The sequence below is a fragment of the Epargyreus clarus genome, unplaced genomic scaffold (assembly GCF_041222505.1).
Source record: "Epargyreus clarus isolate Ecla_fem2 unplaced genomic scaffold, WU_Ecla_fem_2.2 ptg000016l, whole genome shotgun sequence".
Taxonomy (NCBI): Eukaryota; Metazoa; Arthropoda; class Insecta; order Lepidoptera; family Hesperiidae; genus Epargyreus; species Epargyreus clarus.
In genome coordinates, this window is record NW_027332224.1 from 556,944 (window position 1) to 671,380 (window position 114,437).

Genomic DNA, 114,437 nt, shown 5'->3' on the forward strand with positions numbered 1-114,437 from the left:
TTAAAATATATTTGTATGGTTAGATTTTCGTCAGGACACGTGACCTGATCGAAAATTCGTAAGACGGCAAAGCAAACTGCAAAAGTCAAGACGTAATCCGGTGTCAACATAGAAAAAATATGTCAATGACACCCAATGAGGTTAGGTTTCAAAAGTTTTCACTTCTGCTGTACTCCCGGAGAGCAACTCGTTGATATTTTTAAATTTAAAGAAGTATTTTCGTACGTAAATACATAAGTACTAATACGATTTTCCTATTATAATACTATATTCTAAGACATTTCCGAAAATTCCATACATTATTATATAAATTTCAATGAAAGAAGTGCACAAAATCCTCAATTTATGAACAAAAACACTTTAAAAGTGCCAAACTATGCAGTAACATTGTCTCTAGTGTTTACGGTACCCTCCGCCAGACGGCAGCAGTGTCGCTGTCGGGAGAGGCGGCTGAGGTCAACGCGCCTCATTCTAATGCATTTCTCTTTTTTATAATATAGGAGTAGCAGACGAGCATGCAGTTCACCTGATGGTAAGCTACTGCCGTATGGACATCTGTAATAACCTCAGATAGGATTAGATTCCTACCTGAGGACTAAGCTGGAACGCCTCGAAAAAGTACGTCTCCCTTACCACACCCTTCAAACCAGAACACAGCAGCACTTAACACTGCTGTTATAATAGAAATAAGTGTGGAAGTGGTGTCAGATTTATCTTAAATGTAATAAATATATTACATCATACACTTTGCATCTGTCAACCATTATTAAATATTACGTTTTGTTATAAATTTAAACAGATTAAGATTGTAATCTAAGTGTTTTATTAAAAAAATGACTTATAATTTAGCTTTTTAGATACAATTATTTATCTTTATGAAAAAAATTGTCGTTCTAAATTTATATAGGATTGGATTGAGTAGAGAATTTCCAATATTATGACTTGTTTCAATACAAAAGTAATCCAATATGTGGGTTTTTGAATATATTTTTATAATATAGGAGTAGCAGACGAGCATGCAGTCCACCTGATGGTAAGCTACTGCCGTATGGATATCTATAATCAATCCCAGATAGGAATACAGTCACACTTAAATTATGCCCGTTATTTATAACCAATCTATCCAACGTTATGCCTATCGAAGATCGACATTTGACATTTTTTTCAAAAACGTTATCTAATCTTTGATAAGGTAATAATGAATAGATTAGTTATCAATAACGGATATTAGTCCTCAGGGATACCAACGCTTTGACACACCTCAGACAGGATTCCTATCTATAATCCTATCTGGGATTGATTACTGACATCCAAACGACAGTAACTACCATCAGGTGCACTACATGCTTACCTACCTACCTCAAAACCACAAAAACTACAACAAACTATTCAAGACCACATACACAATCCACGGTTTCAACATCAACACACAATCCACTCAATCCGATCCCCGATCCACACGTAACACTAAACATACGCCGCTTCGCAAGCGTGCCGCGCGATTATACATCTAATGACGCATTAAATAGGAAACGTAATAGCATTTACACTATAGACCAACATAATTATCAACACAAACATTTGAACCAACATTTGGTCGCGCATCACAAACATCACCGCCAACATTGAGGGTGGGATGTCGGGTTTTGACGGTAGAGGGCGCCACTGGTATATGTAGTATAATAGTTTGACAATATGATAATGTTTGTCGTAGAATGTTTACATACAAAGTATTCACAATATTAATGACAATTTTGACGATATTAACGACTATGTTGACGATTTTAACGACAATTTTGACAATATTAACGTCAATTTTGACGATATTAACGACAATTTTAACAATATTGATGATAATTTTCACAAAATTACTTTATTAAATATTGCTAATTGCTAATAATTCTTAATGAAATAATGTCAATAATATTGTACATATTTGTATGTATTGAATACAAAAATACATACACAGACAGAAAAAATACAACTTTAATAAAATAATAATACATTCAGTATTTTACCCAGAATATTTCAAAAAAATATTTTCATGATTTTTTATTGCGTTTTATGAAATTCTAATGAAACAAGTGGCGCCCTCTACACAAAGTAAACCTACCCTCCCGTCCCTCAAAACAATCAAACGATCATTAATTTACAATTAATAATGACAATGTTACATTACATACAATAATATCCATGCAACTAAAACGCGAGACAATTATTATTTTAAATATTATTATTATTATTATTTTTATATATAACAAATTTGTTAAAACTATTTCGTTATTATAAAATATGTTTGTTGTTAGTCCTGTTATGTAAGAGCCGTCGAGACGTCACTGTGTTATTATTTTCAAAAATTAAAAAAAAAAAAAACATTTTTTGAAAAATGTGACTTTTTCTTTAGTTTAGTTTGTCATTTATAATTACTTTTCAGAATTTGATCCTTATGAGCGACACTATCTGATGATGTAATAATACAGGGTGTGCCTTTTTTCAAAATGAACTCTTTCGATTCTCGGCTAAGGAAAAAGATTTTTAAAATAATGATTATCTTTTTTATTTATTTTTTTATCGGACTCTGTAACTCCTTTCAGCATGTTTTTTATTCCTTATACTTTACGGATATATGTTTTTTATTCCTTGTACTATACGGATTTGACCCTGAAAGCCCATTTGAATAGATCACCCTGTATACATACATACAGGTCAAGCTAATAAAAGCGTGGTACAAAATTTTTCAATGAAAAATTACAGTGAAATATACACAGGAAGTTCAAACAATACAGAAAATTTTCAAAAAAAAAAAAAACATTTTTTTCAATCATAATGTAACACATGTAAAATGTAACACACATTATTTATCTTAACTATGATGTTAAAGTTAAAATTCGAATGTTATTAACACAGTGACGATATGAACATAATTTTAGCAAGGTTCACATTTTCTACATATAAAATTGTATTATGTATGTTTGTATGCACAAAAATCGAAAACTAGTCGATGAATTAACTTGATTTTTTTACATAACATTCCATTTCTATATACGAGTGATTTTTTTTTATAATACAGGAGTAGCAGACGAGCATGCAGTCCACCTGATGGTAAGTGGCTACTGCAGCATTGACATCTTTAATCAACCTCAGATAGGATTACATTCCTAATTAGTTCTTATTACTTGACATATTATAACTCAGATTAACTTACTACCCATTGGTAATAAGTCATGACCCTTCCTCTCCATGTCCGATCTATTGCTACTATATACGTGCGTTATTAATAAACAATCTATCCAAATTCCAACTACCAAAGATCAAAATTTCAATATTTCTAGTATGAAGTAAAAGTCAAATAGATTGTCAAAAGTCAAAGACATTGGATAGATCGATTATTGATGACGGGCGATCTCAACAGGTGTTTTTAATATAACAAGAAAAATTGCAAAATAGTTTTATACATATTTATATATCTTAATAATTTATTAAGAGTACCGCTAGGTGGCGCCACCACTGAATATGTCAATAATATTACAATAAATGTACTAAAAATTAAATAAAAAAGTTTATTATTAAAAAAAATTAACCAATTTTTGCTTCGAAATCGAAATTTGAAAATTATTTCTTTCAAAAAATTTCGAATTGTTAAATTTATTTATAACTAACCGGCGTAGTTACTCTTCTTTCATACAATCGCCATTTTGAATTTTGAAAATAGTTTAGTTTGTGGGTAGTTGACATAAGACAGTAGCGACACCAATCGTATAACACAAAACACGACTTTACCATAATAATTTAACGTCTACCGACAAATCGTCACTATTTCAGCTATTATATAACACGTTTCAATAAATATTGTATTAAAAAATCGCATTTCTATTCACCTCTCGCCCTTTCTCTACAAAAAAAATCCGTCATATTAAATTAAAATATTTTTTGAAACACGTCATACTCACCTACATATTAAATTCGCTAAACTGTTTAAGATGTAATTTATATACTTATACAAGGTCCTGTACATCGAGCTATAGTATAAAACATTCTGTACACGAAGACAACGACATATTCGACATATTATTTATATATTTATATACATATTTGAAAAAATCTAGGCAAATCCGGAGCTAATAACTAGTGTGTAACCTTGCTAAAATGTATGTCGCCTCGGGCTCATAGTCCGTGTATGTAAAGCGGCTTATGCACTATCCATCCAGCTAAACTTTATGTTCAGCGCCTGTGATGTGATCTTTATAAGTATTGACTTATTGAGTATCAATAAAGTAATTTAAAAATGTTGATGTTGTTACATCAATATTCATTGTGATTGATCAATATTTATCATGATGATTAATCATCACCATCCATCACCATTATGATTAGTCATCATCATCATCAAGGTTGATAATCTTTTCTTACCATGTTTATTAGTAACATATTTTCATCATAATTCTTCATAAACGAGGTTGATTAACACCAAACAATAATCATGATTAATCATCATCATGATTGATCATCATCATGATTGATCATTGTCATCATGCGTGATCATCTACCATCATCATGATTAATCATAATTCATCACCACCGTAGATTTTAATTTAAATTTATCGACAAATTGATGTCAAAGTACCGCATATTTTCCATTTAATTTTACCTTCAATTTTACATACTATTGACAAAAATGTAAAATACATTTAGAACGTATAAATATCATAAAACATACGACTGTAATACGTATTTAGATTTGGAAGGTAGTCTTAATTTTACAGGTACCCTCGTTTCTTATGAGCGATGTGGCTGGATGTTATTGTACGTATTAATCATTACTTTATTACATATTATTATACAACCAACACTATTAATATATGTGGGTAGTCGCAATTTTACGTTAAGTAATTGCATTTTTTACTCGTACCCTCAATTTGACATATAAATTTTTTTAGCAAATGATTTTAGTAAATTTCGTTACCTTCTTTCGAAGTAATTATCTGGGTAGATAGCTACTTATTTTCTACATCAACCATTTTACATCATCATCAACAACCCATCACTGTCCCACTGCTGGGCACGGGTCTCCTCTCAGAATGAGAAGGATTAGGCCATAGTCCACCGCGCTGGCCAAGTGCGTATTGGTAGACTTCACATACCTTTGAGAATCATTCTTTATGATCTCTCAGGTATGCATTTCCTCACAATGTTTTCCTTCACCGTTTAGCAAGTGATAATTAACTCTAATACGCACATAATTTCGGAAAATCAGAGGTGCGTGCCTGGGATTTGAACCTCGGACCCCTCGATCGAGAGGCCGAGTTTCTTAACCACTAGGCTATCACTGCTTTTTTCATTTTACATACGACTTGTATTTTATTGTAATTTTACATGTAAGTTATATGTAAAATTTGACACGTGGGTAGTTACAATTTTACAATTGCTCTTGTCTGACATAAGTAATTAGCTGGATGGATACTACATAATTAGTATGTCACTTAATAATTTCTCATAACTCGTCATTTAGAGGGTAGTCGCAATTTCACAAGTACCTCCATTTGATTAGACAAGCGAAGCTGGATGAATAGTACATAATTAGTACATTACTTAATCATTTCATATACGAGTTGTATGCGGGTAGTCATAATTTCATACATACCCTCATTTGACATTAGGGTATTTGTAATTTTATACATAACTAGGGGTGTGTGTGTGTAATTGCAATTACCAACTACTACTTATTGGGGTAGCCGAGATTTTACAACCTTCATTTTATATATGGGTAGTTGTAATTTTACACATATCCTCATTAATTTGTAAAGTCGAAATTTTACAAGTACCTTCATTTTAAATATGGATATTTGCAATTTTACACCTACCCTCATACATTAGCGTAGTTGCAATTTTAAAACTACCCTCATACATTTGTAAAGTCGAAATTTGACGAGTACCTTTTTACATATAGGTAGTTGTAAATGCACAAGTACCCTCATTACATATGAGTCGAAATTTAACAATGACCTACCCTCATTTCACACGTGGGTAGTTGCAATTCCACAAGTACCCTCACTTTACATACATATCCGTGGAGTCGCGGTCGCGGCCCCCTGTACAGCTGTGTCGCACGTGTAGAGCAGAGTGCGGGGCGGAGCGCTAGGGCTCCGTCTGCGTGGCGCGGGAGCTGCGCGCGCGGCGCCGGCGCTACGAGCCGCCGCCGGGCGCTCCGCCCCCGGCCGCCTCCTCGCGCTGCTTGCTCACGTACACCTGGGGAAACAAATACATTCCAGATTATGGTGTCCAAAAACATAGTTGTTACAATCTCACAATGCCTAACTATGGGAAGGAAATGAAATATGTGGTAAGTGTCCAGATTATAATGACCACAAAACCTAGTATTTACCAATCTCATGATGCCTTATTGGAAATAAATGAAATATCAGATAAGTGAATAGCTAAACAAGTTATTATTAATGTCATTGAAAATGAAATAAATATAAATTTATATTCTTTTTCTTTAGGTACATTAAGTAATTTTCTTCTACACTCTATTCGTACGTTCTAAACGTTCTCTTCTACGTTACATTCGTATTCTTTTCAAAAAAGCCTTTTTTAATACCTCTACGAGCATGAAAATAATTAATCCGCCATCTTGAGGTGTCTGCCATTGAAATGCCGCCATGATATGAAATTGTCACTGTCATCTATTTTCGCGATTGAATAATATTAAAAAAATGTAGTTTTTAGAGCATTTACGAATGAAAAGATATTCCTCCGCACTTGTTCTTCGATTTCGTGTTTTTGCACCACTCAACTGCACATATCGGCATTGTTCCGCGTAAGTTACACCATGACAGTCGGGGAGGTAATGGGAAACCAGCCATTTAATGACTTCCTTTAATTACAAGGCGGTGAGTTATTTATACTTATATATGATAATATAAAACAAATTACCTTAACAAGTCGGAACCTGCTGACGGAGAGATGCTTTTTGAGATGCGGCAGCATCCTCTCCTCGCCGAGAGCGAATGTGAAGGCCACCATGCAGAATACGGCCGCCTTGCGCATCGCGGAGTTCTGGTGGTCGGCCAGCTGTGGAATGAATGGTTGGTATACATTAAAAAAAAACAGTGATAGCCTAGTGGTTAAGAAACTCTACTTCTTGATCGAGGGGTCCGAGGTTCAAATCCCAGGCCTGATTTTTGATCACCTCTGATTTTTCAAAGTTATGTGCGTATTAGAAATTAATTATCACTTGCTAAACGGTGAAGGAAAACATCGTGAGGAATCCTGCACACCTGAGAGATTTATAAAAAAATCTCAAAGGTATGTGAAGTCTACCAATACACACTTGTCCAGCGCGGTGGACTATGGCCTAATCCTTCTCATTCTGAGAGGAGATCCGTGCCCAGCAGTGGGACAGTAATGGGTTGGTGATGATGATGATTGGTACAACATATTTGTTATTGTTTTATTTTTTTGCATCATTTTAAGATTACCTCAGGTACAGTTATTATACTGTTACCATTTCTTTATTTTCTTGATGACAGTTCTTTGTAGTGTTGTGACCAAATAAGCAATGGCATCGATCGCATATATTTATTATATGTATTTTGAACAAATACAAATACAACAATATATAGTCTGCGGCGTGGTGAGTCCCTAAGAGAACTGTTTCCCACTATTAATATATTGACGGTGCATAGTCAATACATTTATGAAAATATTATGTATGTAAGAAAACACACTGATATGTTTGAAAAAAATAGTAACCACCATAACTTTAATACCAGAAATAGAAATAAATTAGCAATTCCTAAACATAGATTATGTAAGGTGGCTAGATCTTTCGTGGGCAACTGTATTCGCTACTACAATAAAATACCCGACCACATTTTGAATCTCACAGAAAAAAAGTTTAAACATGTCGTTAAACTAACGCTATGTAAAAAAGCGTACTATAAAGTAAGTGATTATTTGACTGACAAAACGGTGTGGTCTGAATTAGCTCCAGCTCCACATGTACCATTACGTTAAGTTAACATTGTCAAAAACATTTTTTTTTAAAAGATGTGTGTTATGGAGTTTCTTTCGCCGCTTCTTCTCCATAACGAAACACCTTGTGAAGTGGTGGTAGTTGCTTTGACATTCAAAAAGTGATCTGTAAAGAACCTATTTTGAATAAAAAATTTTGATTTGATTTGATTTGAACAAAGCTTACGCCGTAAGAAAAATAAGACAATTTACTGACGTTGATACTGCTAAGCTTATATATTTTGCGTATTTTCATAGTGTTATGTCCTATGGCATATTGCTCTGGGGAAAAACAGCCGGCATATCAAATCTTTGTATTACAGAAGAGAGTCATTGCGTAAAAAATTCAAAGAATAGGTATACTTACAGTTATTTACTTATAGTTTTTATAAGAAATCATTTACGGCAAATAAGATGTTAGATTTATTAAAAAATGCATGTACGGAAGTAACTGCCGAAAACTGAGAAAAAGTTATGAAAAGAACCCAAAACATTATAACGTCGGATTGGGAAATTCATGTGGCATTCGGTAATGTACAAGAACAGTGACGATTCTTTAAATTTTGATTAAAATAAATAAAAAAAGATTACCTGTCCTACCTATAACTACTTATTTAACAACAGCTTCGAAAATTTTAAAGAATAAGCATTATCAATCAAAAATTAATACGTGTAACATCTTGTAATGAAATATAATATTATAAGTATATGTAATATAATATTATAGTTAATAGATTTGTAAAAAAGTATCCGGCAGTAAAACTACTGCCGGATACTTTACAAAATGTTAGAAACTGAACAGTTACTAACATTTTGTAAAAAAAAAACGAGTCTGTCATCGTGTTACGTTTATCGTTATAGCTCTATCTATCGCTGGGACGTCTTACCCTCCGGGCGCACATATATTGCGGCAATGGCAACATAAGGGCGTTGGGCAGGAATTTCGGGTCTCGAGGATACCCTCTTTGCCCGGGCAGATTCTCAGGTGGTAAATACCCCCCGGATTCTTGATATTTATTCATAATAGTATAATGTTATTTAAAACATAATAAAATAATGAACAAATATTAAAAATGTCTATCATCCCCCTGTTGAGGGGGTGATTCGGTAATTATCGCGTCGTTGTACCGAGCGGACGGTCGGCCCCCTGGTGGTCGGGGGTCGCCAGCCCTGGGAGCTCCCGCGGGAGCGGGCGCCCCGTAGGTGGTCGATCGTGTAGGGGCGCGAACCCCTTTAAATGGGAGTATGGTCCTGCCTCCGCCCGCTCATACATTGAGCGTGCGAGGCGGACCACAAACTCCTCGACCGTTCCATTATAGCTCCTATAGTAATCATTGTGGACATCACTACCTGTCCATGAAGAACAGTATTATCTGTGTGACATTCTAACGTAAACAACACAAAATTACATTCGCGTGTGAGTCTGTCTGTACGCGTGCCTATTTACGCAAGTGTCTGTGTGTGTTGCGTGCTTGTCTGTTTGTTTTTTGTGCATGTGTGTGTTTCTCACATTCTCTCTCCCTCTCACACTCTCTCTCTCTCTCTCTCTCTCACACATGCTCTTTCTCTCCCTCTCACGCTCTTTCTCTCTCTCTCACACCCTCACTGCTATCTCTCTCTCTCTCTATCTTACGCGCTTTCTCTCTCTCTCTCTCTTTCTCTCTCTCTCTCTCTCTCTCACGCTCTCTCTCTCTCTCCCTCACACCCTCTCTCTCCCTCCCTCCCCCCCCCGTACCTGTCCGATGCCCTCCATGAGCTGCGAGACGATGTCGTCGGTGAGCTCGGAGCTGCGCGCCTTGGCGACCTCCTCGGCGAGCTTCAGCGCGCACAGCGAGGTCGGGTAGCCGCGCGTGCGGATCACCGGCTTCAGGAGCGTCAGCACCTGGGTGCACCGGGGATGGATATTAACACTGTTGAAGCGAAAGCTTTTGTAGGCACTACGTAACAATCGTATTGAGGAAAATCTTATGGGTTCGCATCGCGTCTTGAAGGTGGTATATCATCAACCCATTACTGTCCCACTGCTGGGCACGGGTCTCCTCTCAGAATGAGAAGGATTAGGCCATAGTCCACCGCGCTGGCCAAGTGCGTATTGGTGGACTTCACAAACCTTTAAGATTTTTTTTTTATAAATCTCTCAGGTATGCAGGTTTCCTCACGATGTTTTCCTTCACCGTTTATGCAAGTGATAATTAATTTCTAATACGCACATAAATTTGAAAATCAGAGGTGCGTGCCTGGGATTTGAACCTTGGACCCCTCGATCGAGAGTCCGAGTTTCTTAACCACTAGGCTATCACTGCCGTGATTGCCGTGCCGTGTTCAAGGTGGTATAAGGGAGACATATTTTATCCGAGAAGTAGGAAAGGTGTGCACGTAGGCCACTTAATAAGTGGCCACAGCCATCTATGGACATCTGTTATAAATCCCAGATAAGATCAGATTACTACCTGAAATAGGTCCCATGTACATTGCTACTTCTAATGAAGAATTTGTTAGATGAGTGTGTCTCCACATCCTTCTAACGAGAACACAGCAGCGTTTACCACTTCTGTTATTAGGTAGAAATAAGTAAGGGGATGGGCCGCTGAAGTGGACTTGCAAAGTATTCTACCACCTCCACCTTGATAGCAGTATAGCAATTTAAGTTTTTTTTTATATAATATGGAGTAGCAGACGAGCATGCAGTCCACCTGATGGTATGTGACTACTGCCGCCCATGGACATCTGTAATCAACCGCAGATAGGATTAGATATTCCTACCTGAGGTAGGCCACAGATGCGCCGCTACCCCTGAAGACTAAGCTGGAACGCCTCGAAAAAGTCTATCTCCCTTACCACACCCTTCAAAGCGGAACACAGCAGCGCCTAACACTGCTGTTTTAGGTAGAAATAGGTGTGGCGGTGATGCCGCCGGAGTCGAACCACAAAGGGTTCTACCACCTTCAACCTTGATAGCAGTATAGCAATTTAAGTATGTCTTAATTGAAGAATGTCCATTCTGCTTTGGGTCTGGGCCTTTGTCCAGTCCTGGGTATGTGTCCGATGGGTCCACACATGCGGATAACCTGCTCGTCTCGGCCCCGGGTCTGGGTGTGGGTCTAGTCTGGCGCTAGGCCTGAGCCTGGGCCTGGCTCTGGGTCTAGTTCCGGGTCTAGGTTTGGGTCTGGGTCTAGGCCTGGCTCTGGGTCTGGGCCTAGCTCCGGGTCTAGGTCTGGACCTGGGGCTGAGTCTGAGTCTGGGTCTGGGCGTAGGTCTGGGTCTAGGTTTGAGTGTGGTATGGTCTGGGCCTAGCTCCGGGTCTAGGTCTGGACCTGGGGCTGAGTCTGAGTCTGGGTCTGGGCGTAGGTCTGGGTCTAGGTTTGAGTGTGGTATGGTCTGGGCCTAGCTCCGGGTCTAGGTCTGGACCTGGGGCTGAGTCTGAGTCTGGGTCTGGGTGTAGGTCTGGGTCTAGGTTTGAGTGTGGTATGGGTCTGAGTCTGGGCCTAGCTCCGGGTCTAGGTCTGGGCCTGGGGCTGAGTCTGAGTCTGGGTCTGGGTGTAGGTCTGGGTCTAGGTTTGAGTGTGGTATGGGTCTGAGTCTGGGCCTAGCTCCGGGTCTAGGTCTGGGCCTGGGGCTGAGTCTGAGTCTGGGTCTGGGTGTAGGTCTGGGTCTAGGTTTGAGTGTGGTATGGGTCTGAGTCTGGGCCTAGCTCCGGGTCTAGGTCTGGGCCTGGGTCTGGGCCTGTGTCTGGGTACCTGTATAGCGGGCAGAGCGTGTGCGATGTGCGGCATGCCGGCGTCCACGCTGCGGATGACCTCCTTGTTGAGGGTGCCGTACGCGCAGATCAGCTTCAGGAGGATCAGGTCGAAGTACTCCAGCCACTGCGGCCTGGTCTCCGGCCGACGGCACAGCCAGATGAGGACCTTGACTGCTTCGGCGGCCGCTCGCTCCTTAGCTGTGCCCCAACCTGATGGGACGAGGTAAATTAGTCGTAAAACAACACATAGTGACATAAAAAAGTAATATTCGGAGGGGTAAAGAATTTGAAGGTGGTAGAACCCTTTGTGGTTCGACTCCGGCGGCACCACCGCCACACCTATTTCTACCTAATAACAGCAGTGTTAAGCGCTGCTGTGTTCCGGTTTGAAGGGTGTGGTAAGGGAGACAGACTTTTCGGAGGCGTTCCAGCTTAGTCCTCAGGGGTAGCGGCGCATCTGTGGCCGACCTCAGGTAGGATATGTAATCCTATCTGGGGTTGATTACAGATGTCCATGGGCGGCAGTAGCTTACCATCAGGTGGACTGCATGCTCGTCTGCTACTCTTATATTATAAAAAAAAAGACAAATGCGAAATATATGAAAATTTAAAGATGGTAGAACCCTCTGTAGTACGACGCCGGCGACACACCACATCACCTATTTCTCCCTGATAACAGCAGTGTTAAGCGCTGCTGTGTTCTGTTTTATAATATGTGGTAAGGGAGGCATATTTATCCAGAGTATTCAAGCTTAGCTTAAATTATTATGATTAATCAACTAATGCTATTCAGGTGCCATGCCATCATAATTTAATTAGTAACAAATTTTAATTTATAACAATTTTATTGAATTTTGCGAACCTCATGCAGGTAGAACACACTGGACTGTAGTATGAACATAATATCAGTGTAATAACTGTGTTCTAGCAAATAATTTGAATTTGAATTGAATTTAGTCATCAGAGGTAATGGCGCCCTGTGACCAACCTTAGGTGGGAATTAAATTTGTTTTGATGTGAAACATCTATAGCCGCACGTAAAACCGATTTCTGGCGTGGCGACGCATGCCGTGGCGACGCGTCGCCACGCTATACGATGGTATATACACAGTCTATATGCAGTAGTGTGTACGGTGTGGCGACGCGTCGCCATGCGCAATCGACTGTGCGATTCTCTCCCACTCGATCATCGTAATATTTTATTTTATCATTATGACATATTTAGTTCCTATGACAATATGTTCTTTTCTGCATATTACTTTTACAAAATAATGTCGATGTTTCACATCTGCCAGGCGTCCCGGGACGGCTCACATTTTTTTATATCTCAGAAGGAGATCAATTCTGATCAATATTGTATGGAAAAAATAACTTCATCTGCACATTTGAATTTATTGAAATTGAAAGCACACAAATGAGATGATGATTTTCATTTAAAAAACATAAATTGAATATATAACAACCAATAAGAAAAATAAAAAATATTAAATAAAATACAACCAATTATTAAATTAAAATATTGTATATTATTTCTATTATTTTATAATTTAAACTATTTAAATAGTTAATAACTTTTAATACAATAAAGTGTGAGTTTATTTTAACAATAGAATATAATATAAGTACTAGCTGACCCAGCAAACGTTGTATTGCCATATAAATAAAAAAAAAATTGGGTTGCACAACCCCTAACATTTAGGGGGATGAAAAATAGAGGTTGGCCGATTCTCATAGATACCGGATAAGCACAAAAAATTTCATCAAAATCGGTCAAGCCGTTTCGGAGGAGTATGGCAACGAAAACTGTGACACGAGAATTTTATATATTAGATAAAACAAGGCCAATAACGTACCGGACGACTGTTGAGCGTTGCTCGCCGTGTCCGTATTCTCCTTATCGCCAGTATTTTCGTCCACCGTCAACGCAGCTAGCGCCACCCTTACTATGAACCTGTGATAACATCATTATAAACTTATAAAGTATTTTTTTATATATAATATAAGAGTAGCAGACGAGCACGCAGTCCACCTGATGGTAAGTGGCTACTGCCGCCCATGGACATCTGTAATCAACCCCAGATAGGATTAGATATTCCCACCTAAGGTCAGCCACAGATGCGCCGCTACCCCTGAGGACTAAGCTGGAACGCCTCGGACAAGTCTGTCTCCCTTACCACACCCTTCAAACCGGAACACAGCAGCGCCCAACACTGCTGTTATTAGGCAGAAATAGGTGTGACGGTGGTGCCGCCGGAGTCGAACCACAAAGGGTTCTACCACCTTCATAATACATAATACATAAGTATATACGTAAACTAGTTTTTGCCCGCGGCTTCGCCCGCGTGTAAAAGAAAATAACATGACGTAGTAACATACATAAAACTGAAAATTCGTACCTTCATTGAAATGACAGTGGCGCCATCTGGCGAAAATTGGTCGTGCCAAGTTTGAAACCTTCGTGAGCTCATGGACAACAACTTTGCTAAAGATCATCACTTGATCAAATGCATAGTTTACGATTTAATCCTTCCTAATATCGATTAAAATAATCGACTTATTGGTCCAAAAGATCGATGCTCCTATTAATCAATCTTAGATCGCCATCCCTAGTTCCCGTAGGTTTTCCGGGATAAAAACTATCCTGTGTTCTTTCTCGGGTCTCAGACTATCTTTGTAAAAAAATTCATTAAAATCGGTTCAGTGGTTTAGGCGTGAAGAAAAGACAACCAGACGGACAGACAGAGTTACTTTCGGATTTATAATATTAGTAAGGATTAACATGAACTTAGTCATTTTATTATAAGTAATATAAATAGCATTTTTTTATCAAATTATAATATTTAACAAACAGAAATGTAGTCCATTTGATGGTAAGTGGCCAATATCGTGAATGGACTCCGTGCAGAAACGCGCCATCCGAATTGTCAACGATCCGAGGATTTCCGATCGGCTAGAATCTTTGTTTTATCTAAGTTCGCTCAGGGACATAGGTTCCCTTTGCGCGTTCTACCGGCTTTAAAATAGTGAGTGTTCCGAGGAACTGTTTGACCTGGTGCCTACGTCATCATTCCTCCATCGCACCACTCGCCGAAGAATGAAGCTCCATCCACACCAACTGGACTCGTGGCGGTCCTCCACGGATCGGTATGCACGGACGTTCTTGCCGCGAACGTGCAAGATGTGGAATGAGCTTCCTCCTGAGGTATTCCCGGAGCGCTATGATATGGGGCTCTTCAAATAGGTGTAAAAAAGAGCTCTCCTTCAAAGCCGGCGATGCATGGTATATCACGTGGTACGACCCCAGTCAAACCATACTTCAAGTATGTAGGTTGTAACTGCTAATGCAGCTATTGGTGTAGTTGTTGTTGCAGCTACATCAGCTGCTGGTGGTAGCTTCTGGTGTAACTGGTGGTAGTAGCTACTGATGTAGTTGCTGGTGTATCTGCCGGAGCCGCTGGTGTGCTGGTGTGGCGCTACTCAGTGTGGCAGTCCCCGTGCTTGAGGATCTCGTGTGTGGCAGCAGCAGAGCAGCTGCCGGGGCGGCGCTACTCACTTGAAGTACTCGGCGGGCTTGCGGCAGTCCCCGTGCTTGAGGATCTCGTGTGTGGCAGCAGCAGAGCAGCTGCCGGGGCGGCGCTACTCACTTGAAGTACTCGGCGGGCTTGCGGCAGTCCCCGTGCTTGAGGATCTCGTGTGTGGCAGCAGCAGAGCAGCTGCCGGGGCGGCGCTACTCACTTGAAGTACTCGGCGGGCTTGCGGCAGTCCCCGTGCTTGAGGATCTCGTGTGTGGCAGCAGCAGAGCAGCTGCCGGGGCGGCGCTACTCACTTGAAGTACTCGGCGGGCTTGCGGCAGTCCCCGTGCTTGAGGATCTCGTGTGTGGCAGCAGCAGAGCAGCTGCCGGGGCGGCGCTACTCACTTGAAGTACTCGGCGGGCTTGCGGCAGTCCCCGTGCTTGAGGATCTCGTGTGTGGCAGCAGCAGAGCAGCTGCCGGGGCGGCGCTACTCACTTGAAGTACTCGGCGGGCTTGCGGCAGTCCCCGTGCTTGAGGATCTCGTGTGTGGCAGCAGCAGAGCAGCTGCCGGGGCGGCGCTACTCACTTGAAGTACTCGGCGGGCTTGCGGCAGTCCCCGTGCTTGAGGATCTCGTGTGTGGCAGCAGCAGAGCAGCTGCCGGGGCGGCGCTACTCACTTGAAGTACTCGGCGGGCTTGCGGCAGTCCCCGTGCTTGAGGATCTCGTGTGTGGCAGCAGCAGAGCAGCTGCCGGGGCGGCGCTACTCACTTGAAGTACTCGGCGGGCTTGCGGCAGTCCCCGTGCTTGAGGATCTCGTGTGTGGCAGCAGCAGAGCAGCTGCCGGGGCGGCGCTACTCACTTGAAGTACTCGGCGGGCTTGCGGCAGTCCCCGTGCTTGAGGATCTCGTGTGTGGCAGCAGCAGAGCAGCTGCCGGGGCGGCGCTACTCACTTGAAGTACTCGGCGGGCTTGCGGCAGTCCCCGTGCTTGAGGATCTCGTGTGTGGCAGCAGCAGAGCAGCTGCCGGGGCGGCGCTACTCACTTGAAGTACTCGGCGGGCTTGCGGCAGTCCCCGTGCTTGAGGATCTCGTGTGTGGCAGCAGCAGAGCAGCTGCCGGGGCGGCGCTACTCACTTGAAGTACTCGGCGGGCTTGCGGCAGTCCCCGTGCTTGAGGATCTCGTGTGTGGCAGCAGCAGAGCAGCTGCCGGGGCGGCGCTACTCACTTGAAGTACTCGGCGGGCTTGCGGCAGTCCCCGTGCTTGAGGATCTCGTGTGTGGCAGCAGCAGAGCAGCTGCCGGGGCGGCGCTACTCACTTGAAGTACTCGGCGGGCTTGCGGCAGTCCCCGTGCTTGAGGATCTCGTGTGTGGCAGCAGCAGAGCAGCTGCCGGGGCGGCGCTACTCACTTGAAGTACTCGGCGGGCTTGCGGCAGTCCCCGTGCTTGAGGATCTCGTGTGTGGCAGCAGCAGAGCAGCTGCCGGGGCGGCGCTACTCACTTGAAGTACTCGGCGGGCTTGCGGCAGTCCCCGTGCTTGAGGATCTCGTGTGTGGCAGCAGCAGAGCAGCTGCCGGGGCGGCGCTACTCACTTGAAGTACTCGGCGGGCTTGCGGCAGTCCCCGTGCTTGAGGATCTCGTGTGTGGCAGCAGCAGAGCAGCTGCCGGGGCGGCGCTACTCACTTGAAGTACTCGGCGGGCTTGCGGCAGTCCCCGTGCTTGAGGATCTCGTGTGTGGCAGCAGCAGAGCAGCTGCCGGGGCGGCGCTACTCACTTGAAGTACTCGGCGGGCTTGCGGCAGTCCCCGTGCTTGAGGATCTCGTGTGTGGCAGCAGCAGAGCAGCTGCCGGGGCGGCGCTACTCACTTGAAGTACTCGGCGGGCTTGCGGCAGTCCCCGTGCTTGAGGATCTCGTGTGTGGCAGCAGCAGAGCAGCTGCCGGGGCGGCGCTACTCACTTGAAGTACTCGGCGGGCTTGCGGCAGTCCCCGTGCTTGAGGATCTCGTGTGTGGCAGCAGCAGAGCAGCTGCCGGGGCGGCGCTACTCACTTGAAGTACTCGGCGGGCTTGCGGCAGTCCCCGTGCTTGAGGATCTCGTGTGTGGCAGCAGCAGAGCAGCTGCCGGGGCGGCGCTACTCACTTGAAGTACTCGGCGGGCTTGCGGCAGTCCCCGTGCTTGAGGATCTCGTGTGTGGCAGCAGCAGAGCAGCTGCCGGGGCGGCGCTACTCACTTGAAGTACTCGGCGGGCTTGCGGCAGTCCCCGTGCTTGAGGATCTCGTGTGTGGCAGCAGCAGAGCAGCTGCCGGGGCGGCGCTACTCACTTGAAGTACTCGGCGGGCTTGCGGCAGTCCCCGTGCTTGAGGATCTCGTGTGTGGCAGCAGCAGAGCAGCTGCCGGGGCGGCGCTACTCACTTGAAGTACTCGGCGGGCTTGCGGCAGTCCCCGTGCTTGAGGATCTCGTGTGTGGCAGCAGCAGAGCAGCTGCCGGGGCGGCGCTACTCACTTGAAGTACTCGGCGGGCTTGCGGCAGTCCCCGTGCTTGAGGATCTCGTGTGTGGCAGCAGCAGAGCAGCTGCCGGGGCGGCGCTACTCACTTGAAGTACTCGGCGGGCTTGCGGCAGTCCCCGTGCTTGAGGATCTCGTGTGTGGCAGCAGCAGAGCAGCTGCCGGGGCGGCGCTACTCACTTGAAGTACTCGGCGGGCTTGCGGCAGTCCCCGTGCTTGAGGATCTCGTGTGTGGCAGCAGCAGAGCAGCTGCCGGGGCGGCGCTACTCACTTGAAGTACTCGGCGGGCTTGCGGCAGTCCCCGTGCTTGAGGATCTCGTGTGTGGCAGCAGCAGAGCAGCTGCCGGGGCGGCGCTACTCACTTGAAGTACTCGGCGGGCTTGCGGCAGTCCCCGTGCTTGAGGATCTCGTGTGTGGCAGCAGCAGAGCAGCTGCCGGGGCGGCGCTACTCACTTGAAGTACTCGGCGGGCTTGCGGCAGTCCCCGTGCTTGAGGATCTCGTGTGTGGCAGCAGCAGAGCAGCTGCCGGGGCGGCGCTACTCACTTGAAGTACTCGGCGGGCTTGCGGCAGTCCCCGTGCTTGAGGATCTCGTGTGTGGCAGCAGCAGAGCAGCTGCCGGGGCGGCGCTACTCACTTGAAGTACTCGGCGGGCTTGCGGCAGTCCCCGTGCTTGAGGATCTCGTGTGTGGCAGCAGCAGAGCAGCTGCCGGGGCGGCGCTACTCACTTGAAGTACTCGGCGGGCTTGCGGCAGTCCCCGTGCTTGAGGATCTCGTGTGTGGCAGCAGCAGAGCAGCTGCCGGGGCGGCGCTACTCACTTGAAGTACTCGGCGGGCTTGCGGCAGTCCCCGTGCTTGAGGATCTCGTGTGTGGCAGCAGCAGAGCAGCTGCCGGGGCGGCGCTACTCACTTGAAGTACTCGGCGGGCTTGCGGCAGTCCCCGTGCTTGAGGATCTCGTGTGTGGCAGCAGCAGAGCAGCTGCCGGGGCGGCGCTACTCACTTGAAGTACTCGGCGGGCTTGCGGCAGTCCCCGTGCTTGAGGATCTCGTGTGTGGCAGCAGCAGAGCAGCTGCCGGGGCGGCGCTACTCACTTGAAGTACTCGGCGGGCTTGCGGCAGTCCCCGTGCTTGAGGATCTCGTGTGTGGCAGCAGCAGAGCAGCTGCCGGGGCGGCGCTACTCACTTGAAGTACTCGGCGGGCTTGCGGCAGTCCCCGTGCTTGAGGATCTCGTGTGTGGCAGCAGCAGAGCAGCTGCCGGGGCGGCGCTACTCACTTGAAGTACTCGGCGGGCTTGCGGCAGTCCCCGTGCTTGAGGATCTCGTGTGTGGCAGCAGCAGAGCAGCTGCCGGGGCGGCGCTACTCACTTGAAGTACTCGGCGGGCTTGCGGCAGTCCCCGTGCTTGAGGATCTCGTGTGTGGCAGCAGCAGAGCAGCTGCCGGGGCGGCGCTACTCACTTGAAGTACTCGGCGGGCTTGCGGCAGTCCCCGTGCTTGAGGATCTCGTGTGTGGCAGCAGCAGAGCAGCTGCCGGGGCGGCGCTACTCACTTGAAGTACTCGGCGGGCTTGCGGCAGTCCCCGTGCTTGAGGATCTCGTGTGTGGCAGCAGCAGAGCAGCTGCCGGGGCGGCGCTACTCACTTGAAGTACTCGGCGGGCTTGCGGCAGTCCCCGTGCTTGAGGATCTCGTGTGTGGCAGCAGCAGAGCAGCTGCCGGGGCGGCGCTACTCACTTGAAGTACTCGGCGGGCTTGCGGCAGTCCCCGTGCTTGAGGATCTCGTGTGTGGCAGCAGCAGAGCAGCTGCCGGGGCGGCGCTACTCACTTGAAGTACTCGGCGGGCTTGCGGCAGTCCCCGTGCTTGAGGATCTCGTGTGTGGCAGCAGCAGAGCAGCTGCCGGGGCGGCGCTACTCACTTGAAGTACTCGGCGGGCTTGCGGCAGTCCCCGTGCTTGAGGATCTCGTGTGTGGCAGCAGCAGAGCAGCTGCCGGGGCGGCGCTACTCACTTGAAGTACTCGGCGGGCTTGCGGCAGTCCCCGTGCTTGAGGATCTCGTGTGTGGCAGCAGCAGAGCAGCTGCCGGGGCGGCGCTACTCACTTGAAGTACTCGGCGGGCTTGCGGCAGTCCCCGTGCTTGAGGATCTCGTGTGTGGCAGCAGCAGAGCAGCTGCCGGGGCGGCGCTACTCACTTGAAGTACTCGGCGGGCTTGCGGCAGTCCCCGTGCTTGAGGATCTCGTGTGTGGCAGCAGCAGAGCAGCTGCCGGGGCGGCGCTACTCACTTGAAGTACTCGGCGGGCTTGCGGCAGTCCCCGTGCTTGAGGATCTCGTGTGTGGCAGCAGCAGAGCAGCTGCCGGGGCGGCGCTACTCACTTGAAGTACTCGGCGGGCTTGCGGCAGTCCCCGTGCTTGAGGATCTCGTGTGTGGCAGCAGCAGAGCAGCTGCCGGGGCGGCGCTACTCACTTGAAGTACTCGGCGGGCTTGCGGCAGTCCCCGTGCTTGAGGATCTCGTGTGTGGCAGCAGCAGAGCAGCTGCCGGGGCGGCGCTACTCACTTGAAGTACTCGGCGGGCTTGCGGCAGTCCCCGTGCTTGAGGATCTCGTGTGTGGCAGCAGCAGAGCAGCTGCCGGGGCGGCGCTACTCACTTGAAGTACTCGGCGGGCTTGCGGCAGTCCCCGTGCTTGAGGATCTCGTGTGTGGCAGCAGCAGAGCAGCTGCCGGGGCGGCGCTACTCACTTGAAGTACTCGGCGGGCTTGCGGCAGTCCCCGTGCTTGAGGATCTCGTGTGTGGCAGCAGCAGAGCAGCTGCCGGGGCGGCGCTACTCACTTGAAGTACTCGGCGGGCTTGCGGCAGTCCCCGTGCTTGAGGATCTCGTGTGTGGCAGCAGCAGAGCAGCTGCCGGGGCGGCGCTACTCACTTGAAGTACTCGGCGGGCTTGCGGCAGTCCCCGTGCTTGAGGATCTCGTGTGTGGCAGCAGCAGAGCAGCTGCCGGGGCGGCGCTACTCACTTGAAGTACTCGGCGGGCTTGCGGCAGTCCCCGTGCTTGAGGATCTCGTGTGTGGCAGCAGCAGAGCAGCTGCCGGGGCGGCGCTACTCACTTGAAGTACTCGGCGGGCTTGCGGCAGTCCCCGTGCTTGAGGATCTCGTGTGTGGCAGCAGCAGAGCAGCTGCCGGGGCGGCGCTACTCACTTGAAGTACTCGGCGGGCTTGCGGCAGTCCCCGTGCTTGAGGATCTCGTGTGTGGCAGCAGCAGAGCAGCTGCCGGGGCGGCGCTACTCACTTGAAGTACTCGGCGGGCTTGCGGCAGTCCCCGTGCTTGAGGATCTCGTGTGTGGCAGCAGCAGAGCAGCTGCCGGGGCGGCGCTACTCACTTGAAGTACTCGGCGGGCTTGCGGCAGTCCCCGTGCTTGAGGATCTCGTGTGTGGCAGCAGCAGAGCAGCTGCCGGGGCGGCGCTACTCACTTGAAGTACTCGGCGGGCTTGCGGCAGTCCCCGTGCTTGAGGATCTCGTGTGTGGCAGCAGCAGAGCAGCTGCCGGGGCGGCGCTACTCACTTGAAGTACTCGGCGGGCTTGCGGCAGTCCCCGTGCTTGAGGATCTCGTGTGTGGCAGCAGCAGAGCAGCTGCCGGGGCGGCGCTACTCACTTGAAGTACTCGGCGGGCTTGCGGCAGTCCCCGTGCTTGAGGATCTCGTGTGTGGCAGCAGCAGAGCAGCTGCCGGGGCGGCGCTACTCACTTGAAGTACTCGGCGGGCTTGCGGCAGTCCCCGTGCTTGAGGATCTCGTGTGTGGCAGCAGCAGAGCAGCTGCCGGGGCGGCGCTACTCACTTGAAGTACTCGGCGGGCTTGCGGCAGTCCCCGTGCTTGAGGATCTCGTGTGTGGCAGCAGCAGAGCAGCTGCCGGGGCGGCGCTACTCACTTGAAGTACTCGGCGGGCTTGCGGCAGTCCCCGTGCTTGAGGATCTCGTGTGTGGCAGCAGCAGAGCAGCTGCCGGGGCGGCGCTACTCACTTGAAGTACTCGGCGGGCTTGCGGCAGTCCCCGTGCTTGAGGATCTCGTGTGTGGCAGCAGCAGAGCAGCTGCCGGGGCGGCGCTACTCACTTGAAGTACTCGGCGGGCTTGCGGCAGTCCCCGTGCTTGAGGATCTCGTGTGTGGCAGCAGCAGAGCAGCTGCCGGGGCGGCGCTACTCACTTGAAGTACTCGGCGGGCTTGCGGCAGTCCCCGTGCTTGAGGATCTCGTGTGTGGCAGCAGCAGAGCAGCTGCCGGGGCGGCGCTACTCACTTGAAGTACTCGGCGGGCTTGCGGCAGTCCCCGTGCTTGAGGATCTCGTGTGTGGCAGCAGCAGAGCAGCTGCCGGGGCGGCGCTACTCACTTGAAGTACTCGGCGGGCTTGCGGCAGTCCCCGTGCTTGAGGATCTCGTGTGTGGCGAGCAGCAGCTGCTCGCAGCGCTCGGGCGGCGCGGAGCCGCCGTCCAGCTGGCAGAGCGCCTCCAGCACCTCCGTCTCCCGGAGACCACCTGGATAACACAATATACAGGTTAAGACATTTAGGAGATCATGCCCGAACAGCGGCCGTGTTTCAACAGTCTCGATTTGGAGGTATATATGCAAGATATTGAGAAAACTTCGATAGCGTGATTCAGAAGCGCCATCATGAAGTCACAACTAGTTTCAGAAGCACCACCTCTAGACTTTCTCTCCCTTCATCTCTCTCTCTCACAAACACACACTCTCTCCCTCTAATTACAACTATAATAATTGGTCATTTAAATTTAATGGCAAATAAAAAACACTTTTAATCAACAAAGCTTTAAACCAGCGACGGGTACAAAATGTCCGTACGTCATGCAACATTTCTTAAACCTATGACGTCATACTTCCTAAAACAAATATTTGAGTCAAATAATCGCAAAAAATACTTACATTTGGTAATAATGAAGCCATTCTCGTCCATCTCGTATGGTTTCATTTTGTCGCTGGAAAAAACCAAACAAAATCGTGTATTAAGATAAATCCGGCTCGAAGGACCATATCCAAACCAAATTCGTTTTGTCATATTTTTTGTTACATAATGTTGATCTTTAAAAATCAGGGAATCATAGGACAATATATAAGGACAAATACATTTTCAGCACATCACAGCATTATTTTATTCTTAAACTCTATTCTTTACCTATCTCAAAGACAGTCCATATTTAAAAAAAAAACATTCTTCACACACTTTGAAGAAAAAAAGAAACAAATCTGGTTCAAAGGATCATATAAAAAAAAACATTTTCATAGATTTTTTTTTAAATATTCTCCAATGACAATGTATTACCCATGTGTATGCGCATAATCGTGTCTAGTCGGTCCCGGGGAGGACTCCTTCGTGCTGATCGCCTCTTCCGAGCTCTCCGCTGACGCCGCGCGGACTAGGGCCTCTCTGGATATACAAACAGACACTTTATTAACTATAAATTATGATTCCTTATTGGGCCTTGGGCAGGGGTCGGCAACCTTTTCAATCGGAAGAGTCAAAAATTACAATTTACAAAATTTCTAAGTTTTTAAAGAGCCCTAAAAATATTTCTCAGCAATAATAAAAAGTACTTGCATAGATAAAGTTTTTTAACACAAAAATATATTTTTATTTTTGTGTTAAAAACGAAGAAACGAAGTAAGAACAAATTTATTTTTTATTAATAAATGAAATCATATTCGCGAATGGAACTAATGAGCCGCAGCTTCACATCGAAAAAGCTACCTGTCTTAGAGTATCAAACCTTTGAAACCCCACGGGTTTTCAAACCCTAAGGGACAATCTTTTTTTATTTGCTTTGATTATTCAGCCCTATTTAGGACATACAGTTCATTTTATACCCAATAAAAAAAATATACTTTTCCTCAATGTTGACAATTTTAAATTTTGAATAGACATATTGAAAAATTTAAAGCAAACTTTATTTTAAGTATTAGGTCAGTAAATGTATATTATTTGAAATAATAGACAGACATGCAATATTTATTAATTTATACTGCGTTTTTGTATTTTGCTAAATAAAATAGTTTTCTTTCTTTCCTTCAATTCAATTCAATTCCGTTTATTAGCAAGAACATTGTGTAAAATTACATATTTTTTGTCCTACTCATTCGGGCAAAATCAGGTATAGGAAATTTCTTTCATCTGTGCTAATTTACTAGTATAATTAATGATATTATTGTAATTTTTTTTTTATAATATAAGGGTATCAGACGAGCATGCAGTCCACCTAATGGTAAGTGGCTACTGCTGCCCATGGACATCTGTAATCAACCCCAGATACGATTACATATTCCTACCTGAGGTCAGCCACAGATGCGCCGCTACCCCTGAGGACTAAGCTGGAACGCCTCGGAAAAGTCTGTCTCCCTTACCACACCCTTCAAACCGGAACACAGCAGCGCCTAACACTGCTGTTATTAGGTAGAAATAGGTGTGGCGGTGGTGCCGCCGGAGCCGAATACTCACGCGTTGCAATGTCCGTTCGGTACCCCGTTGAGGCCCTTGTTGGAGAGCGTGACGTCAGACATCTGGCTGATGCCGGAGTCCTTGCTCGACATGTGGTTCGCGCACTCCGCTGAAACAAACACACAATATACATAGATTATTAAAGATTACTCACTCCTAACAAGAAAATGTACCCAGTTTTGAGAATTGAAATAGTTGTGTAAAAAAGTTTTGCCACGTCTCCGTGCTAAAATATCCCTAAAATATTTGAAATAATTATTTATTTATTATGTAAATTACGCAGTATTAGTTATTTATTCGTAAATTTTCTCTAAAAATATTTTTATTTGTCAAGAATTTAAAAAAAAGAACTTACTAATAAGCCATTTGTGGCTTCATTCAATTTCAAGGCGGCGAAGTATCTTTACTAATCTATGACAATATATTATTACCATATGCTATCGCCATCGCCCAGGGTCGACTGGCAGAAACTAACCCCTAGCTTAAGGTGTACAAAAATAAATAACACTAAATAAATAAATAATCGAATATAGTAGCAGTTTATAATTATGGTCTCTACTAGTGTTTTACCGTTACGTTTATAATACTAACCGTTGGAGTGTTGAGCTGTGTACGTGTGTATCTCAGAAGTGGTCTTACGTATATGTGAATATACGTCTTCGGCGTTCGCAGAGTTCGACGTGGCACTCGAAGTACGGGGTTGAGGGCTCTCGCTGTCCGCTAGAGGATGGAAACATTGACGAATTAATGCAATAGACTCAACATTAAATATATTTTGATGAATGAGTAAAATTTTTTTGGTAAATTATTTTTCATTCTCTAAAAATATATTTATTTTACTTATTATTCCAACACTTTGATATCGTGTCGTGACCGCTATAGGAAGACAAATAAAAAACACAACAAAAACAGAACAAAAATCTCAATTTGAATCAGAAAATGAAACCCGTAATGCAATTTTTTATATGCATGTTATCAAATAATTAAATGTTATTTTAATTCCTATGACTCTTTTGATTTAAGTTCTCTGTGAATTTAAGTTTCTTTATTTCTCACTAGCTGACCCGGCAAACTTTGTACCGCCTCAAAATTTATTTATCAAATATATTTCATATAAAATATAGCCTATGTTACTCGTAGATAATGTAGCTTTCGAATGGTGAAAGAATTTTTAAAATTGGTCCAGTAGTTTTGGAGCCTATTCATTACAACCAAACAAACAAACAAAGTATTCTTCTTTATAATATTAGCGTAGAAAAAGGATTTTTTTGAGTGTAGCTAATAACACTATTTTATGGAGATAACATGCGTGGACTGAAATAAAAATATATTATTATTATATAACATTTAATATAACAGAAGGTGATAGAACCCTTTGTGGTTCGACTCCGGCGGCACCACCGCCACACCTATTTCTACCTAATAACAGCAGTGTTAGGCGCAGCTGTGTTCTGGTTTGAAGGGTGTGGTAAGGGAGACAGACTTTTCCGAGGCATTCCAGCTTAGTCCTCAGGGGTAGCGGCGCATCTGTGGCCGACCTCAGGTAGGAATATCTAATCCTATCTGGGGTTGATTACAGATGTCCATGGGCGGCAGTAGCCACTTACCATCAGGTGAACTGCATGCTCGTCTGCTACTCTTATATTATAAAAAAAAAACCAAATAAATAAAGGGCTACTAACTGCTTGAGATCCTACGGACATGGTACTTGACTATCGTGTTGACGAAGGCTTGCGTCTCCGCCGGCAGCTCGCTCATCAGCGCCGTGAACTGAAACACAAATCATTCATTATTAATTAGCAAATTAATTAAGACTATCTATCACAACCCAGGAATGGGTCATAATCGTCGTAGAAGCTGCTTATTTATTTATTTTTATATATTTATGTATTTATCGAGGGGTCCGAGGTTCAAATCCCAGGCCCGCACCTCTGATTTTCAAATTTATGTGCGTATTAGAAATTAATTATCACTTGCTTAAACGGTGAAGGAAAACATCGTGAGGAAACCTGCATACCTGAGAGATTTATAAAAAATCTTAAAGGTATGTGAAGTCTACCAATACGCACTTGGCCAGCGCGGTGGACTATGGCCTGATCCTTCTCATTCTGGGAGGAGACCCGTGCCCAGCAGTGGGACAGTAATGGGTTGATGATGATGATTTACGTATTTATAAGACACACCAACAACAGCATTACATAAAATATATCCTTAAGAGTTCTACCGCGTTACATACACATATAAATGAAATGAAATGAAATGAAATATATTTATTTGTATAGTATAACTACGGCACTTACAAATTGTCAGTTACAATATTTTCTTAAACTACTACCGGATCGGAACGCGACCTCTACTGAGAAGATCCGGTAAGAAACTCAGCGGGTTTGTGTTTTTTTTTTAATAATAATTATTCTCTTTTTTTAATGCCATCATTTTTACAAAACACACACACGCACAAATGTCGCAATACATCGTACTCACTGGCACAGGCTAACGCTCGTACACACCTCACCCACACGCACACAATGACATACACAATTATACATGCAGAGAAAGATAAATACAAGCATATCCAACATAATGATGTCAAGGTAAATTCATAAATAGGTAACACAGAGAGTTCCACCACAACATGTATATATATCCTTATCCTTAGTAATATTATAAATCTGAAAGTAACTCTGTCTGTCTGTCGGTCTGGTTGTCTCTTCTTCACGCCCAAACCACTGAACCGATTTTAATGAAATTTTGTACAAAGATAGTCTGAGACCCGAGAAAGGACATAGGATAGTTTTTATCCCGGAAATCCCACCTAAGATCTAAGATCGATTAATCGGAGAATCGATCTTTTGGACCCAAAACATCGATTATTTTAATCGATATTAGTAAGGATTGAATCGTAAACTATGCATTTAATCAAGTGATGATCTTTAACAAAGGTAAAGGTACAAATTTTCAGTTTTATAGATGTTAGTATGTTATATTCTTTTCTTTTAAACGCGGGCGAAGCCGCGCGATAAAACTAGTAAGCCTATAAAAATAAAACACCCCTTCGCCCCTCTAACGAACACACACGCGTCACACTTACCGACACACACACTGCATTAGTTAGTTATCACGTGTCACACATACACATAGTCTCTCTCATACATATATAAACACACACACCGCTCCTCCTCTACATATACACACTAACCTCCTCCCTCCCTCACCTTACACACACACACGCACACACACACACACGCACACACACACACACACACACACACACACACACACACACACGCACACACACACACACGTCGCAACACATAATACTCACCGGCACAGGATTACAATCGTATAGGAAAGCTAATGCCTTCCTGGCGAACACTCTCACTTCGACGGCGCGAGGATCCGCCGCCAGCGCCGCCACCTTGACCAGCGCTCGACCCGCTACACCGGTGGCACCACCTATATAAATACATCGATATTAATAAACACATTGCACAGGGTCTATTGTTCAAATATATATACAGGGTGAATTTTTAAAACGGGCCTTCAGGGCCAAATCCGAAACTATAAGGATTAGCGAAAAATGCTGAAAGTTACGAGGCCGATTTTGATAAAAAATAAAACTGCATCATTAGTTTTTTAAAATATTTTTTCCCTTAGCCGGGAATCGAACGAGTTCATTTTGAAAAAAATGACACCTCTATATTATTTCACTATCTGATAGTGTCACTTATAAGGATCAAATTCTGGGAAGTAATGTTATGTGACAAATTAAAGGAAAAGGATTTTTTTTAAGAAAATACATATTTTTCCATACATTGCCAGCTTTGTATGAGAGCTCTTTTTACACTCCACTTGAAGAGCCCCATGTCATAATGTCTACTTTTTTTACTATATGCCTAAATAGTAAGTATCTGAATTTATCGGTGAAAAACAAAACTTTTATTGTTCTTAAATTCTTAAATATTTCCTTTCTTGCTTATTCCAAGGATATCTCCACGTCCTCTATTTTTACTTCCCCCCTATCCCTCCCCTTATATATCGATGCAGTAAGTATGACGCCCAGTAGCACACATCACTTCCGTCTAAGCTAAAAGTACTTAAATTTATTATTTTCCTCAAAACCACCCCAACTACCCCTCTTATGAACCCTCACTCACCGTGCAACGCCACCGACAGCGTATTGGGTGTGCAGTAGTCCTGCGCGAGATCCGCTAAGAACCTCAGCGCCGCAGCCTTCGTCTTCGCCGTCGGGGCCGTCGCGCCGTCCGCCAGGAACCTGTAAGAGAGGGGTTTTATAATATAGGAGTAGCAGACGAGCATGCAGTCCACCTGATGGTAAGTGGCTACTGTTACACATGGACAACTGTAATCAAGCCCAGATAGGATAGGGTGTGGTGTTTTGATGATGAGGAGGAGGGGAGACTGGGGAGTGAAGAGAGAGCTGGATTAAGGGAAGAAGAAAAACAAAAGAAAAAGGTAAGTCTGGGAAATGTGGGAAAAGAGGAAAATTTAATATGATGAATAATATAACGGTATTCCCGTACAAAGGAGGGAGGGAAACGAAAGTGTGGGGAAAGTGGATAAATGGAGATGATGGGAGAAAGTAATAGAGAGGAAAAGTGGGTACAGGGAAAGTGAGTGTATTAGGGAGAAGGCGAAAGAAGGGAAAAGATAAAAGAGAGGAAAAGATGGCGGGACAATTTGTAAGTGGAAATTAGGGCAATAGAAAACGTAAAGGTGGAAACGGAATGCGTAGGGAAAAGAGGGGTTACGAGGGAAATGGGAAAAGAGGAAATAGGGGCAACGACGCACAGGGGAAAAGGGAAGAAAGAAAACAATAAACGCTTTCTACACTCAAAGCCCCACACTAGGATTCCCTGTGTCGTGGGTGCCATGGACACACACAGAGACAAATACACAAACACCCAGACCCAGAAACATAATAAATCTAAATTCGTCATTTAGATATCTGTCTGGCCGGGGATCGAACCCGGGACCCTTTGCGCGTCAGACCGGTATGGTGACCGCTCCGCCACGAGTGGCTAAAAGATTTTTCGGGAATAAGAAAAAACAAGAGGCTAGGAAGCGAAAATAATTCGAAGAGATGATTGGATAAGAAACAGAGAAACTTCCCCCTCACTGGTATAAGATAGAGATTGCAAACGGGGACGTGGTGGGGATGAGTGGCAACCGACCTGAATATGTTGTGGAGCTGCAGCTCCGCCGGGAAGCACTCGTGGATCACGTCGAGGGTCTTCATTATCTTGCTCTTCACTGAACCCAGGATGTCCGTGCCGAGTTTCATTAGTAATCTGGAATAGAGGACTTTTTTTAGTTGTTGCTATTATCTTAAATGGTTAAATTGGGAAGGCACCAATGTCACGCATATTTCTGCTTAACAACAGTAGCGTTAAGCGCTGTGTACATTTTTTTTATAATACAGGAGTAGCAGACGAGCATGCAGTCCACCTGATGGTAAGTGGCTGCTGCCGCCCATGGACATCTGTAATCAACCCCAGATAGGGTTAGATACTCCTACCTGAGGTCGGCCACAGATGCACCGCTACCCCTTAAGACTAAGCTGGAACGCCTCGGAAAAGTCTGTCTCCCTTACCACACCCTTCAAACCGGAACACAGCAGCGCTTAACACTGCTGTTATTAGGTAGAAATAGGTGTGGCGGTGGTGCCGCCGCAGTCAAACCACAAAGGGTTCTACCACCTCCAACAAGTCACAGTACATACGTCAGCTGCGATGTCCCCGCCTCCTACGCTCGCTCATGTGATCACGTGACGTCATCATCCAACATGTCCTAACGGCGTTGTCCTCTCAGCACCCCAGCGCACTTCCTCCGTGACGTCACCGCCTGCCGCCAGCAAGCCGTGACGTGACCGGCGGTCACCCGGCAGCGCCGTGACGTCACCGGCACCGCGTGTCGTGACGTCACCGGCGGCACCCACCTGAACATCAGCTGGTAGAGCCAGTCGCGCAGCTGGTGGCAGTGCACCAGCAGCAGCTCGCAGACGGCGTCCAGCAGCAGCGAGAACACCTTCGTGTGAGCGTCCACGAACATCTTGTTGAGGAGTTCCGTTAGGCGGCGGAGCTGGTCGTCGCTCAGCAGCCGACCGCTGTTCAGGTAGTTCGCCTGGAAGTAGAATACTCAGATTAATACACAAATAGAACTGAAATTTAAATCTAGAACTTAAATCGAGAACGGTATAATCTGCTTGTCAGATTTGTAAGACTACTGCAGATTATAATATTTGTAGAGTAAATGAGTTATGACCATTTCCCGCAACTAGTCAAGAAATGGTTACACACCTCTGAATCACGCTATCGAAGTTTCCTCAACATTTATTGATGAGTTGCGGAAAGTTGGTGCAATCACATACGAACATTTATAGTTTAACACACTATCCAGCAAGCGGTATATTGTATGGCTAACTTTTACCCGCGGCTATTTTGTGAGGGTTTTTCATCTACCGCTGAGGAACGGTAGTTTTTTTTGGTTAATAAGTACCTTATATTCTTAGTAGAACACTTGACAACATGTGTACAAAATATCATGACAATGACTAATGTAGATAAGGCACGAAAGTGTAAAATTGAAGAATAGTTGTTTTTTTTTGGAAATCACTCCGTCACAAATGCAATAATTAAGGATATTTAGTGTATATTCCGGGGATCTTTGTTTTTAGCTGATTTACATACATTTCAGAGATTGTTTGGTTTTGACGACCTTTTTTTTAGTTAATTAGCAACTGTGTTTGGTGCCCCCCGGACTATCGCCCTTGAGCCGTTACCTAGAACCCCGTGCCCAGGAGTGGGACAGTATGTGTGTAGAGTCCTCGTAAAACTGCTAGTTCGCTCTGAACATAGAATGAGTCGCGTCGCCGCAGCAAATTGTATGACTACACACAGTTCGCAACTACTTCAGAGCGGACTAGCAATGAAATGAAATGAAATATGTTTATTTTGTATAGGCCAACGGCGGCACTTACAAATTGTCAGTTACAATATATTCTTAAACTACTAACGGATCGGAACGCGACCACTACTGAGAAGATCCGGTAAGAAACTCAGTGGGTTTGTTTTTTTTAATTTTAAAAATAATTATTCTATTTTTAATTTTTTAATTTTTTTTTTATAATATAGGAGTAGCAGACGAGCATGCAGTCCACCTGATGGTAAGTGGCTACTGCCGCCCATGGACATCTGTAATCAACCCCAGATACGATTACATATTCCTACCTAAGGTCGGCCACAGATGCGCCGCTACCCCCGAGGAGTAAGCTGGAACGCCTCGGAAAAGTCTGTCTTCCTTACCACACCCTTCAAACCGGAACACAGCAGCGTATATATATTTTATATCACTCACTCGCGAGCTACTCAATTCTATTAGTTACGTGTACGTACGAGGTGCGTGAGTCCGTCCTTGCGCTCGGTCCAGTGCGTGCAGGCGCACAGCGCGATGATGTCGTCCGGCGGCGGCGGCGGCGGCGGCGAGCCCTCCCAGCCCAGCCGCGAGCCCGAGCCCCACGACACGCTCTGCGGGAACATTACATAACATACACACGTTACATACAACACATTGTACGACACGTCGTGACGTCACCACGCTCGAGGTGACATAACACGCGTCAGGACACGCTCTGCGGACATTACACAACACACACACACGCGTTACATATATGACACGTCGTGACGTCATCATGTTCGAGGTGACGAGATATTGCTAACCTATGTCATGACACGCTCTAAAACAACACACACACACACACACACGACATGTATTATACATCGTGACGTCATCACATCGCCGTGGAATGTTCTCGAGAAACAGATACCCCACGACACGCTCTGCGAACATTACATGCGTCACAACACGCTCTGCTACACGGACAATGCACATCGTGACGGCACGACGTTAGAACATTCTCGATATGCAAATACCCCACACCACGAGACATTCTAGAATGTTCTCGAGACATAGATACCGTACCCCACGACTACCCTCTACGACATAACACATAATACCATGACGTCACCATGTTGGAATGTTCTCGAAATATAGATACCACTACCATCACACCCTCTAGAACATTCTCGAGATGTGAGCTGTAGTCTGCGACATGCACAACACACTCATGTTCTCGGAATATAAACACTCCTATACCACGACACGCTCTATGACACATCACAACTAGTCCATTCAAATGTTACGATTAAAATTCCGAATATTGCATTTTTTTAGAGGACGCAATTTTATTTTTATTTAGCTACTGGAGATACATACAAAAACATGCGCCTTACAGACTCTACCTCATAGGTGGCGTAGAAAAGAGTTAGGAATGAATAAGTAAAGTTGTATGAATTTAACAAAAAAAAAATTAAGAATATATTTACAGTAAAAAAAAAATACAAAAATAAGTTAAACATTTCGTTTTGACCGGATTCTCGTGAGCATTGACGAACCCCGTCAACTTTGGAGCGCTGTAACAGCCATTTCAATTAATGTAATAAAGAAAAAATATAGGGTCAAACTTTTCACTTTTTTTTCTTACAACTTCTTTAATTCTTAATTTAGGGCAAAATATCGTTGTATTGTATTGTACAAACATATTTGTAGGCAAAACAATTTGCTAGAAATTATGACATTGCAAATTGTTTGTAAGACGCATATTTTCCGAGATATCTAAGTTATATATTGCGTCGGGATGCAGCAGCCAGGATACTGAAAGACCGAATTACTTACATATACGTATTTAATCAAAACAGAATATTACATGTTTTGGATTAAATCTAACCTAAATTAAAACTAACTATCCTAAGTGGTGACTTGCTGGGGCAATGTTAGCCAAAGTGAATTCCCACGTTCGGGACTGTACGATGGAAACGGAGCGGTGCTGCGGAGTCAGCGTTCCCACGGCACGGCGGCGGTGCAGGATCGGATGTCTTTCTAGTAATTTTGTTTAAGGCGAATTTCTAACTATGGTGATTAAGGCCAATATATAACATCTACACTAATATTATAAAGAGGAAATCTTTGTTTGTTTGTTTGGTTGTAATGAATAGGCTCAAAAACTACTGGACCGATTTGAAAAATTTTTTCCCCATTCGAAAGCTACATTATCCACGAGTAACATAGGCTATATTTTATATGAAATATATTTGATAAAAAGATTTTGAGGCGGTACAAAGTTTGCCGGGTCAGCTAGTCGCGAATAAAGTGTTTCCACCCCGTTTTCCAAGATGGCGGCCGGGGGGCAAGTGTGGCGACCCCACAAACTTGACGTTAAGCTTCTATTGATCCTCAGGCAAGTCGCAAAAATAAAATTGCGTCCTCTTAAAAATACAAAGCTCTTGTAACATTTCAATGGACTAAACGTTAGAATGTTCTCAAAATCAATACTCTATAACACAGAAAATGTTAGGTTTCGTATTATTTTACGTATATCTAGATCTCGAAGTCTAGGTTAGGTTAGGTTAATTATAATCTTGAATGTAATATTATAATTTTTCATCATTAAATTTAATAAACATAATTCATAATAAAATTATAGCACCATTATTAGTATGTTACTAAAATTAATCATATTAAATTAAAATTTAAAAATTAAAATTAAAATTTAAATACTAAAATGAGCTTAAAAACTCACAAAAACTAGCGATACTTATAAAACAGGTATGTATATAGCAACTTACATCATGTCGCCTGTAGGAATCCAAGCTCCTCTCAGAACAAACACTTGACGCCTCCGAATCATCATCCCTTCGTCCTTCGCACGTCGAACTGTCTTCTGGACTCTGTAATCAAAAAGAACTTTTATAAAATTACTGTCGTGCCGGTTTGCCTGTTCTACTATCTCCTCGTCCTAGGAATGGTAACCATATTGATTATTCGAAAAATCGTTTTTCTTTCGAGCGAAAACATCCAATTCAATCCAATATAGCCCAATGGTTGACTCAGCCTCTTGATTGAAGGGTCCGAGGTTCAAATCCCAGGCAAGCAACCCTGATTTTTCAAAGTTATGTGCGTGTTACAATTTAAATATCACTTGCTTAAACGGTGACGGAAAACATTGAGTACCTGTAAAACTTAAAAAAAAAATACTTCGTAAAAGTCTTCAAAGGTATATGAAGTCCACCAACAAGCACTTGTCCGGCGCGGTGGCTTACGGCCTTATCCTTCTCATTCTGAGAGGAGACCCGTGCCCAGCAGTGGGACAGTAATAGATTGTTGATGATACCATAGCCCAGCAGCAGTGTAAGGCATAATTAACTACTATTTTGTAATCTGGTTACTAACTAACTAACTAACTAACGTAACTATAGTAATCAAACCACATGATGTAGTTATTGATTTGATTGCTGCAATACAGTAGTTATAACTACTATCTATGTGAGCTACATACCCTGAGCGCTCCCTCCGCGTCCCTGGTCTGCTGCAGCAGCCGCAGCGTGGCGGTGGGAGCCCTCTCGCTCCTCTCCACTGACTCCCGCCGCCTCACGCCACCCACTACGCTGCCCGAGCGACCGGTTCTGGGGGGGATGGGGGGTTTATTAATACCTTTATTGATTAAAAATTACACTAGTGATTATATATAGTATATTATGATATAAGAGTAAGGTATGCGCATATGGGCCATTTAATGGTATGTGGCTACTGTAGCTTGTAGAAAATAATAATCAACCCCGAATAAGATTAATTGCTACCCCTGAGGGCTAAGTCGGAATGCCTAGGAAAACTATGTCTCCCTTACCACACCCTTCAAACCAGAACGCAGCAGCGCTTAACACTGTTGCTATGAGGCAGAAAAAGGTGTGACGATGGGTAGCGCATTATTCGTTTATGTATTGTATTAAAAATATGTTGGTAGGCTGAAGACTGAAAGTCATAGATTAGTAAAGATACTTCGCCGCTTTGAAATTGAATGAAGCCACAAATGGCTTATTATCGTAAGTTCTTTTTTTGAATTCTTGACAAATAAAAATATTTTTAGAGAAAATTTACGAATAAATAACGAATACTGCGTAATTTACATGAATTTACATAATAAATAAATAATTATGTCAAATATTTTAGGGATATTTTAGCACAGAGACGTGGCAAAACTTTTTTACGCAACTATTTCAATTCTCAAAACTGGGTACATTTTCTAGTTAGGAGTGAGTAATCTTTACTAATCTATGCTGAAAGTAAATAAAACACGCGCGTACGTACGTCAATAGTTAAACTTCTTTGGTAGAGAAAACAAAAAAAAATAGCAGACTTGCAATATTTATTACTTAACGTTGTAGTGTCAATTTTCATAGTGGTGTCGTGAGAATTCACTCTCACAATTTTTCTCAAACGTCCCAAAATAATTAAAACATATATAGTTGTAAGTGGTACAACACCTTGTGGTTCGACTCTGGTGGCGCTACCGCCACTTCTATTTCTACTTTATAACACCAGTGTTAGGCGCTGCTGTGTTCTGGTTTGAAGGGTGTGGTCAGGGAGGCATACTTATCCGAGGCGTTCCACCTTAGTCCTCAAGAGAAGCAGCGCATCTGTGACCTACCTCAGGTAGGAATATCCGATCCTATCTGGGGTTGTTTCCAGATGTCCATGTGCGGCAGTAGCTTACCATCAAGTGGACTGCGTGCTCGTCTGCTACTCCTATATTATAATTCTAGTATATCGCTCACCTGGTGGGGCTGGTCTCCCGGGAGCCGGCGAGCGAGCGCGGGATGCCGGAGGGTCTGCGGCGCGCGCCCGACAGCGACAGCGGCCCGCTGCGCGGCGACGGCGACGACGACCGGGACGTCGCTGCCGACACACGGCATATTATGTTAGTGTTGTGTGTGTGTGTGTGAGGGGGCGAGGGGGGGGGGAGGGAGATAGGAGTAATTGAACAACGACGACTAGGATGTCATTGCCGACATAGTAGTGGTCAGCGTGTTGTATGTGTGTGTGAAGGGTGGGGAAGCAGGGGAGATATGATTAAACGACAAGAAAAAAAAAACAGAAACAAACGACAACGTTGTCAAATCCATTCTATCTGTGTGATAATTGACATTTGATTTACTGACGATCGATGTTGAATGATCCATTCGTCGACGTCGCTGCCGAAACATGGGCGATTAGTGTGTCATGTGTGTGTACTAAACCACAGGGTCCGACTCGCATTTGTTAAGTTTTTTTTTCAATAACAACTAAAACACAATTAATCCTAAAGTTAGAAAAAATATCTCCTGTGACAAAAAAAATCTTATGCTACGACCGCGCCTGCGTCCAGGATTCAAGATATACTCACGTGTAGATTGCGAGACTCCAGGCCTGGACCGCGAGCGTCCCACAGTTCGTTCTGGACTGGCCGGTACCGCTGCTGTGGGCGTGGCCGGGGAACGCTTCGCACGGGCTGTATTTAAACACACATAGTTTTATTATTATAAGCTTTTGTTTTATTATTATAACCTTTTAATGTTTGTTCGTATGTTCGTACGGGTCATATCTTGCTAAATTTCAAATTATTCAACCCCAACGATTCGTTTTTACAATTTGAATAGTGCAAGTGGTGGCAATCTTAGTGGTCAGAGCGTAGTGACACCACTGTTACAATAATTTCTTTTTAAATACATATAAGACGCTTTCTAGACTCACAGCCCCACACTAGGATTCCCTGTATCGTGGGTTCAATAGACATGTGGATGATTATATAATAAACTTCACAATTAGTAGTTAATTTAAATGACGCAAACTTCAATAAAACAATGGAATATACATAACGGATAAATGAGTGAAAATGAATTAAATTGTTTACATGAAACATTGCAAAATAATTAAATAATGAAATTTGAAACAAGTAGTTGATTGCAACAAAAAAATATAGCAAAAATATTTATGATTTTCTTAATTATTTATGGTATCATTAATACGAATAAAAATTGCTTAATATAATGATATACTCACGATGAAATTAAAATCAAATTATGTTACAGACAAAAGCGACTTTTTACTCGAGGAGGGTTATGTTTCCAAGTACATACGGTATATTTGAATGTATGTCTCATTCTTTGTCACGCTGCAGCACAAACGGCTTTACGGATTAACATATGAGGTGTCGTTGGATTCCTCTAAATTGTGGGACTGACATACGGCTATATTTTGTAAGCATTTGAGTTCTTGTTTTCGAAATAATTCTCTACTATTTTATATATTACTAGCCGACCAGGCAAACGTTGTGTTGCCATATAAAAAATTACTTAGGGATATGAAAAACAGATAGTAGCCGATTCTCAGACCTACTGAATATGCATATAAAATTTGGTGAAAATCGGTAAAGCCGTTTCGGAAGAGTACGGTAACTAACATTGTGACACGAGAATTTTATATATATGATTTGATTAATATTTTTGTATGACAGAAAGCAACTGTCGCGTTCCATCGTTGATTAATATACTGAATTACATTTTTTTTAAAACTAGTCATAAATAATTTAATTAAAACATAAAAGAGAAAAATCTCAATATTTTTTAATATTATTTGATCAACATCTTTTGTATGACAGAAAACACCTGGCGTTCCACCGCTGACCGACATTTTCCATTACAATTATTTTTGAAACAAATCAAAAGTGCTTCAGTAAAAACATCATTAAAAAAAACTCAACTATACAAGATCCTAAAAACTTTTGTCTGTAACACATAATTACGATGAATATCACTCATAACTCAATTAAATCACATCTACACATATTATTTGTCAATCTACACAACACATTCACAAAAGCATAGTACCTTGCTGTGCGACTTCCCCCTCTGAGGCGAGCATGAATAGAAACAATCATTAATACTTCTTCAACACAACAAAACAAATAAAACTCCTTATAAACATTTCTGATATTTATATTGTACTTATAGTAATAAATTCTTCGTGTAATTCTTTGATAGTTTTCGAATTAGAAAGCTGAAAGGTTTCATAACACATTTTAGATACGACAAAAAATTTACGTTTTAATTAATTTTACAGTGATAAATTATGTATATTTAGAGTCACAATTATGTAAGTGCAAAGATCATATGGGTACCAGGCGTGAATATATTGATACGACCTACTTATACAAATATGTATATATACACATTTTTATATTTTTTAATCATAATAAACATTATTTGAAGGTGGTAGAACCTTTTATGGTTCGACTCCGGCGGCACCACCGCCACACCTATTTCTACCTAATAACAGCAGTGTTAGGCGCTGCTGTGTTCCGGTTTGAAGGGTGTGGTAAGGGAGACAGACTTTTCCGAGGCGTTCCAGCTTAGTCCTCAGGGGTAGCGGCGCATCTGTGGCCGACCTCAGGTAGGAATATCTAATCCTATCTGGGGTTGATTACAGATGTCCATGGGCGGCAGTAGCCATTTACAATCAGGTGGACTGCATGCTCGTCTGCTACCCTTATATTATAAAAAAAAAATAAGATTGTTTGAATTACCTATATGGCGAGTAAATAGGCAAGTTAACGGGCATTTTTACCATACACATGCCACTTGTAAACATTTAAATAATTCTCACCAAATACTGCACATAGATGCAATAAAATTGTGCATTTTACACTTGTCAACTTATTCACGCTTGGTACGGATATATTCGATAGAAATGCATTAGAATGAGGCGCGTCGCCTTCAACCGCCTCTCCCGACAGCGACACTGCTGCCGTCTGGCGGAGGGTACCATAAACACCAGAGACAATGTTGCTGCACAGTTTGCCACTTTTTAAGTGTTTGTTGTACAAATCATATGTATAGTCTGATTCATAATTAGGTGTCCAAAATGTAAACAAACAAATGTCACTGTCAAAATTAACAAGAAACAAAAACTTTAACAAACTCAACAAAAAACTAAAACTTTACAATTATTCACAATTTAATAAACGCGCTATAAAAACGATAATACATGCGAGTTCGATTACAATCACAAAAATGATTAATATCAGCTACGAAACTTAAAAATGACGGCACAAGAAATGTTTTGGGTTCCGATTGTGTTACCATTATTACATATTAATTTTCTACCATAAACCTTGTTTTTTATTATTATTACTGTATGGAACAAAATTGAGGTAATATAAATATAAGAAAATGTGAATTGATCTTAATATTTTTAGATTATTATTTTATTATTGTTGTATTAATTTAATATTGTCAAAAATAAGAAACTACCATTTGAAACGTATTTTCTTGATAGGTCAACACCTTTGTTTACATTTTGGACACCTAATTATGAATCAGACTATAAGTATCATTTGCATTTACGTCATTGTAATTCTAAATATAAATTTTTATTCTTTTTTTGATAAAATTTATGTTTGCTTCTCAGATGGTACTTGAGTGTAAAGATTGCTTTTTATTGTACATAAAATTAATTTATTTCTATAAAGAGATTCTTAATACCAAATTTTATTATTAAGGGAGGGGGTAATTGTGTCTAATATAATATGGGTATGTCTGTTTATTGTATTAGTAGTAGTATTCGTTACACCACATGTCTTGTGGTGTTAATAAATTTTGATTAGTATTAACTTAAAGACTAATTTTTAGTTTGTGGTGTTTGTCCAAAAAATTTAGTTTTCCTAGATGTACCTTGAACACAACAAGTTTACGGAACATTGGTCTAGGGTTATAATCCGCTAACTGTGGTACTGTGTCACATTGCGTGGAGTATTTTTGGGGGTTAAAGTGGGAGTGCAGTGGGGTAGGTGGTGGTGTAATGTTGTACCAGTAAGTGGCATAGTAATGTTTACTTGCCTGAATGAAGGGTAAGGTAAAGTTGTTTGTGTGCGACTTTGTGTGTAGGGGTCTGTGCATGTGTTCGTGCAAACCCCCCTGTGTATGTGTGTGTGTGTGTGTGTGTGTGTGTATGTGCTCATGCACATACGCTAGGTATAGGTTCTTGTGTTTGTGTGCGCCTGTGCGTATGTGTTCGTGCACACGTTTGTATGCGTGTGTGTGTATGTGTTCGTGCACACGTTTTTATGTCTGTGTGTGTGTGTGTGTACGTCCATCCGTGTAGTATATACTCACGCAAGCTAGCGGTCCCGGCGGACACCTTAGCGCGTGCCAGATGCGAGTACAAGGCTCTCGCTCGAGCCCGCTGCGCCGCCGCCGCGTCCACGGCTGATACGGAGCGAGCCGCGCCGCCACACGCGCCGGGGGACCGCTCTGGGGGGACGGGGTTAGGGGTACGTGTAGAAACAAACTGACGGATATGCCTGCGCGTAGAGTTGTTAGGGGCAGGCCTTTGAACCTTTTCACTTTTTTTTGGTTTATTATAAGAGTAGCAGACAAAGTGGCTACCGCCGCCCATGGACATCTGTAATCAACCCAGATAGGATTAAATATTCCACTTGACGGTCGGTCACATATGTGCCGCTACCCCTGAGGACTAAACTAAAATGCCTCGGATAAGTATGTCTCAGCAACTCGTCGCAAGATGGCGTAGTTTTCGTAAAATCAAGCTCCAAATAGAGACTTGAAGCACTACTTAGGATTGATCAAATAGTTATCACACTTTACCAAAATACACTAAGTTTTCCTAATTATATTTCATTAAGCACATTTGGAAAACAGAATAGTACATTTTAGGCCTGAGACAGAGTTGCGCACGCCAATGGAACACATAAGTTGAGAAAATCCCGCACACCCATGTAACACATAGTGCAATTTTACATACATTACTACATATATGACGAAAGTAGCGATAGATCATGCAGTCCACCCTATTTGAAGTGGACACTGATACTAACAGATAAATTGTATTAATAACAGATAAAAGTCTATCTTTATTTATATTGGCGTGTACGTATTACCCGTCGTTTTCAGGATACAAAAAAACTTTTCTTACATCATAAAAGTATTGCATTATTTTCTTAGAAAAATAAATTAATCTATTATAATAATAAATTGACAGATTACGTATTGATAAATTTGGAAACCAATGAACAATTATTGTACGCCCCAATACTTAAGAGGCCCGCTATATATTTTACATATATGTATATAATCGAGACCTCTCATAGCAACGGGTATGTGCGATATAGGAGGCCTCTCCTGCGAGGCGCGCCTCTTACGCAGCGAGTTCGTACGACTCAGACCGGAGACTAGGTTCTCCGTTGACGCTGATTATGTACAATATAATAATATATAAAGTAGAGAAAGTCATATCAAACCCGATCCGTTTTTATTGGTGGCATGTAACAAAAGTATATAAATTTTAATGTTGTGTAAAATAATGTTGTAACGATAAATTTGGTGGAAAATTCCAAAAAAAAAAAAAACAATGTGAGCCGTCACGGGACGCCTGGGAGATGTGAAACATCGACATTATTTTGTAAAAGTAATATGCAGAAAAGAACATATTGTGATAGGAACTAAATATAATGATAGTCATAATGATAAAATAACAACAATCATTTTTGATGTGAAACATCTATAGCCGCACGTAAAACCGATTTTTGCGCATGGCGACGCGTCGCCACACCATACACACTACTGCATATAGACTGTATATATATATATACCATCGTATATCGTGGCGACGCGTCGCCACTGCATGCGTCGCCACGCCAGAAATCGGTTTTACGTGCGGCTATAGATGTTTCACATCAAAAATGATTGTTTAAAATGTACATACAGTCCATTTGATTAACGCCTATAATTAAAAAGCAATCCATCCAACATTGGGCCAACTAAAGACCTATATTAATTAATTGTAGTTGGTATTAAGTTAGGATTAAAACTACTTCGCAACAATCCGTTTAAACCATGCAGTATGTACCACCCTCCCTCCCACAAAGGATGCGTGCAGATGCAAAAAATTAAAAATATACACCACCATCATAGATTAGTAAAGATTACTCACTCCTAACAAGAAAATGTACCCAGTTTTGAGAATTGAAATAGTTGCGTAAAAATGTTTTGCCACGTCTCCGTGCTAAAATGTCCCTAAAATATTTTAAATAATTATTTTATTCGTAAACTTTCTCTAAAAATGTTTTTATTTGTCAAGAATTCAAAAAAAGAACTTACTAATAAGCCGTTTGTGGCCTCATTCAATTTCAAGGCGGCGAAGTATCTTTACTAATCTATGACCACTATACATACCACTACAATGTGTTTCGCTCAAACGGAGCATCATCAGGGTAAGTTGACTCTACGACGGTTAATCGTTAAACGTACCCTGTCGTAGAGTGGGAGGGAGGGTGGTACATACTGCATGGTTTAAAATATATACCATCATACATATTTGTAGCGGATTGTTGCGAAGTAGTTTCAATCCTAACTTAATAGCATGGATTTCCGCAAAGTAACGCCTGATACAATCAACTATCTAATTGTAGTTTGAAGAAATTGACAAATTTCAATCGTAGGCAAAACACTGGATAGATTGATTATTAATAATTTGCGAAGTCCCTGTCATATGGACATTTGTAATTGACTCAAATTGGACAGGAGTCCTATGAAATGTGTTTCTACCCCTGAGGACTAAGTTGGAACGCCTCGTATGAAAGTATCTCTCTTATCACACCCTTCAAAACTTTACACTGCTATAATCAGACAGTTATAGTTATGACGTAATTATGAATTTACACATTCATTCACCAATCATCTCTCGTGTCTTTCAAACCATCAAATATATTTATCTGTAGATATTTACATACACATTCTTGTATGTGCTAACAGCAATTAGAACCCAGGGTATAGTTGTGTGGGTGTATGGGTGTTCAAGAAGTGTTTATTCATTAATCAGTAATTTATTGTTAAAAATAACAAGTACAAAAATTTTTTTTACAAAAATACAACCGACTTCTATGTCACTACAAAGTAATAAAAAATTCAAATAAATGTTGGTTTAGTACATATTTCTGAAGTCGGCGCTCAATATATTTCGTTGGATAACGATGTAAACAGCGTGTCTAATATGTGCGCCGACTTCAGAAATATGTACTAAATCAACATTTATTTGAATCGTCTCTATACAATAAAAAAAGATTTATTAAAATCGGTCCACCAACGGCGGAGTAATTCGTGTACATACATAAAAAAAAAGACACCGGCCGAATAGATAACCACCTCCTTTTTGAAGTCGGTTAATAAAACGATAGTTTTTTTTTTTATAATATAGGAGTAGCAGACGAGCATGCAGTCCACCTGATGGTAAGTGGCTACTGCCGCCCATGGACATCTGTAATCAACCCCAGATAGGATTAGATATTCCTACCTGAGGTCGGCCACAGAAGCGCCGCTACCCCTGAGGACTAAGCTGGAACGCCTCGGAAAAGTCTGTCTCCCTTACCACACCCTTCAAACCTGAACACAGCAGCGCCTAACACTGCTGTTATTAGGTAGAAATAGGTGTGGCGGTGGTGCCGCCGGAGTCGAACCACAAAGGGTTTTACCACCTTCAAACCGTGGTGTTCACAATGTAGTGATCTCTGTTTATACCTTAAGGGTGATTGTCCACCGCCGTCGTTACCGGACCGTCACCGAGTATGAGATTATTTCGGGACGACTCTAATATGACCATGCGGTGGACAAGCGGCTATAGTAAATGTATGTACCGCTACTTCGGCGCCGTCATCTAGTTCTATGTGACAGTCCGGTCACGGCAGCGGTGGACAATCGCTCTAAGAGTGTGCATTTTATATAGAATATTATTATTATCATTCTAAAGGTGTTTTAATTAAATATTATTATTATTATATTATATACATTTATTATACAATTTACAATTATGTCACAGGGTTTCAATTTTATATATAATTAATGCTTATTCATAAAAAGTAATTATCGTAATAAACAATTTGATATCAACGATAACGGAATGCAAATACAAATAAAATTTTTTCTTAAATGATTTATTAATAATGTAACTCACCAGAAACGCTGGCAGACGGACTTCTAGCGCGGGTCAGTGTTCTTCTTTCTGTAATTAAACAATTGAGACGTTCATATTTCTATGATGATAAAAATAACCTTACTTAACATCAAAATATAACTATTTTTGGCACACTTTTGTTCGAATATAAACCCCAAATATTATAAGTTCCCTAACTTTCACATTCTTCACATCTTACAAATTGAGATTATGCTTACCAATGAAGACTTTGCTTAAGTTTTGCTAATATAATCTAACCACACAACACTGGTTCACTTGAAATAAGTAATCTAATTTGCACTTTTCAAGAGAGTAAGTAACCTTTAAGTAATTTGATACTCAAACGCCTTCGGGACACTTTTAACCCAATCTGAATTTGGGCCATTTGACCCAAAATCAATATTAGGTCACTCTTCAATTCCCTCAATTATCTTCATTGAGTGATTCAAGACTATAGTCCGATTCATAATTAGGTGTCCAAAATGTAAACAAAGGTGTTGACCTATCAAGAAAATATGTGTCAAATGGCAGTTTCTTATTTTTGACAATATTAAATTAAGACATCGATAATAAAATAATAATCTAAATAAATTAAAATCAATTCACATTTTCCAATATTTATATTAACTCAATTTCATTTCATACGGTAATAATAATAAAAAACAAGATTTATGAGAAAAAAAAAAAATTGTGATAATGGTCACACAATCGGCATCCAAAACAATTTTTGTGCCGCCATTTTTAAGTTTCGTAGTTGATATTATTCATTTTCGTGGTCGTGATCGTTTTGTTTGTGTATTAAGTTTTTGTTTTATGTTGAATTTTGTGAAAGTTTTCGTTTTTGTTAATTTGTTAAGATTTGCAATACCTGTAATCGTATTTTGACAATGACATTTCTTTGTTTACATTTTGGACACCTAATTATGAATCAGACTATAGTTTAAACTAGTTGTAAGTCACTTGTGAGTCTTGTGATCCAAGATTAGTCTTTGGTCACTTTTAACTCTCCCAATCTACTTTGGGTCACTTTTGACCCTCAAACCATTTTGGGTCATTTTTGACCCACAACCAATTTTGATCTACTTTTGACCCCCAACCACCCCTAGGCCACTTCCAACCCCCAACCACCCCGGCCCCCTCACCGGTGCCGACGTGGTGCAGACTGTCGACGGAGCCGCCGCGCTCGCGCTCGAGCTGCTTCTGCGCGGCCGCGTCCAGCCGCAGGAACAGCTGCTCCGCGTCCTCGGGGAACTGCCGCTTGTACGCCCAGTACGCTCTGCGGGATAAAAATATAAAGTGTTAGATAAAAAAAATTGCATCCACACGGTCGGCACTTGCCACGGACTCCAAACATCTACAAAGTACAAACGTGCGTACGCGCAAGCACTCGCGAAAAATCATCTGTGATTTATTAAAGAAATCTACACTCCATTACAGTGATTATAAAAGCTTGCAAATCTATACGAACCAATGCAAATGTTCTGTCCGCAAGTTTTAGTTTGTAAGTTTGTCGAGGTTTGGCAAGCGTGCGGACACGGCATTACATATTACAATGTTAGAAATATATTTTTTTTATTACATGTTATAAATGTTGGACGTTTCGTCTCTTTCTACACTCATTACTCCACATTAGGGTTCCTTGTACCGTGGGTGCAATGGACACAGAGAAAGAAGAATACACAAAAACTCAAACCCGCAACAGAAATCTAAATTCATTATTTACATGTCTGACAATGCGGGGTTCGAACTCGAAACCCTTCGCATCTTTACCGATATCTATGATAATCAAAGTTTTGCTTGTCAAAGATCGATATCTGACAATTTCTGATATGGTATTGAAATTTGAAGGTGATAGAACCCTTTGTGGTTCGACTTCGGCGGCACCACCGCCACACCTATTCCTGCTTCATAACAGCAATGTTAAACGCAGCTGTTGTTCTGGTTTGAAGGGTGCGGCGTATCTGTGGCCAACCTCAAGTAGGATAATATAATCCTATCTGGGTTTGATTACAGATGTCCATGGGTGGCAGTAGTCACTTAACATCAGGTCAACTGCACAGGTGCCAGGGGCGTCCCGCGCTGTCTTCGTCCCGCTGATATCTACAACTATTGCGACGCGACTCATTTCTACATTCAGAGCGGCCTAGCAGTTTGGCGCGGACTGTACCCACCGTCGCCCATAGTTCCTGGCCGAGCTGTCCGCGTCGACACATGCGCGACGGATGGCGTCCCGTACCGCCGGCTGCTGCTTCTCTATAGACTGAGCCGTCCAGCGTTCCAGCAGCAGCACCAGGATCTCGCTGGAGAAAGAACAGGCCAATATTGATCATATCCAAGCTTATGATGGGAGATTACGTTGTTATTGCACGCACAGAATCTTGTTAAGAGAGGAACAAGTTATATCATTGAAGGTCGTGGTCAGGATCTTAGTGGTGGGAAGAGTCACAGACTAATTGAATATGGGTAGCATATGATCTTATTGGGAGGATATTGCTTAAGGTAGAGGGCCGTTCAAGTATTACGTAAGCACTATTCGGGCTTTGCTTAGCTTATTTTAGATGACATGGAGGGTAGGGGAGTCTAGATGATGATCACATCATCAGTAGAGTATTTACTTGTTTACACGAATGACAACACTCACGTTGTTTTTGCTTGGAAACAAAACACATTTCCCACAAATAATTCATACGTTTAGGGATTCTTCAAATTATAATTATTATATAAAAAAAAAAACAATACATTAATTGAAAAATGTTTACTTAAGCATGGGGAGGGGGCAGCTTTGCTTACTTTTGCTGACTAGGGGGATGGGGGGGGGGGTAAATAATTGAAATAAATGTGCTTACGTCATACTTGAACGTCCCCTAGGGAGGAACAGTCATTAATTAATATCATTGAAGGTCGTGGCCCAGGATATCGCTGGGAGGAAATGAGTTAAAAATTAATATGAAGTGCTACTGTGTTCACGTTTATAGGATGTGGTAAGGGAAGTATAATTATCCAAGGTGTTCCAAATTCCAATTCCTTAGAGGTAGCAATGCATCTGTGGTCAAAATTAGGTAACTTTTCTAATATTTTTTGAGTTTGATTACAAATGTGAGACAGATTGAAGGTGGTAGAACCCTTTGTGGTCCGACTCCGGCGGCGCCACCGCCACACCTATTTCTACCTAATAACAGCAGTGTTAGGCGCTGCTGTGTTCCGGTTAGGAGGGTGTGGTAAGGGAGATAGACTTTTCCGAGGCGTTCCAGCTTAGTCCTCAGGGGTAGCGGCGCATCTGTGGCCGACCTCAGGTAGGAATATCTAATCCTATCTGGGGTTGATTACAGATGTCCATGGGCGGCAGTAGCCACTTACCATCAGGTGGACTGCATGCTCGTCTGCTACTCTCATATTATAAAAAAAAAAAAAGCTGATCACAGTGTGAATTAGTCACATACTTGTCAGAGGCGTTCCGACTTAGTCCTCAGAACTACCAAAGCATGTGATCGACCTCAGGAGTTGATTATAGATGTCCATAGGCGGCAGTAACCACTTACCATCAGATGGACATCATGCTCATTTGCCACTTGTATAATATAAAAAAGGCTTACCAATTTAAAAAAAAAAAACAAAAATCGAAACATGACGTCACTCACCCCAAAGTAGAGCGGATCTCCTTCGACTTGTTCGTAGTGAGGTTCGTGGCTAGCACGGGAATCAAACGCGGCGAGTGCACGTACAGCACTATGTACCGTACGCACACGTTACCCGCCGACGACACCACCTGAAAACAATCATTATAATAATATGATTAACTCGAATAGTTTCAATAAAGTTCTCATATTAATACGTGAAATGAATTCAGAAATAGAAATAGATTATTCTTTGTTATAGCCGTGGAAAAAAACTTGGGCATTTGAATATTGGTGAGATCTGAATATTGCGCCCCGGGCAAGATTAGAATACTCTCGTCCTCACAATATTTATTCCAAGAAAGGGGTTTAATTATCTTAATCGGTATACTTAAAAAAAATAGATTCATTTCAATCTACGCCTCTGGCAATTGCCCTTATCCGCGAAAAAGTAAGTAATAATTTTACAACACATACAAATACACACAAAAAATACTTTCCTTTAGTAGCAAACAAACCAACCTTTTTTTTAAATACACTATCTACTTTCTCTATGGCTTTCGACGCCATATAATATGTTATTTCTAAATTTTACAATTTATATGACTAAATTTTACAATTTGACATGATTGCACACCATTGTAATGGTAGAATGTACGATCTTCTCTTGCTATAACCATCTTGTGAACTACATTCTTGCAATTGCAATAAAGTCCATTTAATTCCAAAAACACACGCACACACGCTCACATGCATCGTTACATTCCCGCACACACGCACACGCGTGACGTCACCCACCTTCGCGGAGTTCTGTATGAGGTTGATCAACTCTTGCAGTATGTATAAACTGAACTGCTCCAGCTTGGTCTTCAGCACCTTCGCCATGTGAGCTATCGTTATGCACGCCTCGCGTACCACCTGAGAATATGAAAAATAACATGCTTAAATAATAATAATAATAATCATTTATTTCAGACAATATAGACAAAGATACAAAAGTATAATTGAATAAAGAGGTCCATATCATATATACCTTACAGACTAACATACATACTAATATATACTTATAACTAAATCACGTATTTGCGGCGACGTGAGACGCGGGTCTGGTGGTTTCCGGGGATGCTCTTCTTCCGCGGTACTTCCGGAACACAACTCCCTTCGGCCACAGGTCTTCTTTTAGGAATGTCAAAGACATTTTCCACACTCGCTAGGATTCCGTGTCGTGTCATGTAACACACACAACACACAGACCCAATACATATACCTAAACTCATCAGGTCATTCAGTTTTCTGTCTGGCCGGGGATCAAACCCGGAACCCTAGGTGCGTCAGATCGGTATAGTAAGTGCTCCGCCACACATTTTGAGACATGTTTTCATACATTTCTTAACGCTTAATACGCTTCGTCATCCCGTTTAATACGCCTAATTCGTAACTGGCCAAAGGAACTGGCCTATGTTTCAAGACAACTTGCCATGGTAAAGCAAATAAAGAGATACTGACTGTCCTGCTGGCCTGTGCCAATTCTGATGGATCAGAAAAGTTACGTTTGCTAGTTATTGGTAAGGTAACCAAAATAAATAAATACTTTAAATAACATAAATATAAATACACTATGAATTTAAGGTAATTTATTCATGCATAGTTTAATCATTTTATACAGTATATTAAATTAGAACATAATGCATAATACTAGTACGTCTTATTTTCCTTGTCTCGCTTAATACGCTTTCACGCTTAAGACGCTTTTTTGGTTGGGTCCCTATGAAATCGTCTTAAACGGGTTTTACTGTATTACCATTGTATAAAAAAAAAGTTGTCATTTGTGGCTAGGTAGATTTCGGAAATTTATTTCCTCATGTATAAGGAAAATTGTGGCAAAAAAATGGGTGGTTAAATATGCGAAATGTAAAAAAAGAAATAGCTAGTTATTAAAAATACGAGAGTATAGTTTGTGTAAAAATGGGTAAATAATTCTGATAGCACACACCTGACTCCTGAGGTCCTTGATGACGACGAGGAAGGGCACGGAGAGCTCCTTGAGTTGCGCCGCGAACTCCGTCGGGTACTGCACGTGAGCGTTCGCCACTAGCAGCGAACGGATCTTCTTCAACTGTACAAATATTTTAATTTTATTCGTTAGTCCAAGGAATAAGTCTGAGATAATACTTAGATATGATTAATGGTTTGAAGGTGATAGAACCCTTTGTGGTTCGACTCCGGCGGCACCACCGCCACATCTATTTCTGCCTAATAATAGCAGTGCTACTGTGTTCGGGTTTGAAACGTGTGGTAAGGGAGACAGACTTTTCCGAGGCGTTCCAGCTTAGTCCTCAGTAGCGGCGCATCCGTGGCCGACCTCAGCTAGGAATATCTAATCCTATCTGAGGTTGATTATTAACAATACTAACTCGGGTGGATTATTAACAGGATATTGAAGTAATTATTTAAAAGACAAAATTATAAAATCTAATACCTTTAAACGAGCAAACAAAAAAATGTGTTAAATAGCGACATATAACTCCCATGTCCACCATTCGCATCTTATAACTTCACAGATACGTTTTTTGGTCATGTACGCCACATCAGAAATCCTCACTTCTGACGTGGCCTACATGACCAAAAATCATGCAATCCCCATTCCAGCGGGATATAATTCACACATTTGTATTAAATAAGGGTTTCGTCATTTTTCACATTTCGCGGGTTTGCCACTCGTATACTATTATTTTTTTGGATTATTTTCCAATCATGTATGCCATAAGCACTGCGTGACACGAAAACGCATCACAAATCACTTTATACCAACTGCAGCAACCTGCTACTCTCATTCCATCACCTTACAGAGCCTCAGATTACTCCGGTAATACCTAAATATCGACTAAGAGCCATTTTCTACATACCGCATCAACCCGCTTCTCCCACTCCGCGCCCTTATCCCCCAGCAGGGCAGCAGCATGTCTACAGAGGTCCTCCAACCCCCTCGCCCCGTACACCGCAGCTGGTGCTGTGGCAGCGAAGGCCGCTTCGAAGGCCTCTGATGACACCGCACCAGCTTCACCGGTACTACCGCCACCGCCACTACTCGACACTGTGGAAATGTATACATAATTAGACTTTTCCGAGGCGTTCCAGCTTAGTCCTCAGGGGTAGCGACGCATTGTAGCCGACCTCAGGTAGGAATATCTAATCCTATCTGAGGTTGATTATTAACAATACAACTCAGGTGGATTATTAACAGGATATTGACGTAATTATTTAAAAGCCAAAATTATAAAATAAATATACATTGAGAAGTAAGAAATTTTAGCGTGAAGTAAGTTAGGAGAATTGTGTCATAGCAAGAGGATTTAAAAAATTGAGGATTCATGTAAAAGTTAATATTATAAAAGTTGAATGTGACACGTGAAATTAAATAATTTTAAAAGACATGTAAAAAATAAAAGAAAAGGACGCAGCTTAAAGAAATAAGAGAATGATATGAGAGATAAAAATTATTCTACATACTAAAGCGATATAAAGAATTAAATATAGCGTAAACTACACAGAAGCAGATATAATAAAAAAGACAGAAAGATAAAAAATTACCAATAGAGAACGTTGAATATAGACTAAAAAAGTGGTGAAACAGACAAATAAAGTAAGATAACATACAATGACAAAAACATGTAACATTCAGAATGGTAATATGAGATGAATAGACCAAAATAATGTATCAAACAAAAATATATTTTAATAACAAAAAAAATGTGAGCCGTCACGGGACGCCTGGCAGATGTGAAACATTGACATTATTTTGTAAAAGTAATATGCAGAAAAGAACATATTGTGATAGGAACTAAATATGTCATAATGATAAAATAAAATATTACGATTTTTTTCCAGATAACGACGACTATTTATTGAATTCGATTGCGCATGGCGACGCGTCGCCACACCGTACACACTACTGCATATAGACTGTATATATATACCATCGTATAGCGTGGCGACGCGTCGCCACGGCATGCGTCGCCACGCCAGAAATCGGTTTTACGTGCGGCTATAGATGTTTCACATCAATAAAACACTACAAAGAAGAAATACATTATAAAATTTAACTATAGTACTTTAAAAAAATATAAACAAAGTAAACCTTAATTGTACTTATCTAAGAATAATTTGCAATTTTATTTAAAATGTGTTACCATTTATGACAACTTACCACTGGCGGCGCTTTGCAACTTCGCCGGCGGTGGCGGCTTCCGATTCGCCGACGGCAGACTGTACAGTCCCGGTACAGTGCGCTTCGGCGCTTCGCACGCTGTTGCGGTGTTGTTTCGTGGCGAGTGGTAGTTTTGTGGCGAGTGTTTGAGTATCGTATAGAGTGTTGTTTTGTCGTGAATGGTAGAGTTTATTGACGGGGGGTGGAGTTTTGTGGTGAGTGGTAGTTTTGTGGCGAGTTGTAGAATGTTGTGACGAATGGTGGAGTATTGTATCGGGTCGCAATTTTGTGGCGAGGGTTTAATTATTGTGTCGTGAATGGTAGAGTTTTGTCGCGAGTGGTGGAGTATTGTGTCAAGTGGTAGAGTTTTGTGGCGAGTGGTAGAGTATTGTGGTGAGTGGTAGAGTTTTGTCGCGAGTGGTGAAGTATTGTGGTGAGTGGCAGTTTTGTGGTGAGTGGTGAAGTATTTTGGCAAGTGATGGTATATTGTTGCGAGTGGTCAAGTATTGTGTCGAGTAGTGTAGTATTACACAAAGTGACGCAATATTGTGCAGGGCGATGAAAGTGTAGTGGCATGTGGTAGTATTGTGGAAAGTGGTGAAGTATTGTTGTGAATATATGGGAAAATAGTCAATAATTTTGATGTCATATTTTCGTGTTATTTATGTGTGTGTATCTCATTGAATATAATGATAAATGTAATTATGTATATATTTGTAGCATATTTTTTACGTTTCGATAATTTTATTTTAGGATTTCCAATCGGAATTAAGCAGAGAATAAAATGGAATGTAATAGAAAATATGAATTTAACCAATAATTAAATGTGAAGTGATATTATTTTTCATACATAATTTGCAATTAATGATTATGCCAATCAGATTATTTTTGGATGCAAAAACGGAAAATGTGATTGATCATGTAAAACCAATTAGAAATATACATAATATATTAGAAATGTGTGTGTTATGAATATTAATTAATCGTATTCATTTAAGAGTGAAAATTATCAAAAATACAATTAATTAAATGTATACAAAATACAATACATATCGTTAATTTTAACGTGACGTAGACATACACAAATGTATTCGTATGTTAGATGTATATTTAGTAGTGACGATGATACCCGATGGTTACCGATGATCCACGACGCACATGAGAGAAAGAGAGAAAAGATACAAGTTAGTAATGTGCAGGAACTTGTTATATTATATGCAGTAATGATTTTGGCACTTAAAAAAGAGTTAAATGGCCGCATCCAGACGCTTGGCACTTAGAAAACCCCAAACATCTACAAACACAAATGTGTGGACACGTCGAACGCACTTGCGGCGAATTCCCTTTGATTTGCTAAATAATCGACACTCCATTGTATCGGTTACAAGTGTTTACAGACTTACACAAACCATGTGAAATGCTCTAGCTACAAGTTTGTCGAGGTTTCGCAAGATTGTGGATGCGGCAATAAGGCTTTAGAGATTATTACGAATGTTTTAGAAAACATTATAAAGAACTCTTATGTAAGTCCCATATTTAGGGCATATTTTTAAGTTATCTTTTAAAAAAATATGATTAACTTTTTACGTGTGCACACAAGTAGTCAGACTGACCAGTTTTTTATTTATTTTATTAGACTTAACAGAAATACATGTTATATTATGGTGTAATAATGTGTCCTTAAATATCTAGTGCTCACATGTAATTCCATTTATAAATAGTCACAGCATGCGATCTTTAACAGAAGTATGATAACTAACTATGGTATTTGGTAAGATTGGTAAGAGATTTCTTATATATAAGTAATTGTAATTCTTTAGGAGAAGCCTTATTATGTCCAGCGGTAGACTCAAAGGTCGATGAATGGATGGAATCTAAATATATATAACTCAAAGGTGACTGACTGACATAGTGATCTATCAACGCACAGCCCAAACCACTGGACGGATCGGGCTGAAATTTGGCATGCAGGTAGATGTTATGACGTAGGCATCCGATAAGAAAGGATTTTGATCAATTCTGCCCCCAAGGGGATAAAATAGGGGACAAAAGTATTACTTCGTAACGAGAGCGAAGCCGCGGGCAAAAGCTCGTTGTAATCATAAAGTTGTAATATATATCAGGTTAATATATAACGTACCGGGCGTCGCGGCGCCGGAGCCCTCTCCGTCGCGGCGCGCGGACGTCGGTATGGTCATCGTGCGCTTCGCACTACGAGACACAAAGTCTGGCTCGTCGGCGCCTTGCGTCGCTGTAACAATAAATAACAAAATAAATAAAAGAGCATAACAATCCTTTTTCAATATTCATGTATGTCATAAAAAAAAACTCCTCGGTAAATGTGTGATTCATCTGAACAAATCTTAAGTAGTGCTATAATTTAATCTGGGGTTCGTCCTTGGATTGGATTGTAATTTGACAAGTTTAATTTCTATTGATATCAATGAGGTTTTATATGAAGCAATTTAGGCTCTAGACAGACTGACCACATTTCGACTGCTATCCAACCGCAAATTGCAGTTCAGGTGCAGTTTGAATGCAGTTGACACGACTGCAATAGAACTGCAAACCAAACGCGCAGTCCGATTGCAGATCAATTGCAGTCGTGTCAACTGCCTACAAACTGCTTCCGAACTGCACCATACCCACCCGCTCGCACTACTTTAACGCTGCGCCTCAACGCGTATAGAATCCGCGTATGGTGCAGTTCGGAAGCAGTTTGGTGTCAACTGCATTCAAACTGCACCTGAATTGCAAATTGAGGTTGAATTGCAGTTGAAATGCGGTCCGTCTGTCTAGAGCCTTACCTTAGTTTTCGGGAATGAAAACCTACCTGGTCAAAATTTCAATCCTATCTTACAGATGTCCATGAATGGCAAACATATCACCAAGTCCATGGTATGCTTATTTGCCTTACTTTTGTACCAAAACGTTACCTATATAACAAAACTTTGGATGACAGTAACTTACCCTCAAGCGCATCACTTACATACTCTTTTACTAACTTAGTTTACGTAACAAAACATTGCACCTACAAAAAAATAAAGAACTTTTCAATGAGACGAATAGTCTACCAATTATCACTTCGCACGCAGGGTGGACTATGGCCTAATCCTTCTCATTCTGAGAGGAGATCCGTGCCCAGCAGTGGGACAGTAATGAGTTGATGATGATGATTTCCTTGTCTTCCCGTGCGACTCACCAGAGGGCAGCAGCAGACCAGCCTCGCGCGCCTCGTCGAACTTCTGCTCGAGCAGCGCCAGCTTCGGACCGGCCACCAGTTCCTTCTTCTTTAAGTCTTGTCTCAGTCTTTCACCTGAGGGAGAACAGAAGATTAGAGGTAGGTAGTGGGACATAGTGTAGGTGTGATGTCAGTTTAACAAACGTTCAACAATATGAAAACAGAAGATTAGAGAATGTATTTACAAAGTTTTAGGTATTAGTTGAAACTTTCAATGATATGAAAAGTATATTGGTTGGTATGCTTGCAACATAAAACTGATATTAAACGATCAATACTATCTATGGATATCTGTTTATACATTGGAATTACTAGTACATTGAAATGTTACATTTGGGTTGTAACTATCAGTGGAAGTATTTTTTGGATTTCAAGTATTTTTTCAAGTATTTCAAGTATTTTTTGGATGTCAGTGTAAAACTAAACCCTCATTTGTAGGGTCACAACTGTTGTCCCTTGGTCGCCATTTTGTAAAAAGGGTCGCAAATCGTTTTCATGCTCTACCAGGCAAGCTATTAGCCGCACAGAAAATGTATAAGAACAATTATGATCTCATATGATTGGTGGTGGCGGTGGCACGTGACGTGGTGGTGACGGTGTTAAGTGATATTTCTGAAAGTGGTAGTGATGGTAGTTATGGTGGTGGTGGTGACCTACCAACGTGCCGGTACACGTCGACCAGCAGCTGCACGGCCGCGTCCCGCACCGCGCCGCTGGGGTCCGCCACCAGCGCGGCCAGCCCCGGCACCGCCGAGCGCAGCTGGAGCTCCGCTGCACCGTACCTATACACCAAAATGAGGAATTAGAAACATCATCGACGTATTCGTGTAGTCATATTAAGCGTAGGTACGCTTTATGGCCGTTAAGAAAAGAAAAAGTGAGTGACGCAGCGCAGCGCCTCCTCGCGCGCGTGCGGCGCCTTGTGCTGCAGCGCGGCGCCCCTCCCCGCTACTCACTCGTGCAGCAGCGCGGCGACGCAGCGCAGCGCCTCCTCCCGGGCGTGCGGCGCCTTGTGCTGCAGCGCGGCGCCCCTCCCCGCTACTCACTCGTGCAGCAGCGCGGCGACGCAGCGCAGCGCCTCCTCCCGGGCGTGCGGCGCCTTGTGCTGCAGCGCGGCGCCCCTCCCCGCTACTCACTCGTGCAGCAGCGCGGCGACGCAGCGCAGCGCCTCCTCCCGGGCGTGCGGCGCCTTGTGCTGCAGCGCGGCGCCCCTCCCCGCTACTCACTCGTGCAGCAGCGCGGCGACGCAGCGCAGCGCCTCCTCCCGGGCGTGCGGCGCCTTGTGCTGCAGCGCGGCGCCCCTCCCCGCTACTCACTCGTGCAGCAGCGCGGCGACGCAGCGCAGCGCCTCCTCCCGGGCGTGCGGCGCCTTGTGCTGCAGCGCGGCGCCCCTCCCCGCTACTCACTCGTGCAGCAGCGCGGCGACGCAGCGCAGCGCCTCCTCCCGGGCGTGCGGCGCCTTGTGCTGCAGCGCGGCGCCCCTTCCCGCTACTCACTCGTGCAGCAGCGCGGCGACGCAGCGCAGCGCCTCCTCCCGGGCGTGCGGCGCCTTGTCCTGCAGCGCGGCGCCCCTCCCCGCTACTCACTCGTGCAGCAGCGCGGCGACGCAGCGCAGCGCCTCCTCGCGGGCGTGCGGCGCCTTGTGCTGCAGCGCGGCGCCCTCCCCGCTACTCACTCGTGCAGCAGCGCGGCGACGCAGCGCAGCGCCTCCTCGCGGGCGTGCGGCGCCTTGTGCTGCAGCGCGGCGCCCTCCCCGCTACTCACTCGTGCAGCAGCGCGGCGACGCAGCGCAGCGCCTCCTCGCGGGCGTGCGGCGCCTTGTGCTGCAGCGCGGGCGCGAGGCGGGCGAGCAGGGCGCGCGGCGCGGCGGCGCGGGAGTCGCCGAGCGCGCACACGCACGCGCGGGCCGCGGCGCGCACGCCCTCCTTCGTGTCCGCTAGTCTGTAACGCGGAGCGCGAAACATTACAAACAAATTTCATTTGTCTCCTTAAAAATGTTAACTTCAGTGGCGCAACATCAGTGTGTTTAGCGGTCCTAAACACAGTTTAAATTTTCCACCTTAGTTACAAACCTCCTGACCGCTTTCCCCCTGGATTGTAACGTTAGTGATACAATCCGCGTCGGGCGGTAGGAACAATTGCACCTCAAAGTATCAACGATCGACTCCGAATCGTATTATGTCCAACAATGGACAAATTATAGGCTAATAGTTTGGTATATATGACCATAACATGCAATTCAAGACCACTAGTGCTCACACTACGAATTTATAACGCATTTAATTTAGTATAGGAAAACAACTAATCATCAGACACCAAATAATCGTCTTTCATGAAGTCACTCAAAACCCCGTTTCTACCACTTAGAATCAAGTCAGACCTCCTCACACAACAACACATTCCTACCAGAAATTCCTTCAAATTATACAGAAATATTTACCCAACAATAACCCATAACTTCACTTTGCGCTCCCATGCATGCGATATTAAATCTGTAACAATAGGAAGCGACGGGAGGATGTTGCATCATCAGGACCGCACCCTGGCCGGTCATGAGGATAATGCGGCCCATTGTTTACCGATATGTACCGAACACCACTAATTACACAGTTGGAAGAGGCTACTAAAACTAAATGCACAGCTTAAGTCGATAGGTAGCGAATTTAAAATTTTGTTTGATAGTTACTTATATAAAATGGATGTAGTGATCATCAGATCATCAAAAAAAAATTTCTTAGTTTAGTCCGCGGACGGATCTGGTCCGCATACCTATCGTGTCATAGGTACTTTTCCTGTGATGCGTCTCAATTGTACTTTGTTTGTCAATTGTTGACTTTCAAAAACAATTATTTTGAATAAATGAAATTTGAATTTACGCGGATTGCGAAGTTCAGGCGCGTTTCTTGTCATGTGTGTTTACATCTACATGCGTGTCCTATCCGTACGCGTGTCACTACATCCTATCGTTGCATATACACATGCTCAAGGGTCTCAAAGTGACTGCAGCGAACTAATTCACGTGTATATTGGGACTTGCGTGCGGGTATAAACATGCATGACAGGAAAAGCGCCCTTGTAGTGAGTTAACTCTTATTCTGTTAAAAGATTCCAACATACAATATATTCCTTCACAATCATCAGTTTTTACTATAACATATCTTTATCCACTAATTTCCCACACTTTCTATACAAAAGACATTTTATAACTCAAATTAAGACAGCATTCCAAAAATTTTAAAAATAGAAAAAGTATTTAAAATTGACGGAAATTTCAATAACCAGCAATTATATGATATGTACATGAATTAGTGTGATGCTATTGCAACACGTGCGAGAGTAGGCTCTCGTGACAGGAAAGTCTCTTATACAGAACCCCGGACCAAACCAATACTAAAATAGTTAATCAAAAAATCCCAACTTCCCTATGATAACATTCTAATTCTAATACGGAAAGTTGAACATATATTTCCTTATAAACTTGCTATAAGCATGTAGTGTGATATTGAGTACATATGTAGATTGAATAACGGCGATTGAATTCCTTTGCAATGGAAATAAACTTTAAAACGACTATTAGTATGATCAACACCGATCCATTGTTAGAAACGGGTTTATTTTAGGGTACCGTACGAATTGGAATATGGTTTAAGTGACTGAAGGATTTAAAAAAAGAAGAACGCTTTCTACACTCCCAGCCCCACACTAGGATTCCCTGTATCGTGGGTGCCATGACACACACATAGACAAATACACAAACACCCAGACCCAGACAGAAATCTAAATTCATCATTTAGAAATCTCTCTGGCCGGGGATCGAACCCGAGACCCTCTGAGCGTCAGACCGGCATGGTGACCGCTCCGCAACGCGGGTCGTCAAATTATTGGTCGGGATTGGTGGTAATCCACCTGCATACAAAGTAAATATGGTAGAACAAGTATGGTTCGACTGGGGAGGTATTTCTAGCGTGAGGCAGTTCTGCATATCGGTGGAAGGGTGTGGATGCCGACTGATACATGGGGAGACAGTCTTAGTCCTCAGGAGTGGCAACGTATCAGTGATGGGCAAGTGGAACCTATTCTATGTGGAGATGATTGCAGATGTATGTGGGCGGCTGTGATCATATATTTGGTGGATCATATACTTTGAAGGTGGTAGAACCCTTTGTGGTTCGACTCCGGCGGCACCACCGCCACACCTATTTCTACCTAATAACAGGCGCTGCTGTGTGTAATTGCTCCCTCCAGGGCAGAGCCCGATAGAAGGGCATCGCGTTAGGAGGACTCCGGTTGTGTTCCGTTGGAGATCCCGGAGTTCTCCACCAAACGCTGAGGACGGCCATCGGGCGGGTTTTAGTGCGGTAAAAATCCCACATGACCAGGCGTCACTCCCATGGCGTCGGGTACATTTGGAAGGAAAAAAAAAAGGCGCTGCTGTGTTCCGTTTTGAAGGGTGTGGTCAGGGAGACAGACTTCCGAGGCGTTCCAGTTTAGTTCTCAGGGGTAGCGGCGCATCTGTGGCCGACCTCAGGTAGGAATGTCTAATCCTATCTGGGGTTGATTACTGATGTCCATGGGCATCAGTAAACTTACCATCAGATAGACTGCATACTCTTTTGCTACTCCTATATTACAAATTAAACTCACCTATCAATTATATGGGGCAGCACTGTGGGTACATAGTGTGAGAACTCTGGTCCCATCCGCTCAGCCAGCGCTGCGAGCACCTCCAGACCATTTTGAGCCACCTAGAAACATAGGGTTTGTTATTAAAAACAATAATTTATTAATAAAATAGACTAAGTAATTATGAACAATATAATAATGTATAAACAAAATTGATTGCGTAATTATAATTGTAAAAATAAGAAAGCGACTGTTTAAATTTATTGTCTACGTTACTCCCAGAACTTAGTCGAATCCAATGACACCTCATATACATGTTAAAATCCGTCAAGTTTGTACTGTATGGGATGCCTAAGAAGGAGGATATTTTACCCTCAGCAGTCGGGTAAAATAAATTATCTTAGGGTCCATACGGAACAGGAATGGGCACACTTGTATACATTCTCATGATGAGGACATTGTGCGGAAATATTTACGTATGAGTTATTTTGCTAATACTGCCAATATGCACCAGCGCTGTGGACAATGACCAATAACCCTGTGAGAGGAGACCGGGGCCCAGTGTTGGCTACCAACATTAATATTTAGCAACACTAATTATTTACAAATTTTGTAATGAAAGTGGAAACATTTGCCGTTTTCGACACGTAAGATAGAATACGTTTTTTTTAATTAATATTGGTAGCAAAAACCTTACTCCCTACAGTCCACAATCTAACATGATCCTTCGAGCCGGATTTGAACCAGCGACCCAGTGGGATAATAATGTGCAACAATTTCAATAATTTACATGCTTAAACGGTGAAGAAAAACATCTTGAGGAAACCTGCACACCTGAGAAATCTAAAAAAAAAGTTTTCAAAGGTATATGAAGTCTACCAATACGCACTTGGCCAGCGCGGTGGACTATGTCCTAATCCTTCTCATTCTGAGAGGAGACTCGTGCCTAGCAGTGGGATAGTAATGGGTTGATGATGATGATGAATTTCAATAATCCAAACAAAAGTGACTGCAATCAAGAATTTTATATGTCAAAATTCTGATCAACTAGATAGTATTATACCAAAGGTCGACATTAGATTTAATGTCAAGGGTGAGCCGAGCTATGTAGAGCAAAGGCAGGAAATCTATCATAGAAAGTGTAGGTAGGTTACAATATCTAAGAGGTATTAATATTTCTAGAGGTTCACAAATTGGTCACAGTTTCTACACGGCTTCTTCTCGATATACGAAACTTCTTAAAGTCGTGATAGGTAATTGAAATTTAAACAGGATTGGTAAAAAATCTACTTTCAGTAAAATATTTTGATTTGATTTGCATAGAACAGTACTTGAAGGTGGTAAAACTCTGTGTCGTCCGATTTCGGCGACACCACCGCCGCACGTGCCTTATAACGGCAGTGTTAAGAGTTGCTGTGGCTTGGTTTTAAGAGTGTGTTAAGGTAGACATACTTGGCTGAAGCATTCCAGTTGCGCAGTTGTTGTCCTCAGGGGTAGGGGTGAATCTGTGGCCAACCTTATCTAGGAATCTAATCTTACTGGGGTTGAATACAGATGTCCATGGGCGGTAGTAGCCATTTACTGCATGTTAGTTTGCTAATCCCATATTATAAAGAAAACAACATGAAACACAGGAATGAATACTAATCAATAAAACCATATGAAAAAGACAACAAATTCTTACGAAAATTAATCCAATTCTACTTCAAAGTTCACTACACTTCACACACTATCAAACCATTTACATTAATTACTACACAAAATTTCAGCACGTTGCTGAAACATTAACTTTGCACTGAAAACATTATTTTCCAACAAATATGTATCTATATATATAAAAGTCGGTCGTGCACAGTTACGGACAGACAGGAACTGACATTCATCTGAGCGTGCTAGATCTTGCGGGATAGGGGACTATTTGTGGAGCATTCGATATTTTGATGTACGTTTACCGATTTAGATCAGGGAAGTTTCTACTTTCAGTTCCAGTTTTTTTTCAACGCTTATGAGTTCTGCATTTTTACCGCAATAACTGCAGTTTGTTGTCTACATTATAATTTGTATGTCATTTTATGAGAATCCATGGTTTAATAACCAAAACTCCACCCAAATTGGATCAGTAGTTTTTAAGAAAATCGTGGACATACAAACTTCCATACATATGTATATCGAATACGAAACCTATTTTTTGAAATCGATTAAAATAGAAAAAAGTAGAATACATTGAACATCAATAAAATTTACTATAATTTTTATTTTGATCCAGTAAATTGAGAAATAAAAAAATGCGAATCTATTTTTAAGTGTCTCCAAAAGCCTATCTACTTAATAAATCCGACAATAACTAATCGACAGACGCCCACTACGAATATCATTTTTTAACAGGACTTCCTTATACAATATACGTCTTCACTAAAAAATAATTTTGAAAAAATCATCCTCAACGGTAAACAAGTAGAGCTCAGAAACATTACAAAAATACATTAATTTCATAGTGAATAAACTCGAGCGAAAATTATCACCCCAAACGACATCAGGCGACAATCGTACGACATTTATCATCTCGAACGACTTTGAGAGTAAGTGTCCGCGAGCAATGGGGCGTATCGTGCGAGTAATCGCGTAAGAATCAGACTGTGCATGATACATCGAGGCCCGCTTCAACAAGCGCTAATATGTCTATACTTTATTTAGTATACTCCTCATGGTATAAAGTAGCACAGTGGCTGAAGGTAGAACCTTGTGGTTCGACTCCACCACCGTCACACCTATTTCTGCCTAATAACTGCTGTGTTGATAGGCAGTGATAGCCTAGTGATTAAGAAACTGGATATCTCGATCGAGGAGTCCGAGGTTCAAATCTCAGACCTTTGAATTTTTAAAGTTAAGTGCGCATTAGAAATTTATTATCACTTGCTTAAATGGTGAAGGAAAATATCGTAAACCTAAAACGTAAATAAACCTGTATACCTGAGAGATTTAGTTATAAAAAAAACTCAAAGGTATGTGAAGTCCACCAATACGCACTTGGCCAGCGCGGTGGACTATGACCTAATCCTTCTCATTCTGAGAGGAGACCCGTACCCAGCAGTGGGGCTATAATGGGTTGATGATGATGAACAGCAGTGTTAAGCGCTGCTGTGTTCCGTTTTGAAGAGGTTAGTAAGATATTTATACTTATCCAAGACATTCCAGCTTAGTCCTCAGGGGTAGTAACGCATCTGTGATGGACTTCAAGACAGACTTATATTATCTGGGGTTGATTACAGATGTTTATTGGCAGCAGTAGCCACTTACCATCAGGTGGACTGCGTGCTCGCCTGCTACTCCTACATTTTGTTCCCCGGTCGAATCACACTGTTTCCAAACCCATTTCGAAGTAGAATGATGCATTCCCAGGTAGACCTCACGAGTAGCAGCTTATCCCTTTAAATACATATGGATTACCATACCCTATAGGACATAGTGGCCTCTCAAATTTACAGAAAACTCAGAACAACGGCTCCTAATCATAACAATCATTCCTCTCAATATTTCGACGTAGTTCGTACAAAATGCATCAGAGCTAATTCCGAGAGGCCTAATGAATCATTACGCCCCCGACACCAATTTCAGCCCCTCCGTCCAATTTTAGGATCGCTTTATACGATCACGACTAATTTAAACGACCTTGGGTACATTGAGGTAATTGGGGAATTAATTTTTTTGTGCATCGAATAAGCACATATTCCTTTTATCCCTTTATAGCGCGTAATATGCAATATCGCTAGTGAAATTAGACAGGCTTATCGGTAACATTTTAGTCGCAGCCATTCCTGGTAGGATGCCCTAATCAACCCGATATTAAATGAAAATAATAAAGAAAACCTCGTCTCCAGGGGTAGGGTACCTCAGGTAAGCCTAAAAACTTCATCATCAACCCACTACTATCCCACTGCTGGGCACGGGTCTCCTCTCAGAATGGGAAGGATTAGGCCATAGTCCACCGCGCTGGCCAAGTGCGTATTGGTAGACTTTACATACCTTTGAGATTTTTTTTTTAAATCGTTCACGTATGCAGGTATCCTCACGATGTTTTCCTTCACCGTTCAAGCAAGTGATGATTAATTTCTAATACGCACATAAATTTGAAAGACAGGGATTTGAACCTCGGACCCCTCGATCGAGAGGCCGCGTTTCTTAACCACTAGGCTATCACTGCTATAAACTTATCTGCCTAAAAACTTATCTGGGGTTAATTACAAATGTCCACGGCCAGTGGCACTTACCATCAAATGGACTGCTTACTCGTTTCCTACTACAATAAAACCTCACCTTAAAATTCCCAGCGTTCAACCAGCTGACGAGCGCGTCGACCAACGGCGCAGCGATCTCGTGCGGCACGTCATCGCGCCGGACGAGCTGGCCGAGCCGCTCGCCGAGCTGCTGGCGGAGGCGTGGGTCCGGGCGGAGGAGCAACGGCAACGCCGCCTCCAGCGTCGCCGGTTGTGGGTAGTGCGCCATCTGGGGACTGTTTGCGATTATTAGTTGCTGTGGCACCAATGTCACACCTATTTCTTAACAAACAAAGCTGCAAGTTAAAAGTCACCAATTACCTTAAAACCCTTTCCTATGACGAAACCGAAAACTTACTACATCCAATAAACTAACGCCCAGTACCAACATTCCCAAATGTTCTATATTGTGCCGTTCAGTGTCATATTCCCAAACTCTTCACCTACACACACACTTACATACCTACACATACACACCTACACCTCTCTTAATCACACATGTACACATACATACACCCACGTCTTTAAAATAATCTCGCCGTCTTAGTATTTACCTGTATAATAATTAAACGAACATAGGCACTGTTCTAAGCCATCCGGGAGAGGGCGCTGGCGACCTGTAACTCAGGTTCTTTAGACACCTATCACAGGCGCCAGGCTCTCACCACGTACATTTGGAAAACTGTCTGTTTCGCTTTGTCTCCCAACTGTTGTACCTAAGACCCTATAATACATCTTATGTTATTTCACTGTGAGAGCAAATAAATAAATTTTATTATTTATTATTTCTGCTTAAGCATTGTCAAGTGTTGCTGTGTTTTGGTTAGATGGGTCAGTTAAGGGCTCTCTCTGTTCAAGGGCACAAGGCATCATTAGGCGACCGAAGGACTCGGCCGGCAATAGTTTTTTATCGTCCGGTACTTATCATATCGTAATGTCCCTCTGGCCATAAGAGAAGCTTTCACAGTGAGAAATGTGTAGATCGTAGTTCAACATTTTCCTTTGTTGTCTAAAGCTTGTGACAATTACATTTTAAAAGTATACGTAAATAAAGTAAAAAGGTAGTACCTTCGCGATTTCTCTTTAACGCCACTGTGATTTATTTCTACCTTAAAACAGCATTGTTAAGAGTTGATGTATTTTCGTTTGAAAGGGTTGTAAGGCAGTCACATAGATGAGGTGTGCCAATTTAGTCCTCAGTGATAGCAACTCATCTGTGGCGGATATCAGGACTCTTCTATCAGAGATTGATTACGGATGACCATATTCGCAGTTGGCCAGCGCGGTGGATTACGTAAATTCCTCTCACCTCTGTGGCTCCGTAATGGCGACTATTCGGCCGTGAACACGATAGCCGAATGCACGTTTATTTTCACGGAAAAATCGGATTCGAACTCGCACCAACGTAACAAAAACAACCCAACTCACCTTTACGACGATACGTTGTCCAGTTGCGACTGCAAGCGATCCCGTGTTGTGACGTCACAGAGTGTCCCGAACCGCGTCACTCTCATCGCACACGCCAGGCAGCGCCACTGTGCCACGCGCCACCGACACACACACCACCGAACACCGACACTCACATATCCGTCACTCCTACGGGAATACATGAAACTGTGTTGAGAAACTCGAGCTAATGTTTTTATTGACGAATTTATCTAACCTAACCTAACCTAACCTAAACTTAACTAATATTATAAATGCGAATGTTTGTTAGTTACACTTTCACGCCTTAACTATATGACCGATTGTCGTGAAATTTTGTACACACGTTGTCAAGAGTCCAGAAAAGGACGTAGGGTAGCTTTTATCCCGAAAAAAGTACGGTTCCCGAGGGATACATAAAAACATCTCACCGCGCGCGAAGCCGCGAGTAAAAGCTAGTTCTCTATAGATTGCCCGAACAAATTAAGATGACCTCAGCAGCCTAATGTGCAAAAAATATTCAATTTGTAGTGATTTATTTCATTCGATTTCGACCTTAATTTTTAAAACGTCCCATTAAAACATCCCTCCCCCAGATAGGCGAGAAATGAAAGTCCTTTAAATAGGACGACCTCGTTAAGTTTTTGCCAACTTTCAGAGACTATGTATAAGCAATAGTATAAATCAAAGCAGTTCTAACCTAGTGGTTAAACTCTTAAACCAGATCCAAGGCTCGAATCCCAGGAGACGCGTGCCCAGCAGTGGGACAGTAATGGGTTTACAACCATGACGAGTATATATGATTTTAGACAAACATTATCGCGGAAAAACGAACTAGACATAGGGAAGATAGATTAATCTACCACTAGTACTTGTCAACGGTTTCTCCCCGCCACAGCAGTTTCGCTGTGACCACAATCCATGCAACTGGGTCGAAATATCGGCAATAAAGAAATTAAAAAATGCATATCGTGAGCACCCGTTACATAATAAAATGACGAGTATAAAGTTTAGAGACCCTATAGCTACACCCATGCTTAAAACGAAGTGGTTAATATCCATAATTAATAGAAAACTATTGTCAAACCAAAGCAATTTTCATTTTTGAAACGATATATGTGTCTCGCTCACACATAACAAGCGAATGAGAGACAACAAAAACACCGCCATTTTTAATACAATCTTTATTAAAACACTTATGTGCGCATATTAAATCAAGTGTTATCTATGAGCGCCGCCCACATTGCATATAATTTGCTCTGATCGTAAGAAATGCATGATTCTGATACGTTACATATGGTCATGAAAGAATTTATTGTCAATGCCACATCGGTTAAGTAATTCAACATTGAAATAAAAAATAATATATTGGTAATAATATAATTTTTATAACACTTTGTGGTTCGACTAGCGGCGGTGTCTGGCATATCCTCCCGCTATCCTCGCGTCTGAGGAACCCATGCAGGGACTCCCCTCGAAAACACAAAATGGGGTACTAACAAATGTGGTCGACCTCAAGTAAGATTAACAACAGCTTTATAAATATCTGTGGTTGATAGTTATGATGTTGATTTTCAGATATAAATGGGCACCAATAATCTACAGACGGACAGGCTCTAATATTATAAAAAATCTATCCTGTGTAGTAGTATGTATGTGTTAGTGTAAGAGCGGTGTGGAGCTATGCTCTTTTACAATCAGTTCACCTAACTTATGTTAAAGACCATAGCTCCACACCGCTCTTACACTAACACATACATACTACTACACCTGGATCTAGTTTCTTGTAGACTTTTCAGAAACGAAGACTCTATCTATACTTAATATTATAAAGAGGAAAACTTTGTTTGTTTGTTGGATTGTAATGAATAGGCTCAAAAACTACTGGACCGATTTTAAAAATTCTTTCACCATTCGAAAGCTACATTATCCACGAGTAACATAGGCTATATTTTATATGAAATATATTTGATAAATAGATTTTGAGACGGTACAAAGTATGCCGGGTCAGCTAGTAAGGTAATAAAAATACAAAAGCTTCTTTCATACCTTCCTCCCCGTAACATTGTTGACATCGTTTTTTTATGATATCCATCATAAAACACACTAATTTCAATCGAGTTTATCTATTAAAGACTAATTAAAACAAAACCTTTTAAAAAAGCCAGACAGGCCAGCCAAAGTCAGTAAAAGATTGCCTTTCTATACAGGTAGTGTCTACATATACATAAAAGGTTACACGCAACTTGTCTGGCCATATACCAACGTTAACAAGAACAATTCAACAAAAGTGTTCAATTACAATCCAGCTATAGTCTTAAGATGAGGGTAGCCACTCATTTATTCATGTCGTACAAAATATATAGGCATTTTCATAATATGGAAGTCTAGTAGTATCAAACGAGCATGTAGTTAAATTGGTGGTACTACCACCTGTGGACATGCAATCAACCCCCGATAAAATTTAATTCCTATAAGGTTGGCAACAAATTTCTCGCTACACTAGAGGACTAAGCTGGAAAGCCTCGGAAAAGTATGTCGCCCTTACCACACCCTTTAAACCAGAACACAGCAGCGCTTAACACTGCTATTATGAGGCAAAAACAGATGTGGCACGGCCCGCCGGAGTCGAACCACAAAAAGTTCTACCACCTTCAAAATTTTATCACTTTCAAATTAGATAGCTTTTCGTCTCTCTAAGGTATAGTCTACTAAGGTATACTCGTGGGTATAGTCCGCGTAAAACTGCTAGTCCGCTCTGAATATAGAAATGAATCGCGTCGCCATAGCAAGTTGTATGACTACACCTGCTCGCAACAACTTCAGAGCGGACTAGCAGTTTGACGCGGACTACACCATGGGTACATACAAAGACGAATAGGTACACAAACACCTAGACCCAGAACAGACACCCAAATTCATCATTCTGATGTGTCTGTCCGGGGATCGAACCTGGAACGCTCTACATTCGATCGGTATGGAGACCGGTCCAACACGCACACAAACTTACGATAAAATAGCTACGATTGAGTGTGAACATATGGTGTGAGCCCCACTCTCCTTGACAGTGAGGTCAGGCCAGTTTATAAAATGGCGCTGATAACATTGCAATTCTGCAACGGACGTGTGACATCACCGTATTGCGTTTGTGCGCGATAGATCAGTTATTGGGCTGGCTTGGTCCAATAATGAAGGTTGCAATGTAGACTAGGTCAAATTACCAAGGTTCCATATAACAAAAAAATAAAAACAAAAACCTATGTTACCCCTACAATTAGTAGAATCCAACGACATTTCATATGCATATGCTACAATCTGACAATAGAAAGCATACCAAAGAACATACATAAGGTTGAAAAAATTACCCAAACAGTCGGGTAATAACATGATAAAATTGAAAAAAAAAAAAATGATATAGCCTTGTTGCGTTTGTGCTCGCTTGCTTCGATTTAAGGTCACGGATTTGATATTATGATATGAAAGAGTATTTTGCTTGCTTTTGCAGTCGTCGTCCGTATCTTACTTATACTACTGGGCATAGGTCTTCCTACTCAGAATGGGAAGAATGTGTTTACTAAATAGATGTGGAGGTTATGGATTTTGGCCTCCTTTCCCCCAGAAAATAGTACCTTTTCACAGAAATATACAAAGACAGATTGTTACCGTAGACATATTTTTGCCGACGTTTGCTAGAAAATATTGGTTCCAAAAGCGGGCGTCATAGTTGATAACTTTGAGAACCTCTGTTCTAGACTAACATACTAACTGCTTATTTTGCATTCTTGAACGGAACTAAAAACCCACTAGAAAATTATTACAAAAAAAACGGCTATTAAAAAAAAATTGGTATATGTGACTACCACAATATAGTCGAATTCAACCACACCACGTACGTTGAAGGTGGTAGAACCCTTTGTGGTTCGACTCCGGCGGCACCACCGCCACACCTATTTCTACCTAATAACTGCAGTGTTAGGTGCTGCTGTGTTCCGGTTTGAAGGGTGTGGTAAGGGAGAAAGACTTTTCCGAGGCATTCCAGCTTAGTCCTCAGGGGTAGCGGCGCATCTGTAGCCGACCTCAGGTAGCATAGAAGGGTTAGAAATCCGGTTTAACATGTGAAGAAGCTGTTTCGAATAATTCTAAATTTCTCACGGATCATATTACAAAGTTATTCTTTATATCTTTGTGGGAAAATCTTTTACAACCTTATTGTTAGATAATTAACTTTCATTTAATAGATTTAAGTATTTTTCTTTTAATTAGACTATTGATTTAAATTAGAATGTAATTAAATAGATAAATAAAAATTTAAAAGTTCTGATCTTTGATACCAAAACGCATAGATTCGTAAAGATTACTCACTCCTAACTAGAAAATGTGCCCAGTTTTGAGAATTGAAATACTTGCGTAAAAAAGTTTTGCCACGTCTCCGTGCTAAAATATCCCTAAAATATTTGAAATAATTATTTATTTATTATGTAAATTACGCAGTATTAGTTATTTATTCGTAAATTTTGTCTAAAAATGTTTTTATTTGTCAAGAATTCAAAAAAAGAACTTACGATAATAAGCCATTTGTGGCTTCATTAAATTTCAAGGCGGCGAAGTATCTTTACTAATCTATGGTAAAACGCAAAATACGTAATCTTTTGAACAGTGAAATATTTTGTACTGGAATGTTGTACAGGGAAAGGCAAGCCCAAATATATTTCGGAAATATTTTTTTAGTTTTAATTGTTTATTATTAATTGCCCGCCAATTATTGGCTTAAAACTATAAATATACCTCAAATAACAATAATTTTATGCCTTGACTGTTTTAATAGACTTCCTAAAAGAAAGAGGTTTTATAATCGTCGCGTATACTTTGTGACGTAATAATAGAGTCAAGACTGTTAAGGTAACAGATAGTTAAATAAAAAAAATCATATTCAAGCTATAAGCATTAAGAAAACAAACCTTCCAAAAAAAAACATTTTTCGGCATAGCCTAATTCTAGCAATTAAGCATTCCACATCGAAAACAAAGTTATAACATAAAAACGTTATCAGTCAATTAATCTCGTAATCATTGATATTACAAAGGAATTTGTGACAATTTAGCATAGATATTACCGATAAGATAGGACTACACGTGCTTTTAGGCTGAACTCATATAATACATCTCTTAAGTGGCTTTCACACTGACCATATCAAATGATAGTAATAATCTACATAATAACATATTATAATTATAGTCATCATCATCATCTGTTATTAGGCCTTTGTGTTTTGACTCCGGAAGTACCACCGCCACAGCTACTTCTGCCTAATAACAGCAGTGTTAAGCGCTGCTGTGTTCTGGTTAGAAAGTGTGATAAGGAAGACATACTTTTCCGATGCGTTCCAGCTTAATCATCAGGGGTAGAGGCGCATGTGTGGCCAACCTCAGGTAGGAATATGAATTCCTATCTGGGGTTGATTACGGATCTCCATGGGCGGCAGTAGCTACTTACCAACAGGTGGAATGCAAGCTCGTCTACTATTCCTATACTCGTAAATAAAAATGTAATTAAAATTAATATTTTCATTCATAATCAAAGCTCGTAATTTTAATAAGTTTTTGAATTTCGTCGCTCAAGTTTTTGTTGTACACAGTGAATATGTTTCTTCGAAATTAGGGTAACCACACCACTATATTTACGGATGTCCGCGTCGAATAGGCTTAGTGACCGATTTGACAACGAAACCCTACAATGTATGGCTTTAATCCTGTCCCACAAATAGAATTTGACAGCTGTTTTGATAGATTGTGTGTCAAATTTCATGTCGATGTAATAACTGAAAATTTCGGCTCTATTTGAAAATTCTTTGATGAATGTTCAGAATAATTAAAGTTTCAGATATGAGCAAACTTATTAACATTAGTTGATGTTAGTTAGTAACTTAGGCTACTTTTGTTTAAAAATAATATCATTATAGTTTAAAAACTAAAAACCAGGCTAAAATTACACAAATCGGAAAATCGTTAATCCTGATTCCTGACGATCCTAATAAGGTGAATGGGATAAAATTATTTAAATCGTGTATTGTCATCGGTTCTTGATAATTGTTTGAAAATTTTATATTAACTGGACAATCCTAAGTGGGTAAAAATAGAGTTCAAAGATTCCGTTACATACATACATACATACAGGTCAAGCTATTGAATGTGTGGTAAAAAGAATTAGGATAACATGCGAAAAGTAGTTGAAGTAAAAGCAGTTGAATCTGCAGGTCACATCTTTTTTATAAAATTAGTGTAGCAGACGAGCATGCAGTCCACCTGATGGTAACTACTGGACATCTATAATCAACCTCTGATAAGATCAGAGTTGAGTTTGAAGACTGAGGACTAAGCTGGAATCACTCGGAAAAGTATGTCTGTTTTACCACACCCTTCAAACCAGAACACAGCAGCGCTTAACACTGCTGTTATAACAGAAATACGTGTGGCGGTGGTGCCGCCGGAGTCGAACCACAGACAGGTCTACCACCTTAAAATTCATACTATTGCTCCTTATATTCTAGTCATCGACAACCCGTTACTGTCCCACTGCTGGGCACGGGTCTCCTCTCATAATGAGAAGGATTAGGCCATAGTCCACCGCGCTGGCCAAGTGCGTATTGGTAGACTTCACATACCTTTGAGATATTTCTTTTTAAATCTCTCAGGTATGCAGGTTTCCTCACGATGTTTTCCTTCACCGTTTAGCATGTGATAATTAATTTCTAACACGCACATAACTTTGGAAATTCAGAGGTGCGTGCCTGGGATATGAACCTCGGACCCGTCGATTGAGAGGCCGAGTTTCTTAACTACTAGGCTATCACTGCTGGCATATATTCTAGTACTTAATAACAAGTGGTCATGAAAACAGCTGTTTTCACAACCACTCATGATTCATATCACGTAGGTGTTAAAATATCTAAATGTAAGGTCAATTGTTATGTGTGTCTAGAGTGTTAAAGATATATTATCTGTAATCTATCTTTATCTATTTTAGGAATAACATTAAAAGTGCAAAACAATAAATGATTGCGCTATCTTTTTATGGCTACATACATAACAGAATTGATATAACTATTTAGAATTGTTGTTTATAAACCAATTTGAAGCTTCTTAGGTGCTTTTTCACACATTTTGTTAAGTGTAAGATGTGAAAACTTAAAATACCTGTTCTGGTTAATGTATTATCAACTCATTAATTTCTATCACTCATTAGAATGGTCAAGAACACTTTAGGCCATCATCTACCAAGTATACAGGGTGAATTTTTCAAATAGGCCTTCAGGGCCAAATCCGAAACTATAAGGATTAGCTAAAAATGCTGAAAGAAGTTACGAGGCCGATTTTGATAAAAACTAAAACTGCATCATTACTTTTTTTAAATATCTTTTTCCTTAGCCGGGAATCGAACGAGTTCATTTTGAAAAAAAATACACCCTCTATATTATTCCACTATCTGATAGTGTAGCTTATAAGGATCAAATTCTGGGAAGTAATGTTATGTGACAAATCAAAGGAAAAGGAAAATTTTGAAGATAATACATATAATATAATAATATAATTTTTCCATACATTGGCATACTAAACCTTAAGGATTATACATAACAAATGGTTTATGTATAATTCTTTAGAAACATACATAAGTCATACCATTGAAGAATTTGTTGGTTAAGCAACTAATTATTCGATGTTATGACCGTGACATATGGCTAGTATGAGAAAGTAATAGTTTGGCAAATAAGTTACCGCCGTTTTTAGGATTTATATTGTAATAAAAATAGATAAATGATTAAATAGTAAATTCTAATTGTTTGTTGTTTACAACTTCGTTTCAACGTTAAATATGATTTTCTATGTCTCTTTGTTTAGTAATCACTCGGATTTGACTCGAAAAAGTCATTCTCGCAAATTGTCGACTTTACATCTGTGTTAAATGAAACTCCGCCCATAGCAAGTTAAATCTATTATAATGGTCCTAAAAAGAACCCTTACTATGTCAGACATAAAAATATAAATTCTTGGAGAACAAAACGTCCGTTTTGAATGATTTGAAACATTGAGCCAAGAAAATTGTTAATACGCGAAATGTTTGAATTGATGAATGGCGAGAACTTAACTGCCAAATTTTTTTTTTTTTTTTTTTATAATATGAGAGTAGCAGACGAGCATGCAGTCCACCTGATGGTCAGTGGCTACTGCCGCCCATGGACATCTGTAATCAACCCCAGATAGGATTAGATATTCCTACCTGAGGTCGGCCACAGATGCGCCGCTACCCCTGAGGACTAAGCTGGAACGCCTCGGAAAAGTTTGTCTCCCTTACCACACCCTTCAAACCGGAACACAGCAGCGCCTAACACTGCTGTTATTAGGTAGAAATAGGTGTGGCGGTGGTGCCGCCGGAGTCGAACCACAAAGGGTTCTACCACCTTCTAAATTAATATGAAAAAAGATGTATTTTCTTAAAATTGAGGCTTTTCCTTTAGTTTGTCATTTATCATTACTTCCCAGATTTTGATCCTTATAAGCTACACCATCAGATAGTGGAATAATATAGAGGATGTATATTTTTTCAAAATGAACTCGTTCGATTCCCGGCTAAGGAAAAATATATTTAAAAAAAGTAATGATGCAGTTTTAGTTTTTATCAAAATCGGCCTTGTAACTCCTTTCAGCATTTTTAGCTAATCCTTATAATTTCGGATTTGGCCCTGAAGGCCCATTTGAAAAATTTACCCTGTATAATGTTAGGATTATTACATTTCACATAAATTTTAGTCATTTTTACTACCCGATTGTGGAGGGTAATGTATTTTGAACATGTGTTTGTATCTAGGTCACAAAACGAGGAATTGGGAGGATAACCTAATTTTTTTTTAAATTAGGCACCCTCTGGCTTAGATTAGCAAATGACAGAAAGCTATAGGCGTTGAAGGCCTAATCCGCAGAAACACCAAATTAAGAGATATTTTATGAGCCTAGAATAACTACAGTATAGTCCGCGTAAAACTGCTAGTCCTGTCGGTTGCGAACAGATGTATTCATACAATTTGCTATGGCGACTCGATTCATTTCTATATTCAGAGCGGACTAGCAGTTTCACGCGGACTATACAACATTTTTAAATTACGAAAATACAGATAGGTCAAAAATTATTAAATTGCAGTTAGGCCACTCTGGTTCTAGCAGCCTCAATTATAAGCAGACAGATTTTTGGTTTATAACAATTTTCAAATCAACTGCAGTAGCGACACTACATTCAGTACACTTGATCCTAAGTAGTTAGTGCACCCTCTAGACATCTGACCGTAAATACTGTGTTTATTAACAAAGTGAGTAATCATGATTCATTATGTTTCATTAAAATTCTTCAATAGTAGACCTTACATGTCAGATGGGTGAGTTACTCATTTTCCTGGGTCTAAGCTGCATATATAATTTAGCAAACAAGCCAAAAACTGAACAAAAATCGTCTACATCATCTTTTATTTTTTTTATTATATAGGAGTAGCAGACGAGCATGCAGTCTACCTGATGGTAAGTGGCTACTGCCATCCATGGACATCTGTAATCAACCCCAGATAAAATTAGATATACCTACCTGAGGTCAGCCACAGAAGCGCCGCTACCCCTGAGGACTAAGCTGAAACGCCATGGAAAAGTATGTCTCCCTTACCATACCCTTCAAACCGGAACACAGCAGCGCCTAACACTGCTGTTATTAGGTAGAAATAGGTGTGGCGGTGGTGCTGCCAGAGTCGAACCATAAAGGGTTCTACCACCTTATAATCTGATAGTAAGTGGCATCTGCCGCTCATGGATAAATTTAACCAACTCCATTTGAAACAGGTAACTGTAGCTAAACAAATGCATAGCCATTCCTGAAGACGAAGTTGGTCTCCTCATATGTAAGTCAGCTAGTATCCACACAATTGTACCAAAATGCAAGATGCTTCAGATAAGAAATTACTGTAGTGGACCTTTTGAATATGATAAGCTTAGCATATTATAGCCTTGCCGTTGAGACTGCAGACAAGTGCTAACAGAATACCTTTGGTCCCGAAAAAGAGTGCAGAGGAACACTGTGGAATTTTAGGTGGTAGCAGGCCAGTATATTCTCTCCACTGGCCCAGTGGCCGAGAGGAACCCATGATGGCTTTCGCCACGAAAAAACAAAGGCCAAATTATAGCCTTAATGCAATCAATACAATTTGTTAATGATAAACACCCTAACTAATATTATGAATATGTGAATTTGTTTGTTTGTTCCACATTCATGTAAGTGTCATGCAATTTTGTACACACATTGTCATGGGTTTAAAAAAGGGCATAGGGTGCCATTTATACTGAGAGGAAGTACCATTATCGAAGGATAGATGGAAACCTCTGACCGTGTGCAAAGGCACAGGTAAAACCAAGTATAGTCCGTGCCAAGCTGCTAGTATGCTCTAAAGTGTTTGGGAGCAGGTGTAGTCACACAATTTGCTTACTATGGCGACGCGATTCATTTCTATATTCAGAGCAGACTAGCAGTTTTACGCGGACTATACATTATGTAGAAAATGTGTCAATTTACATTACATTTCTTATAGACACAAACTGTACATAATACAGTAATGTACTGTATACATAACTTGTAGACAAGTAGGAGCTAACTCTAGCTCATTATGATAATAGACAGAATACATTACTTGCTGTACAAGTAGCCACAATATAGAGGTTAATTGACAATATTCTAAGAGAAAGTCTAGGTAATTTGTATATAGAGGTTAATGCTTTTAATATGTCACTTATAGATAAATAATATGATATAGAATTTAATTATCACTTGCTTAGCAGTCAAGGAAAACATGAGGAAACCTGCATACCTGAAAGATCATAAAAAAATCTTAAACCCACTTGGCCAGTGGGGTGGACTATGGCCTAATCCTTCCCATTCTGAGATAAGACCTGTGCCCAGCAGAGGGACAGTAATGGTTGATGATGATGATGATGATGAATCTGATATAAATTGGTCATGATTTATCCTAACAATGTGTTTGTTATTGTGTGCAGGTGTGTGTGAAAGGGTTTGAAATTTTAGACTAGAACAATAGTATTTTTAAGGTGGAAGAACCTTCTTTAGTTACACTATGGCAGCATCATCACCACGGCTATTTCTGCCTAATTACAGCAGTGTTGCTTAGTCCTCAGGCGTAGTGGCGCATCTCTGGTTGATTACAAATGACCATGAGCGGCAGTAGCCACTTACCATCAGGTGGACTGCATGCTCTTCTCCTACTCCTACATTATAAAATAATAATAATAATAATAATAATAATCCACTATAGGAAAAGGCTTTGCTAACAAATAAAAACTGTCAATATTGCATTTGAAATAAAAAGTAATTATAATGATGTTGATAAGGGAATTTACAATTAATATTTTCATACTTTTTCCTTAACTTACTGCAGGATAGTAATGTGACCTCATGTAGAAAGAACATGCTTGGTTTATCTTTTTATATTTGTGGCTTTTATATCCCTTTTTATGTCTACCTTTTCGCACTTGTCCAGCGTGGTGGACAATGGCCTAATCCTTCTCATTCTGAGATGAGATCCGTGCCCAGCAGTGGGACAGTAAGGGTTGACGTTGTTACGCTGTTTAACACCCTTTTATAATTGTTATATTGATAACTTGTCTAATATCCTGTTTTATAACTGTTATAATGATAATTTGGTAGCAGAAGACCTCACATCAGGCTAGGTGACATTTCTCTTGCTCTGTAGTATCAGTATTAGAATAGGGCTATGGTATCCCCTGCCTGTCATAAGACGTGATTAAAAGAGGGCTTCCGGGGGGGCGGGCTACAAGAGTGGGAGCTGGAACCGCACAAGTAATTTAACCTGGGTACACTTTTCTTTACTTTACACGAACTTCTACTTTACACGAACCTTTTTTTTTTTGTTGATGAGATCAAACCTTCAAAAGGTACACCATGGCACTAAAACCCCCCTGGTGGCCGTCCTCAGTGTTTGGTGGAGAACTCCGGGATTTCCAATGGAACACAACCGGAATTGTTCTAACCGGAATTGCTCTACCCTACCCTTCTAAGGGATACCCTTCTAATGGGCTCTGCCCTGGGGGAGCAATTTACGCTCCTCTGACTTCTCTCTCAATTCCCTGGTGATCACAGCATTATGCGATCACACAAACCGCTGTCCTTCCCCGGGTTGCTTTCTGGACGGTTGAGCTCCCACTCTTGCCGCCCACAACCCCGGAAGCCCGTTTTAGTCGCCTCTTACCACAGGCAGGGGATACTGTAGCGCTATTCTGGTCCCGGTACTACAGGGACAGTTTTATACTAATGTAGACGGCAACCCGGGACGGATCTAGGACAAGTGGTTGAAAAACAAGAAGATGGGAGGACGACCTAATATTAACCTTGGGCCTCTGGCTAAGAATAGCCAATGACAGATAACAATCGAAGGAGTTGGAACCTATGGAGCCTATGGCGCAAGGCACACCGAATTAAGAGACATTTTATGAAAATAGAGTAACTAAAGTATTAGGAAAAAAAATGTATATAATTTGGAAATAAAGGGCTATTATCTAATATATAAAATTCTTGTGTCACAGTTTTCGTTGCCATACTCCTCCGAAACGGCTTGACCGATTTTGATGAAATTTTTTGTGCTTATCCGGTATCTATGAGAATCGGCCAACATCTATTTTTCATCCCCCTAAATGTTAGGGGTTGTTCACACTTAACATTTTTTTATTTATATGGCAACACAACGTTTGCCGGGTCAGCTAGTTATTATTATAGATGGCAACCTATTATACTTCTGGGTTACTCTATGAGTATAAGGGGTTTAGAAGACAGTCCATCGCGCCCAATTGCGAATTGGTACACACTTTTCAGAAGTTCGGAAGACCTCTTAGGCATGTAGATTTTCACACGATGTTTTCCTTCACCGTTTTAACCAGTGATAATTTATTTCTCAAATAACTTTGATAGTCACAGGTTCAAATCTCGGACACCTCGAATGCAGCTGTTTCAACTAGGCTATCACCAAGCCAGGCCTATCACAACAGTTATACCTTGTTTACGTACCTACGTACTTATGATGTCATCGAATAAAACCAAATGAGGATGTAAGATACTTGCGTATAACACGAAAACTTTCGACGTAATTACGCTAATATTGGCCCCGTTAGCGAGGAAAGGCTTCATTACAAGCAATATAGCTGCAAATATCAAAGATATTGAACTATTTTTTCTTTTTTTTACAGATGTATTTAGACCTAGCGCGATCTGTCATTCATCTCAAATTGAACACAAAATATTCGCGGATTAAACCTAGTTGTAAATATTAGTAATTGAGTATCATTATCTCGAGTTTCCCACCTGGTTAACAATGAGCTCCACCGACCACTGCCTTTGTGATTCAAGCAAAAATAAAATTCACTGCCACTTCCTTCTACACAGCAACTGTGTAGGCACTGAACTTAGTAAACACTGGCACTCGTTCTACGATCAAAATGAAAGCAATATCACAAACAACAATTTCAATTACAGTTTTCTTCGCGGACAAATCTCGCCGTTTCAAAATCACTCGGAAAATATTCTTCCGTCGCGCATGCCCAACAAAAATTTACATCACGTGACCTGTCATGGCGTCGCGAGCGTAGTTTTTTTGCAATGCCCGATATGGCAAGGCGGTGTGTCATTCTGCCTACTGTTTATAGACAAAGAAAGATAATAAAATTACAAATGCAAATATTTAATACATTGTAATAATTTAAATGTTGCTAATTAACAAAATCATTTTCATAATAAAGAAAAGTTTATAATAATTCTAATAAATATCATTCAATATTTCATTGCAAATGAAATTACGTTGAATAAAAATTCTTAGAGCTGTATTATAAAAAGTGTAATCCATAGGTACTTTAAAATATTATAATATTTTCTGGTTGCATTAATATTATTAAATTATACAAACAGAAAAAGAAGAATAATCATAATTGTCAGAATAGTCAGATTCAGAATAGACATGAGCCGATAGAGAAATGAGCTAAAATTTCAGTTATAAATTCAAAATTTCTGTCTCAGGATCGTAGATTTTTCTTTTAAATTGAAGTGTGCAATGTAAGTTTTATTTAAAAGAATATATTATATATTTTTCATTATTTTTGGTCGAGAATATTTGCAACTTTTTTACCTCTAGATAAATACATAATGGTTTTAAATGTTTGGATTAAAAATGTTTAAACTTGTAAATGATATAGTTGCAACAACTTTCCGATAGATGTCACTGCATACAAAATATTTTCCTTAAGCCAACTCCACACGTGTATCAATCACAAAAAACTTAATTTTCTTCTTATATTTTAAAACTATAGAAAATGTTAGTCTACTGTCAGGTCTGTGTTAAAAAGGCTTTTTAATAATTGCGAATGTTATAAATTAGAAATGACGAATTTAAAATGTAACAATGTAATTTAATTTTAATTTTACCAGGCCTATTCCCTACGGAGAGGATTGGCAGGGTTGTTCCCGGCCTGATTGCTGTTATTCGACGTTCCGCCTCATGAAAATGACTGTAAGACTGTAGACGTGTAACGAAATAGACTGCTAATGTAACATTTTTAAAATTTTATCGGTTTAATAACTACATAGCAGTTAGGTTAGGTTAGGTTAATTTGACCATTCTAACACCAATTAATAATAATGAATCTATCCAGTTTTGCCTATAAATTACTATTTAATATTTCTTCATATTAAACATTGTCAAATTTCGATCATTAGTTAATATAAATTAAAGATTTTCCGGTTGGCTGTAATTTCTTCTAGCATGATATGAAAGCTAACCTAACGCCATCTCTTATCGAGTTGCGGCTAGTTATTATACTCGTATTTTTTTTACCTTTGGAACTCTCCAACTGTGGCCAATGGTCTCTCAATACCATAATTAGTTATTAGGAGTCGAATTTGTTACTTCGTCAGAGTAGAGATCATGTTTTATAGTATGTAGCTACAACGTTTAAACCCACGTTTTTATTGAAGCATATACCGTCAATGTGATCGGCGAAGCATGGAGAAGAATGGGGGGATGGTGGCGGTGGTCCAAGGGCTGCAGGACTCCGGTCTCACCGTGACCCTCATGGACGGCGGAAACCAGTACACATTGATGCCTGGAGCTGGTAATCTATATTTCAATTACCTTTTTTTGCTTGTGAGGGTCAATTTTTTCAACTGAATTTTAAATTAATAAACACCAATCGACGGAGCTGATATTTTGCACATAAGTTTGGTTTGGATGACAATAGGTTCATAACCCGTATAGTGACTATATTGAAGGTGGTAGAACCCTTTGTGGTTCGACTCCCGCGGCACCACCGTCACACCTATTTCTACCTAATAACAGCAGTGTTAGGCGCTGCTTTGTTCCGTTTTGCAGGGTGTGGTAAGGGAGACACACTTTTCCGAGGCGTTCCAGCTTAGTCCTCAGGGGTAGCGGCGTATCTGTGGCCGTCCTCAGGTAGGAATATCTAATCCTATCTGGGGTTGATTACAGATGTCCGTGGGCGACAGTAGCCACTTACCATTAGGTGGACTGCATGCTCGTCTGCTATCTAAATCCAATATGGCGGAAGCACCAAGATGACGTACTAATTGTTTTTCATATACTCCCATGATATTGGTACCAAATGAATGTGCAGTAGCAGACGAGCGTACAATCCACCCGATGGTAAGTAACTGTTGCCGCCCACCTGTAAGCAACCCCACAAGATTATAGTTCTACCTGAGATCGGCCACAGATGCGCCGATCCCTGAGTGAGGCTGGAAAGTCTCGGAAAAGTATGTCTTACTCACAGCCTTTAAACCACACCACAACAGCGTTAACACTGCTGTTATTAGGCAGGTGTGGCGCTAGTGCGGCCAGAGTTGAACCACAGAGGGTTCTTCTTTAATTTTTTTCCCAGCCCCTCACCCAATGTCACCCCAGCTGCGCAACCAACCCTCAGTGAACTGCGCGTCTCGTCAGCAGCAGTGTGCGATGGATGAGTACTCCAGCTCCGATGTCGCGAGGCACCGGGAGAACGGGGTTCAGGCCACTGATGGTAGATACGCCAGCACTTACAAGGTGACGAGTTATTCTTTCGATAAAAAGTTTCCATGTACGCAGACTTCAGTAGACTCTTCAGAATAATGATTCCTTCAAAATATACTTAGACATTTCAAAATATAGATTTTTGTACGCATCGGGAATGATAACGGGCCTAAGGGAAACCCTTGTGAAACTCTCGTTCAAATTCGCTAAACCATGCACCTATTTCATTTATATTTCAGTGAAATGAGATTTAATTTTATTAGTAACTGAATCAATATTTAATTAGTCTATACTTTTTCATTTATTTACATTGATATTAATAAAAATATAAGAGCTCATGCAATCAAACGCTACGGTTAATATCAAATATTTTAGTATCTTCAAAGATATGGAAATACTTTTTTATTAAGTAGGTTTTTAAGTAATATACTTGATCTAATATACTTGGTAGACTCTTGTGAATAAGTATATATGTAACGTGTTAGAATCTGCGCCAAGCTGCTAGTCCGCTCCGAAAATAGAAACGAGTCGAGTCGCAATAAAATTGTAGATATTAGCGGGACGAAGACAGCGCGAACCCTCCCGGCACCCTCCGCTGCCCGCTCTCACCCGCGGTTACATAGCTGCGTTAGTGTGTCTTACGTTACGGAGTATATGCTAACTAAACCTGCGCGCAACAACTTCAGCGCGGACTAGAAGTTTGGCGCAGACTGTACAGGGGTGATATCTAATACTAAAATAATATTTTAGACGATGCATTGCAATTTGCACCCCACGTCCCCAACCCAAGACGTGACGGAGTTTCCACCGCAACGCCCTGAAGTTATTCATGGTTACTTTATTTTTAAGACTTTGTCAATATTTTTTTGTAGATTTAAGTTGTAACTAACATTCTACTTTTTGTTATATTTTTATGATATAGGAGTAGCAGACGAGCATGCAGTCCACCTGATGGTAAGTGGCTACTGCCGCCCATGGACATCTGTAATCAACCTCAGATGACCTGAGGTCCCCCTGAGGACTAAGCTGGAACACCTCGGAAAAGTATGTCTCCCTTACCACACCCTTCAAAACTGAACACAGCAGCGCCTAACACTGCTGTTATTAGGCAGAAATAGGTGTGGCGGTGGTGCCGCCGGAGTCGAACCACAAACGGTTCTACCACCTTCGAAGTAATTAATGTTATATGAATATTTCTAGCAATTTTAGAATATTGCATAATAGCATCTTTTATACTGTGGTTGGTAGTTTAAAACAGTTATGATTCTCGATAAATTTACTTAATTTGTGTTTGTTTTTGCTTAAATCTTACGTAATTGATGACTTTTCAGTACTTTTCATTGTAAGTGCATGTACTCCAGGTCATGGCAATTTTGTCGTTGGCGGCTATGGTAGTGGTGAGACATTCTGCCAGACGTCCAAAACCAATAATTTTAGAGGAGGCATGTGCTGGCCTGATAAAGGTGACCTTTTTATGAATATTCTTGCCTAAGCACTTCTAAATATATTTTATGCAGTTTAATGTTCAATGTAAGTAATACTTCAATTTTAATAAAAACTTACTTAGTATTTGAATTTTATTTTTGCGTGGCTTTGTCTGCAGGAATATGTTCCTTTATATAAAACTAACTAACCTGGCAAACGTTGTGTCATATAAATAAAAAAATGTTAAGGGTGAACAACCCTTATCACTTAGGGGTATGAAAAATAGATAGTAGCCGATTCTCAGACTTACTGAATATGCATATAAAATTTTGTGAAAGTTGGTAAAGCCGTTTCGGAGGAGTATGGTAACTAACATTGTGACACGAGAATTTTATATATAACATTTAACTAAAGGTTTGTTTACCTCAGGATCTGTCTGCGCTTCAAGACCTTCAGTACAACCGGATGCGTTTGCTAACTCCTTGAGAAAGTACCCAAGCCTTTCCCCCGAGAGATCCACTGAGATTGTGGAGCGCCTCATCACCTTTACTCAAGCCAAAAACAGTAAATCCACTTCTATATCTATATTATTATATTTATACAAAAAACCAAGGTGTATATACTGTCTGTGATTTCAACTTTAATTTTCTAAATGATATCAACATTTTGAAGACTCATGATGTAAAATTTTGATATACATTCGCAAAACTTTTCTCTCTTGCTGATTAAAATAATTTTGGCTCACGTGCGTGTAAAAAACTAATAATCACATGTAACGGAGAAAAAAATCTTGTAATAATCTCTTTTATTACACCCTTTAATCAAAACATAACAAGGGCGTCGCCAGGTAAGGCAGCTGCTCTTCCCCAGTCCCTTAGCTAGAGATTAAAAAAATATTTTACACAATACAATGAGATTTGTACCGTGTGACGTCGTTACGAGGGGCGTATACACAAGCTCCCCTACTCTGTATGATCGGCTGGCAACTTCCTTGCACAACAACAATTAACACTGCTTTTATCGTGCAGAAATAGGTACAAAGATGATACTTCCGGAGTCAACTAGCCTTACCCTTATAGTTTAGATTCTCTCTTCGCTCGTTCAGAGTTGACGTAGTAGTCGTGATTTTACGATAATGTATCTGCTCTGGGTGATACCGCCCTTGCGATGCGCCTCCACTTGTTGTGGTATTCAGCGTTACGGCAACAGTGAATTATGGAAACTTGTGTGGTAGATTTTATAAAGTTGGTCCAACTCGTGGGAGATCGACCGCGTGATCGCTCGCTTGCCTTCCATGTTCCCTTAGACAACGAACTGTTCCATGGAGTGTTGATTTCGGACAATGTATCCGAATTTTTTGAGGATTCTTATTTGCACAGTCGATAATAATCTGCCTTAATATTTTTTTTAGATTAGAATTAATCATTCAGTTTATTTTACCCAGTGTCAAGAAATCAAAACAAATGTTCCGCTTCGCCAACCCGAAACAGCACGTACTCTGATTCTTCGAAACAAACATTTCGTCTCGACCGGATCTCGTCGAAGAATTTCGAAAATAAAGCCAATTGCAAACCAGATATAACAATAAGTAAGAAGAATAGAACGACAGATAGTTCTCCAGTCAGAGACAGATCTAGACAAATCTCGCATGAAGATAAGGATTGGAATAGTGATGTTTGTAAGCACGATATCAGATGCTTACGAGATAGTATGAAGCAAGTCAGAGATGGATTTAGAAATCTACCTACACAAGTAAGTGTTATATTAGATAAAAAAGTTTTTTTTTTGGGTAAATAATCACGTAGTCCGCCTGAAGGTAAGTTACTGCCCTATGAACATTTGTAAGCCAGTCAAGTAAAATTGAACAATGAGGGTTCCAGATGTAACCTTTGGGTCCCTGTAGTTCCGGGACCAGAATAGGGCTACGGTATCCCCTGCCTGTCGCAAGAGGCGACTAAAAGGGGGCTTCCGGGGTCGCGGGCGGCAAGAGTGGGAGCTGGAACCGCCCGGTAAGCGACCCCGTTAAGGACGGCGGTATGTGTGGTCGCATACCGTCGTACGCACCAGACGGTGTGGCGAGCGTCAAGCTCACCTGGGCAGAGCCCGATGGGGCAACGCGCTAAGAGTACTCCGGTTGCGTTCCTTTGGAGATCCCGGAGCCCTCTACGCAGCGCCGAGGACGGCCACCGGAGGGGTTTTAGTGCGGTAAAAATCCCACATAACCCTGCGCCGCTCCAACAAACAAACAAAGAATAAATCACGAAATCAATTAAAATATTAGTCCTAAAAATATTGAAAACGTCCAAACCAAATATAATTATTTTGGAAGAAAAAACAGGTTACTTTTATATGTGTGTATAAGATTGGGTAATGTAATAAATATAATATCAAAATATTGCAATATGTACTTATAAATTTCCATATTCACTGTTTTTGCTTTGATATAAATATTTTTTAATAATATTATGAATATTCTAACATTTAAAATAATAATTTTCTTTTCAGAGTAACAACTCAGTGAATATAGAAATTCAAGGTATATAAAATGACTTATTTTTCTAATATCTATTTTAATATTTTTTGTTTAAAATCCAGTAAGTATGAATTTATATAACATTTAAACCATATTTTTGTCTACAGCGGCTGCACAAATGGAATCTAAGGAAATACTAACTCTACCAAGGATTGTACCAATGCAAAAAACGGTAATTTATTCTGGTTATTACAATGGAAAAAGTACATATTAAAAGGCATGAATATGTGTGTGTGTTTTAGAAATTCGTTATACTAATTAGGCTACTGTGTGAATTATAACAAAATATAATATATCTAACAAATATATTTGTTTATAGATAGCAACGTCATTATCTCCGGTGTCGTCAAAAGTAGAAACAAGTATAAAAGGTCAGAAAGAGGTAACAGATAGTCTAAGACTTGATCACACACGTTCATGCAAGTCCATTCAAGTTAAATTTGATGCATTTAAAGCTACTACAAGCTCAGTTGAAATAAAAAAGCATAGAAATAAGAGTAAAGCCAAACGAAGCAAATCTGAAGAAGAATTGGACATCAGTAAGAAGAGTGTAAGAGATGAGATTCTTAGGTTACTACAAGGATTGAATAGCAATTCAAACTGTGATTTAAAACATGAAAAGGAATCGAAGAGTAAAACTAAGAAGGTGTGTCGAAAATGTAAGCATATATTTGAGGAGTGTGCTAGATTTAATAGTGTAAGAAGGAGTGTAAGCGACTATGCATGTCTGCAGAAAGATTCGAGCGCAAATTTGAATGAACAAAAAGCTAGTGCAGAAATGAAAAATGTGATACGACAGTGTCTCAATATCAAAGGCGGTGAATTAGGCGAAAAAGTCGCACACAGAGATCATATACTACAAGAATTTGTAAATAAATTACAATTTCTCGCATCACGTACAGAAAATCGTAATAATAACAAACTTAATATTGGTAATATAGATAGTAATTATGATCCGAGTGATAATAAGTTATCTAACAGTAAAGATTTTAATGATGAATACGGTCTTAAAAAGACATTTACTACTAGAAAACGGTGGCATAAGGAGAGAAACTGTTGTATTTATGCAAATAACAACGCTGACAATGAAGGTACTGAGAATGAAGCTATCTATGGTCGTATAGTTACAAAAACTGAAGAAGAATTGAGAAATTTAATAGACCTTGACATATTAGCATTTACTGAAAAATATCGCCTGAATATTACAACAGAATCGTTGTACGATTTGCGAGAGGAACTCTTTGATTTACTAGTGATGAATCTAAAAAATATTGCGAATCACAATCGACATTTTATAAAGAGGAATATAAAGAAGATTTTAGAGAATAGAGGATTCACAGAATTCCAATCTGTTTATCTGACCAACATTTTAACAGAACATTGGGAAGATGAATTTTCGAACAACGATTGGGGATCGGAAACACCAAACCTCAGATCTGATACTTTCATAATATTTCCAAATATAACACAAGACTCATCAAAATATAATAATCAATCTGAAAATAGTACCCCAAATGAGCCTGATTTCAGTATTAATGAGATATCACAAAAAGATTTGGATGCGAACGTAGAATTATACGTGAATTGCATTTCAGATGAGATCAACGAATGGCTTATAAATCTACCAATGCCAATTCGAGATGCAAATCTCCGCGAAGCTATAGTTAACGATTTATCAAACGATATTGTGGACAGACATAAATATCTAGAGCTGAATCCATCCAGCACAATAACAGAAGAGTCTGAGCTAGAACATTTGAAGTATCAGATCTTCAAATGGATTTACAAGCTCGCTAATAACGTTGATATGACTGCAGTGGAGCGTGCGGACGACTTAATGAGTAGAATAAGAAGTATTCCCGTCCCAATCTTTTCAGTACAGAACAGAAGGATTAGTTCAGAGAGACCTGATCAACAGGGGCTTGAGGTACCCAGGTTAAAAGTTATAGAGCCGTCTAACTTAAACGCATCATCAACTAGACGTTTAAGTACCCCTGATTATGTTTGCTGTAAAAAAGTTACGTGTAAACGAAATCTTAATAGAACTGCACCCTCTGTATCGACTTCAGAAAGAAATAATAGTTTTAGAGAAACAGAAAATCTAGTCACAACAAGCACTAGACGTAAAAGTAGTCCCGCTAAACTTCCTATTGATAAAACAGAGTTGAGTAACGAAGAAATTGTATCCCAACCAATGCGAAGAACTTCTCAAATGAATGGGACACAAACAAATGCACCACTTGAACAACATCCAATATCAAGTAATACAGGTGACCTTCCGTATGATGCTAGAGGTCACTTTACTGGTGGTATTCGTATAAGAGATGATGAAGATGTAGGTACTGAGCACAGACCTCCGCAAGCTAATATTCCTACGATACAGCATCTTCAAACAGATATAGACAAAATTAACGATGAATATAATGAATTTTTAAAACAGTGGGTTCAAACAGTGCCTATACCAGTTACAAATGATAAAGAAGAGAATATGGCTAAATCAGCTAGAAAAGAAATTTATGATGGCATTTGGGCAATAATTTCTAAACTGAGATCGGAGCCAGATACGTTTAATAATCGCTTCTTATGTGAAGATATACTCGATGATGAAATTGAAAAATTACTTAGTAAATTACCTCAGTCCTCAGAACTGCAATCTAAGAAACACGTTCTAAAAGTAAAATTAATAGAAAAAACAAGCGATGCTAATGAATTAATCAAATCTTCGTTTAACTCTTATAAGCAACAATTAATAGAAAGCGTTAAAGGTAATGTACCGAAGCCAATTGCAAATGAATGCCAAAATCCAGATATCTTAGAGTTATATGAGGAGCTCCAAATATTAAATCTTGTGGAGGACTTCATTATTTGGTCGCGATACCAAAATGAAGATCCAGTGACATCAGAAGGTTATAGAAATAAGCTATTAAAGCGTACAAAAGAATTTGTTGAAGAATTAAAAGCTAACCATAGCAAGGCGTTGAAAAATATAGACACAAATTTGTACCTTAATGATATTTTGAATGCGCTCAAAAATGTCCCATTACCCAGCGATGACACAATACAACAAGAGGCTGATGAGATACTCTTAGGAGTAGAGATTGAAAAATGGTTTTCAGAATTACCAGTAACTCAAAGTGATGACTACGTTGAACAGTTGCATAGGAGACGACTCAGGAATAATCTCGCAAAACAAATACGTGACATCGAAAAGGGTACAGAGAACGCAAACGGTGCGTTAGACAATACTTTAAAACACGAAGTTTCACAGTTCTTGGGAAAGGCACCTTTGCAAAGAGGGGAGAGCCTTAACATAAATTCGATGGTAGACGAACTTATGAATAGACTAAAAAATAGGCCTAAATCATTTGGAAATGAGAGTAAGAGGGTTGCATTTAATGATCCAGGTTATGACGAATTTAGTAGAAATCTGCCGCTGAGTTCTACGATCACTGACTTTCGTAGACCTTCCGGTAGTGATAATGTAGATAACCAAAACACACTAACCAATAAGTCAATACAAGCAGTGCCTCCAAGTGAATTATATCATAACATCGCAAAGCCGCTTCTTGATGATTTAAGATCATCCCGATGTTGTGATGATTATGTGGAAGATTTACCGGATTACGGGACATTTGCTGAAGACCAGGCAAGTACATCGCATAGAAATAACGACCGTTGGTATACTTTACAGGATAGCAGGCATGAATATCCAGAAGCAAGCATTTCACGAGTACCTCAACAAACTTCTAAACTTGCTCCAGAACCTGCTTATAACACACAGGATTCGCGGCATCCACAAGGTCAGGATCGAGTGGACCAGTATGGTGTACCGGAGTTTCCAGAAGAGTTTAACGCACCTCAGAGATATGCAGAACGAACAAGTTCTGAAGAATATTCAACGCAGCGAAGACCCGCTGCTTCATTTCCTAATCAAAGGAGTCCATTAAAAAGAGTTAGTGTGGACAGAAGTCCGATGCAGCCAGAGAGGAACATAGAGACCAGTAGGCGAATGAGTGATCAGATGGCTGATCAAAGATATCCGAGTCCTCACTCATACAGTCCAAGAAGAAGTGATGACATGAAACTTAATCAACGGACCATGAGATCCGACCATATCATCAGTCCTCATCGAACACCTTACCCAAAGCCCCAACAAGAACCTGAGAGAATTGTATCAAATCATCCAACATTCCATGATATTGAAGACCATAGCCCACATATGAATCGGTCAGGCTTATTCCACAGATCAACGGATCAAGAAGGTATAAGACAGACTATTGAACACAATAAAAGCATGGAAGCAACTTACGGCGGCTCTATTCCCGAACATTATCCTGAATATTACCAACCATCACTAATGCTGCCTGGATACATTCCTGTGAGAATTGGTACAAGAGGAATGGAAGGGAGAGGACGGCGCATGTCAGAGAGTGCAGACGGGAGGTACAGAGGTGCTGATACTGACGTAGAAATGGATGAAGAAGAAGACATCAGGTGCAGGTGCGAGAAGATGTGGAAACGCCGCAGACCAAGATATTGTCCTTTTGATGATTATGATTATCCAATGTGTTTGTCGACGCCCTATTTTTATCCATATTTTTATTAATTTAATGTTTGTTTATTTGGCTGTTGTAACGTTTTATTCTGTTAATTTTGTATATTTGTGGCATGTCGATTGTAATTGTGAAATTGTTAAATGTGTTTTGTGGCATTAATGTTTTGTAATGTAATAAATTAATAAACCATTTACTTAACCATTTTGATTGCTTCCTACGCCTGTGAAACTAAAAACAATAATCGCTTTTTAAACTTTACGTTTACCTATATCCCAGACACGCAGTTCTGGTTCGTCGAAATTAAAAATTGGTAATCACTAATTTGTAAAAAGTTCTGAAAAGTCAAAAAGAAAGTTCTGAAAACGTGTGTGAAGTCTATTAACCTTAACGTGGATTAAAACCTAAAGGTGGGTACAGACCGCTGTAACGTAGTAAAACGCAGTGAAAGAATTTACCGTCCACATTGTCGCAATGTATCATGCAATGTAACAGAATTCCCATAGTGTAGACGCCTTACGCGCACGAACCGTGCACACTACGCGCACGAACAGAGCGGTGTCTTGGACATCAACAATCATCGTCGCTAATATTTGGTCATCACGATCCATTATTTTCGGTGTTCTCGACAGACTGAGTTATGTTCGCCTCGAGCATGCTGGAAACAGTTTCGAGTGGGTACACGCTCAGTTCGTGTGCTGCATCCGAACTCATGAAATGCTCCTTTCATGTTACATTGCATGTTACGTTACACCAGTCTGAACCCACCTTTATATATGCATCAAATGGGTTGACGAAGAAACAATTGTTATATTAACCTGTTGGTCTAGTTTTGATGAACTTTTAATTATTCAAATTAAAGATATTGTTACACTTAAAACATTTATTCAAAAACCTTAAAACAACACTCAAAAATCACAGAATACCAGTATCGATTTATCAGTCTCGTTTGAAATATAAATAGCTAGGATGTGGACAGAAGCCGTCCCAGCATTTCGTACAGTATTTCAGTGGCTTATGATACTGACAGGACATATCCGAAGGACGTATTGTGCATTTGGGTTGTGTGTGGTTCTTGCAACTGCATTGCTGATTCCTTCTCTTACGTTTAGGCAGGTTCTCTGGTTCTTTTATTGTTGGTGTCTGATAAACGCGGCGTCGGAAGCAAGGCTGGTGGCATATGTGATCGGGAGCGTCCCACGTGTCTTCATTAACATGTGTCCCTGACCGGCAATCTGTTCTGCAGTTAGGACCATCGTTTCGTTGTCCAATTGTTTGCTGAATGTCTTGGAAAACTCTGCTAGTGCCAGCTTCGGGGGTCATATTACTGGGTAATTCCAGTCTGGCAGGGCAAGGTCTAGATTGACATATATTCGCCTTTTTCTTCATATTCAAGTATAAGTTATCATCTGGGTTATAATGAGCTTGTTCTATGTTAGCTGACGAAATTTCTTGTCTTACTATTTGGTTCGTTACAGTCTGAGTTGAAGTCTGTGCTTGAGCTTCAGCCGCCTGTTTGATTGAAGCTTTTTGGGTAATCGTACCTTTGGACGTTGTGGGTAAAGGCAGCGTCTGAGACGCGGTTATCACATGTGAAGTATTTTGAGTTGTTTTATCCTGCTGCTTTGTATTATTCACAGGAGTTGCTGATGGCCGTGAGCATGATAGTATCGAGCCAGAATGTTGCATGGGTGGAGACCGAGTGGAATCCCAGTAATACTCCTTAACTATGACTTGTGGCGTCATCGGAGGTGGCTGTTCTTCACGTGGCAAAGTTTGTATACTTGCGTTTTGGGAAACTTTCTGGAATACGAAATTATTTGGTTGTATCTCCGTCTGGATGGAAGCAGGTATGGGTGGTGGACTAACCGCGGCATCTTTATGATCGTCAGGCCTTAAAATGGTTCGTTCTAACGGTGCTCTGTCCTTAATCCGTTGTAAATGCGCTCTGTCCTCAGCGCTTAAGCCATTGGATGGGTAATACGCCGCGAACTGCTTCACAGTATTAGTAACGGTGTTTTGTTGTATTGAAGGATTTCTTCCCGTTGTCATCGTTCCAGTTAAATTACCTTCATTTTCCGCCCTTGAAGGTTGGAAAAACGTTCCTTCTTCGAAGTCGCCTGTCAAATCAGCATAGTTTATTGATTTCCTAGTAGTCGTTTCGTCTAATTTCCGCGAATCTTTACTGTCTTTTAGCTTACTGATCAGTTTTTTAGCCACAGTTTCTGTATTAGTGTTGCCTTTAAATTTGAGGTTAAATTTTTTCAGCCACTTAGATATTTCGTTTTGCATTATTTCGTCCGTATCAACATTGGGATCGAATTCCGCTTCTTTTTCTATTTCATGTAACCGCTTCGCTAGGACAGATATTATTTTATTTTCTTGTGTATGTGATGGAGTATCTTCTAAGGGTAATTCTTTGAACCAATCAGCGAGGACGTCCTTCATTCTGATCTGTTCAACTTCTCGTCGCATTGATTCGTCTTTAGGCATTGGAACTTTCTTCAAAGCCTCGTATAGATCTCTATTTAATTGAGAAGCATTTATGGGAGCAGAGGGGTGACGCTTTAAATAATCGTTACAAAACCTGCTTACTTCATTGAATAATTTGTCCTTAAATTTTCTTTTAAGTTCTGTGTCATCAGCTACGTAATGCAAGCTAATGAATGCATCCGCTAGATTGTCTTTGAGAATTTCAAATGAAGACTCTTCTATAGAAAGGCCTACATTTGATAGCGTTTTAGAAATGGCATCTCTTAACTTTTGCTTATAAGCGTAACCCGCTATTTCATCTTTCATCCCTTCCTTAGCTTTCACGATGTTTTTAACTAAATCTTCCTTTAATTTTGGTAAAATTTCATTAAGTTTTGAAGTTTTAGGCAATGTATCTAATATTTCGTCTATTTCATCTTTGAGGACATCTTCATATAAAAAGTCATCATGAAAGACCTCTGGATCTAAATTTAATTCACCAATTTTCTTAATCAATTTACTTGCAATATTTTGTTTTATCGCTTTGGCTTTTTCGATGTCTTCACTTGTATTACCTAGATCTATCGGAAGGTTTTCACACCAACTTTGTATATTGTCGTACATTACTTCAACAGCTTTCTTTTGTCTCCGGATAGACGAATCTTTTGATGCATTGCTATATTTGTCTTTATCATTTAAAACATCTTTCAACGTTTCTATTAACTTTTCAGTAAACTCTGGCAACCTTTTGAAATCTTCCTTATCGAACTGTAGTGGTAGTTGTTTGAGATAACTCAAAATGTCGTCCATAAACGTATTTAAATTGTCAATGTCTGTTATCAATAAATATCGAGAGATGGCGTCGGCTAATTTGTCTACAATTTCTTTTATATCATCATAAGTGGTGCCTTTCTTAAGTGGTAACTTTCTGCACCAGTTGTGAACTGCTTTTTTTATCGCTTCCTTTTTTTTCAAGTCATTGTCAGTGTCCTTCGACACGTCTTTTAATCGTTCTACAACAACAACGAAAAATTGAAAGCTTTTCAAGTGATTTAATAGGTCATTTGCAGTATTTTGAATTGAATCGTCAGTCATCCACTGCTCAGGGCTTAATTTCCTTAAAAATATCACAATTTCATCTTTACACGCAGCTTCTACATCCGTTTCTTGATTGTTAGGGTCTATACTTAATATATTTTTAAGGTTTTTGGCAAGCTCATTAATTAAGTCATCTATATGTTTCTCCTGAGATTTTTTGAGTTTCAATGAAGGCATTTTACTTACCCAGTTCAATATAGCAATGAACATATTTTCTCCAAATTCATTCGTATCTTGACTCGTATTAATATTATCTGTCGCAGCGTCTTGTTTGTCTGTTTGTACCAAATTAGGTACTTTAGCAACTTCTAAAGATTTCATCAACACTTTTATTTTAGATGCACTTGTAGTTAAGCCATTTTGATTCGGCAATTTGCTGGTCCATTTAAAGACCTGATATTTGAGATGTTCCAGTTCTTCTTGACTTGAGGTTTTTAGCTTAGACAGTTGTATGTACCTTTGTCTATCAATAATATCATTAGCGATATCATTGGCCATATCATCTTTATATTTATCATCTATTTTGCTATCTAGTTCTAAAGTACCGATCCACATTCTAATCTTTCCTTGAATTTGATTTTTATATTCACTTTCGCCTTTGCTTGGTTGTCTGCCATCCATTTCCACGTTTATATGTACAGCTGTTAATTTTGCACCCTTTGGTTCTTCTTTTTTCACGGCATCAATACTTGATCGTGGGGTCGAAGTCTTGAGTGGAGGCATTTTGAATTCATTGTATTGATTTGTTGTATCATCCCCTGGAACTGATTGATCTCTAAAGAATGAGCTGCTTTCGTTAAGAACCTTCTCCATAAAGTCAGTAATCTCTCGTTCTAATCTCTGCATAAACATTTGTTTCTGAACCCACAGAGACTCCATGGAATCGTAACTTGAATATGTTGTACCGTGACCCGATTGACTTACTTCCTGTCTAAATGTATTAGACATGTCGAGAATTTTGTCAGTCAGGTCTGCAGCTTCGTTTTCGCTTAAATTCTCATTTTTTAACGCATCAAATATTACTTCGTAAGTACTTTCATCGCCGTCTTTATAGTTTCGTTCTAAAGTATTAGTTATTGTGTCTACAAGTTCTCTTTTGTTTTTAATAGGTAATGTTTTTATAATATTATCGACTTTACTTCGTAGTTTTTCTTTTAAAGGCCTGTCTAATATAAGAGGTTCTTGAACTGTGTCCACTAAGTTAGACAAGGGGGCATCTTTAACTTTATCGATCAAATCTTGTGCTAAACTTTTTATTTTGTCTTCAGGCAAATTACTTTCATTTCTCAGTATGGCCATAATTTCTGATAAAGGTTTGTCTGTTTGTGTAGAATGTATAGCATTCCAGTCTCTTGTTAAAACTTTAGTGATTTGGTCTTTTACGCGTACCCTATCATTTTCTTTAAGTTTGATTTCTGGATCGTCTAGTAGACTATCTACTTCTTTCTTAACTGTTTTGAGAATACTTTTAGGTTTCTCCCAGATTCGTCTTTTTGAAGAACTAATGCTACTTAAAATTTGATCTTCCAACATTTTTCGCCTTTTCGTATCTATGTTCAAGCCATGTTTTTGGGACAATTTTTCAAACCAATTCGATAAGACCACCTTCGCGTCATTTTTGCTAAGTTCACCTTTTTGAACAATTATATCTTGTAGATTTTCTGAAAGGTCTGTAACCATATTCCTGTAATTAGAAGCAATGTCATGCTGAAATTCTGGTTGAGATTTCAGCCAATCCCAAATCTTTTGCGTGATCAAATCACTTTCACCATCGGCATCTTTTGCTGTTTTGGATTTATTCCTCATCATGCTTGTTAGTTTATTGACTAAATTTTGTTCGGTTCCACTATCGATATATTTCCCTCTTTTTTTCTGTAAATTCTTTAACCAATTCAAAATTTCCTTCCGCATACTACTCTGTCTCTCTTCATCATCTTCAGTTTTCTCCAGCTCTTCCAATTTTGCACCTAATATTTCAATATCAGCTTTGTAGTCTAATATATCTACTCCAAAGACATCTGGGAGGCCGTCAAACCATTTTTTTACAATATCCTTTACGGAAGGTGGTTTCAATTTTTCCAAAAGTTGGTTTGTTAATAACTGTTTTGTTTTACGATCGATCCGACAATTCTTTTTCTCTTCGACAGAGTTCAACCAATTCGTTATTTCATTATGCATTTGTTTTTCATTATCACCTCCCTGATTTTGCAAATGATTTAGTTTTGTGACTAAATCATTTATTAATGCATAATCTTCAGTGCTTAATTGTCCATTTCTAGAAAATTCTGGAATATTTTTCACCCAATCTAATAAATGATTTTTCAAATCTGACTTGGAAGATTGGTCAAGTGGCATTGAAGTTAAATTATCAACTAGTTTATCAGCTAAGTCGTTTATAAATGAACCTCTACAACCACTGACTTCAATTGGTAACTCATTAAGGGCATTAACTATAACAGATTTTAAAGCTTCTTTATATTGATGGTCACTTGAAGGCCTACTTGCTGCTACTAATTTAATCTTATCATTTAAATCACGAGCTATTTTCCTTTTATAAACATTACGTGTAAATCGTACACCATTAAGCCATTTGGAGATTTCATCTTCAAATTTACTTTCGCCGCTTTTTAAATTCTTTAATCTATCCATAAGACTATTCGCTAATTGATTTTCAAACCGTTCTTGGTCCTGCTTGTTCTCCGGATGCCACATTGGTAAAACTTTGAGACACTTTTTGATTTCTTGCTCAGCTTTTTCCAAAAACTTTTCATCTTTTTGTAAGCGTTCTAATGTATTAATAAGCTCATTTATTATTTCTTCCCTACTCAATCTATCTACTGTACTGAAGCTAGCGTAAACCGGTAACTCTTGTACCCAATCAAGGATGACTTCTTCTAACTTTTGCTCATCAACATCATCAATCTTATTACATTCGTACGGGCAAGTAGATTTAGAAGCTGGGCATGGTTTGTATGTATTATCTGATGTTATTTGAATGGATCGCGAGGAGGTAGCGCAGTCGCAGGGTCCCGGTCGGTCGCAGAAACAAGCTTTGTGGTTCTTGAACGATGTACGGTTTTCCTGGAAGTAAGTTTTTTTATAATATAGGAGAAGGATGATAAGTGGCTACTACCGCCCATGGACATCTGTAATCAACCCTAGGTAGGATTAGAGTTCTATCTGAGGTCGGCCACTGATACCTCGCTACTCCTGAAGACTAAACTGGATCGTCTCGGAAAAGTCTGTCTCCCTTACCACACCCTTCAAACCAGAACACAGCAGCGTTTAACACTGATGTTATGAGGCAGAAATATGTGTGGACCACAAAACTATAAAAGAGTTCTACCACCTACGTAAATGTACCTTTGTAAATTTGTACCTTTGATCTATCCTTGGATGTACCCGCCAGACTTTGAATACCAGATGGCGAAGACGCTGAAATGTTATAAAGTAAAATTTTATTTAGTTAACTGACGATGTTATTTTATTTTACGTTTTTAAGTCACTACTTTACCTTGACTTTTCTTTTTGCAATCTGGGCACTGGAAAAATTAAACATAAAATATATTAATATCTTAATCGAAATACATTAATATCTTTAAACGACAATGATTTTAATAAAATTTAGTAAGTATACAGAGAATTTTGGGGGCGATAAGTCGTTCTAGCTAGGTCTCATTTTGACGTGACAACGTCTTATAATTCGATGGAGCTGGCTGCACGCACCAAAAAACATGACTCTTGCGGCGTTACCTCGCTCTGAAGCGTTCCATTTAAGGCTTGAAGTGTAAGCGAGAGCGCGGAATGAGCGACAAAGAGGCACAATCGGCCTCCGCGTTCGGCAGCGTTCGACATCTGTCTCTCTCCTACATGAGTGAGCGATACGTCCGCGTGGATAGTTTAAAAATGCAACCATTCCATCAGTATTTTCTTATGACGTTGTCACGTTCAACTATCGTCACTAAACCGACTTTACAGACAACCGATTTTTTTACAAAACGTTTGAAAAATACAAATCATGGCTCTATTATCCAGGCATTTATTTGTAAAACTTAATATAACATTTTCATATTTTTTCAACAAAAATACGCTATTTATAGGCATTACTGTTTTCAAGTGAGAACTAAATAATTTTAGACATTTTTTGTACCTTCGGCGAAGTGTCCGACCTGTGGTATTGTCTCCTATGCTGAATGTATCGACTTTGCATCTTCGAACAAACTGTCTGTAAAATAATCATAAAACAAAATAATAAATATAGTTTAAAAAACTAAAAAAACACGCTTTTATGATTAAATCGACTAAAAAGCTTGCGGTATTCTATTTCATTCTTTCATACATGCAGGGTATGATAAGGATGTATGTTGATCTCTTTCTACTGAAAAACGGAGTTACTCACTGACAAACATACAAGTGAAGCTAATATAAAGCTTGTAATTATATTAAAACGCATTAAAATAACCTTTTCATATTCCCAAAAGATGGCGTTACTCACGTGAATCACGTATTCAAGTTTTATAAGCGATCAAAATAATTATTACAAGAATCCATTTAAGAAAAATACTTAAATAAATTTGAAACATTTTGTATTCTACGCAACTATGGCCAACAAACTTAAAAATATCATTCGTTCCTCTTTTTGACAAAAATCGTGATCCAATGCTTATTTAAAATTTAACACTTATTTAATTATAAATATAAAACGTATTTTTAGTATCTATTATTTTTAGTATTTATTTATAGCATTTATTTATTTACCACTAGTCTTCCTAATACCTATATCTCAAAATAACTGAGTGTGTCGAGTTCCCGCTATACATCAAGGGATGGCGCTACGAGTATTCTGAATCACACTATCGAAGTTTTCTCAACATCGTGTACTTATACAAGCTTCGAACTGAGACTGTCGGAGCACGGCCGCTGTCCGAACAAGATTACATTAGGAGTTGCCCCATCAGGCTCCGCTCAGGTGAGCCCAGGCGCTCTCAACACCATCTGGTGTTTACGACGGTATGCGACCATACCTACCGCCGTCCTTTCCGGGGTCGCTTGCTGGATGGCTCGAGCTCCCACTCTTGCTGCCCGCAACCCCGGAAGCCCCCTTTTAGTCGCCTCCTACGTCAGGCAGGGGATACCGTAGCCCTATGATCCTATGAGCCCGTGATCCTAGTACTACAGGGACACGAACAAGATTACCTAGCCCACAGGGAGATCTCCCGCCGCCAAATAAGTAAGAAGTTTAATTTGATTAACCCATCTTTACATACTATATATACTTGTCACAAACAAAATCTTCCTTACACCAAGAATTTATTACATAAAAGAAAAAGATACTGAGTACTTTACCGCAGAACTATCGTCACACATCTGCTTGAGTCTTTCCTTCAAGCACTGCTTCATACTGGTCAGATATCTCACTTCTGACCCTTTCAGCTTCTTGTCTTTTCTACCACCCAAGTAATCGAACATTCCGATTTGATTATCACATCTGTAATGAAAGAGTATTATTATTATTAAGAGGTTATTCTGTGGTTCGACTCCGGCGGCACCACTACCAAACTATTTCTATTATAACAGCAGTGTTAAGCGCTGCTGTACTCTGATTTGAAGGGTGTGGTAATACATACTTATCCATTCCAACTTAGTCCTCAGAGGTGGCGGCGTATGTAGCCGACCTCAGGTTGGAATATCTAATCCTATCTAGAGTTGATTACAGATGTCCATGGGTGACGGTAGCCACGTACCATCAGATGGACTGCATGCTCGTCTGCTACTTTTATATTCTTTCATTTTTCGTTTAACTCGTTTACGACATCAATGTACTAAATCTTTAAAAATACACGTTTTTACCTAGATTTCCGTTTGCAAGTGGGAACTGGCATCAACTCCACATCTCGTTTGTAACCAAAGTTAGGTCTGATCTCGTCTGTACCGATACCGCTGTCTCTGGTCGGTATCTCATCTGATGGGATGCGCTCCGCTCCTTCTTTAGATGGGAGGGATTTTGCGCTTCTTGATTTTGAATATTTCGAACCTGGAAGAATATAAAATTTTCTATTATCATCGTCTTCATTCAAAATTAAATAATACCTATAATAAGGAAAACCGAAAATCAAAATTTTGTGAACTGGCAAACAGTTCTTATTATAGAAATCTTAAATGTTAATTAACAAAATAATTTCCATCTCTGTCTGACATTGTTTGCCACCGAGGGAATAGATTGATAGCGGATTTTTGCTAAGTAGTTTTATCCTAACTTTATATCATGCATTTTCGGCAAGTAACTCCTGATATCTTCTATTAACTACCAGATCTGGACTTCGACTGTTGCGTCAAGTGGTAATTCAGGTCTTTTCACGTATTTAGGTAAAAACCTAGCTGAAGGTAAGCTACCAAGCTTTAGTGGCGAAAAAGTACTTCATATAATAAGAAATATATTCGTGAATAAACGTTATTATTATTATTATTATTATTAAATATAAGCATCCAATCTTCGAAAGTTAATCATAATCATAATATTTATTTGCTAAATAAGATACAATGGGTCTTAAGACAAATTTATTATTATGATTATAATGAAAAGTCAGTAAAAAGGTCTGTCTATTTCTATTCCTATTTTCCCCTTTGAATCCTTATCTGGGGTTGATTACAGATGGCAGTGATTTACTATCAGGTGGAGCATACTAGTTTCTTACTTCCATATTAAACAAAATTAACCAGTTAACATAGGATGTGAAATTTAATTCTATACCATATACAGGGTGAATCTCCATAAAGTGCACATATTGAAACAGGTAAAATTAAACCGCATTTTGTCGACAAAAAAAATATAAAAAAAATAAAAAAAATTTTTTTTTGGGTTTTACGACCTTTTGAATTTTTTTTTGGGAATTGTGCACCTGAAGTAAATAAATCGCTATAACTTTTAAACTAAGAGGGTTATCAGGTTCAAACAAAAATAACAATGATTGCCAATGATAGGCCGTACTGATCCATGAAAAAAAAAAACAAAAAAAATCATCTTCCCAGGAAAAAAATGTCAGATTAGTGCAAAAAAGCACTTTTTTTAGGTAAAATTTTCAGTAATCATCAATTTCCTCTAAATAATCTAGGCATTTTATTTTTTTTATTATTGTTTAATGCAATTCTACGTCGTATTAGCTTTCAAACACTTAAAAAAACCACGCCTCTAACTCAAGTATAAAGTTTGCTAGGAACGTTTCAAAAAAGATACTCATGACGCGACGCACGTGCGCCCTAATAAAACTGGTATAGTCCGACCCATAATTAGATGTCCAAAATATAAACAAAGAAAACTATCAAAAATATGTTTCAATGGTAAATTCATGGTAGTTTCTTATTTTTGACGATATTAAAGTGATAAAACAGTAATAAAATAAATCTTTAATAATTTAAAAAAACACACTAGTTTGTATTAAAAATGTTATTTATTACCAACACCCTTAAAAACTGCCTTTGTTTAAGCGCTCGTAGGAAACTTTATACTTAAGTTAGAGGCATGCTTTTTTTAGTGTTTGAAAGCTAATACGACGTAGAATTACATTAAATAATAAAAATAAAATAAAAAGCCTAGATTATTTTGAGGAAATTCACGATTACTGAAATTTAACCTAAAAAAATACTTTTTTCACACTAATCTGACTATTTTTTTCTGGGAAGATAAACTTTTTTGTTTCTTTTTTTTCATGGATCAGTACGGCCTATAATTGGCATTCATTGTAATTTTTGTTTGAACATGATAACTCTTTTAGTTCAAAAGTAATAGCGATTTATTTACTTTAGGTGCACAAATCCAAAAAAAAACTTCAAAAGGTCGTAAAACCCAAAAAATTTTTTTTTTATTATTTTGTTTATGTTTTTTGTCGACAAAATGCGGTTTAATTTTACCTGTTTCAATATGTGCACTTTATGGAGATTCACCCTGTATAAGTATAGATATCTCACCGCCTTGTAAATAAAGGAAGCCATTAAATGGCTTAAAAGGCTGACAAATGTGTCAGCCATTCAATGGCTGTCATGGTGTAATTTACGCGGAACAATGCCGACATGTGCAGTTAAGTGGTGCAAAAACACCAAACCGAAGAAAAAGTGCGGAGAAATATCATTTCATTCGTAAATGATCTAAAAACTAAATTCTTTTAAATATTTTTGAAACACGAAAATAGTTGACAGTGACAATTTCAATTGTAAAAACTGGTTACATTTGCATGTCGATTCTTTACTAATCTATGTTCGTAAGTTCGTAATCCATGTTAGTAAAGAAAACTGCTTACTATTTTTGTTCTGTGTATACGATATCATCCTCTCGATCAAATCAGCTGACCTGCTTCTGTTCGGGGATATGTATGGATACTTCCGTAGTGAATCCACGAATGCTTCTTCATCGTGCGATCTTGATGTGTAACCTTTTACGATAAGAATATGGAAAGATATAGCTTTTATTTAACTCAGAATATAAGTAAAACGATTGATTTTTAACGAGATTAATCCAACATTACTTATAAAAGCAGCGAGGATTTACCGATAGAGTGTAGATTGGACCCTAGGCCGCTAAATTGTGGGGCGGCAAGTAAATTTTAAACAGTTCTTTTTGCCAATTTTCAGAAACTATTTTAGTTTAACGTGGTAGAACCCTTTGTGGTTCGACTCCGGCGGCACCACCGCCACACCTATTTCTGCCTAATAACAGCCGTGCTAGGCGCTGCTGTGTACCGGTTTGAAGGGTGTGGTAAGGGAGACAGACTTTTCCGAGGCGTTCCAGCTTAGTCCTCAGGGGTAGCGGCGCATCTGTGGCCGACCTTAGATAGGAATATCTTATCCTATCTGGGGTTGATTACAGATGTCCATGGGCGGCTGTAGCCACTTACCAACAGGTGGACTGCATGCTCGTCTCCTACTCCTATATTATATATAAAAAAAAATAATCAAAAAGACACTATTTTATCTTTTCAACCTATTCTCGCTGGGGCGGCAAGTAGTCGATTTATTTTGGCTGCGATTGTTTCTCATATGGACAGACCAAAAATGGGTTATTGAATTAAGATTTACTTAATAGGTCGAGGCGTTGCAAAATTTGAACAGTCTACTGGCGGTAAATTTAACCCGCCAGTGGATAAACATGGATGTTATGTTAAGTTGAGGCGTTATGGCCAGGATCTGAATCCTTCAAATCAGCTTAATTATATCCTATTACTGCATTATCATAAAATCAGATAAGTATTCCTTAGTGCAATCGATTCAGTGGAAGTTATTAAAAAAATACTAACATAGCAAGTTCATAAAAATAGAAAAACAGGATAATTTTACTAACTTCTAAATTGATGAAATTGGGATGAATATTGTGGAAGGCGAACAGGCGATGCTGACGGTCTACAATGCGCCATCTGACAAAAAAATTAATCTTCATTTAGCCAATTTCACTGCTTAATTACTGATTCGAGTGATGCGAAATTAGGATTACCCCAGGGACACACTTTTGATGCGTAGGAAAGGATTACATATTAATTATTACGTGCTCTAACCTATGAAGGGATTTGACGTAAGGGGGATGGTTTGAGGGCTTATTTGGGTTTTTAACCCACTAAAACCCCCCGAAGGCCGTCCTCGCCGCAACCTGGAGGACACAGCCGAAGACAGAAACCTACATACCCAATAGATCTATACAAAACTTCTAAAAGGTGTATAAAGTGTACCAATCTGCACTTGGCCAGATTCATGTGGCCTATAATCTTCTCACTCTAAAAGGAAACCTGTGCTTATCAGGGTCTCGGAAATCAATTGATGGTGTTAGTGGTACCAGTTCTACCTGATAACTAGTCCTGAGTCCAGCATTCCTGAGATTTTGACCAAATGCCGTCTCCGTTCCCGTGTCCACCACCGTTTGGGAGGCTTGGCTTGGCCCTTTAATACCTGTTAGTCCAAAATATTAAATGTTAGGTACTGGAACTCTTCAATGATTCTTAATAACAGCAGTATAAAGCGGATTTTCAGCGGTAAGATGAATGTGGTAAAGTACTTTTACGAGATACCTACTCCAAGTGAATATTTAGAAGCAATATTGACCTCAGGATGCCATCACACTTGGAGTTGATTCGAGATGTCATTGGACAATGGATAAAACAAAGTCCTCTTGGTATCTGTCAACGAATCTGTAGCCTATATTATATAGGACCCCCATGAGTCTTAATCTGTAATAAAGACTGTTGCTATGATACTTAATGTTATTATCTACAATTGCTACGCATGTTGGTTCATCATACGAGTACGTAACTAAAATTACAAAGACTAATTTTAAGATCAGCAAGAACTACTTATTGTATTTTGTAATTTTGTGCACTTATGATATATTAAAAAAAAAATCTGAAATAAAGATTACCTAGTTTCAACTTAATCTGTAATCAACAGCTAAATGTCCCATGTGACCGTACAGCATCAGAACAGCCTTTATTTGCTTTTCGAGGGGGAAACCTTCAAAAGGTACCCGATTACGTGGGAGCTACGCCGGGTTATGTGGGATTTTTATCGCACTAAAACCCCCCCGGTGGCCGTCCTCAGCGCTTGTTGGAGAACTCCGGGATCGCCGACGGAAACAACCGGAGTCCTCCAAGCGCGATGTCCGGATCGGGCTCTGCCTTGAGGGAGCGTTCGCTCCTCCCACAACATCTCGTGATTACGATGGTATGCGACCACACATACCGCCGTCCTTCCCGGGGTAGCATACTGGACAGTTCGAGCTCCCACTCTCGCCGCTCGTAACCCAGGAAGCCCCCTTTTAGTCGCCTCCTACAACAGGCAGGGGATATCGTAGCCCTATTCTAGTTCCGGAACTACAGGGCGGCATCAGAACTTCCGAGCTACTTCTTACCCAGGAGACCCATTGTAGCCCGTTCCCTGGATCCGGCAAACCGCCTCGCCAGCAGCGTGACTGCCAGGCCGGCGTCCTGCAGCCGCTGCACCACCGCCACCACGCCGCCGTCGCCCTCCATCTCAGTTGTGGGGGATTGGGATGTGCTGGGGGTGGCTTGGGGATTATTGTCAGGGACTACGCGTAAGGGTCTTTGCAGTTTGCAGAAATTTAGTACTAAATACGTAGTTTTATTTACTTATTTGAAATACCTTAAACTAAGGGTAACATGTGCCATTAGACATTAAGTTCATCCTTAGTGGCAATGTTTTGGTGGAAGTTGCATACGGTCTCAGTAGTTTGGTCCAAAGTTTCGGACAAAATTCGTAGTTTCGTTCGAAGTTTCGGATAAAATTAGTAGTTTCGTCCGAAGATTCTGATAAAATTAGTAGTTTCGTCCGAAGATTCGGATAAAATTAGTAGTTTCGTCCGAAGTTTCGGATAAAATTCGTAGTTTCGTCCGATATTTCGGATAAAATTCGTAGTTTCGTGGGAAGTTTCGCATGAAATTCACAGTTTCGTTCGAAGTTTCGTACAAAATTAGTAGTTTTGTTTGAAGTTTCGCCGGAAATTTCATAACATTATAATAATTTTCGGATTTTTCCTAATCTGTTGGATTCTGTTGCTACTGACATACGCTGCGCGGGAAGGTTATACAGATAACTAAACACTATTCTCTTGTTTAAGAATAAACTAAATATTATTCCTTTCGTATTAGGTACGATCACAAAATTAGTTGCGAAATTTTGGAAATATCCAAAACTTTATATTTAATTAGTGTTTCATTTTGTTTTTTTAGACATGGTGGCTAAGATTTAAAAAAAAAATCTTACAGCCATTTTGAAAATCCTCAGGATGGGATAACACAAGTCGGGCCTGTAGCAGCCCTTCCACTCCTCGTCACAAGGAACTGGCCTGAAATAACAGATTTAAAAGGAATCAACTAGCAAAAGAACAAGTTAGTAATACTTATTTGAGGTCACTGCTGTGTAATGTATAATGAAGGTGGTAGAAATCTTTGTGGTTCGACTCCGATGGCATCACCGTCACACCTATTTCTGCATATTAAAAGTAGTGTTAAGCGCTGCTGTGTTCTGGTTTGAAGTGTGGTAAGGGAGACATACTTTTCCGAGGCGTTCCAGCTTAGTCTTCAGGGGTAGCGGCGCATCTGTGGCCGACCTCAGATAGAAATATCTAATACTATCTGGGGTTGATTACAGATGTCCATGAGCGGCAGTAGTCATTTACCCTCCTGTGTCCCTCCCTTGTCTGCTACTCATACAAATTATTAAAAAAATATAATTATTAATTAATTACTTAAATAACTAATAAAATAGTAACTCACATTCTAGTCAACCGAAATTAATCAAAATTATAGGTCTGTTGTTGTAATTATAAAAATTACTTTAAAATTTCACTTCGATAACTCATACCATTATTTAATTATTTACAAATGACTTAAATGCCAGGCGTCAATTTTGATGAATTTTCTTTTTATTCTTCTAGAATAAAAAGTTACTCTATGGTCAAAGCGGAAATAAAACACTTTGTAATTTCTTTCTTCCGTCCAATAATAGATGGCGCTACTAAAGGCGTAGGTATACTAAATCATGCTACCCATGAAAACACGGCAAATATTGTCTTGTATCGCACAAGAAAAGCTGTGTACATTATAATAATTATTGTATGCATCAGTGTAGTATTTAATATATTTTAAATAATTTAGCATGTAGGTAAAACTTTTTGAAGGTGGTATATAGTATGAACCCTTTGGTGGAGTATCGAACCCTTTGTGGTTCGACTCCGGCGGCACCATCGCCACACCTATTTCTACCAAATAAAAGCAGTGTTAGGCGCTGCTGTGTTCCGGTTTGAAGGGTGTGGTAAGGGAGACATATTTTTCCGAGGCGTTCCAGCTTAGTCCTCAGGGGTAGCAGCGCATCTGTGGCTGACTTCAGGTAGGAATATCCAATCCAATCTGGGGTTGATTATAGATGTCCATGTGCGGCAGTAGCCACTTACCATCAGGTGGACTCGTCTGCTACTCTTATATTATAAAAAAAAAAATGTTCATACGGCAGTGACCACATACTATCAGGAAAATTTCAACCTAAAATATAGTTCCTTTAATATCTAAATAGATACAATTTGTATATTTCAACATTTTGTTTGAGAGGTTGTCTATCTTTTTTAGTCTGAAGTGTTCAGGCAATTGATTGAAACGCTTATTTAGTCGCTGACTAAATATTTATTTATATAATCTACTTAAAATTACATTTATTATTGCAATGTAAATTTTCTACCCCACTTTAGGTTCTCAGAAAATTTAGTAACATGCTTTTTAGGGTTCCGTTCCTAAAATAAAAAAACGGAACCCTATTACTAAGCCTCCGCTGTCTGTCCGTCTATCACAGGGCTCTATCTCTGGAACCGTTATTTCATTTTATATTATACTTCATTTTTATAATATATGAGTAGCAGACGAGCATGCAGTCCAACTGATGGTAAGTGGATACTGCCGCCCATGGACATATGCAATCAACCCCAGATGGGATTAGATATTCCTACCTGAGGTCGGCTACAGATGCGCCGCTACCCCTGAGGACTAAGCTGGAACGCCTCGGAAAAGAACCTTTCCTAAGTTAGCGTTCGGATACCTGGAACAGAGCACAAATCTACCACTCCTGTAGACTAACTTGGACCTCATTTGTAAGTTAGGCATCCACACTCTTCCACCTAAACTTCATCATCAACCCATTACTGTCCCACTGCTGGGCACGGGTCTCCTCTCAGAATGAGAGTTAGGCCATAGTCCACCGCGCTGGCCAAGTGCGTATTGGTAGGCTTTACAAACCTCTGAGATTCACATACCGTTTAGTAAGTGATAATTAATTTCTAATACGCACATAACTTTGAAAAATCAGAGGTGCCTAGGATTTGAACCTTGACATAGAACTACATACTTCCAGCTCAAAATAAATAAAGATACTAAATATAAGAAAGATACTAAATCTTCATCTTATATTTAATTAAATCGTCTTTGTCACTCAATGTCCGGTCATGGTCATAACTCACTAAAGTTTATATTAATGTACATTTCAATTGATTTTAATGAAGTGTATCCTTGTGTCCAATAAATACTAAATAGGTGTTGGTTTTTTGAGCTGACTGCCCATTGCCTTTTTAGGGTTTCGTACCCAATGGCTAATAGTTGGCCAATTGCAAGCCGAACTCGCATGTGGAGCGTTCCGTACCATTATTTTCTTTTATTTTTTATCATAACATACCTTTTTTTTTTTTTTTTTTTGTTTACGAGGGGGAAACCTTCAAAAGGTACCCGACGACGTGGGAGCGACGCCGGGTTATGTGGGACTTTTACCGCACTAAAACCCCCCCGGTGGTCGTCCTCAACGCTTGATGGAGAACTCCGGGATCTCCGAGGGAACACAATCGGAGTTCTCCAGGCGCAATGCCCCGATCGGGCTGTGCCCTGGGGGAGCAGTTTTGGCTCCTCCCACACCATCTGGTGTTTACGGAGGTGTGCGACCACACATACCGTCGTCCTTCCCGGGGTTGCTTGCTGGACGGTTCGAGCTCCCACTCTTGCCACCCGCAACCCCAGAAGCCCCCTTTTAGTCGTCTCTTACGACAGGCAGGGGATACCATAGCCCTATTCTATTCCCGAGACTACAGGGACAATCATAGCATACCCAGTATACCTATTACCATTCAATATAAAAAGCGAAAAATGCCGAAAAATAGCACTTACTTGTATGGTAACTCCCATTTATTTTCATTTTTTTTATATTTAGTAATATAATTTTTATTTTGGAATAGCTATTATAGCTGTCACATATCTTACAAAGGCAAGAGAAACAATTACAAAGAGGAGGATGGAAGGCGCGGGAATTGCATATCTGTGGTCACCACCATAAAGGGAAACAGCACAAAGAAAATGCCTAGAAATGGCAAACTAATGCCACCGAAGCCAGACATAATCTGGCTAATAAATTATAGACATGATCTGTATAAATTTCAAGTGTATTTCTGGGTATATCTATAATTTACAGGCTGCTATAACAACAAACACTACAAATATAAAAAAAAACTTAAGAAGAAATGGGGGTCATAAAAAATCACCATACAAAACACCACTATTATTTGGCGTTTTTGAATTTATATATTGAACCGTAATAATTAAACAGTTTAAATTTTCACAATGCATATACTTCTATGGCTGGTACGATAAACAGTACTAAAAATAAAAAAAAAACTAATGAAAATTTGCTGGTACTGAACGGAACCCTCAGTGTGCAATTCCGACTCTCACTTGACCAACTATTTACAGATCTGTTCCACTCTGAAGGTGGTAGAACCCTTTGTGGTTCGACTCCGGCGGCACCACCGCCACACCTATTTCTACCTAATAACAGCAGTGTTAGGCGCTGCTGCGTTCCGGTTTGAAGGGTGTGGTAAGGGAAACAGACTTTTCCGAGGCGTTCCAGCTTAGTCCTCAGGGGTAGCGGCGCATCTGTGGCCGACCTCAGGTAGGAATATCTAATCCTATCTGGGGTTGATTACAGATGTCCATGGGCGGCAGTAGCCACTTACCATCAGGTGGACTGCATGCTCGTCTGCTACTCTTATATTATAAAAAAAAAATAAGATCTTTAGGCATGAATGTTTTCTCACGATATACCTTTACATACTTTCACCCCTAATTGAAATGATTATTAATTTCTATGTACGTACGTATCTACGTATTATGTTACTTATATAGTTTTTAAAAATCTGAGTTGCGTGCCTGGGATTCATACCTAGGACCCCCTCAACTACTAGGCTATCACTGTATGTCTATGGCATTTCTGTATGTTATTTCAATCTAAGATACATTATCAACTGGTTTTCATCAGATATTTCTAACAATTTCAGACTGTTTAATTGATAACGTCTCCCAATGCTGTCTACCTTTTAATTATCTTTTATTGAAGAGCTACGTTGGTAGGTCATCCATAAATTACGTCACACGTGTAGGAGGAGAGAGGGGGTCGAAGTGTGACATTGTGTGAGGGTGGGGAGGATTCCTAAATTTCGTGACGTCACATTTCAAATGTAACAAATCTACAATTTTATTATACCTACTCGTATGTATAGATATTTTAACTAGAAATAAAATTATTTTGAAATTGCTGTTCTAATTTAATTCTAGAGAGATTGCAAAATGTGTGACGTCACACTAGGGGTCTCACAAAATGTGACCAAACCAACCAACCAAGGCTACACAGAATACCAGCGTTTCAGGTGACTAAGCTTACCTGAAACATTAAAGCTGAGTTGAGACCTTTTCCACCCTTTTCGGTTAAAATAAATTATAATATTTTTTTCTATGCAATTTTATATTTGTGTTTATTGTATATTTTTTGCCGAATAAATTATTATCTTTCTTTCTTTCAACCAACCAAACAAAAAAAATGTCACAAATTTACATTATACTAAACCAAATGTAAGTAATAAAACATAACCTAAAGTAACCTAACCTACCTATTATAATAGTTATGCAAAAGATAACATTAAGATTTATTATCTATATGGACTACATTGTTGGTATGCAGACGAGATCTAGGCATAAATAATGATAAGATGCTGAGCTAGTTTCAAGTGGAACCGGTATGCATTCTTGATTCGCAGACCCAGTGTTGCCACCGTCCCGAACTATAAAAGCAGCAAAATCCCAAAAAAAGGAAAACTTAAAAAATACATATAGTTAAAAAAAACGAAAGTACACGCTTTTATAGAAATCAAAATAAAAGATATAAAATAAACTTAGAAAAATTTTAATGAAAAATTGTATTAACAACAAAAAAAGATATATTTAATTGTAAAAAAAAAGCGTGGGGTGCACACTTGGTAGTTATAAATATTTTACTGACAGACATGAGCAGACGGACCAACAATTTGATATTTTCAAAAGCGTGTAAAAAGATGAAATTCTTCTTAAAAGTGGTTGAAACCACTGTGGTTCGACTCCATTTGCGTACTAACAGCAGCGGTAAGCGCTGAGTTCTGGTTTGGTAGTGGTGAAGGAACCATACTTTACCGTGACATTCCAGCTTAGTCCTCAGTAGCGGTGCATCTGTGACCAACCTTACGTAGAATCTAATCTAATCTGTACCCTTACCATAAGTTTTTACGTTTTGACAAATATGACTGTTTTGGTATTTGTTTACGTATTGGCCCACACGATTTCCTCGTTCTGACACAATCCGCTAGGGGCGCTGATTGGAATTTGTATGGGCGAATACGTAAACAAATACCAAAACAGTCATATTTGTCGAAACGTAAAAACTCCTGGTAAGGGTACTGGGGTGGATATGTCCATGGGCGACAGTAGTTACTCAGTATCGGATGGACTGCGTGATCGTCTGCTATTTCTATATAAAAAAATATATACGACTAAGTCCAAAAAAACGTTGTGAAGACCATAAAATCTCTGAAATATGCATTAGTTGCCGAAGAAAAAAGTTGTCAGCACATTATATCATTCGAGAAACTATTTTTATGGTGAATAGTAGGAGATAGAAGGATGAAAATGCAGTAAAAAGATGATTAAACAGAAATCAGGGATAGCATAGAAAAACGCTAAATATACTGCTAAAACGGTAAAGCTGGCAACACTACCCGGACCCCTGGGATTAGCTTGTAAGTCAATGACCGCATGAAAATATAAGTACCTTATACTCATACCTACTAAATAATATTCTACAGCCATTTCTATTATCAGAACCCGCGTGGAGCGGTCCTGGTGGTGATTCCGGGTTCGATCTCCGGCCAGACATCTGAATAATGAATTTAATGTTCTGAGTTAACTGACATCGGCCACAGATCCGCCGCTACCTGTTAAGACTAAATTGGAATGCTAAGAAATGTATGTCTCGCTTACCATACCCTTCAAATCAGAACACAGCAGCGCTTAACAGATGTTATAACAGAAATAGGTGTGGCGGGGGCGCCGTCGGTGTCGAACCACACAGGGTTCTACCATCTTCTAAACTAGCTAATCCAGCAGTGATAGCCAAGTGGTCGAAACTCGATCGACGAACCACAAACGAACCTTTATGCTTTTTCATGGTTGTTTTCTACTGCTGTACTACAAAATCACTGACAAATTTTTGTATGTTTGACACACGTCCATACAAATCACACACAAATCGTGTATGACGCAACATGATCAAATCTCCATTACCTCGTCTTCACATACAAACAATTAAAGTAATTATTCATCTTCAAATTTGCCTTTGAATTGACCATTTATTTTGAGTCACTAAAAACAAACTAAATAACTACGTGAGAAACTATTAACCTTGCAATGTACTGACTTGCCTTGAATTGTAATTACAGTGACAAATAAACTACAAGGGAATTATTTAATAAAAAAACTGCTTAAAATACAGCCTATATTACTGACACAATTTAAACGAATGGAACGACACGTCATATGTTAATCCGTCAAGCCTCTTGGGCTGCAGCGTGACAAAGAATGAGACATACATATATACGCTCGAAAAATATTACACTGCACAATCACAGTACAAATATGGAGATGGATGTGTTATCGTCGTTAATAAGAAGCTTGGATATTAACGATATCACATTTTTATAACGTTACATTAAAGTATTAAGTGACTCATTTAATACTACAGTTTAAAAACAGATGCGGGTAGGTGAAGTGGGGACGACACCTTGGCGGCGCTCGAATTAACAGAGAGCGACATTCTGGTCGGAGACTTCAGCAAGAGCAGTCGAATAACGGAGACACTTGTGTAGTTATAATACTTCTAATCACTAGTGTGAACTTACTTACGTATAATTGTTATATCGTTACTCTGTACCGTTTATGTGACTACATTATTACATGACTTCAAGACCTTCAAGATGACTTTGATTTCAGATGGATGGATGGGATATGTAGATGGTCCATATTTCTACTGTGGCATAGTAGGCTAAAAATGGAATCAAAGAATTGGAAATGTTATTTCCTTTTATGATTTCCGAGTAGCAAATGAGCATGCCGTCAAATCTGTTATCAACTACAAAATCTGTTACTTCTACACCCTTTGTCACAGTAGAAATATGGAAATAAGCCTTTGTGGTTCGACTTTGGTACCACAAGCCCTATACCTATGTCTACCTCATAACAGCAGTGTTAAGCGCTGCTGTGTTCGGGTTTGAAGGGTGTGGTAAGAGACATACTTGTCCAAGGCGTTCCAGCTTACTCAGGGATAGCGGCGCATCTATGGCCGACCTCAGGCAGGAATCTAATCCTATCTGGGGTTGCTTACAGATGCCCATGAGCGACTGTAACCTACCATCTCATACTGCATATTCATCTGCTACTCCTAAAAACCCATGTCAATGTCATTAAATATAAAAGAGGACATTTAAATCTGTCTTTTCGTCTAACCGTCACACTAAAATGACATGTCGCGTCTATCAACGTTTAAAATCTATTACACGTCCATAAAAAACACTTGAACTGAAAGACAAAAAAGGCTATCTTGAAACCGGTTACCCATAGACCTTAGATCTAAAAAGATAGACTGAATTACTTTTTTTTTTGTAATATAGAAGCAAACGGGCTTGTAGGCCACCTGGCTGTGGCTACACCCGTGGACACCTGTAATCAACCCTAGATAAGACTAGATTTCTGTCTGAGGTCGAAGAAATTTGAAGGGTCATGTGGTAAAGGAGACATTCTTTTCTAAGGCTTTCCAATTTAGTTCTCAGGGTTAGTGACGAATCTGTGCCCGAACCCAGATAGGAATCTAATCTTATCTAGGGTTAATTACAGATAACCATGGGCGGCTAGTCACTTACCATCAGATGGACTGTATGCTCGTCTAATACGTTGATTTTATAATTAAATCGAACTGCGCTCTGTCACAGACACAAGTTGTTTATGCATTATCTTACATTTTTGATCTGAGCTTCAGACATATATGTATATAGACTTTAGCTACTCTTAGAAGTAGATGAATCAGCCATTTAGGATATAGAGCTTCCAAAATGGTTAACGGTCATTCACTCAAGTTTTTTCAAAATAAGTCTTGTTATTTTTAAAACATGTTTTTAGTTTTTATTTACTAAAACGAATGATACTTGTTAAGACTAATTCAAGAAATAAAGTACTAATCTTGCACTCAAGTAAGTTTAATTAAAAAAAATATTATCCAGGTTTTTTTTTATAATATAGGAATAGCAGACGAGCATGCAGTCCACCTGATGGTAAGTGGCTACTGCCGCCCATGGAAATTTGTAATCAACCCCAGATAAGATTAGATATTCCTACCTGAGGTCGGCCACAGATGCTCCGCTACCCCTGAGGCCTAAGCTGGAACGCCTCAGAAAAGTCTGTCTCCCTTACCACACCCTTCAAACCGGAACACAGCAGCGCCTAACACTGCTGTTATAAGGTAGAAATAGGTGTGGCGGTGGTGCCGCCGGAGTCGAACCACAAAGGATTCTACCACCTTCAAATGATCATGATTCATGAGATCAGCATACCTACTGTCATCCAAATGAAATAAGCATTTGCACAGTTAGAATTAAAATTGACCTACATTTTTATATATATAATTTACTTATCTATAATTTAATTGATGTAATTAAAATTAAAATAACTATATAAAAGGCGTAATAATAATAAGCGTAAGAATTTAAGTAAAGGGAACAATGATACAAAAATATGTATCGACTTTAA

At 40.4% G+C, this 114,437-nt stretch overlaps 3 protein-coding genes across 3 annotated transcripts; 1 reads left to right on the forward strand and 2 right to left on the reverse strand.

The window, feature by feature from the left end:
• Nucleotides 1–3,814: 3,814 nt before the first annotated feature.
• Nucleotides 3,815–79,231, reverse strand: chb (CLIP-associating protein). The gene is made up of 38 exons (XM_073081476.1): nucleotides 78,966–79,231; nucleotides 65,553–65,720; nucleotides 64,165–64,360; nucleotides 59,872–59,972; nucleotides 56,992–57,168; nucleotides 55,885–56,009; nucleotides 55,189–55,302; nucleotides 54,127–54,237; nucleotides 51,983–52,085; nucleotides 50,686–50,866; nucleotides 49,773–49,895; nucleotides 48,578–48,697; nucleotides 47,804–47,931; nucleotides 46,337–46,465; nucleotides 45,308–45,441; nucleotides 44,166–44,213; nucleotides 41,299–41,406; nucleotides 40,313–40,450; nucleotides 36,547–36,651; nucleotides 35,939–36,059; nucleotides 34,663–34,789; nucleotides 33,953–34,054; nucleotides 31,664–31,795; nucleotides 30,208–30,392; nucleotides 29,444–29,560; nucleotides 28,406–28,524; nucleotides 27,574–27,704; nucleotides 25,931–26,018; nucleotides 24,840–24,968; nucleotides 24,249–24,357; nucleotides 23,079–23,183; nucleotides 22,682–22,734; nucleotides 22,131–22,275; nucleotides 13,606–13,703; nucleotides 11,751–11,962; nucleotides 9,749–9,895; nucleotides 6,934–7,071; nucleotides 3,815–6,246 (listed from the first exon to the last, which is right to left on the reverse strand). The coding sequence occupies exons 3-38, from the start codon at nucleotides 64,351–64,353 to the stop codon at nucleotides 6,184–6,186; spliced, it is 4,455 nt and encodes a 1,484-aa protein (XP_072937577.1). The 5' UTR covers nucleotides 64,354–64,360; nucleotides 65,553–65,720; nucleotides 78,966–79,231; the 3' UTR covers nucleotides 3,815–6,183.
• A 342-nt stretch (nucleotides 79,232–79,573) lies between these two features.
• On the forward strand, nucleotides 79,574–90,334 carry LOC140748700 (uncharacterized). The gene is made up of 11 exons (XM_073081550.1): nucleotides 79,574–79,709; nucleotides 80,082–80,163; nucleotides 80,628–80,764; nucleotides 81,548–81,708; nucleotides 82,426–82,543; nucleotides 83,007–83,138; nucleotides 83,530–83,664; nucleotides 84,545–84,852; nucleotides 85,606–85,636; nucleotides 85,741–85,805; nucleotides 85,953–90,334. Exons 3-11 carry the CDS (start codon nucleotides 80,656–80,658, stop codon nucleotides 90,237–90,239), a joined length of 5,346 nt encoding a protein of 1,781 aa, XP_072937651.1. The 5' UTR covers nucleotides 79,574–79,709; nucleotides 80,082–80,163; nucleotides 80,628–80,655; the 3' UTR covers nucleotides 90,240–90,334.
• Nucleotides 90,335–91,057: 723 nt separating this feature from the next.
• LOC140748473 (uncharacterized) lies at nucleotides 91,058–106,144 on the reverse strand. The gene is made up of 12 exons (XM_073081286.1): nucleotides 106,026–106,144; nucleotides 105,514–105,595; nucleotides 104,642–104,787; nucleotides 103,583–103,686; nucleotides 103,088–103,160; nucleotides 102,051–102,182; nucleotides 99,607–99,790; nucleotides 99,103–99,244; nucleotides 97,907–97,981; nucleotides 97,271–97,298; nucleotides 97,136–97,191; nucleotides 91,058–96,837 (listed from the first exon to the last, which is right to left on the reverse strand). The coding sequence occupies exons 3-12, from the start codon at nucleotides 104,760–104,762 to the stop codon at nucleotides 91,126–91,128; spliced, it is 6,627 nt and encodes a 2,208-aa protein (XP_072937387.1). The 5' UTR covers nucleotides 104,763–104,787; nucleotides 105,514–105,595; nucleotides 106,026–106,144; the 3' UTR covers nucleotides 91,058–91,125.
• Nucleotides 106,145–114,437: the final 8,293 nt, after the last annotated feature.

Excerpts from the sequence above, each read along its gene's own strand:
- chb (XM_073081476.1), bottom strand. The coding sequence starts at position 64,353 with ATGGCGCACTACCCACAACCGGCGACGCTGGAGGCGGCGTTGCCGTTG. Across the intron at positions 55,303-55,884 it reads CGACGTGTACCGGCACGTTG|GTGAAAGACTGAGACAAGAC; the intron begins GTAGGTCACCAC and ends GTTCTCCCTCAG. Across the intron at positions 36,060-36,546 it reads TGGAGTCTCGCAATCTACAC|CGACGTCCCGGTCGTCGTCG; the intron begins GTGAGTATATCT and ends GTGTGTCGGCAG.
- LOC140748700 (XM_073081550.1), top strand. The coding sequence starts at position 80,656 with ATGGAGAAGAATGGGGGGATGGTGGCGGTGGTCCAAGGGCTGCAGGAC. Across the intron at positions 82,544-83,006 it reads GACTTTGTCAATATTTTTTT|TACTTTTCATTGTAAGTGCA; the intron begins GTAGATTTAAGT and ends ATGACTTTTCAG. Across the intron at positions 84,853-85,605 it reads TTAGAAATCTACCTACACAA|AGTAACAACTCAGTGAATAT; the intron begins GTAAGTGTTATA and ends TTTTCTTTTCAG.
- LOC140748473 (XM_073081286.1), bottom strand. The coding sequence starts at position 104,762 with ATGGAGGGCGACGGCGGCGTGGTGGCGGTGGTGCAGCGGCTGCAGGAC. Across the intron at positions 102,183-103,087 it reads CCAATTTCATCAATTTAGAA|GTTACACATCAAGATCGCAC; the intron begins GTTAGTAAAATT and ends TTATCGTAAAAG. Across the intron at positions 96,838-97,135 it reads CATCCAAGGATAGATCAAAG|GAAAACCGTACATCGTTCAA; the intron begins GTACAAATTTAC and ends ACTTACTTCCAG.